Source organism: Gopherus evgoodei, chromosome 6 (genome assembly GCF_007399415.2).
Source record: "Gopherus evgoodei ecotype Sinaloan lineage chromosome 6, rGopEvg1_v1.p, whole genome shotgun sequence".
Classification (NCBI taxonomy): Eukaryota; Metazoa; Chordata; order Testudines; family Testudinidae; genus Gopherus; species Gopherus evgoodei.
The window spans coordinates 51,562,580-51,685,878 of record NC_044327.1 but is presented as its reverse complement, the minus strand read 5'-3'; the positions used below and the strand labels follow the sequence as shown (position 1 = coordinate 51,685,878).

Sequence of the window (123,299 nt, the reverse complement as noted above, 5' to 3'; positions counted from 1 at the left end):
TAGTATAGAAGTGAAGGACGGAGGTAGGAAAAAGGAGCGCAGAGCAAGAAATCAACCTTGCCTTGATCTATTCCATGGCTCCAGTTGGAGCTCTTTCTACCAGGTGAAGCAGATCAAAGGAAAGAGGCAGAATGCAGATCACTTGAGTATTTTGTACCTGTGAAAATGTTGCCATGAAAGTGTCCTGGATTTTGGATTTGATAAAAAGTCTCCTTAATCTTATGCTTGGCACATGATCCTTTTAGGTGAAGATTGAGGCGCACTGTCACATGATGCAACTTACATGTTGCACTGACAATGTTAGGTCTCTTCTATGGTTAAATAGAGGATTTCAGTTTCCAGGGCTATCACTTAGACACCTTTCAAGAGCACTAAATATACACATGCACACACATTAAATGGAAGAGGGTAACTACAAAGCCATAAGCTTTGCTTTGTCTTCAGTACCAAGAAAAAATGTTGGAAGCTGCTTGGATTAGAGATGAGACTGTCAATCAAATGAATAGACTCAGTGCATACAGAGACTGGCCACAGCTCTCTAACCTAATGGCATCTCAAGTGAAGGAAGAACACATGCTGACAATTAAAAGAGGCCCCTTGAGCTGCTTGGGGCCTAAGCAATTGTTTAGTCTGATTATGCCTCGCATTGGCTCTAGGGGTGGAGGAATTACCAGGGGAGTGACATTGTAGAGGAGGTGTCTTCCCCATAACATCCCAATATGGGGGAAGGCTCCTTTGTGTCTCTCCACCAGGGAGACCCCAAGGGCTAAGAATGACCCCATCCAACCAGACCTGGAGCCATATGAAAGGATCTGCCTCTTGAGAAAGGAACTGGTTGATCTCTTCCACAACCCAGGCAATTGGGAGGGGGGAAACCATCACATTTTCCACTTTCTCGACTTATCCAATTCCCCATCCTCCAATTAAGATTTGAATGTACTGCCTGAACCCCTTTCCAGTCTCAGCTGTACAACCACTTGGTCCCTCTCGCTTCCCTAGATGTGGATTTTAATTTGGGTTATTGCTGCCCTTCTGTGGATCTCTTCTGGGTCTCTCTTCTGAAAAGTTCAGGGTTGTGGAGACCTGCTCAGGTGCAGATCATTTGAATAAGTTGCCTGCACCCTTCTGAATTTTCATGAGTCCCAACTGCACTAGCCTGAGTGTTCTCACCAAATGGATCAGGTCTCTGTCGAGCTTCTGCTGTACAGGATTTACTTAAGATTGTAAGCTACTTGGGGCAGTGACTTTTTTTGTTCGGTTTGTACAGTACCTAGTACAGTGGGGTCCTATCTAGACACTACCACATACAAATACTACTACCACTAATAATCATCAGGATTGGGCTCTTTGTGTTTCTAGTTCTAATTTTTCAGTGACTTTTAGTGCTTGTGCATGTTGCTGGATTGACAGCCCTGGGAAGTGATGTCCTCTTTTCATCCATAGTACAGGTGCGGAAAGGTGTCTGAAGGACAAGCTTCCCTCACATTGCTCTGCCAATGAACATCAACTCTGACCTAGGGGACGAAATTGAAAATGCAGGTTCTGAATCTCCATTACCTTGCACCTTGTATAGTCATTTACACCTGGGTAAAATGAGATATAATGAGTGTAAAGTTCTACCCAATGAGAATAGTAGCATCTTAAACTCACAGGTGTGAATATCTATACAAAATTAAGGTAGTGGAGAATCAGACCTTATAGTCTTTATGCCCAACTATTCCTTCATCTCTCTACAGAAATGGCCTACAAAGCTGCTAATTGTGACAGATGGCTGAAAGAATGATCTTATTGTTGCCTCAAAAGGGTGGCCAATAAGAAGGCTAAGGGTCTTTACAACTTAGTTTAAAAAGAAGCTTTCTAAAGCAGAAAGTATTCTGGTAATCCTTATACAGTTAGTGCATCAGTGTCACTTTAATTGTCTTTGTTGGAATGATTCCTGACTTTAAGTGAGAGGATAATTAGGCCTAAAATGTACTTGTTCCCAATTTTCATTTTCGCTGTATTTTAAGGGAAAGTATTCTTTTTCTGTTGTAACCCTTCTGCCAGTCAGAGTTGGCAGAAAGGGCTGGGTTCAGTATCTAGGGGTTCCTTTTCAACAATAGAACATAAAACTGGCTCGAGCCCCCACCCAGTGACCTGGGACAATTACACACCACCCCCTGGGTGCCTCTAAGAGGCAATACTTCCTCTCTCACAAGCACAGAGTCTGAGTGTAGCAAAACATCTTTTAACAAAAGGAGGGAAATAATGTGGCATTAATTTGGGGAAACACTACAAACAGGGTTTATAAACAGAAACCATGAGCATAAGACCCACCACCAAGTAAGTTGAGCAGTGTCCTTTTCCCCTCAGGTTCTTAAGGCCAGCAACCTCAAATCTCTTTAATGTACCTGTCCCTTCTCTGCATCACACTCACAGTTACTGTCCTTTGGACTGTGCAGAGCTAGAGTTCAGAGGTGCATCTGCAGAGTTCACCTCCCACTCTGTGTTTGTGTGTGTAGGGGCGGGCATGGGGGAATAAAGAGACACCTTACTCACTCTGGTGCTCAGGCAGTCACTCACCACAAGTCTCTGTGGGGCTCTGCTCTGGTACTCTCCGCCAGCTGCCCTGCTGGCCGCACATCTCTGCCAGCCACCCTGCTGGCCACACCAAGTTGTCTTCGGTGCCCGCCACTTAACACGGCTCTCAGTGATTTCAGTTGTTAGCGAAGGAGCCTCACTGCTGGTACACACTGGGCAGTCTTTTTGGATCAGAGACACTGTCCCAAAGTAGGTCTAATACTTAGACCTAGGTATCAGTGACTTTATTACTGCTGCCCCAATAACAAGGAGATGGGGGATCCCACACTAGCCAAAAGTGACCATTTGTGCAAGCAATCCCATCTTGCTGAGCACCTAGGCATGGTGGGTGTGCAAATGAGATCAGCTCCTGTAGTCTCTTTCTGCAGCTCAACCTACAATGAACCGTGTATGGAGCCTGACTAAAGCCATTGGGTTTCTGTGCGAATATGCAAGTCCACCTATGCATAGTTTATTGCAGGACTGGGGCTTAACTACATCCATGATACAAGAGGAGCAGGGGGAAGGGATTGATAGGGGTTATAGCTATGAGAGTATGTGGTATTCAGTAAGGGCTTGTGTAGCATGGTAGGGCAGGATTTTTTTTAATAAATGCCCAATATTTCTTACAGGCACTACATCAGAAGTTGATGTTTAGGATGGTTTTAACGAGTAGGTTAATCTGCATAGACTATGTAGCTCATCTAGAGCTCGAGCTGTGATGAATATATCCTTTCATCATAGGAAATTCACATTGTTTTCTTCAGAATATAAATTTGAGTAGCTGGATAAACTAAGTCACTGGAATTATCATGAGATAATTATATCTAAGGATGTTAGAGTTCAGCAAGTTTTTGTTTCTTGAAGAGGCTCAGGGTTGTGTTTACAATAATCACAGTCACTATTTTAGCCTTACTGTCTAATTATAAATTGGCTAAGAAAACATGTGTTGTATGCATCAACTGGTTAGTCTCCAATATTAATATTTTTAAACTGTTGGTAGGTGAGTAGAATGGGCATAAAATAAGCTTCATTGAAGTTGAATATTTCTTGTTTGTTTCTTCTTAGTATTTTCCAAGACTGGCGATACCATACTGTATCCTATAAAACAATTCAATACAACTCCCAACAGGCTGTTTGTCAGAGGTTCTTCAAACTCTCTCAGTAAACTCTGTGGCTTAAAGCTAGGCAACTGGCGGTGTTCTCATTTCTTGCCCTGTCTCTTCCTAGTGGGTGGGGGTTGAAGATCCCAGCAGATCCTCACCCCTAGAATGCACTGGTCTACTTAACTGGACAAGCCACTCACCCACTTGCAGATACTTAAGAAAAAAGTTAAACAGGTCTACTTTGCCAGTCTCCCAGAGAAGCAAGGAGCTCATCACCAAGTTGCCACATAAGGAAGAGATAATGGGAAAAACAGTCTTCTCTTGACAATAAACATTGTAGGGAGAGGTGATTTAGAAGACCGCTGGGCTGCTTAACTAAAGAGAAGAGTGTGTGGGAGGGAGATACTGATATGAAGAGGGATAGTATGATAGCTCATTTTACAAATTGGTTGGGATTTATATGTGGTGTTCTGACTATTCGTATATTTAGACCCCAGATATGAAAATTATCTGAGTCTGAACTTGTCTCCTAATCCATAATTCAAACAAAATAACAGAAATATAAGATGAGCTTTGAACTTGGAAACCTCTCACATGCAGCATGTATATATAGCAATATGTCAGACCTGAGTGGACCTGGAAAATGAATTACTATTTTATGTAAAGAGACCCCTTATGTCGCAGTTTTCTCCATTCCACAGTTTTTTATATGCTGTCTTGGTATCTGAATAAGATTTTGGGATGACCTGGCTTTTCATTTAATTTATCCAAAAGTTTGGATATTTATAACTACACAATGCTACACAACATATAGATTTGTTTCCCACAAAAAACCATGCATCTGACGAAGTGGGTATTCACCCATGAAAGCTCTTGCTCCAAAATGTCTGTTAGTCTATAAGGTGCCACAGGATTCTTTGCTGCTTTTACAGATCCAGACTAACACAGCTACCCCCTGATACTTGACAAAAAAACAGGTGAATTTATCTAGTGTCATTTCCCAGTTGCTTTGGTCTAAATCTTTTAGATAAGAAAATCAATGCACTAAATTTATATTTCAATTCTGTTCGATTTCCACCCAGCATTTACAGGAGGCATTATGGTGTCAGGTTGATAGTGATCTTAACTGAGCTGGCAATAAATATTTTAGTGAAATAGGTACTACCAATCCACCTTTTAGAGTGAGTCCATAGGAATCTTTGCTATTTGCTCTTGGGAACTTATTGCGCTATGCAAGTTAACAATTCTTGTTTGAATTTCCTTTAGAGTTCTTTCTGGTATCTATATTGGTAGGGCCTGAAATAGGAAATTATTTTTTGTCAACCAATTCATTTTTACCACACCTATAGAGTCAGGACAAGACAAATATAGTTTTTTTTTCTGTTCAAAGAAATCATTTTTCCATGTTGAAATAATGAAAGGAAAATACATTTCATAAAACCAATGGAGGTTAGGAGAAATATTCAGTCCTAAGTTCTTATTTGTTTATACCACACAAACTCAAATGTATTTTGTAGTTATTTAATCATACATTCCTCCAGTCCTACATTTAATATTTCAGATTTAGTATAATTTTATAACACAATATATCACTGAGTTCATTATTAACATTCTGAATGCAAATCATACATTGTAGTGGATTGGTTTCCATTAGAACTACATCATCTGCCTACCGCTCAATTTTATGTTCTCTTTTATTAATGGTAACCCCTGTTATGCTATTATTCTGATGTACTTTTGAGTCAGAGGTTCAATAAAGAAGGTGAACAACAAGGGACACAGAGGACAACCTTGTCTGATTTTTCTTTTTATTTGTATTCCTTTGCCATATTCTCCATTAACTTCTTTCCTAGTAGAGAAAGTCATATAGTTACCCAAGTTGTCATACCACCTCCAAAATCCATTGCCAAATGCAGTGTCTTTACGAAAGACCACTCTACTTTATCAAAGTTCTTCTCAGTGTCAAAGGATAACAGTAGTCCTTTTTAAAACCCGCACGAGGAAATAAGGAAACAGATCAACAGAGCCAGACGTGTACCCAGAAGCCTCTTACTGCAAGACAAACCCAAGAAAGAAACCAACAGGACTCCACTGGCCATCACATACAGCCCCCAGCTAAAACCCCTCCAACGCATCATCAAGGATCTACAACCCATCCTGGACAATGATCCCACACTTTCACAGGCCTTGGGTGGCAGGCCAGTCCTTGCCCACAGACAACCTGCCAACCTGAAACATATTCTCACCAGTAACTGCACACTGCACTATAATAACTCTAGCTCAGGAACCAATCCATGCAACAAACCTCAATGCCAACTCTGCCCACATATCTACACCAGCGACACCATCACAGGACCTAACCAGATCAGCCACACCATCACTGGTTCATTCACCTGCACATCCACCAATGTAATATACGCCATCATATGCCAGCAATGCCCCTCTGCTATGTACATCTGCCAAACTGGACAGTCTCTATGGAAAAGGATAAATGGACACAAATCAGACATTAGGAATGGCAATATACAAAAACCTGTAGGAGAGCACTTCAACCTCCCTGGCCACACTATAGCAGACCTTAAGGTGGCCATTCTGCAGCAAAAAAACTTCAGGACCAGACTTCAAAGAGAAACTGCTGAGCTTCAGTTCATCGGCAAATTTGACACCATCAGCTCAGGATTGAACAAAGACTGTGAATGGCTTGCCAACTACAGAACCAGTTTCTCCTCTCTTGGTTTTCACACCTCAACTGCTAGAACAGGTCCTCATCCTCCCTGATTGAACTGACCTCGTTATCTCTAGCTTGCTTGCTAGCATATATATACACCTGCCCCTGGAAATTTCCACTACATGCATCTGAGGAAGTGGGTATTCACCCACGAAAGCTCATGCTCCAAAACGTCTGTTAGTCTATAAGGTGCCACAGGATTCTTTGCTGCTTTTACAGATCCAGACTAATACGGCTACCCCTCTGATACATGAATTACTCTAATAATTTTTCTAATGTTATCATTCAGTTTTCCGTTATGTTTGAACCCTTTTTGATCAATGTGTATTGACTGAGAATGGACTATGTCTTTTCTTCGGGCAAGAGTCTTTGAAAATATTTTCATGTCTACATTAAGAAGCGAAATAGCAGCTTGTCTTTTGTAGCATTGGTGTAATTAATAAATCTGCCTCTTTCAGTGTATATGGAACCTCTTTATTCTCTACAAATCATTACCTAGAGTAGTTAATTAACCTGCAGTGATATCTGATATCAATGTATAAAGGTCTACTTAGGACACATCTGGTCCTAAGAATTTTTGCATTGACATTGATTTATTCACCTCTATAACCTCCCCTTCTCCTATTTGTCTTTCTAACTCAATCAGTTGTTCCTGAATTAACCCTGGAATGTTATCTTCATTAATATTATATTCCTTAATTTTTTCCATAGGCTCTTTATAGTTGAAGATATAAAGATTTGTATAAAACTTTCTGAATTCTTCAACAATCTCTCTGGTCTTACATTTTCCTTTTTGTTTGTTTGTTTGCTTGTTTAAGATTGCTTGAATTTGACTTTTCCTCTTCTTTTCTTAAGCTATAGGTGAGGAATTTACGAGCTTTATTCCACCGCTCATAATACTCTGTTTTAGCCAGCTGAGAGGCTCTATAGTTTTAGCTATAAGAATGGCATTTAGTTATTCCTCTGAGGAAGGGGAGAGGTGTTTAATATACTTCTAGACCCAGTTCTTGTATACAAAGGTTGAACATTTTCAATTTCTTGTGTTTTTCCTTTTTCTGCTTCCCTTTCTTTTTTCCTTTGGGATGCTAAGTTAAGTAATCTTCCTCTTATTTCTGTTTTATATGCATCCTGGACAGTGTTTTTAGATGTTTGACCATTATCATTAATATCAAAATATAAACAGAAACTCAGTTCTTACAGCATTGAAAATAACTGAATCTTTTGTTAAAGTTATTCAGCCTTCCAGTCTTTTCTACAGGATCCTCATTACTGATTTTTAAATAGGGTTGCAACCATTGCATGGTCTGTCCAGACTTGGGATATAAAATCTACTACCAAAGATGATGGAGCTGGATGTAGTCGATCCTGGTATCTCAAACTGCATAGTTCGGGAAAAAAAGGTATAATCTCTCAGGGGGGTGCTGGTGTCTCTGGGTATGTCAAAGCCTACCTTGATGATATTTTTCCTTGACTTTTGGTACTATATTATGGCTTTTTAAAATTTGTATTAGCTGATTTAGTCATGTTTGGGGGGGTATTTCTTTTTTTTTTTTTTTTACTTTGATTTTAGAAATATGTAAGCAAGCAACAATTATATCTGGAAAGACATAACATCAACCTCAGTCTGGACCACACAAGAGATCCACTTCCTAGACACTACAGTGCTAATAAGTGATGGTCACATAAATACGACCCTATACCAGAAACCTGCTGACCGCTATACTTACGTACATGCCTCCAGCTTTCATCCAGACCACATCACACAATCCATTGTCTACAGCCAAGCTCTAGGATACAACAGCATTTGCTCCAATCCCTCAGACAAAGATAAACACCTTCAGGCTCTCTATCAAGCATTCTTAAAACTACAATACCCACCTGGTGAAGTGAAGAAACAGATTGACAGAGCCAGAAGAGTACCCAGATGTCAGCTACTTCAAGACAGGCCCAACAAAGAAAGTAACAGAACCAGGGCCAGCTCCAGGCACCAGCATTCCAAGCTGGTCCTTGGGGCAGCATTCTTCAAGGGGCTGCAGTCCCTGTTGTTTTGCCCCCAAGCAGCTTGCTGAAATGCCACCGTGGCAGCGGAGGCAGTCAGTGCACCTTTAGGGCGGCAGACGCGTTTCTGCAGTGAGGCCAATTTGGCAGCAGCTTCTATGTTTAGCTGTCCGGGGCGGCTTCAGCTAAACATAAAAGCTGCCACTGAATTGATGCCGCCGCAGAAACGTGCCTGTTGCCCTAAGGGCACACGGACTGCTCCCGCCGCCCATGGCGGCAATTCGGCACGTTGCTTGGGACAGTGAAAACTGTAGAGCCGGCCCTGAACAGAACACCACAAGCCGTCACCTACGGCCCCCAACTAAAACCTCTCCAGAGCATTATCAAAGATCTACAACCTATCCTGAAGGATGATCCCTCATTCTCACAGACCCTGGGAGACAGGCCAGTCCTTGCTTACAGACAGCCTCCCAACCTGAAGCAAATACTCGCCAGCAACTGCACATCTGTAGCAGGGTGGACCTCTGCTCCTGCCCTGAAGGGGTTAAAAACAGCCCTGGGAAGGGGCTGTGGCTGAGGCAAGCAGTCTGGGCTGATTGGGGAAAGTAGGCTCAGCTGTGGCCATGCTCCAATCAGGCCCTGCTGGCCCCTATAAGAGGCTGTGAGCCAGAAGCCCAAAATAGTCTCTCTCTAGCTGTAGAGGGAGATGTGCCTGGCTTCAGGGAGCTGGACATAAGGTACCTGAGTGAAGCAGGGCTGGGGAAAGGCAGAGGAGTGGTGGAGCTCTAGCCTGGAAAGCCCCAGGCTGTGGCCTAGCATTGGGCTAATAGGTACTGGGGATTGCAGAAGGCAGCCCAGAGGTAGGCCAAGGCAGCAGTTCCAAACCCTCCTTGCCAGTGATGAGTAGGCTGATACTGCAGTCTGCCCCAGGGCGTGGGACTAGACAATGACTGGCAGTAGCCATATACTGAGGCAAGGTGGGAATAGAGGGTGGGGGTTCCCTGGGAAGGGGAGACCCTGAGAGAAAGGGGTTACTACCAGGGGGCAGCACCTCATGTAAAAGGGCACTGGGTCCAGGGAGGGACATGGGGACCAGAGGACAGGTGGATCACCAGCCTGCAGAGGGTACTCTGGACTAGAAATGGAGCTAATTCCCAGAAGACACCAGCAGGAGGCGCTGCAGGGGTGAGTCCGGCCCGTCTACAGCACCACACAACAAAAACACTAACCAAACCCTGCACAAACCCCGGTGTCAACGCTGTCCACATATCTATTCAAGAAACACCATCATAGGTCCTAACCACATCAGCCACACCATCAGGGGCTTGTTCACCTGCACATCTACAATGAGATATATGCCATCATGTGCCAGCAATGCCCCTTTGCCAGGAACATTGGCCAAACCAGACAGTCTCTATGCAAAAGAATAAATGGACACAAATCTGACATCAGGAATTGCAACATTCAAAAACCAGTAGAAGAACACTTCAGCCTCCCTGGACACCATCAAATTAGCCCTGAATAAAAATTGGGAGTGGATGAGTCATTACAAAACCTAATTTTACCATGCTAATTTCCCCCTACTGTTACTCACACCTAGATGATTTCCTGAGGTCCCTTCCAACCCTGATATTCTATGATTCTTGTCAATTGTTTGAAATGGGCCACCCTCATTACCACTACAAAAGTGATTTTTCCTCCCTTGGTATTCTACTGTTAATTGAATTGTCTCATTAGACTGACCCCCCACTTGGTAAGGGAACTCCTATCTTTTCATGTTCTATGTGTATATATATAATCTGCCACTGTATTTTCCATTCCACGCATGTGATGAAGTGGGTTCTAGCCCACAAAAGCTTATGCCCAAATACATTTGTTAGTCTCTAAGGTTCCACAAGGATGCCTCGTTGTTTTTGCTGATACAGACTAACACGGCTACCACTCTGGAAAAAGAGATATGATGTATCACGTCAAAGATGGATATCAGAATGAGTAAAAGTGGTATATATACCATGGAGTATATGGAGAAAAAAGGAACTATTTAAAGGACAGGAAGACTTTCAGCTTTTAAAAAGATCCAACAGATTTTTAAAGCTGTAGTGCTAAAGTGCCTGTCTACAGCTTTTATATTTTACAATATAAGCTGCTTTTAGATATTTTCTCTTCATTTATGTGTGAATTATTAAATAGATTATCAGCATCCATCTGTTAGGTTGGTTTTTTAAAAGTCTGGAAGAGACTATTTCATCACAAATTTAAGAGACAGGTTAAAAGAGAGGGAGAGATTTCACTTTAAGGCTAATATTTGCTAGTCATATTGTAGAGTATGAAGAAAAACTATGACAAAGAATATACATATTTTTTATGAGCAGCTTCAGTGTTAGTCATCAGAACTGTAACTCATCTCAGTATAATATTAACCACAGGCTATATATACACCTACAGGGCAGCATTTTGTTCTTGTGTTTGAAATATTGTACTGGTACAGTTACAGTTCTTTCCTTCTTGTCTCTAATGCAGTTCAGTGCAGCACTGGATGCTGCAGTCTCCTATTGTGGTGCAGGTCACGTAGCAGTGAATGAACAAGATTGCATGAATAATGCGCTCTTTATTCAGCGATTGGGTAAAAATGAATGCCCTCAACACCTACGTACATCCAATCTCCACTGCTTCCTGTGTGCTTATTCTTTCTGAAGCTTTAATTATTTATCCTTGGAGAGAATTTGACAGTTACAAGTAGTCACGACTCCGCAGATTAACCCTACAAGCACTGACTTTCATTTCCATATCAAGCAGACTCAAATGTCTCATGAAATCAAATGTTAGTTTTGAAATGACATGATTCCTAATTCAAATGAAAAACAAGGCAGGCTTTAAATGCTAGTTATTTGTAAGTCTACCAGCCTGCTTTTGATGAAATTAAAACTGATTTAATATTATTGCTAATTTTAATGTGTAGACTTTAAAGAATTAAAAGAGTTTAATATGCTCTGAACACTATGGGCATTCTGCAGTAAATATGTATTTTAAGGAAGTAATGGTGATGTAATGAGGAAAGCAGGGTTATATTTACTAGTCAAAATATATACACAGTTGGCTGTCATACAGTACTAAATATTATTAAGAAAATAAACTGGATTACAGAGGAAAATGTTCACTAATTTTACTGTTCAGTTCCTTGTAATCTGATATCATAGATCACATCTTCTATCAAGCTATATGTATAATAGAGTCAGTTAATCAACATAGCTTAAAATGAAAAGCTCTTAGAAATAAACTGGCAATATACTTTTTAAAATTGTATGTATAGTTGTTTAATGGTTCTCTCACTCAAAACCAACAGTAAATAACAGGGTCTTAAATGCTTACTTTTTGTTTACCACAAGGATTTGTTATATGACTGCATTTTAAGAACCGATCCCCTAAAATGCCAATATTAGAATACATCACCACAGCTCATTCTTTAGCAATAATAAGGTTTTTTTTCCCCTCCAATAGTGCCTATGACACTTTCTGAAAAATTTCTGTTCATTCTTTAGATAAGGCTTCCATGTTTGCATATAAAAATCATAAGTATTACTGGGACGTTAAATGCCTTGATATACAGTAATCAGAAAATAACAGTAGTACAGTAAAATAGCACACATCCAAAACAAACACAGAGACTAGTATGCTTTTTTACTTTTAGATTTTGTCCAAGTTCTGTTAACATAGAATTGTCATTCTTCTGATGCAGTTATATGAATCACTAGATATACATCATTCTGCGCCATATATCAACAAAATATTTTCATATAAAAATGTTGCAAATACAATTGTCAGGTCATATTCTGAAGTCATATTTTAGGTAAGGTATACATATAAACAATAAGAATGTAGCAATTTATTGGGGAACTAACCACTGGAAAATTTACCAAGAGCTGTGGTAAATTCTCTATCATAGGCAATTTTTAAACCAAATTGGGTGGGTTTTTTCTAAAAGAGATGCTCTAGTTCAAGCAGGAATTACTTCAGGGAAGTCTTGCATTATGCAGAAGGTCAGACTAGATCATCACAAGACTCCCATCTGGCCTTGGGATCTGCGAATTGAGAGCACTAAGGTTAGGTTTTTAATCCTATGCTAAACTGTTGACTATATAATATTAATCATATTTTGTTATTAGAGAACTTTTTCTTGCTGGTAGTCAGGTTGCCAGCAGCAATGGAAGTGCGACTGGATTATTGACTGGGTTTTGCCAAAACACTAGAGAATCCTGAGATCTGAATACCAAATAACAGTAATCTTAGTATGGTTCTATGGATTTTTGACTGCCAGACAGAAATGGTTGGTAATAACTTTAATATGTGGAACTTTAGGAACACTGAGTGCACAGTAAAGACTTGTGTACACGAGGGGTTTAAACTAGATTAAGTGGAGTGAATCTGATTTGAAAATGCTTGTGTACATGTGACACAATTCCAATATAGTGCAGATCCTGTTCTTTGACATTGCAGGACTTGGTGAATAGTGCATTTGGTCTGTCTTCTGTGGGTTATTTGACTGTTTATTCTCTGAGTACAGGCACTGATTAGAGTGATCTGGATTGCTTGGTAATCTGGGCACAAGTGAACTATATGCATTTTAATACAGCTAAATGTAAAAGTATACATCTAGGAACAAAGAATGTCAGCCAGACTTACAGGATGGGGGATTCTATCCTTGGAAGCAGTTACTCTGGAAAAGATTTGGGGATTGGAGTTTTTAATCAGCTGAACATGAGCTCCCATTGTGGCGCTGAGGCCAAAAGAGCTAATGTGATCCTGGAATGCATAAACAAGGGAATCTCAAGGAGGAGTAGAGAGGTTATTTTAACTCTGCATTTTGCATTGGTGCAACTGCTGCTGGAATATTTGTGTTCATTTCCGGTGCCCACAATTCAAAAAGGATGTTGATAAGTTGGAGAAGGTTCAAAGAACCATGAATTGATTAAAGCATTAGAAAACAGACCTTATAGTGATAGACTCAAGGAGTTTGATCTATTTAGCTTATCAAAGAGAAGATTAAGAAGTGAGCTGATCACAGGTTATAAGTATGTACCTGGGAAATAAGTATTTAATAATGGGCTCTTCAGTCTAGCAGAGAAAGATATAACATGATCCAATTGCTGGAAAATTAAGCTAGACAAATTCAGACCAGAAATAAGATACAACTTTTTCAGCATGAAAGCAATTAACCATTGGAAAAATTTAACAAGGGTTGTGATGGAGTCTCCATCACTGTCAATTTTTAAATCAAGATTGGATAATTTTGTAAAAGATTTGCTCTAGGAAGTATTTTGGGGAAGTTCTATGGCCTATGTTATACAGGAGGTTCAACTAGATGATTGAAATGGTCTCTTCTGGCCTTACAATCTATGAATAAGGTTAAGATTTTGTCAGATATTTTTAGTCAAAGTCAAGGACAGGTCACAGGCAATAAACAAAAATTCATGGAAGTCTGTGATTAAAGATAACTGTGAAAGCCCGAGCCTTGCTGCAGAAGGGGAGGGGAGGAAGTCCAGCACCTGCTACTTTGGAGGTTGGAGCTGCAGGGGGCTCCCCACCACCAGGGCTGCTGAGAGCCATTGAACCAAACTATTCTGGATATGAGGGAAACCACTTCAAGTCCAGGGTGTGGCAGCACCTGCAGCACCCCTAGTTCCAGCACCTATGCCTGGCTGCCCACCTGCAGCAGCTTGGAGCCCCGGCCACTGCCTGGAGCAGCTGAGAGTTGCAGGAGCCCCTTGCCAGCTGACAGCCCCAGCGCCACCACCCTGCAGCTGAAGCAGAAAATGTCATGGAGGTCGCTAGAAGTCACAAAATCTGTCACTTCCATGACCTCCATGACATAATCTTACCCTTATCTATGAACTCTGTATTTGTTGCAAACTCTTGAGTCTTCTTTCAAAGTGAACTAACTTTGCTGCAAATCAAATTTGTTCATGTGTACGCAATGGTGTTGTGCAATTCTTTAGCAGTCCTTCAACGTATATCGAATACTGCTTTATGGGTGACCATTACAGACCTGTCTGTTTACTTGTGTGTCTTTCTCCTCTCTGCTGTTAGGTTGAGTGGATATCTCCTTCCCCATTTAAAAGCTGACATGGCAATACATTTTGCCCTTTTGCTCCTTGATTCTAGTATGGCACAACAGCTGCAGTATTACTCCAGAAGCCCAGAACAGTGATACTCAGCCCTCAGTGGTTCAGGAGCCAAATTAGTGATCAACATTACCCGAAAGAGCCACAGCAGTGTGAATTCATTGTTTAATTTACTATAGTACTATATGGTCATATTCTAACAATATGACAGGGAAAATATTATATTTAAATATATATATTTCTCACAGCAAAATGACCGAGTATTATTATTTTATCAGCTACAATTGGTGTACAACATAGTAAAAGCATCTTGATTGGTTAATAATTAAATCGCACAGTGTTTTAATATCATGTACTACAAAGAGCTGCAGGCAGGGCCAGATCAAGGCAGGGACTTTAGGGGCTGCAGCTCAGTGCTGTGGCTCAAGGGGGGCTCCGCAAAATTTATCACAGGCAGCAATCACCAACTCTGGGCCACTAAAAGACCCATGGCACAGCAGGGTGCTCAGGCAGGCTGCCTGCATGCCGTGGCCACATGCCGCTCTCAGAAGCGGCTGGCTGCTAGTACGTCTCTGCGGCCCCTGGCAGGGGAGGGGGGAGGTGGCTCCGTGTGCTGCTTCCACCCCTAGCACCATCCCAGCAGCTCCCATTGGCCAGGAACTAGCCACTGGGAACTACGGGGGTGGCGCTTGTGGGCGCAGGCAGTGCACGGAGACATGCTGTCCCCTTCCCCCTGGGGCTGCAGAGATATGCTAGCAGCCAGCTGCTTCCAGGAGCAGTGTGGGTCCGCAGCATTCAGGCAACCTGCCTGAGCTCTGCTGCACCGCCACCTGGAAGCCACCTGTGGTAAGTGTCTCCCAGCCAGAGTCTGAACTTTGCACCCCCTTTTCCACCCCAACCTCCTGCTCCAGATAAGAATCCCCCTCCTGCACCTCAGCCCCTGCCCCAGCACCTTCCTGCACCAAACTCTCTCCCAGGAAAAAGACTTGTATACAGGGGACCCCACAAAATCTAATAGCCCCGGGCCATAGGAGAGTTAATCCGGCCCTGGCTGCAGGAGACACTTTAAAGAGCCACTTGCAGCTCATGAACCTCAATCTGAGTATCACTGCCCAAAAAAAGTCCTTGTGCAGCCATCTGGAATCATGCCAAGACCCTAGATCTCTGGGGAGAAGAATCAGTACAGGAAGGCCTTGCAGCCAGCTACAGGAATAAAGGTTTGTTTGTGGACGTTGCTAGGTAGATGTCTGTGAGGGGTCATGGGTAGAACCCCAACTGCTGCTGGTTAAAAAGCAATCATGCTCAGGAGGACCTACATTAAAACCAGGGATGCACGGCAAAATCCAACAGGAAACATGGATCCTGTGCATTTTTTTTGAAGCGCTAGACCAGATTTTGCACGATTACACAACCATCCAATCCAAGAAGATTGTGGAGCCCGCTAGGTTCTCTCTCTCTGCACCTCCCTGACCAGCAAGACTCATCAGAGGCTAAGCACAAGGAGGCCAGTGAAGAGATCTCCCTAGAAAGCCAGGATCTCTTCAGGACTCAAGACCCTGTGGCCAGGCAGGTAGAAGGCCAGCCCAATCCCTGCCCTGCCATCAACCGAAGTTGGGACTGAAGAGGCACATCCTATGGAGGGAACCTTGACATGTAAGTATCTGTCTTTGCAATTTATTATTATTTTGCTATGCTCCCATGCTAGCTTCTGTTCTGGGTGCCCCATGTCTTCAGCCATTTCAGGTGGATGTGAACTAGGAGCCTTTCAGACTCCTAGGCCCCTCCCTTCCTCATCCCACACTATCCATTCAGCACCACCATACATGTTTCGAAAATGGCAGTTGCTCTGGCTGGGCAATTGGCCTCTGTCTCGTGCTAACCCCCCAACATTTGACCATTTTTAGGCCTATGACATGTAAGGCATATGCCCATTTATCTGTTTTCCTTCTCCTGCCCTCTTCTGTCCCACCCAGCAAATGCCCTCCTCCCCCCAGCCCTGTTCGTCAGTTCAAAATGACAGGTGGAAACATGGCAAAGCTGCAGCCTCTACTTCACCCCCTTAATGGGAATCACAATTTTAAAAACAATAGGACAAAGGTTTAGAGATATGGTGAGGTCTATTCAAATCAATTCTGTTTAGCACTTATAGCAGACTTATCCAGGCTTTCAAGAAGACAAGTAGGGGTAAAAACAATTTTTGTAAAGGTTACCATATTTTATCAGCTAGATTATTAGCAATGTTAGGATTTTAGAGCAAAGGAGTGAAGTTTGAGGCCCCAATATTGTATCACAATTTAATGCTGTTTAAACCCTTAAATCTGAATGCTGCTTGATGTCATGATGTGGTGTCACCACATTGCAACTCCATGACAATACAGCCCATTGTTAACCCTACTGGCCATGTTGCTGATGTATTGTAACAACAGTCATAGAATCATAGGACTGGAAGGGACTTGAGAGGTCATCTAGTCCAGTCTCCTAAACTCATGACTGGATTAAGTATTATCTAGACCAAGGATGGGCAAACTTTTTGGGCTGAGGGCCACATCTGGGCAGGGAAATTGTATGCAGGGCCGGGGCAGGGGGTTGGGGTGTGGGGTGTGAGAGGGGGTGCAGTGTGCAGGAAGGGGCTCAGGGCAAGGGATTGGGGCAGAAGAGGGGTGCAGGGTGTATGAGGGGGCTCAGGGAAGAGAGTTAGGGTACAGGAGGGGTGTGGCAGGGGATTGGGGTGCAGGAGGGGTGCAAGGTGTACGAGGGGCTCAGGGAAGGAAGTTGGGATGCAGAAGGGGTGTGAGGTGCAGGCAGGGGGCTTAGGGCAGGGAGTTGCAGGGTGGGGTGCAGGTGGGGTTTGGGCTCTGGCCCAGCCCTGGTTATGTAAAGCGGCTCCGGGGTGGCAGTGGCATGCACTGGGGCCAGGGCAGGCTCCCTGCATGCCTGCCCTGGCCCCACGCAGTGCCATGCCACTCCAGGAAGTGCTATGGCCCCTGGAAGAGGGGGGGCGGAGGGCTCCACATGCGCTGCCCTTGCTGCGCCTCCAGCTACCTCCCCCGAAGCTCCCATTGGCCACGGTTCCCTGTTCCTGGCCAATGGGAACTGAAGGGGGTAGTGCCTGGAGGCAAGGGCAACGCATGGAGCCTGCTGCCCCACCCCCAGGGAGACACAGTGAAGTGGTGCCGGCCACTTCTGAGAGTGGCACGAGGCCCGTGGCGCCATGGGGGGCAATCCTGTGGGCCAGATCCAAAGACCTGAGGGGCCAGATCTAGCCCTTGGGCCGTACTTTGCCCACCCCTGATCTAGACCATCCCTGACAGGTGTTTGTCTAAACTGCTTTTAAAAATTTCCAATGATGGAGATTCCATAACCTCCCTAGACAATTTATCCCAGTGCTTAACTATCTTGACAGTTAATAAGTTTTTCCTAATGTCCAGCCTAACCATCCCTTGCTGCAGTTTAAGCCCATTGCTACTTGTTCTATCCTCAGAGGTTAAAGAGATCAGTTTTTCTCCATCCTCCTTGTAACAATCTTTCAGGTACTTGAAAACTATTGTCATGTCCCCTCTCAGTCTTTTCTTTTCCAGATTAAACAAATCCAATTTTTTCAATCTTCCCTCATAGGTCATGTTTTCTAGACCTTTAATCATTTTTGTTGCTCTTCTCTGGACTTTTTCCAATTTTTCCACATCTTTCATGAAATGTGGCATCCAGAACTGGACACAATAACACAGTTGAAGCCTAATCAGCACGGAGTGGAGAAGAATTACTTCTCATGTGTTGCTTACAACACTCCTGCTAATACATCCCAGAAGGATGCTTGCGGTTTTTGCAGTAGTGTTACACTGTTGACTCATATTTAGCTTATGATTCACTATGACCCCCAGATCCCTCCTACAGTACTCCTTCCTAGGCAGTCATTTCCCATTTTGTAGGTGTGCAACTGCTTGTTCCCTCCCAACTGGAGTATGTTACATTTGTCCTTATTGAATTTCATCCTATTTACTTCAGACCATTTCCCCAGTTTGTTCAGCTCATTTTAAATTTTAATCCTATCCTCCAAAGCACTTGCAACCCCTCCCAACTTGGTATCATGCACAGACTTTATCAGTGTACTTTCTATGCCGTTATCTAAACCATTGATAAAGATATTGAACAGAAACAGACCCATATCTGATCCCTGCAGGACCCCACTTGATATGCCCTTCCAGCTTGACTGTGAACCACTGATAACTACTCTCTGGGAACGTGTTTTGAACCAATGATGCACCCACCTTATAGTAGCTCTATCTAGGGTGTATTTCCCTAGTTTGTTTATGAGAAGGTCATGCGAGACAATATCAGAAGACTGACTTAAGTCAAGACGTACCACATCTATCGCTTATTATGTATCTCACCTGGGTACTTCAATGGCTGTGTTTTTTGGTAGAGGTAGGACCACCCACAGTAATAGAAAAGAAACATCTTTATAAAAAACGGAAGCCCAAGAGGAAGAAAGAAAGATGGTAATGTAAGAGAACAGTCATCGAAGCAAAAATGCAAGAGAAGGGCATGTTGGGTAAAACACTAGGAAGAATAATTATTTTCTGCATAAAAAAGGATCAGAGAAGGAGGTTGAATGTTATTGCAAGACTGTTCATTAAGATTCAAGTCCAGGAAATGATGGAATTGTCCTTATGACTAACTTCAGGACAGGAACATTTATTTATTTTGAGCACACTCTCTTGTTTCAGAAAAATCTGATAATCTATAGAATAAGTGCAGGTCACGTTAAGGAACTGAGCAACTGTTTAAACAATATTCTTTTATTGTGTAATTACACAACAGTAGGACTGGACTACTTTTGGTAAACAACATTTGATATTTATTATTTGATATTTGATATTTATTATTTGTACTACCATGATGCCTAGGAACCATGGACCATGATGCCATGGACCAGCCTATGGTGCTAGGCACTATACAAATAGGGAATAGAAGATGGTCCCTGCCCCAAGGAGCTTACAGTCCAAGACAAGAGACAACAGAAACAATGCAGCAATATCGGTGATAGGCAGTGGTCACAATACACCAGCAGCCTAATCATTGTCAATTTTTGTAAGCAACATGGCAAAGAAGAGTTTGAGGAGGGATTAGAAGCAGCATACTGAGGTAGCTTTGCAGACATTTATTGGGAGCTCCTCCTAAGTGTAAGGGGCGGCATGGGAGAAAGCATGCAGGAGCTCATTTGAAAACTTAACAAGTGGTTGGTGAAGGCTGGCATTATGGGCCGATTGGAGGGGGAGTCAACAGCTTGAGAGCGAATGAGAGAGGATAGGCTGTGTGGGGATAGACTGTAGAGGTCCTTGAAAGTGAAACAAGCAGTTTGTTTGTTTGGAGGAGTCTATGGAGGTATGCAAAGAGGGCATGCCTTTCCTTAGTACATTGGCTAGTTTTGAATTTAAGATAGTAAGAGTTGACGGTGCTCATAAACTAAAGCGCTTATTCTGGTAACAAACGGATAAAACAGAACTCTTTCTCCCTAAGTTCTTCCCTCCTTTCTCGGTCACTGTGGACAACACCACCATTCTGCCTGTGATTCAGGCCTGTAACCTTGGTGTCATCTTTGACTCTGACCTCTCTAGGTGTTGCATCCAGGCTGCATCTAAATATTTTAGATTCTTTCTTCATAACATCTCTAAGACATGGCCTTTCCTATCCATTCACACAGCTTAACCTGTCATCTACTCCGTTTGAGTCCCTCCATGGGCTCCCCTTCCTCTGTCACACCAAATACAAGCTACTTATCTTCAGTTCTGAGGCCCTTCAAAACCTGACCTCACTCTACCTATTTGCTCCCCTGCCTCTGACTGGCTCACAATACCAGCCTCCATCACCCACTTGTTAAATTTTCAAACAAGCACCTTTTTGCTTCCTCCAGTGTTACCCCTCACATTTGGAAGGAGCTTCCAGGGAACATTTGCAAAATTAACTCATTATCTATCTTCAAATCCTTCCTCAAAATGCTCTTTTGCCATGATACCTATGTGACGTTATTGACATAAACTGCAACCACAGTTATATATTTGCAACAAATATTGTACAAAGGTTGTCATGTGAGCTGTCTATAAAAAGGTTATGATTTGCTGGTTATGATTATGCTATCGGTATCTGTGTATCATTTTGTATTTGAAGTTATGAATATTGGCTGTGTACTTGTATCTCAATGTGTTTTGATTCTAAGTAGCCTCAGTGAAGCATTTGGTCAGCTTCTTGAGAAAGGACCATTCTCAGTAAGTGCCTAGTCAAGAAACACTTAATTGAAATGAACTTTGGGAGACTCCAATCCACATCTGAGCTTTCCTAGGAACGTTCAAACTAACATGTAAACAATGGCGTCAGCCTGTAAAGAACTGAGTCATGCATGGACATGTGACTTGCCCATGTGACTCCAAACTCCATCCTGCTGCTGTAATCTTCCACAGGGCAGAGAATATAAAACCCTTGGAAACCTCTCTGTTTTGTCTTCAGTCCTGCTTCTGACTTCTGGAGGGACTTTGCTACAAACTGAAGCTCTGAACACTTTAGATTTTAGATTTTAAAGGATTGGCAACAGCGTAATTTGTGGGTAAGATCTGATTTATATATTGACCTAGGTCTGGGGCTTCATCCTCTGGGATCGGGAGAACCTCTTTTTTTCTTTTACTGGGGCATTGGTTTTCATAACCATTCGTCCCTATAATGAGTGGCACTGGTGGTGATATTGGGAAACTGGAGTGTCTAAGGGAATTGCTCATGTGACTCATGGTTAGCCAGTGGATAAAACCAGAGTCCTCTCTGTCTGTCTGGTTTGATGTGCCTTAGAATTGCGGAAACACCAGCCTTGCTCTGTAACTGCCCTGCTCTAAGCAATTTGTCCTGAACTGATACTCTCAGAAGTGTCCCACCAAGGGTAGCATTGTTACAGAAATGCTCATGACCACAGTTAGGCTATTGCTGTGCTAAGACCACTGCCTATCATGTTGATCAGCATTGTATCATTGATGGGGGAATACAAGAAAACAACCTGTCTGTATCCAGATGTCTCTTTATACTGGGATTATAAGCTCCTTAGAGCTGTTTGTACAGAGTATAGCACAATGAGGTCTTGGTCCATGACTAGGGTTCCTAGGCACTTCAGTAATACAAATAATTGATAATACTAATACACCTGCAACCAACAGACATTTCTCTCTTAAGGTATGTTCAGGGTGGCATTTTAGCTAGTCTTTGCTCCTAGCAGGCTAGAGGGAGTTAACCTACTCTGTAGCTTGCATGGTGTAGCTAGCTGCCAGTATCCAAGCTTAGGCAGCTAGCCCTCCATCACCAGAGCTGCAACATCCATACTGAGGGTATGTCTACACTACCCATTGGATTGGCAGGTAGTTATCAATCTATCCGGGATCGATTTATCGCGTCTAGTGTAAACGCAATAAAATTGATCCCCGATCGCTCTGCCATTGACTCCGGAACTCCACCGCGGCGAGAGGCGGAAGCAGAGTAGACAGGGGAGTGGCAGCGGTCGCCTCACCACCGTTGTCATGGCCAGGTAAATCGACCTAAGTTATGCCGACTTCAGCTATACTATTTGCATAGCTGAAGTTGCGTATCTTAGGTCTATATCCCTTCCCACCCCAGTATAGACCTAGCTAGACTTTTAGCACTCTAGTTTGAGTTGAATTAGCACAAGTCTGTCTACCTGTGCTGGAAATCGCACCTCCCAGCTGCAGTGTAGACACACCCAGTCTTCCTGTGCTTTCTTCCTTCTTTTACACAGCAGAGGGAGCAAGTAAGTCTTCTATGTTTTTATAAGTTTATTGGAATATGGAATGTCATCTTTTATCCATGAAAGCGAAGATGAAAGCACTGTTTTCTATTTTTGTGACTTCTTCTGTAGGATGAAAACAGTTAAATACAATCTGCACCTTTTTTTTGCAAATACCATTGCCATCATAGTAAAATAATTCTTGGAGTACCAAACTCTTTGCATTTCTTTTGAAACAAAGACATTTTTGGTCAGAAAATGTTAAAACATAAACTAAAATTTTATTGGCAAAGGTAGAAGGAATGGTGATTGTAAATGTTGCCAGTCCACCCACACATCACAGCACTAACCCCTTTTAATGTGTTTCCTTTCCATTAGATGATTGTGATGATGCACAATGTACATTCACAAGGTTATTTGAGTGTCCTGTCTCTGTGCATGCACTACACAGTCTTATGCACCCAACCATTTTATATCTGACAGCAACCATGATATATACTCATTTCAGCATTGTTGTTTTCCCTGCTGTTTAAAGTAAAAATAAAGCTGCCTTCCATAAAGGATTCAGGCTGAAATGAGTAACTGAGGCTCTTTTATCTGAGTCTAAGAGGAACTTAGAGCAGGAATGAAAAGACATAATTTCATAAATCGAAAGGGGAGGATGCATTATCAGAACTTTCTGATGAAAGGAGAATGATGAACTTGTGCAAAATCGCACACATTAGAACATTAAAAATCAGACTAAGCATATAGTTATCAATAAAGCTAAACCTTTTGAAAAATGGAGGTTACGAGGGGAGTTTTAGATACTATATCAGGGTCCAGGTGGTCTGCTGAGGATAGATAGGGACTCAGCCTATTTACAGGTATTATAATCAACATGATTGCTCACATTTTACAGTCAAGCAGGAGACAGGCTCTTGTATCTCCATAGTGACATTTTGTTAATTAATATGTTAAATGTCAATTATTGCTCTGATACCATCAAAATGCATCTATCAACAGTCATTGATTATTTCTCAATGAACTGGGCCTTGGAGCTTAATTTTATACCTTAGGCAAGCACATAGGAATAATCAAATGTAGCGCACAAATGCTAGTCCCTTTATACCTTTTACTTTTATTGAAACAAAGGATTTGGGAGAAAAATAACCACCCACCAGCTGCCAATATCCTGGATCTTTCTCAGTCAGGCTTTTGGAGAGGGCATGAGACAGAGAAAGCACTTGTTACTCTGGTGGATTACCTCCTCCTGTCCAAGAGGTGTGCTGCCATTGGCCACTCGGTAGTAGCACCAGAAGGAACACTGTAGGAGTTAAAGCTATTTTTGCTCCTGCACAGTTTAAGAGCTCCACATGACAATTGCTTTCCCCTTCTACACAGCTCTTACCCTAGGGGGTAAGGTTGGATCTCTGTTCTAATTAGGTTAGGTTCTGAGAAGGAGAAGAAATCACTGCAATCATGTGAAGCTCCTACACTGCTCACACTGCACTGGAATGGTACGTTCCTCCTGGGAGTCTTAGCTCTGCATGGTGGTTTATTTCTGCACTCCAAGCCTCCCCTTCTCCATCCCGGTTCACTAATGCTCTCGCTTCTTCTATGATCCCTACCTGTTCCTTGCCCACCTATCCACTTAGGAGCTTTGAGCATCTCTTCCTTCCTTGGCACAAACATTCCCTTGTAGCACAGCAGATTCCTCCTGCTCACTATCTGTCCTTCTAACTTAAAGGAGTGTCAGCCCCAATCTCTCTCATGATCCCTCAGCCAACTCCCATAGTTTGACACTGGCTAGGCATACACCAGGCAGAGTATCTCTACCACATTGTAAATGTGCACTGTTAATATTTTTATATTGTGGAGTATTTTCAGAATTCCATAAAAGTGGTGTAGCTGTGATGTTCCTAGAATGTTAGAGAGAGATGTGGGTGAGGTAATGTCTTTTATTGGACCAGCTTTTGTTGGTGAAAGAGATGAGCGTTTGAGCTTACATAGAGCTCTTCTTCAGGTCTGGGGAAGGTACTCAGAGTACCTGTGAAAGCTCCCAAAACTTGTCTCCGAATGCAAATTCAGAAACGTTTAAAATTTCTGTAGTTGTTACATTATTACAGTACTAATATTGGTTGGTGAAAAAGACACAGGGTGAAATCCTGGTCCCATTAAAGTAAATGGCAAAACTCCTATTGACTTCAGTGGGGCCAGGATTTCACCCCAGTTTTAAAAACTATACCAAAAAGAACTAGACTAGTTTGTAAATATGTCAAACGACGTTTCAAACAAAAACAGGCTATAAACACAGAGGATAAAGAAAGTAAACAGGAATAGAGCAATGAAGCAGAAAAGGGAATTACTGAATTATTTAACGCATTTAATAAATAAAAAGGAATTGAATTATGTGGACTTGACTGCCAGAGAGTTACTTTTGTCAGTACACTTAATCAACAATAACCAGACTGCAAATATCACCTAATAGTTGCTTTTCTCACTAAGCTAGTTTTTCTAAATCTAGGACTTCTCAAATTGTTTTACACCAAAGTGGTCATACTGGAGTAGAGTAAGCTTCTGCCCTGGGTTTCCAGGAGTTGTCTGGTCTCCGGGACATGTCTTAGCTCTGAGGTAGAATTTTACAAAAATCTAATGTTTTGTCTCAGTTGCCATCTTGCATCTTTTTGGCTTCTAAATTTCAGTGCAAGTTTGGCAGTGTGGGCAGTACATGTCCTGTCTCTTTGATGATTGTGATAGTGGCTGATATTTAGCACATGAATACATATCTGCCCACATGGAGCTACAACTTCTAGCAGGGTGAGAAGCTATGTAAGAGTGGGACACACAATATGGGGTCATTATGGGATTGTAGAGGGCAGCATAGACTGTGACCTTAAACTTAGGAGCATAATGGGAGGCAATGTGGGAGGAGAGACTGGAAAATCTGTGTTGCAACCAACAGTGCTCCTGTCTAGTCTTAGATGTTAACTTGGAGCCTGGAGCAGGAGACTTCCTGAAGTCTATGGAGTCTTGAATGGACCTTCCCTTGGAAAAGAAAGGAAGATAATTTGAAAACTCATAAAAACAGGAAGGCACAGTATAAGGGTCAGAACTCAAGAATAAAAAAAAAATAGGGGATTTAAGACCAGAAATGGAGCAGAAGTAGGACCTATTGGGAAGGTGGGGAGCGGGGGAGATATCCCCTAATGGGATTGGACTGGGGAAGTAGGGGGAGAGTCCATTAAAGAGTTTTGAGGGATGGAAGAAGACTGAGGAAAATGTGATTGCATCTTGTGCTTTGATTTTTGAAAATACAGTCTCCCTATATTGTTGATTCTTTTTTTTCCCCTCCATGGAGCATGTAAGAGTTAAGAAAAGCAATTAATTCTTTATCAGAGATGGGCCTGTGCCACAAAATGCAGATTTAGAGCTAGTTCTGGTCCATCTCTACTCTTACCTTTTTACATAATAATGGCTTTTAACAATAGGACAATAAGAGAGGATTCACTAGTGGAGAACAATGAGTTACAACTTTAATTTGCTTACCAATTTTCATAAGTCATCTCACAGAATTACTTGTCTTAAGAGTAAAAGTATTTCAATATCTTGCAACAAGAGCACTGTCATGTAAAATACTAATGTTTTTTAGGAAACACTCTGTATAGGAAGGAAAGCGATACAAATTTAGGGCCAACTTCTGATCTCAGTTAGACTAGTTTAAAATTTTAGTAACTCCACTGAAGTCAGTGAAGGTATTTCAAATTACACTGGTGCAATTGAGATCAGAAGCTGACCGTTAAATAACAATATTTCCACCAACCTGGCCTTCCACAGGATCAACTTACAAAGCCCTACACAGTACTCTGATGTATTCACAGGGTCCAACCTTAGCAACAAGGTTGTCATGGAAACACAATGAAACTCTGGGAGGGGTGGGGTGAGTTTGCAGGAATTTTTCATTGAAGCAATTGAGTTTGAATTTGTGAAATAGAAAATGCAAAAGGATATTTTTTGCTCATATTCTCTTTTGGCATAGGGTAATATAAACTTCATACTGTATTAACTCTGCAACCACCAATGCTCAATATGGAAAATCTAAATGATATGAGCCCACTCCATGTTTGTTTCCTGCAAAATGAATTCAATAGAGTACAGTCACCAGTTATTGCTTCCAACACTGCTGAGGATTGTGATTTCTCTGAATATTTACATCAACTATCGGATTCTCCTTTGAAATTTCATAGGGTCGTGTGTTTGTGTGTGAGAGAGACAGAATATGCTATATCAGAGCTATTTCTTAGAATAGTTACATTGAAGTTGTTGTGGGGTTTTTACTTTATTAAAAAAGCTACTTCTCTTCCCAAGAAGATGAGATCATAACAGTCTTTTTCTTGGCTATAGCGAAGCTACCTGAAGTTGTGATCTCATAAATTAAATAGTACTGAACCTGGTTTGTGTTTGGATAAGAGAGAGCTGATAAAATCTAGATAGGGTAGAAAATGGATTCAGTAGGTGGCATTTTTCCTTGTTATTGTGAACCAATGTCCCCACAGGGTGCCAGAGGGCTCGGTAGCATTGGAAGTGCTGTCTTTTATTTGAGAAGTGAAACTGAGGCATTGATCAATCATTTGTGGTCATTAAAAGTCCCATGAGACATTTTGCAAGAGTAGTGTAGGGATGTTTAAAAATGAACTACAAGAAAAGAACTCCAGACAGCAGATGTAGACACAATTTTCAATGATTTAAGAGATGAAAAGGAGAAGAGAGATCAGGTGAAAATTTTAGGAGGAGGAAGAGTCAAGGGTGGGTTTTTTAAGATAGGGATTGTACTAGTACTGGGGAGGGGAAGAAACCTGAAGTGAGAGATGTGGTGTTCAGGAATCAGTTAAAGCCATACTTGCAGATAAGAGATGGGCTCAAAGTCTTTGAAAGAGACCCTTGTTATCCAGTGAGGCAGTTCCAACTCCCACTGCATAACAGAAAATGGCCTTCTGGGAAGCTATACTTCCAAATATAGTTCCCAGTACCACATCTGCCTTTTCCAGTCAAAACTCTAACAAAAACACTCAACAGACATTTATTTAACAGACAATTCCAAAAACTTCTATAACCAATCTACTAACTAACTAAACTTACTACCAATGTTTGATTAACCTCTGAAGTGCCTTGAGCTGTTGCTTGGATTTTCAGGTTACTGCATTCTGATGAAGAAGTGCTAGCTCCTGAGATTCTAAATCATGTTGGGTTTTTTTGTTTAGCTGTATCTGTCACTTATACTTCTGCACATCCCCAGGTCTTCTGATGTCAGTTTCTTTCTTTACAGTTATTCTCATTCTCAGTTTTCTGTTAAACAAAATGTCTGCAGGTGACCAACCACATTTCATTGGCGATATCCTGTAATTTCACAATGCTAAGTACAGCATAGATCAGAGTTTGACTCTGCAGCCATTTTTAGTAGCACTTAGTTATTTTAATATCACTTTCCACCAATCCTTGAACTGGAGATAATGGGGTCTTATGGTTACATGTCTAAACACAAACTTAACTGTAAGCTGCTTAAAATCATGCCCACAAACTGCATCCTATTGTCACACATTACTATGTCAGGAATATGTCTGCCAAAAAACAGATATGATATGCTCGATCACCTATTTAGCCATAGTATCTTCTAGAAAAACTATCCCAGGAAAGTAAGAATATTACTCTAGAATGAGTACATATTTTTTTTTTCCAAATTACATAAACAAATCTACACCCAATTTGCTCCACAGGGCCAATTTTTCCTATGCCATTAACATGGGCTCTTTTGCTTTACTTGGCCTGTATTTTTGGTATATGTAATGTTTATATGGTGTATGTATAGGTATATGTTTATAATTTGTTTTTAACTGTTACACAGCTTTAATTTTTTTGAATCCTAATGTCTACTGTCATTAAATAATTATCTGACCCCAATTCCAAATGAAATTGGAATTCTGCCAGACTACTTATCATGAACTCAGGTAGCTCCTTCCCCCCACAAAAAATTCAAGATTGGTTCTTAATCCATAAATCAGTAAGAAACTCCTCTATAGTTTCACTTTTTTTTTTACCCTAAGATTAAAAAAAAACTTCCATATTTTTTTCCCCCTACTAAGGTTTTTTTCTTTAATTTCTGTTTACTCCCAATAGTATGTGGTGTTTTGTAATCACATTGGGGCTAAGGTGCTTGAAAGAGAACCTCTTTATTCTGTGATGCAGTTTCCCAACTGCCTCTGCATTGCAGAATGTGGGCTTCTGTAGTGCACTCCCACAGACTTCCTGTCTGGTAAGCTAAACCACTTTAAGGTACAGTTCCCAACACCACGAGAGATTGAGAAGAAAAGTAAAAGATTGGATGATAGCAAGGGTAAGGAAGGTAGAAGATGAGAGGGGATGAGGCCACCTGGGCAGAAAGAGGGGGTGGAGGAAAATAGTGGATCGGAATTCTTAGTCAGTAAAAGGAGAGAAGGAAGGGCATATACTGGGGGTAGGGTAGAAGGGGAAAAGTGGAGGGGGAAGTCATGCTGGATCATGTTATTTTTTTCTTGAAGTCAGCAAGACCCTTTGCAGAAGGGAAGGATGGAATAATATGTGGGTAGGGTGTGAAGAGAGAGTCAAACATATTAAGAGTTGTCTGGGGTTGTAGGTGCGTGATTCCATAAAGGAGAAGTCGAATATTTTGCCTAAGAAGATGGAAGAATTAAAGGGGGAATAAGTGTAATTTTAGTGAAGAAAGTTAGTCTCCCAGTTTGTGTTTTGGGGTCAAATGAGCATATCAATATTTACTTGCAGAGTTCTTTTGATTCTATATATTGTCATCTTTCCACAAGACCCTCTCCTTCTGGGTGGTTTTTGCACAAACATTCACCCTTTGTGAAGAGTGTTTTTTGAATATTATGTTTTCACCCCAAGTGGTCCCCATGTTTATTCAGTCAGAAATATCAGGCATTTTAGATGACCTCCTGATGTCCCTTCCGACCCTGATATTCTATTATTCTGATTTTTATTCACACACAAATTAAATTATTCATTGCTGTTTGTTTATTGGACAGAGATGAGCTGTGCCTGCCGATGGGCGGGAGTAGGGGAGCAGAAGGAGGGCAGCTGGCTTCAGCAGTGTTACTGAGCATGCCAGTACAAGCCAAGCAGCAAATTTAGGGCGGGGGGCATGTGACCCCCCCCATGCTCCTCCATGTGCCACCTCTGATGTCAGGTATGATTCACATCAGAGGGTAGCTCACTGTCACAAAAGTGAGTTGGAGCACATCCATGGAGAGTTTTGGAAACTAGGAGGGCAACTTAGAAATGGATTCAAAGGCAAATAAGAAACCAGTTAACATGTCAGAGTATGCAGACATACCAAGTGTCATGCATCTTGTGTGACACTCACTTATACGTTGAACGTCACCATTCAGTTGTGCTGTGAGTATGCAGAAGAGCCAGGGCTGTAATTTATCCAGGTTGAAACAAGGGGTCATTTTGGTGCCCGAAGAGCAGGCAGCCAGATGTATCTTTCTTGTCTGTTCCTCACTTTTTCTGCTGGTTCTCAACCAGGTGGAGCCTTGCCAGTGCCCCAGCAGGGGAGGTGAGGAGTTACTGGAGGGAAAGGAGGGACAAGGGTTATTAAGAAGAAGGAAGGTGAGACAGGAGCTACTGCCACTGGTGAGAGCTAAGTGAGGAGCAGAAGCCATTGTGTGGAGCAGAGGTAAATAGGAATAGCAGGGAAGACAGAAGAGGGATAGTAACTAATAGAGAGGACCTGAGCTAAAGGGCCTAATGCCATCCCTTAGCAGCCACTCCCCCACCCCCAGGTTCCCTTCTTCCCAACATCTGCACCCCCTCACTCTCCTTAGTTTACCCCAAGCTTCCCCCAGGCTGCTTCTGGTTCCCGCCAGGTCCTTGTCTCCTCCTTTTGAGGGGTGCATGGAATAAGGTCCTGCCACCCACTGTCAGGGAGCCCTGTAAGCAGGGCCGGCGCTACCATTTAGGCAGCCTAGGCAATCGCCTAGGGCGCCAGAATAATTAGTGGGTGCCGTTTTGCCAGAGGGGGCGGCAGGTGGCTCTGGTGGAGCTGCCACAGTGGTGCCTGCGGATGGTCCAGTGCTCCGCGGCTCCGGTGGAGCTCCCGCAGTCGTGCCTGCGGACGGTCGGCTGCTCGCGCGGCTTTGGTGGAGTGCCCGCAGGCACGACTGCAGCAGCTTCAACGGAGCCATGGAGCACTGGACCTTCCGCAGGCAGCACTGCGGCAGCTCCACCAGAGCCGCGGGACCAGTGCGCCGAGCGGCGAAATTGCCGTCCGCCTAGGGCGCTCAAACCCCTAGCGCCGGTCCTGCCTGTAAGGGAAATGTACTCTCAATCCAACACCTTTCACTGGCACTAAAGCCACACAGTATTTCCAAAACTGATGTTTGTGGTCATATGTAAATTATCACACATGGCGCGCCATAAAATGTGACCGGTTATGAAGATGAGGGTAACAGATTACTGCTTCCTGGAGAGAGAATAGTTTAAATCAGTTAAACCATTAAACAATTATTAAGGCTTTAGTCTCATTTACAATAAGACTCCATTACACTGCTTTGTAAAGTGGTCTTACATTAATTTTAATTGTAATTTATGCTCACTTGAAGGCCTCTTTATAGCATGGCCAGGGCAGTATACAGGCGCCTTAGTGTAAATGAAAATCAGACCATCCTTCAGGAGTGACTTTTGATGACTATTCACCTGAACTGGATTTGAACCAATTGTATGGTTGAAAGATTTATACAATTATCAGTCCCAGGAGCTATGTGGGGCCAGATTTTCAAGTGCTCACTACTTACAGTTGAGGCCAGATTTTCAAAAGGGCTCAGCTCCCATTCAACACTGAAATAAGGGCCAGACTACTGCAGCAGCTCTCAGTGCAGCACCCAGGACCAGATTTTCAAAAGAGCTAGGCCTTCGTTAGTTGTGTTGGGAGCATTTCCAAACCCTGTGTGTCAGTTTCAGAAAAGGATCTGCAGTCAGTGCATTAAAAATCCATAAGCTCTCACTCTCTACCCCTTCCTTTGCCTCGCTCTTTCCCTGGACTACAGATTACACTATTTTAAAATACCCAGTTTGCCAAAGGGTTAAATATTTAGCTTCATTTTTTTTCAAAAGGCTAATACGAACCAGAGGATCTCTGAAGGCAAACCTGTAAAAACTGGAATCTGCCAATGTACATTTGTAGCAATCAAAAAATCAAACAAAATGTGCACATTCATGTTGCTGTTCTTGATGTAAAAGAAACAGCTGAATGAATGTCTTGGGGTGAAAAATACATGTTCAAAAAAACAGTTTTGCTTGCACTCCTTTCCTAATAAAAATCCTTTACATTTAGTTGTGAAATATCTTTACTGCAAAACAATTGTGTTAGTCATCTTTAGATCATTGTAAGCAGGCTTTTCTTTCTCAGGTTGTTGTATGAAAGATCCCGTCCGTGTTTGAAATGGAATCTTCCACTATTTAGCAAGCCTTTGTTGAATGAGTCATCCAAGCTGTTTCTTATTGGCTGTGATGGTTAGCACCCAAGGGATTGCCTGGCAGAGGCTGCAAGGCCTTGCTTCATTCACAGAAATGTTGGTATGCTAGCCAGTCCTTTCATTCACATACACAGAATTTCATTCACATTTTGCAGGTTTTTTTTTATCTGCTTCTTATGAAGAGAGCCATTTGGAAATGACAGGGTTTTCTGTGCATTAGAGAACAGTAGAAATAATCCATGATGTTTATATTTGCTGTTGCTATGCTAGCAGAATGGAGAGAAAAATGAATGCTGTGTGGATACTGTAACAGGTTTGCAGTGTGGTGATGAAAGGTTATTCCGCAGATCACTAGAAATCTGTTTTTACACTGAACAGGACATTTCCATTATTCATCACTGCTGGGATAAGAGGTGCTGACTTAACTTAATGTGTCATAAATTATACTAATTAAATACCTGTATTTAAAGCTGTTAGTGTATTTGTACTTCATGTACTGCAGCATTAGTCATGGGGGAAGGGAGGGAATCCCTCAAGATAATTCCTTCAAAAATATGCTTTAGCTATACTGATTCTTTTAAGAGAACTTGAACCGTTAAACTTCTTTTGTCTGAATTTGCTTTCTTACAGTGCAGTATAATGTCCAAATCCAACTGACAAAAAAGAGCCATATGGTTTATAATCTGCATTGTATTTTCATTATACTGTACATTTTGGATTTTTACTATAAAAGGGAAAAGAGATGCAAATTTCAGTATTTATTCCTATTTTCTTATTCCTCCTAGGTGTGTTTGACTGGCATTTATGCTTCACAGGAGCTAGTGCATTTTACATTCTTTACTGCAGGGCATCAGTATGGTGCTATAAGGACTTTTGAATATTCCTTTGGTATTTCTTAATTTTTCAGAGCTAAGCCTGTACTGAAGATCCATTTTACAGTTTTTGCTTTAGAGTGAAGATCAACAGTGAATGAAGGCATATTTCATAAGCCTGCTGCCGTACATCAGAATTTTTTTTTCTTCAGACACAGGTACTTAATGTAATACTGCGTTAAAAACAGAAAAAGCTTGCTCTTGAATAATATAGGGCAGAAGGATTTGTTTCTGTACAAAAACTGTGATGTAACAGTTTTTGTGAGAAACGGCATTGGTACAAAGGTATTTGTTAAGGCTGTTAGGCTGCTTTTGTGAAAGAAAATGAGTGTATTCTTTAGTGTAGTATGTCCACCCAATTTTTTGAATGCTGTTGTATATCAGGATTTTCTGAAAGCCTTCAAGATATCTGAATACTGTTTTGTTAGTGTATGTTGAAGCATTGTTATAATATCTGATACCTAACTGTGACCTTTTTTTTTTTTTTAAATTAAACAGATTGACGAATAAGTGATATGGAAGAACATTTTAACAGAAGAATAGAGTGGAGTATTTTTTTAAAAGTTAATACAGATATTTAGAGGTATTTGTATTTGGTAACAAAAAGGGGGAAAATTAAAGATTGGAAGGAAATATCTGTTTGAGAAGACAGGAAAAGGAAATTTGAGAATTGATTGGTGCTGGTGTGCTGTAAGTGGGTGGATATTTTTTTTGCTACAGGAAGTGATTTGCAGTGTTCACTGAGCCTTTTGTTGAAAAGGGTCCTTCTCATTTGTGTGAGTCATGCTTTTGCTGTGAGCGACTTGGCAGCTCTAAGCAGGACTGGGATCTCTATCATAGAAAACTGTTACTTCACCCAACCTTAACGTGGAACCATAAATTTATTTAAAATTTTTTTGCACTTATACTTTTTATTCTTTTTAAGCCAAAATTTACTCTCTGTTCTCATTATTATGAATCGCCTGCTATGTTAGTGCAGGCATCTCCTGCATTGGCATCAGATTTGCCAGAACATATGCAGGAAACCAGATAGAAGGGCATGCTTCAGCGTACCAAGTATAACCGTTTCAGGAATGATTCAGTGACATCAGTTGATGATCTTATTCACAATTTGTCCATGAACAGCAAAGTCTCAGCAGTTGCTACGACCTCAACAGCACCTTCATACCTGGTCTCACCTGAAGTTCTCCGCAAAGACCAAGAAGATGGACCCACCACCTTTTGTACCCTCATCCATAAGGTGTCCCACTTGAAACTCTCCAACACAGGCAGCCTTTTGGGTATCAAAAATCTCTCCTCTGCAGTGAAGGAGCTTGCTGTCTCCAAATTGCAGGGAAGCTCGAGTGCTTCTAGCTCAGCAGCAGGGGCTTCAGAAAACACATGTAACCTTGTCTCTGCCACTCCGTGTTCTCAGCAGGACATGAGCAAGATGAATACAGGAAAAAAAACACTGTCAGAGGAAATGCACCTAGGAGGTGAAGACTGGAATCAAAGTAGGAGCTTTGTCAATAAACCCTCCCGAGGGTGGCTGCACTCGAATGAGAAGATCCTGGGACCTGGTGTGACGTACGTTGTGAAGGTTGGTCTGCTTTCCTTCCATTCTCTTCTTTTAATCAATGAAAATTTCTCAGCAGATTTTGATGACAGACTAGTGAAGCTGAAAGGATCTCTATTTGTTTGTTCTTTTTTCCTGTGAAATGCATGGAATGTAAATGTCGAAAGGCAGGATTAGAAAGCAGTGTTAATTTGTTATATTAGAGAAGAGGAGACAGGCAAATTGGCTCTATCAGTTAGCATGTTTTACAGCTATGTAGATTTTTTTCTCAAGATAAAAAGCTGTTTTTCTTACATTCAGTGTTTTTCTTAATTCAGGGTTTTGGTTTTATCTGGTATATTATGTATGTCTCTGATACATAGATTTTCAATATGTCTGGTGCAATCTGTAATACAGGAGGAAGGAGAAACACCTTTACGTGAGATGTGTTTATCATGCACCATATTTCAAAGTACAGATTACTTCAAAGAGAAGTGTGCATTTTTAAGTGAAGTTGTATTTGCAATCTCACAGTGAGAAAACCACAGATGACCGTTTTGTCTCATTCCATAAATAAGAATATTTATCTCAGTAGTGCAGGCAAAATGCAGACTCATTTTACATAACAGGGATTTGGCTACCTTAAACTTTATTTCTCTTTTCAGTTTATGCTTTGTGTCCAGAGCAGTGAACCATAAATTCCAGGCTAATACTGTTGTATTTTTGAAAGCATTTAAAATGTACAGTAAAGAGGATGGCACCTTTGGTAAGAAGGGGGTGCATGCAGTATCTCTGTCATGGAAGATTCCAGTTGATGTTTTCAAACGTAGCATACAGTAGGTATAAAAATAATTATACTGTTTAAAATTCCCTCTCAAATCACAAATTCTTACATATGTAACAGCTCTGATGCTTAAGAGTTAAATTACTATGTAACAGTGTTAAGCAGAATGTAGATCTATTTTTATCTCAGTTTATTCAGTGTGTAAAAAATTACAGCATAAAGTTTAATCCACAATGTTTTAAATGAGTTAAAGCTACATTGAATTTAAAATAACATGAGGTAAGCAATGTTATATAAAACAGAGCACTTTTTTAACAATTGGAGTTTTGAGAAGTAGGTTTTTGACTGATGATAAATTTAACAAGAGGTACAGTTCAAAACCCTTTTTAAAAAGTACTGTAATTCTTTGTCAGTCTCAAACTTACCATGCAACATAAAGGAAAATGAATTAGTATCACCTTTCTGAATGCACACTGCTTTTCTGGTACTCTGCAAGAAGTTTTTTGGTAAAATTGACACCTGGATGTTGGATGTTAAATTAGCAGTTCTCTGTCGTTCTCTTGTATGACAATATTCTGGTTAACAAAAGGTCATATACTGTCCTCATTTTAGCTCATGAAACTTAATCCATTTTTTTTCTGCTTAAGACATCATCAGAAACATGCAGTTACTGGCTTTTGGAATTCACTGTTACAAGTACAATCAAAAGTAATAATTATGAAGCAGAACAAATACAACTTATTTTCTTGAGCTAATATGTAGATTGATTGACCACAAGCATGCTAGAAGAAACTGAAAAGTTTGAGTTTGATTGAAAAGAGATGAAAGAAATGATTTTTTTTTTAAATCAAGGTGAATTCTCAAAAACTAACCAATATTTAATGTTGGAACAATGCAAAGATTTCTCTCTGTGCGGCTAGAGTCACATACTTTAACCAGTATGTTGGGATATTTTTTAAAAAATAGTTTTAGCATTAAAAAGCCTATATATCAGTTGTGTTTTATATGTAATCAAAATGTATAACGTTGTGATGTTTAGCATTTCTATTAAAAATAGGATGATGAGATCTTAAACTTTTTTGCTGTCTGGAATACTCACTCATAGATAAAAATGTATTGTAAATGTCAAAAGAAAGTTTAAAAATAGTATAAAAACAAAGGATAATGTGTGAATGAAATTAAAACCCATCATAGTTAGTTTATAATTTGCCTGTTCATTAAGTCTCTCTGAATTTTTTTTCCTCAGCAACTGCGGCATTCACATAGATAAGAACAGAAGTGCAGTTCCCACATCATTAAACGCTGTTAGTTCCCAGGGCTTTTGTGCATTCAAAACATCAAATCAATGCATAGATAATGTACATTGAAGGAAAACAGTCTTTGGGTACGTCATGGCTATACTGCATATCTGGGGGACTTGTACAGTGTTTAATTAGTACCATGTGCCTTGCTGAGCATTCCATATGCCATTAGTTAAATGAAACAAAAAAGTAAAGCTTTTATCATTGTATGTGTGTATTGGCATAGGGTTAGTATTTTTCATTAACTCACATCAGAAACGTGGAAATTATTCGAGGAGGAGGGCAAAATGTCACCAGTGGACAGTTTGATGTAAACCATGTTGGAACAACTCCAAGTACAATGAGCAATATTTCTATGTTGACTGGAACTGTACATGTGTATTATATGCAAATTAAAATGTATGCCCTTTCCTCAATTTGCTTTTTTTTAAGTCCACAGTTATAAACCACATATTATTTGCAAAAGAGAAATGGGCAGATATTTTGCTCAGTGATGACAGTGGTAATTTTTTTTGCCAGACTTTATTGCTATCCCAGTTTAAGCTTTTGCACATTGTCCATTTTGAGATGGACAACGTAAATGCAATATTTAAAAATGGCTAGGATTTATATTGCACAGGATCTTCTCTTGCGGTGGAATTTTTTTGGACCTAAAACTACAGGTGCTATCTATAATCTGTTTTTCCTGTGAATTTCATGTGGATTATGGCTTTTTTATAGTAAAATTTCATCACAAACACAGTGAAAAGGTTGTGTAACAAATTATAGTTCAAAATATATTTGACTTTTTAGTTCATTTTCTTGACAACAGACATGTATGGAGACAAAATACTGAAGGGTTCTGGTGTTCTACTTACACCACAGGTGAACAATTTGACAACTTGTGAATTAATGGAAAAAAATGAAAGAGAAAATGGCTTGTAGTAATGGATGTCCTTGAAGATCTCAATGGTTTCTGTTACAGAGCCTACATTTAATATAGAGTGATTATAAATGTTCATGTTAGAAAAATAAATCCATGTAATAAAACAGTGTAAAACTGCATAATCTAACAACTAACAGCAGTTAAGTGTTTCAATGAAACTCATTTGTTTCAAATTACAGAAGTCTACTGACTATCTTAACTGTGATAATCACATAGATGTTTTATTTATTTGTAGATTTAACTGACAACACAGTCAACAATCGTGATAGGAAGTAAATAGATGTTAGCCTTTAGATAACCTGTGGTTTAGTCTTGTAATAAATACCGATGAGATTAAAATAGTTGGCCTTCAGCAATTTTAAAGTAAAAACAAAACAAAAAATGCTATAAAATTGTAATATAATCCATTCTTATATTCAAAACATTTCATGCAGTGCACCCAAAAGTGCTTTACTAGGCATAAAAACAAACCAGTTAATGTGGATAAACCATAGAAAAAGCACTATATAAACCAGGTCTTAAAAAAACCCAAACAAATATATGATCAGTCTTTTTCAGATCAAGGGCAAGAGTTCCAGATATAATGGATCAGAACATGACACCACAAACAAAATTTGAATGCTAAAACATTTTAAAGTACATTAAAATCATGTTGCAAAAATATGTAAGTGCAATGCCTAATTGGCAATGATATCTAATAAATTTGGTCACCACACTCACACTGCAGTCTTGAGTGGGAGAAAAATTTTAAAACTGATATGGAAACAGGTGGATACTTTTTTGTGTAGCAATTTGAGAGTGTAACCAAATTTAGGTCCCAATCCTATGCACACTATTACACACATGCTTAACTCTACTTACAGGAGTGGTCCTAGTGAAATCAACATGACTACTCTCATATGTAAACTTAAAGCTATGTGTATATGTTTAGAGGAGAGGTAATGCTTATGCGTCATCATCCATTTAGATCTTATTGGAGAATCCATGTCAGACCACAAGCAGATTATACAAGATTTTAACAGCATTCTGCAGGCAGTTGTTGAATTTAGAGAATTGTTTCCATCTTTTGGGACTAAATCAGACCTTTAAGTACAACTCTGAAAAGGGATTGACATGTAAACTGCAACACCCATTTCATTTCCACGGGAGGCATTGTACTTAAGGGCTACACTTCTGAGGCACAGTTCCCTCTCTTCTTCCCCTATGCTACAGTGGGCAATAATTTGCTACTGGCCTACACCAGCAGTAGATTATAACAACTTCTGTACTCGTTTAGTTGTTCTGGTGAGTCTTTGCCCACCTACTCTTAGGAAGCTTAGGCAGTGAGGGAAGGGGTATTCTTACTCTCCCTTACAGCCTTGCAGGGGCATATAATCGAAGTCACAATCTAGCCCTTAGTTTTATTTGTAGAGTAGTAAAATTGAAACACGACTTTTTGGTTTCGTTTGTTGCAGCCTGCTGCATTTGGCTGATGCTAAATTTGTTTTCCTTCTTTATAACAGTATTGTGTGGGGTGGGTTTTTTTGGTCAGCTTTTCATTGCTTCTTACGTCCATCACGATGCACCTGTACTAAATTCAGAATAACTGGTACTAAGCATGTTAACTATAGATCCAGTATTCAGTGGCAGCCTTTAAATTATCACATGCCACATTTGGGTATTTGTGTATTCAGTAGGTATTTGTACATGTAATTCAAGTAATTAGGCATACAATTCCCAAATATCCAGTTTTCAAATCAAAATGTGGGGGTTGTGCGCATGTTTACAGGCCAAGTTTTAAATTTATCCTTATGATAATAACAGAGATGAAGGTGAATTCCTTACATTTAAATTCCACTATTGCCACCCCCTAAGCTTTGAAAAATCATGAGCCAGGACTCAAAAAAAAAAAAAAAAGTTAAAAAATTGTCATGAGATTGGCTTTAAAATCATGACATTAAAATATATTTTGGGTTCTTTTTGTCTTTGTCTTTTCGAGTCTTTAGTGGGGTTTCTCAAACAGGGATCGCCGCTTGTGCGGGGAAAGCCACTGGCGGGCTGGGCCACGCCGGTGTGTTTACCTGCCCCGTCTGCAGGTCCAGCCGATCGCGGCTCCCATCGGATGGGGCAGGTAAACACACCAGCTCAGCCTGCCAAGGGCTTTCCCCGCACAAGCGGCTACCCCTGTTTGAGAAACCCTGGTCTTTAGGGTTCATGTTTTCAAGTTTTTCTCAGCAACCATGAGAACTAGAAACTTACGTGAGAATCTCAGCTTTCATTTAAAGAAAAATGTAATCACATGACTCCAGGTGCTGGAGCTTTACGAAAAACATCAGAAGGGTGGCAACTCCATTTTGTTTTGTTTTCTGAATTAAAAAACTTGGGTAGGGGATAAGGCAGAATTAAAAAAGAACTACTTTGATCTCAGAGATTAATTTTTCTAATATTCTACAACCCTTTTGTGGTCAATCTGTAGCCTTCAGTTTTGCTTGAATAGTAAGACTGTCTACAGTTAAGTAAACCCTGTGTTTCTTGCTCTGTCCAAATTCCCATTGAGCTTATTGGTTCTGATTTAGTGTCTATGGACCTGATATACAGATTATTGAAGTCAATGGAAAGATAGCCACTGAGTATGGACAGATATCATAGATGATAGTCCATAATGGTAATGTTGTTTTTATTTCATCAATCAGATATTATTATTCACTAGGGACCTTTGCTAGCAGCCATTTAGGTCAAAAGCATCGACTTCATTAATGCAGGATCAGACCCCCAATGAGAACTTTTGATCTTCTCTAGATTCACAAAATGCAGTAGAAGTTTCAGCATGTTTCTTCATATTTCTGATTCTTTTATCAGGTGGTGTTAATATTTATTTGATTAGTGAAGTCTCATTTATATATGTTTAAAGAAAGGTCAGTATGAAATCCTCCTGATTATTTACAGTATAAACTATCCAAATAAAACTAACTAACTAACTAGTTTAGGTGGCAAGTCTGCACCCAGATGCCCATTTTTTCCCCTTTGGAAATTAGATTTTTGATTACTTTTGCTACATTCAGATAACATCACAATCACAACAGCAATTCTGTGCAGGTTATTTAAATATCTGTTGCTAAAGATTAAAAGAGGCACAGTCCTCCATTTATATGGATGAACCAAGATCTTTAGGGATATGGACCTTGGGGCTTTCATGCAGTGTCCCTTACTTTCCTCAGTACTACTCGAGGATCCATGCCCTTGTCCCCTGGCAACATATCCCATTGAGTATCCTACTTTGATTGGGAAACTTACCATACCCTATTCTCACTCCATTTTAAGGCATAGAGTGGAAGTAATGCTGAAAATGTCAGTGTTAAATCCTGCTGACATTTCCAGTGGAAACGCGGCAGGTTTGCCAGAAGATGGTATCACACAGTGCTGATATCTCCCCAATACTTCCCTTTTTTCAAAACTGACAGAGCCAATCCTGTCCATGGAGAATCAACTGCATGATGCTACCAGGGTATGAATTTCAGAGGTTTGAAGGAGAGTAGGTTGGCACTGCTCCTACCTCCACCCATTCCAGCCAGATCTAGTGTAGATTCCATTCATTCTGTGAGGTTGAAGATCTGATGTGGCCCAGTATAGCCACATTGCATGTGTCATTTTGCTATGGCTTAATATCTGACTAACTATTTGGAAAGTTTGCTTTCTTTATAAGAGGCCTAAAGGAATTAGGCCCTCAAATCCCACTGAAGGTCAGTGGGAGTTAGGTGCCTAACTTCATCAGCCTGCTTTTAGAATCCCAGCCAGCACTGAAATGTATATAATGAAATCAGTGTAAAGATTTAAAGATTGCTACCTGCACAGCGAACAAGATACATTAAGATAAAGGGCAGTGAAAGACAAGGAGCAGATCCAAAGATGATCATGTAAGAGATGATAAGAAAATCATTAAAAATCTCTTCCCCTTGACACCATTACATTTATACTTGCACAGAAGTTAGGTTTTTTGTTTGTTTTTAATTTTAAATCAAATTTGGGAAATACATTAAATTATACAAATCCAAGAAGTAAGAAAAACAAGAACAAAAAAGAAAATAAATCCTGTCTGTTCCCTGAAGGACTTCTAAATGCCATATACTGTATAGTATGTATGCTGCATGTATCTCGATGCTGATCTGCTTTCATTACCCTTTTATTTGTTAGTACAGAATTATAGACCAAGAAATGCCTTTATTGTTTGTAAAGTGTAACATCTTCACTATCTCCGACACCATATCACCACAATGAGGTAACTGTAAAAAGCAAAACTCTTTTTGTTGACTCGCACAGGAACCTGTTAAGCAGCACAGGTATTGTAATCCAAGCATTTTAAATAGATCCTTTTCTCTTCACCTCCTCAGAAACCCGAATGACTCATACTGAGGGCAGATGCCATGTTTTATACTAAAATAAGACATCAGCCATTTTAACTTAATACTAGCTAAAGTCTAAGCAGAAGTCAGGAGAAAAGATCAAACAATTAAACTGCATGTCTGTGAGCCTCCTTCCAAAAAAAGTTATTAAATGAAGAATTGTGTTGCAAGTACTGTACAATGTAGTTGTTAAAACAGTGACAGCTTGATGTTGTGTTGAGTACCAGAACCCAGGTCTTCCAAGACTTAATTGACAGTGCTCTAGCCACAGTGCTCTCTAAGTTTTCTTATGCTGCCAGAGCAGAGTTGAGTGGTTTTATTGTAAATGAGACTCAGGCCCAAAGATATTCTCATGACAGACAAGGAAAAGCTAAATACTTCTAGTATTTAACTGAAATCTGAATTAGATTTGGGCCCAGGATAGATAACTTCTCCTAACCGTTATTTATTTTAATTTATTTAATTCATGTTAAGATCAATTTTATTTGCACATCTCTGTGTGTGTGTGTGCGGGCGCTTATGTGTACTGAAAGCACTCGATAGCGTATCAGACTGATGTTGGTGTAAGAGCTGGTGACTGGTTCTAACACATCAAAAAAGACAAGAAGGCAAATTCACCCCAGCCAGGTGGATTTGATTGAAATCAAATTGATTTAAATCATGATTTAAATCACTAGTCAGGAAGACTCGATTTAATCATGGATTTCTACATAAAATTGCATGCTTGTTGGTTGTTAGAACCTTAATACATATTCTTCCCAACTCAGAGATAGATGTAGGTTTCATTTTTAGAAGGTACATACTATACATTTTTAAGTGATTTATTTTGAAAAGTTTTCAGATTAGTTTTACAGCTATATCAGAAAATGAATGATCGTTGGTATTTCATTTACCAAAGGTAATTGAAGCATATACTTATGAAATCATAAGTGGGGAGGTGAACTATCTCCAATTCAACAGGTTAATTATTAATATTTGGAGGATTTTCTTGCCGTGCTGTATTAGGAGGAGAACATCACCAGACAGACATTTAAATCGTTTTATTTAACTAAAACAACAACGTTATGTATTCTGAATTTTTTCTTCAACAGCAAACATAATATTTTAACAAAACAATCATATGAATTTTTTAATTTAGTTAAACATTCAAGTTTTTAATATCATGTTTGTTTTTGTTAAAATTGTTTTTAACTAAAATAGTTAAATGAAATCTTTAAAAAAAAAACCCCACAAAAATTAAATCTACTATGTCAGCCAAGTCAACATGAGAAACTTAAAAATATTGGCTTCTGCAGGTAACTCAGTCATCTTCACCTTCATTTTCCTGTTTGTTCATAATCTGAAAAAGAAAAACCAGCTTTCCTGCTTTTCAAGTCCCAAACGATTTCTCAATTTGGAATGAATTAGTCCAAAGGAAGAAAATATTCTTTCTACACGGGCAGAAGAAGCTACTGCTGTTAAAAGTGAGATTATCACTTCAACAGTCTCCGAATCCAAGTGCTTAAGTGACTTCCACCAGTTCACTGGTGTGACTTTCTTTAAAACATCATCAGCAAACATATATTTCTTGAATGGTGTTTTTTATTTTAAATCAAATCTGGAAATACATTCTGGTTCATCCTTAGCTCTGAAGTTTATTATAGTTGGCAGTATGGAGGGATGATTGCTGGATGTCCATGTCATAGCCAACTCCTCTTCTTCAGCAGTTAAGGTTTGACCCGGGTACTGACTATTGAGAATATTTGGAAGAAAATGAGCTGAAGATGGTGCTTGTCCCATTTGTTTTTTTAATGCTTGTAATTTAACTCTGTCAATGCATATTTCTCTTTTTAAGATCTCACTCAGTTCCTTCCAAATCTCAACAGCATCAGCAATAGAACAGCTATGTCCCTGCATTGTGTTCAAGGCTACAGAAATAGGCTTCCAGGTATTAAGCATGTGTTCAACATTTCTCTTAAGCCCAATGTTGAGAACTTTGGCTGTGACAGTGCCATCTATTTTTTCACGATTTTGTTCACAAACGGTCATCAGATTAGGCCTGTCCACTACTGAGTTCCATCGCACATCTTGTGGGAGAGTTAGCTTGGTTCCTCCCACTTTTTTCAGAGCAGCTGCTGCAAAGTGGTTGTTACGGAAATATTTTGCAATTTCAACAACATTAGCCTTTATTTCTGGAACACTGAAGTCTTTGGCTAGGTGCATCAAATGAGCGCTGCAACTGTATGGTATTAGCTTGGGACTCTCTTCACTCTCTTCTAAATATTTTCTCATCTTGGATACATTTGCAGCATTGTCTGTGACCAAGCTGCATACTAGACATTTTGAATTTTTTTTTCAGTTTTTTATAGCTTTTACTGCTACTTTTTGTAAGTATTCTGCTGTGTGTGCATTTCCTGAGGTATCAATTGTTTCTGTAAGGAAGACATTCCCTCCTTTTGTTGTCAGACAAGCACATACAACAGGATCATTGTGGACATTGCTCTACCCATCAAGACTCTCAGGTTAATAATTTCACCCTCTAGATCTTTTGCACACTGCTCAATTTCTCTTTCATACATTTTATCCAGCAATTTGCCTGTGACATCTGCTCTGTTGGGGGACTGAATCCTGGTCTTAATGAAGTTTGGGTTCTCAATCATACAGAAAGGAGAGGTTTTTTTGCATAAACAAACCGAGCAATTTTTTCGTCAATTACCTCTTTTTGTAATCTGCTGGTTCTTATCACAAACTTATCTATGGTTTGTTTCTGGATGACAGAGATGTTTTTTTTCTTTTTGCTACAGGTGATACACTGTGGTGATATACATGTGACATACATGATGTGACTGAAACACTATCATCGGCAGATAACTCTGAAACTATAGAAAATGATGGTGATCTTGAAGGTGGATAGTCTTCAGAATCTTTTATTCTTCTAAAATGATAATGCCATATAGTAACAACTATATTTTTTGCTCAAACTTGAGAATTCAAGAATACTCCAGAAGAAAGACAGGCAGTTCTTAAGAAAGAAGTATGAAATAAAAAAGTTTATCAACCTGAAGATCCTGCCTGTTCAGACATGTTCCTTTCATCATCTTCAACACAGCTTCCTCCTGAGCTTCCTCATGATGTTTCAGTCGGGCAACCAGGCCTTGCATTTCTTTGTTGCACTGTTTGCATTTTGCACACATGCCTGTCTTACCCACAGGTAGAGGAACTTCATTAAAATATTCACAAACTGGGTCTCTCTTAAGGCCTGCTGCCATTATAGGTTTTCCCTGCTAGTGAGAGAATGGTATGGTAAATCACAAATCAATGAATGCTACACTCCGAAAGACCTCAAGACTTCTGGAATATGCTGCTCAAGCAGTTTCACTTTTGTTTCTACTGCTTGTCCCTCCCTTCTCACATTTATCTCCAGACTTCTTCTCCTTGTCCAAATCTGTTCCGCCTCCAACAATCTTCTCTTCATTGAGCTTTTTGAAACTTTGCACTTTTAGAGAGAGGGAAGGGATTGACTCTGTGTACACAAATTTACAGATGGACAATAGGGTTGAGGTCTGTTATTTCTCACCTCTCTATAGTATTTATTTATTTATTTTAAAACATTTTTGCTATTAACAAGCATGTTATCTCTGGAGAACTGTAAAACTAAGCATCTCTGATGGTATATTCTAGACTGAGCACTGAGTCCCATTGGGTAGGTAGAAAGATTAACCTAAATAATCCATCCAGAAGCCCCTGGAATCCCATAAGATTGAGTCCCTAATCCATGAACTATTGGAACTCATTTACAAAACTTTTCTTAAACGTTACATGAATATATTGTCTCATACTATAGAATTAGAATTTATAATCCCTATTTCATGATGAGATATCTTTGAGCTATAATATATCTTAATTAAAACTATCTTTAGATAGGTTTTTTCCTCAAAAATCATTTTATCAAAAAATCCATTTTTTTAGTTAAAAAACTGTTTTTTAAATTAAAAAACCCCAAACCATTGATTTTTATCTACACTGACTCCATCTTGCACTAGCAGTGAATTTGGCACAAGGTATACAGCCAAGTTGTGATCTGGAACTAAACTTTGAGTGCCCTACATGATTAACACATTAAAAAGATGTGCATGCTAACAATTTTTGGTTTTGCCAAATGAAGAAAACTGACAAGAATTTTGCAAACCATTTGAAGGTATGAATACAGGTTAGATTTACTGTCTACATTTGAGCTGCATCTATGCTGGCACTTTCAGGATCCAAAATTCATGATGACCTTTGAAGCTATATTGAAAATAAAAGTGGGAGAGGTTTTAGCACAGATAGGACTCAGGCATTTTGCCACTGTATTGTCTGATGATGTTCAGAATAACAAATTTAGATGAGAGCAAATTCCATCTTTTTGTTTTATCTTTGTACATCGCCTACCACAATGGGGTCCAGGTCCATGAATAGGGCTGCCTTGTACTGCGGCAATACTATTACTAAATAAATCTAGATATACTGTACACTATTTGTGGTTTAACATATGTCATTAGAATCTTCTATTGTAGCAAAATGTTTTGGTTGCAGAAGTTTTTGCATGTTCATATTAAAGGATTTCTGATGTGTGACACAAGCTGCTAGAACTAATCTGCACAGTGCTTTTAAGAAAATGTATCTTATCAGAGATGGTTGGTGGGCAACAAAATATTCTGACAACTGTGGCAGAGTAGTTCTTATTTAAGTATGCATTAATGAAGAATAAACAATACATTGCTGCTACAGTATTACATAGTGCATATTTTTACATTCACACTCATCGATAATGAGTGACTTGAAAATTGCATCAGAAATTTGGTACACTAGCGTTTTTTGCATGTGCAGTTTTTCCACAGGTGATATTTGTGTAGAAAAACTTGGATGCATGATGCAAAATAAAATAGGTAGATCTATAACTATCCAATATATGCATGTCAAAATCTACACTAACTTTTTGCATGCAAAAATGGGTGAAAAAATTCACAAACAAATGTTTGCACATGTAAAACTGTGAGTGCAGTTATAGAGGCAGCTAGTGAAATTGTGACCCACTGATTTTTTGTACTGCATGTGAGTGTTTGAGCTATAGTGGTAGTGATTTTAATTCATATACACAAGCATAGAAAATACAAAAAGATTAGAATCGGGTTCTGAAGTGTTCATGCCAAATTTATTTTGAACATATATTTATCCACACTAATAAAGATCAGAAATTTTTCAGAACTGGGAGCTGAAATTTGCTTCTCAGCAGTACTTCATCTCTAATATGAAATGAAACCTTAGTGTTGACTTAGAGGAATTGCTCTTTAGGGATGAGACAAAAATGTACTCTCCGTCCATTAAACTGACTCCATGGCCTCTCTCTTTTAAGTGGTACTGAATTATCATTATATGTGTTGGTTTTGAGATGGTGTTAGACCTTTTCACTGGGGACAAATCTAAAGTCACTAACTTCTTATAAAGACCTGAGGTTGTAGTTAGAGTTGCAGAGATATGCCAGTTGGTAAAGGGTCTCTGCAGTTCTTGAGGTTTACTGGATAACCCTTTTGTTCCCTGATGCCTCTGCTTGTGTGCTATGTAGTGACTTCCCTAACCAGTCTGTTCTCCGCTGTCTGCATCTGCTGATACAAGAAATGAAGGACAGGATTTAAATTTCAGCACTTAAGACCACAGCCAGGTGTGGAAGAAATGGGTAAACAGCCCGACAACATGGGGGAAAATGTATTCAAATGTATGGTGAAAATATTCTACATCACTGCACAAGAGTTCTTCTGGGACCTCTTCCCCTAGTAGATGAAAAGGTTCTACTGCATAAAATCCTTTATGCCTGATTATTCATGAACCATATTACCAGACATGAAAATTGTTATTCATTGAGCATACAAAACTGCCACTGGCATCTCCTGTTGGCATTGAACTATGTGCTGTACCTACCCCTTTATAATCCAGTGCCCAGTTCTGTGAGGTGTGCTGTATTTTCAGGGAGAGTTAGTCACTTGCACCTTGCAAGAGGTACTCACTTTCTCCAGTGCACACAATTTTACATGAATTACCACCTACAGCGGAGGGACTGTACAGATTAGCTAAATTCCATGGAAAAACAGAGAAATTTTGAGCATGGTTTTGCATCCTTGCCCATCCTGGCTAATAGCGACTGATGGACCTATCCTCCATGAACTTATCTAGTTCTTTTTTGAACCCTGTTACAGTCTCGGCCTTCACAACATCCCCTGGCAATGAGTTCCACAGGTTGACTGTGCATTGTGTGAAGAAATACTTCCTTTTGTTTGTTTTTCCTGCTGCCTGTTAATTTCATTTGGTGATCCCTAGTTCTTGTGTTCTGAGAGGAAGTAAATAACACTTCCTTATTTACTTTCTCCACACCAGTTGTGATTTTATAGACCGCTTAGTCATCTCTTTTCTAAACTGAAAAGTCCCAGTCTTATTAATTTATCCTCATGTTGAAATTGTTCCATATCCCTAATCATTTTTGTTGCCCTTTTCTGTACCTTTTCCAAGTCCAATATAGCTTTTTTGAGATGGGACGATGAGATCTGCACACATTATTCAAGATGTGGGCATACCATAGATTTATATAGAGGCAATATGATATTTTCTGTTTTATCTATCCCTTTCCTAATGATTCCCAACACTCTGTTAGTTTTTTTGACTGCCGCTGCACATTGAGTGAATGTTTTCAGAGAACTGTCTACAACGATTCCAAGATTTCTTTCTTGAGTGATAAAAGCTAATTTGGACCCCCATCATTTTATGTGTATAGTTGGGATTATGTTTTCCAATGTGCATTACTTTGCATTTATTAGCATTGAATTTAATCTGTCATTTTGTTGCTCAGTCACCCAGTTTTGTGAGATCCCTTTGTAACTCTTCACAGTCTGCTTTGGACTTAACTATCTTGAGTAGTTTTGTATCGTCTGCAAATTTTGCCACCTCCTTATTTACCCCTTTTTCCAGATCATTTATGAATATGTTGAATAGGACTTAGTCCCAGTACAGACCCCTGGGAGATACTGCTATTTACTTCTCTCCTTTCTGAAAACTGACCATTTATACCTACCCTTTGTTTCCTATCTTTTAACCAGGTACTGATCCATGAGAGGACCTGCCCTCTCTTCCCATGACAGTTTATTTGCTTACTTTGATCCTCTTTAGGGTTTTAGTAAATCTTGATATCTTCTTAATAAGTGGATATCTCACTTGTTAATACCAAGAGATAGCTTTCTCTCAAATAGTAAGATACTTATGTATATGTATATGTCTATTTTAGAAGGACAACAAATAGTTCTTTTACTCACAAAATTATTCTTAATAAGCTTCTTTAAGATCCATGCATCATACGTACGTGTGTGTGTGTGTGTGTGTGTGTGTGTGTGTGTGTAGTCCATATATTAATTGAAGGAACTTATAGTTTATTTATGATAACTTTTTGCATGGTATAGGAGGCTGAATCTTTTTATCATTTAAACAACTAAACACTAGTTTAGTTTGTATGTTAGGACAAAATGGGTGTCATTCTTTGTTCAGAAGCTGATTCGGTAGATTAGCCATAAGGTAGATTTATCTAGACAAAAACATTTGTATAGTCACTCAGTATCTATTATTACTGATATTATTCTTATTGAATATTTATATTCTAGTAGAGCCCAGAGATCCAAGTCAGGATCAGAGCCCAGTAGTACCTGAACGAATGCATATGAAGACAAGGTTCCGTTCAAAAGAGTTCACAGGAAATTAATTGTAAAAGCTTTTAAGCTATTTAAAGCACAGCCTCAAATAATATGCAGTGACTCATAGTCATGCAGTGAAAATTTTAAAACTGGCCTTGTTTTTTTTTTAAAGAATTTGCACACTGGGTATTAAACAAATACTAAAGTTCCTAGTGCTGTTGTCTAGATCCACTGTTTTCATAAAGTGAGTTTAAAAAATATCTTGGACTGATTCAAAGAAAATTTGGAATCTCTCTTTTTTCCCCCTGAAGTCCATCATGAAAATGCTGTCTAATTCTACTGTGCTAATTAAATCTAGAGCTTATGAAGCATACCTCTTTTCCATAACAATTTTAATAATATAATGTTAGCAATGACTCATTATCAGAAAACCAAGCAGACAGTTCAGAGAACAAAATGGAGAAAGTGCAGAACTGTAGACTTCACGGAAAGCTCAAATGAAAGTAATGAGGTACCATCAAAAAAAAAAAAAGCATGCATATGCTATGGAATGTTTGCAGCATTTGATTTTTTTAAAAGTGATTTCTGGGAGGCACTGAACTCCTCTATAGAAAATGCATCTATGTCCCCTAAATCCATTTGCTATTACAAATCTGCAAAACTATCCTGGCGTTCAAATAGAACGTGACAGTCAAACAATAGACTGTTATTCACCAATTAAGGATTAATAAAACATGTGCCATATAGACTACATTTACATTTGTTCTATCTGTAGTTAGCACAAGCTAGTAATTGTATTATGTACAACTTTTAGTTAGTAGTAAAAAGTGAGTAAACTAGTTCCCCTTTTCCAGAGCTACGTCATCTGTTAGCTGACTGCATTTTTGTGATCATTTTCTCCATTTAAGAGGCATGAAAAACTATTGACAATAATATTTGATAGTGGTTTAAACTAGTGTAGATGTTCTGTACTGCAATATTGCTTTATTTGTTTGGAGCAATTTGTGACAAATTCATAACTGAAGCGGTCAAGTAATTTGTTAAACTCTAAAGACTTGTTTTCAGATTTTCTGTTCCATTTCTATTCAATTAATCTTAACTTAAAGAGTTTTCTGTCTGGGCTAGAACATGCATTCTGTATAGTTCTTAATGAGAAAAAGAAAATGAGAAATTGACTTGTAAACTTTTGTGTATAATTACATATTGCTATAAGATTTACCAAAAACTGCAAATATTTGGAAACACTAACTAGTACTTTTTTGCCTTTTCAACTATAGTGTGTTACATGCTATTATTTTTATACTGTAAATATATATGTTGTTGGCACTTGTTTTACTATTAAACAAGACCAGGATAAATGTTTTATCTCACCCAGAGTGAACATTTTATTAATGAACACAATATTAGTGAGTGTATGACTCAATGAGGTGCACAGGGAGGGAATGGGAATGCACAAGAAATCTCCCCCAGCCTGTGCAAGAGCATGTCACAGTGCAGTCCCTATGCTTCCCTCAGTGGACTCGGTGGCACCCTGTGCACCAAACAAGCAAGGAGGAAGTGGGGCACAGCAAAGCAGCATGAGTATGCTGCATTGCCTGAAGGAATGTAGCAGCCGGCTCCCTCTCCCTGTAACCTCTGTAGTTGCAGGGGGAATTCTGCCTGGAGCTCCCCTGGGCTAGATGCCCCTCTGCATCACCCTCCAGAGCACAGTGTGAATATAATGCATGGCTGAACCCTTAGAAAATATGCTGAAGTCTTGATGTGAAGACAAAAAAGTCAAGTTAAAAAAAGTTGTAACTAATCAACTCTCTCCAATTTTATGTGTTTCTTTACACGAGGCACAGTGCATCTTTGTGAAGAGGGGCCATTAGAAGTCAAGGAATCTAACTGCATAAATACTTTTTGTTACTGTAAATGTACAATGTTATATGTATATAATTGGACTCAAAATAGGGGAGACTGCAATAGCCATCTCACTTAGAACCTAAATAGGACACTTAAAGCCAAATATTTACATCTTAAAGCACCAGAAAAACTAAATTCTAAGTGCTGAGCTAAAACACTCTAGCTATTACTCACCTGCATTTACTTCCTATTCTCAGACCTCCACTGTTACCTGCAGTACTTTCTAGTATCATTACCTGCTGTATGCTAAATGACTCAATCAGTCTCAATAGGTCCATTCACAATGTGGGACCAGGCCCACTTTAAAACATCCCAGATACAAATGCCTCCTAATAGGATATTTTTTTCTGTTCCAAATGTAGCACCAGGTTGTGTGTGGGTTCACAGACATGGGAGGTAAAGAAGAGTGCAGGGAGTTTCTCCCCCTTATGCCTTGTGCATGGGCCAATCAGAGTGTGATGTAGAGTCACTGTTCCATGCTGCTGGTGGTACTAGCCACGACGGAGTCTAATGGCAAGGGACAGGGTGAATTTGAGGCAATGCTACCTACTTCTTCACCAGAGGAGGTGTAGCCAGATGCAGTGGAGTGAACACTATCCATTTAAAGTGTGACACAGTGTTATTGCATCATATGTTCCCTAAGAATCTCAGGAGGGAGTCTGAATGAGTTAGCCAGAATCCTTCCTGGGGTTCCAGCTGCAGCATAGCTCCTCCATATCTCATCCAACTCACAGACATGCCTTTTAAGGCACATTTTAGCTCTGAGGAGTGAGAGGACAAACCCTGACTTCCATAGGAGGTTGCCTAAGTAAGAACTTCACAATTTACCCGTTAAAGATTATTTCCCACAAAACAGATCAGAGATTCTCCTATTCTGCTTTATCTGGAGTGCCTGTAAAACACGAGTTCTCATTCTAGAGGTCAAGACCAATCTCTCTTTTTACACTGGCCGGATAGATGTAGGATCCCAAAACTATGGAGGGGTAGGAGAGGGAGGTCTGAAACGTAACAGAGTCACAGTATGGAAAAATTGAGGAACCACTGCTTTAAGGCATATTTGTGAGGGATCATCTGCCAAGAAAAATGTATCTCAAATAAATGAAATAGTTTGGGATAATCACTTTGGCCCGATTTTCTGCCCCCTCCCCTCCCATGTCACAGTGAGTGATGCTTTAATTCATGTGTCATCCCATTGACTTAAATGGGACTAATGCCAGAATAAGTTATTACTCAAGTAAGGATGGCAGACGTGGTCACGTAAGAACTTAAAGCAATTGCACACTCATCCTGGAGACAATGGTGTACTCCCAAAGCTCTTTCAATCTGGAGTGAAAGAGGTATCTATTTTTATAAGTAGAGCAAAATACCCTGCAAGGAATAACAAATCAGGTCACCTTTTTGCTAATTATTTCAAATTCTAGAAATCCATTTCCAATATTATTGCCATGAAAACTGTTAAAGGATATATTGGCACTGTGTTTCTTTAGACCAGTGGTTCCCAAACTGGGGTTCACAAAATGTTAGAGGGGGTTCTCGAGGGAAAAAAATCCCTAATGGCAGACAGAGCTGTCCCTAGGAACTCTGGGCACCATGGGGCCAGCAGCTCGGAGCCCCTGGACTTCCAAGAGCTAAGCAGATCAAAGCAAACATATCACACTGAGGAGTAGGGTGACCAGATGTCCCGATTTTATAGGGACAGTCTCGATATTTGGGGGCTTTTTCTTACATAGGCACCTATTACCTTCCACCCCCTGTCCTGATTTTTTATACTTGCTGTCTGGTCACCCTACTGAGGAGATTTAAACTTCAAGACTCTTTATAAAAAATGGAAAGGGAGGTGGATATTTTTTTGCTGTTTTTAAAATTAAATAGGCAGCTAGTGTTGTTTTTAAAATTATTATGAAGAACAAGTTTAAGCTTTGTTGTAACCTGTGTTGTTTGCCTGGACTGCTCAAGACCTGAATGCTTGTGTAGGAGGAACTCTTTGAGTTGGCTTCTTAAATACTTTCATGCTGGTTTCATGATACTCCATGATGAAACACAGGAGCCTTGTCTTATAACAGGCTTAATCAAAGTGATCCAAGATCTCACTTTCATAGCTTGTAAGAGTGTTGCCATTTTCATAACGTAATAAAAATACTGTAACAATAGTAATAATTAATAAATAGTGTGTAATAAGCATGTCATAAAAACAAATTTTATATTTCCAAGATCACTGTTTTTATAATTTATACTCCAGTAAAGGAGAAAATCCCTGGCAATATTCATTTTTAGGAGAGGGTTTGTGAGGCCTGGTCTACACTACGAATTTAAACCGACTTTAGCAGCGTTAAATCGATTTAACGCCACACTTATCCACACAATGAGGCCCTTTATATCGATATAAAGGGCTCTTTAAACCGGTTTCTGTACTCCTCCCCAACGAGAGGAGTAGCGCTAAAATCGGTATTACCATATCGGATTAGGGTTAGTGTGGCAGCAAATAGACGGTATTGGCCTCCGGGCGGTATCCCACAGTGCACCACTGTGACCGCTCTGGACAGCAATCTCAACTTGGATGCAGTGGCTAGGTAAACAGGAAAAGCCCCGCGAACTTTTGAATTACATTTCCTGTTTGCCCAGCGTGGAACTCTGATCAGCACGGGTGGCGATGCAGTCCCAAATCCAAAAAGAGCTCCAGCATGGACCGTACAGGAGATACTGGATCTGATCACTGTATGGGGAGACAAATCCGTTCTATCAGAGCTCCGTTACAGAAGACGAAATGCCAAAGCGTTTGAAAAAAATCTCCAGGCTACACAGTGCTGTGTGACAAGCATAACGGAAAGCCAAAGAATCAAATGGATGCTCATGGAGGGAGGGAGGGGGTACTGAGGATTCCAGCTATCCCACAGTCCACAGCAGTCTCCAAAAACTATTTGCATTCTTGGCTGAGCTCCCAATGCCTGTAGGTTCAAACACATTGTCCAGCATGGTTCAGGGTATAGCTCGTCAATTTACTCCCTCTCCCCACCACGTGCAAGAAAAGGGAAAGAAATCATTTCTTGACTTTTTTCAATGTCACCCTATGTCTACTGAATGCTGGTGGTAGATGCGATGCTGCAGCAGTGAAGAGCAGTATCTGCTCCTCTCCCCTCCCTGGTGGCAGACGGTACAATATGGCTGCTATCCGTCATCACCATCAGCCCGAGAGTGCTCCTGGCTGGCCTCAAGTGAGGCTGCCCGGGGGCGCCTGGGTAAAAATAGGAATGATTCCTGGTCATTCCCAGTTGATGGTACAGATCGGCTGGTAACTGTCCTCATCATAGCAACTGGGGGTTGAGCTCCATCAGCCCTCTCCCTTTCCTGTGTAAAGAAAAGATTCTGTACTGCCTGGACTATCATAGGAGCGGGATGCTGGGCTCCTCTCCTCCGCACCGCTTAATGTTCTGCCTGGACTGTCATAGCACCGGGAGGCTGCCTCCCCCTCATTTTATCTCACTAACAAGTCACTGTTTCTTATTCCTGCATTCTTTATTATTTCATCACACAAATGGGAGGACACTGCCACGGTAGCCCAGGAAGGTTGGGGGAGGAGGGAAGCAATGGGTGGGGTTGTTGCAGGGGAGCCCCCTGTGAATGGCATGTAGCTCATCATTTCTGCAGGATCTGACACGGAGCATCTGTGCTCTCTGATACACTGCTTCTCTAGTACACTTGCCCCATATTATAGGCAGGACTGACTCTATTTTTAGAAACCATAAAGGAGGGATTGACTCAGGGAGTCATTCCCAGTTTTGCCTCTGTGTCCCTGGCCGACCTCAGCCAGGGGCACCCATGATAGCAGCAGACAGTACAGAACGACAGATAACCATCATCTTACTGCCAATTTACAATGGCAGCAGATGGTACAGAACGACTGATAACCGTCTCTGCTATCATGCAAAAGCAAACGAATGCAGCTGTGTAGTGCTGCAGTAATGCCTCTGTTAGCGGCATCCAGTACACATACGGTGACAGTAAAAAAAAAAAAAGCTGAACGGGTTCCATGGTTGCTGTGCTATGGCGTCTTCCAGGGCAATCCAGGGAAAAAGGGCGCGAAATGATTGTCTGCCATTGTTATCCCGGAGGAAGGAATGAGTGATGACATTTACCCAGAACCACCCGCGACAATGATTTTTGCCCCATCAGGCACTGGGATCTCAACCCAGAATTCCAAGGGGTGGGGGAGACTGCAGGAACTATAGGATAGCTACAGAATAGCTACCCATAGTGCAACGCTCCGGAAATCGACGCTAGCCTCAGACCATGGACGCACACCGCCGAATTAATGTGCTTAGTGCGGCCTCGTGCACTCGACTTTACACAATCTGTTTTACAAAACTGGTTTATATAAAATCAGAATAATCCCATAGTGTAAACGTACCGAGACTTGACAGTTTAGTGAAAGGCGTTCACAGGTTCTTAAAGTTTGGGCACCACTGCTTTAGACAAACACCGCCTAGTGGCTTGTTGCAATATCTTTGAAGGCCCAGTCTTCTGAGGTTCCCAACAAGCTGTCAGTCAACAGGCCTAGGACTCCCATATGCATTGGCATGGATTGTATAACCTGAGAAGTGTCTCAAAATATGGAAATCAGTGATTTCCCCCTAATTCTCCACAGAAGTTTAATAGCAATTGCTATAGAAGGGTTATGTGACTAAGACATCATTAATTTTTCAAATTCAGAGTTTACTAGAAAGATATGCTATAAAATATCATAGGTATTTGAAATTAAGCTATGATCTGCTTGTGAAGTAAATGTCCAAATGTATTTTGTGATGCATTATCTCTACTTTTTTATGATAGATTCTTACTAATTGACTAGATTCAGTCACTTGCAATGTATTTTCCAATTGCTATCAGTACAAATTAGTGAGCTGCTCAACGTAATAAAGGTTCAGTTAAAACAACAATTTAAAAACATTAATTACCAAAATGGCTTTGTGGCTTGAGTACTAAAAGGGTAGCAACCTGTTGACTATGCTTCCTTGGTGGTGGTCTAGGCAGGATGCACTGTAAGTGCAGTTGTACTATGAAAGGAGACTGTAAAAATGGCATTGCAGGGCAGTAAGCTTATTGTTTCTCAGTGATGTTAAGTACAAATATGCTCATTATACAAGATGTTTGTAACTGCCAACCCTGGAAACTCAACCTGGGACCTGAAAATCAGTCTGGGTTCTTTTATAATCATGTATCAACAGTTGTAAAATGTATACTGCCCAAATTAGGCTCTCAGTTACAGCTGATCAACCCTGCCCCTTAATGACATTTTCACAGCTCCATTGCCTTTTAGCTATTAATGATGGTCCCTGCAGCTAGAATTTAGTGAACTATCTTATTCATGCACAAACAGGAACCAAATCCTGTTCATTTACTCTTAGTCATATTGTGTAGTACTATTAAGAGTAAAATGCAGCACAAGCTCAATTTAATAATGAAAGTCAAGTGATATCACTTTGACTACACACAAGGAACAGATGTGGTGAGTCCGTATGTGCCATTTTTACATAGTTACTTTCCAAAACAGAAATATACTTTAAGCCTGAGCATCAAGAATTTGTGCTTCTAGTGGGCTTATTACGGAGTATGTTCCAATATATTTTAGACCATTCTTCTTTCAAATAGTAGATGTATTTCAACCCAGAACCCAAGAACATTGAGGCTACTTCAACACGGAGCTATCATCAGTAGTTTACACAACAACTATATCAGCCTTTACATGTGTTAGGATCTGAAGGGTTACTTACATGGCTGGTACACGTCTTATTTGCTAACACAACCGTGCTATCTCTGACATAGTTTGTACATGGTGCTATGTACTGTTGGTACAATCTGTAATGTCATGAGCTATGGGACTCCATTGATGACAATCATCTTGTTAAGCAAATGTTACTAGTCCATTTTAGCTCATTAGGAAGACCTGTATAGCACTGGTGAGGTAGGTATTCATGTCCTAGTTGCTCAGCTGCAGAGGTTGGGAGTTCTAACCCTGTTTTGGACTGATTGAAGGGGTTTGCTCAACATCTGTGAGAGAGATGTGTAAGATAGTAGTCTGGCTGGACTCCCAACTGCTATTCGAAAATCCAGTAGCAGCTATGGGCAGGTAAGCTTTTTCCATCTATGTATGGCCAGGAGGCTCTGGTATTTCTTTCAGGTGCAGATGTTGCACCTGTCAGCCATGCATTTGTCACGGCCAGACTAGACTGTTGCAATCCACTCTACGTGGGGCTACATCTTTGTACATTTTTATTAGCAATGTTGGTATTTCTTTAATGCCAGATTCTGACTCAACAGTAACGTGCATATTTCTTGAAGTGGAGGATTTCTTCCAGAAATGTAGTGTGATGAATAAGGCTAGTATGAGACACTGATCAATAATTTTTAACATTCCCTTTGAGCAAAAACTGGCTGATAGTGCTTACACTCTTAGACTTTTCTCTTCACTCCAAACACTTGATTACACTGAACACTCATTCCATGAAACTATTTGTTCCCCGTAAACACAGAGAAAATTCTATCCCGTCTAGCAATAACTATTCATTGACTGACTAAACATTTTCTAGTTATTTAAAAAATAACACTGATGTAAAAAAGGGATATTTCAGGTGGCCTTTAGGTATTTGGCCCCTAGAAAAATTAGGCCACCTACAGAGGTACCTAAATATAAATTTAGCATATTAACTTTATGCTCTAAAGCCTGAAAATGTTGTAGGTGCCTGGGTTGCACATGCAAAATATGTAGATACAAACAGGTAATGGCACCTGCAGAAACATGCAGTTGGTCTCTCAAATATATTTTGCATTTTTAATTTTAGGTGGTTAGGCCAGATCCTCAGTTTGTGTAAATCAGTGTAACTCCACTAACTTCTATAGAGCTGTGCTTGTTTAAAACAACTGAGGATCTGACCTTTAAAGTTTGGCTTCATATTTGCCAACGCCTTTTGCATCAAGATTTTACAAACTTCAAAAACCAGAAGGTGAGATACAAGGGAAGTGTAATGGTACAAAAAATAGATATTGAAACAAATCTATCCCTCAAACTGTAGTTTCTTATACTACAATAACAAAAAATCAACTAACTTACAGTAGTCACTCAATCTTTCATTTTCCTCAATCTTCAATATTACTCCAAGATATAATGACTCCAATAACCTTTTATAGAGATAAATTAAAAGACAATATATGCTGGCTATATGAAAACAAACAAGAAACTCTCTAAACCTTGTACGCTCCTTTATTAGACACTTCGTCAAGATTCCAGATAATGTAAAAAGCAACATAATAGAGCTGTCAAGCGATTAAAAAAAATTAATCACGATTAATCATGTGATCAATTGCGTGGTTAAACAATAATAGAATATCATTTATTTAAATATTTTTGGATGTTTTCTATGTGTTTAAATATATTGATTTCAATTACAACACACAATACAAAGTGTACAATGCTCACTTTATCTTTATTTTTATTTGCACTGTAAAAAACAAAAGAAATCGTATTCTTTAATTCGCCTAATACAAGTACTGTACTGCAATCTCTTTATCACAAATGTTGAACTTAAAAATGTAGAGTTATGTACAAAAAAACCCTTGCACTCAAAAGTAAAACAATGTAAAACTTTAGAACCTACAAGTCCACTCAGTCCTACTTCTTGTTCCGCCAATCACTCAGACAAAAAAGTTTGGTTATAATTTGCAGGAGATAATGCAGCCCATTTCTTTTTTACAGTGTCACCTGAAAGTGAGAACAGGCGTTCACATGGCACTTTTGTAGCTGGCATCACAAAATATTTACAAGCAAGATGCACTAAAGATTCATATGTCCTTTCATGCTTCAACCACCATTCCAGAGGACATGCATCCATGCGGATGATGGGTTCTGCTCGATAACGATCCAAAGCAGAGCAGACTGACACATGTTCATTTTCATCATCTGAGTCAGATGCCACCAGCAGAAGGTTGCTTTTCTTTTTTGCTGTTCAGGTTCTGTAGTTTTTGCATTTGAGTGTTCCTCTTTTAACACTTCTGAAAGCATGCTACACAGCTCATCCCTTTCAGATTTTGGAAGGCATTTCATATTCTTAAATCTTGGGTCAAGTGCTGTAGCTATTTTTAGAAATCTCACAATGGTATCTTCTTTACATTTTGTCAAATCTGCTATGAAAGTGTTCTTAAAGTGAACATGTGCTGAGTCATCATCCGAGACTGCTATAACATGAAATAAATGGCAGAATATGGTTAAACAAAGCAGGAGACATATAATTCTCCCTCAAGGAGTTCAGTCACAAATTTAATTAACACATTATTTTTTTAACAAGCATCATCAGCATGGAAGCATGTCCTCTGGAATGGTGGCCACAGCATGAAGGGGCATACAAATGTTTAGCATATCTGGCACATAAATACCTTGCAACACCTATTACAAAAGTGCCATGCAAACACCTGTTTTCACTTTCAGGTGACATTGTAAATAAGAAACAAGCAGAAGTATCTTCCGTAAATGTAAACAAACTTATATGTCTTAGTGATTGGCTGAACAAGAAGTAGAACTGAATGGACTTCTAAGCTCAAAAGTTTTATATTGTTTTCTTTTTGAGTGCAGTTATATAACAAAAAAAATCTGCATTTGTAAGTTACACTTCCATGATAAAGAGATTGCGCTACAGTACTTGTATGAGGTGAATTGGAAAATACTATTTCTTTTGTTTATCATTTTACAGTGCAAATATTTTGTAATAAAAATAATAATATAGAGTGAGCACTGTACACTTTGTATTCTGTGTTGTATTAGAAATCAAGATATTTGAAAATGTAGACAAACATCAACAAATACCAATTTAAATTCATTAAATATTCTAAAGTTTAACAGTGCGATTAATTATGATTCATTTTTTAAATTGTGATTAATGTTTTTGAGTAACCGCATGAGTTAACTGCGATTAATTGACAGCCCTACAACATAATAATCCTTTAATCAGAAATTCATAACTTCACTACAAAAAATTTCTTGATTAGACTTTGGGACACCCATCTATCGATTATTCCAAAGAATGCTGGTCTAATTCTCTGCTTTGTTACACCAGTTTAACAGCAGCATACCTCAGTTGACTTCACTGGAGTTACACTGGTATAAAAACAATGTACTAGAGCGAAGGATCAGGCCTGTTATCTATAGATCTCTCTCTTTAACTGTGTTTTTTGTATAGCTTGATTTTCAAAAAGTCCTGTGGATAATCGTGCACCTAATGTCCATGTGCTGAGGAGGTATTTGTTCATGCAAATAACTAATTATAGAAGTGGATTCTCCAGTCTGCTAAGGCCACTTTACTGCTTATGCAAAGTAGCTTTAAACTGGCCAGAGCTTTGCAGTGGATGATTTCCCCCTGCATAGGGGGAATTTATAGCCTTCTCTCACCCCTGCTCCCTTTGCACTCCTAGCGTAAGCAGAACAAAGAGGCATATTGGTGTGGGGCAAGGTGGAGTTGTGGTAGAACTGAGTTCTGTCATGCTCAGTCTTCCACTGGTGAGATTGATTCTCCATTAGGTCCAACCTCTAAGCATTTATGTCTAACTGGTCACTTGCACATGGAAATACCTGATGTGGGCTTATAATAATTTGGAGAGTTTTCATGTACAATTACATGCTTTGCTTTCAATCAGGTCGATAATACTTTTTGCATTTGTCTGAAAGTGATCTGCTTGTCATGACCATTTCTTAGAACAATTTCAAATTCCACTCATTTTATTTTTTCAGTTAGATTTTTTTTTAACATGACAGCAAGGTAGATTGTATTCAGACAGCCATGTGTTAGAATCTGCTTGAGTAAGATATTTCTAATTTTGCAGGATTATATTTAGAACAATAGATAGATGGCTGTCCATATGTCTTTTCAGGGGTTTTCTGGACTGAATTTACAAGCAGTTGATTAAACTTTTCACATCATCTGCTTTATAAAGAACCCCATATCTGTGACCATACAATACTTAGGAGTTTGGGGAAGGGCAGATAATGTGCACATCCACTTATTGCAATTGCATGTGCAGATCAGATGTTTGCACGTGCAAATACTCAATTGCTTTTCTCACTGACCATTTACTTTTCAAATATCTGATTTGGGGTGTAGTTACATGCAATTGTATGCCTGACTTGTTGATAATCTGGCCCGTAATATATGGATTTGTTCATAACAAATTGATGATAGACATGACAATATCTTGGCATATTTTTCAATTTAACTCCTTTTTATATTGATATTATTTGTATGTCTTTGAATATCTTCAAGCCTAGTAAAGAATATGAATGTGAATGAACTACTAAGCAGTACATTATGTACTGTGTATTAAGATGAGATTAGGCATAAAAAGATATGTTGACATATACCTAAATTGTAACTAAAATAGAACAGCCCTGTGACCCAGAGACCCTAGTTCTGAAAAGCTAGCTTACAAATGATAAATCAGATGTAAAACAAAGATTGCACAATAACTTTTCTTGATTGTTTCTTCTCCTAGAGCTCAGCAATGCGTATAATACATACTTTATATCTTTTCTTTCTTCTTGCAGTACTTGGGGTGTATAGAGGTCTTGCGCTCAATGAGATCTCTTGACTTCAATACAAGAACACAGATTACAAGGTAAGACTTTTTGCAAATAAATTCACATAGTTAACTCTTGTATTATCTCCAAACAGTCAAGCTTATGATTGGAGAAGAGCAAATATGTAACCAAATGTTTAGACTTTTTGGGCTCATTCTTATATTTTGCATTTAAAGGTGGACATCTTAAATTCGGGTCGCTCCAAAGGAACTTAAAGAGTGTTTTCTGCCTGTTCTTCTGCCCTTTCAGGCCCCAGCTCAGCATTGCATTTAAGCATCTGCTTAAATACATTCCTGTTCAGCAAAGCACTTGTTTAGGTACGTGCTCAAGTCCCACTGAAGTCAATGAAACTTAGCACGTGCTTACCGTTAAACAAATACTTAATAGGGATGGACTGCTGAATTCGGACCTCAATGCTTGAAATGCTAAAAAACCTTAAGGAATTTTCTGTGTATATATTTTTAATTTTTCTTTCTGAAACCACACAAAAGAAGGGTTAATATTTTTTAAAATTAAAAATCCATAGTACAGAAAATATAAATGGAAAGAAATCAGTAGAATGGCAACAGAAACAAATACAAGCCTATTATTCGTTCCGGACAATCCATAATAAATAGTAAACATATTCGGGGTAGACATCAGAATTTCTAAGCACAGCATTTTTTTAAATTAATCACTAAAAGATTATACTGCTTTTAAAACATTCTCCATGGATAATTTTATTTATAAAGAAATTCTTTAGGGAGAAATACAGCAAATGTTTGTTTGTATACATTCTAGTTTTAGGGCCTGTTCCCATTCACTTTGAATCAGCCCTCCAATGCGGCAAGATGCTGGTATCTTCTAGCATTTGGACAGTATAGCTTCCAAACACCATAGCCAAATCAGGTGTCACAGATTCATGGCAATAAACCATTCTGTTTGAAAAGAAAAATATAAAATGGGATTAGTGGAGAAGACTGTTGCCTTTTTGAATTCAGGGAGATGGGTTGTGAAGGGTGATTCTGGAAAACACCTCCCAGTTTCTAGTGGTTCTATCACAATCAAAGAAGACATGATACATCTGTTATTAAACTAATACCTCTCATGCTTGGATGTCATTCTTGTAGACTCCATGGACTAGATTCAGAGCTCTTGTACACGGGTGTAATTTCACTGACTTAAGAGAGTTGCACCTGCATGCACCAGCTTTGAGTTTGTCCCCATGGATATGACTGCACTGCAGTTGGAATCCCACTCAAAGTAGCAGTATGGATGTTGCGACTTGAGCTCTCAAGCCCATCTGACCCCCTGGGTCTGGGCTCAGGTGGCTAGTTGGAGTTTTCGCCAGAGCCACAACTTCTGCACTGCTATTTTTAGCATGCTGGTTTAAGCTGAAGTAGCATGAGTCTGTCTACCTGAACTGGGAGGCTTGCTCCCAGTCCCAGCTGCAGGGTAGGCATATCCTATGAGTCCTTTAACTGAGTGCTCAGATACTATGATGATGAGAGGGATAGAGAGAGAGAGAAATGACAGAACATTATAATTTCCTGTCAAACATTCTAGGCCTTAGAAGACATTTGAGAATATTTCTTGTAAGCTATCTCCATGGTCTCTCTGTATATGTTTCCCCAGTATTCACAATAATGGCCTTTTTAAGTGACTTCATGCCAGACAGAATGTTAGTTCTGACACAGGTGGCACATTTGTACTTACCTCTTGGAAAGTTAAGTGACACTGGCTTATAAAACAATTTGTAATAGTTACTTGCTTTAGTATTTTATATCTGAATATGAAGCACTTATTTTTTGGTATACACTTTCCTTGGTTTAGCATTGCTTTCTTCTCCAGTAACTAGTTTAAAGACTCGCTCTGCCCCTAAAACTCAACCTTATTTGCCAATCGGAAAGCAGTATAATCTGCAGTCATTTTTACATGCAAAATGTCACTGCTCCCAGTGTTCTCTGAGTTCATGGTTATTTTTAGCTTTAACTGTGAAACATACATTTGGAAAATGACATTTTTCTGTTGAAGTTGTAGCATAGCTGATCACATGCTGGACACTTCCTTGGCTCATATTCTTTTGACCACATCTAAAACATAAGAAAAGTTGCAGGCAGAAAACCTTATGTTGTTTGGGGATTCTGATTTTTTTTTTAAAAGGATGTCACATAGACTCACTCTTTGGATTCATTCATAGAGTCTGATCCAAAGTCCACTGAAGTCAGTTGGAGCTTTGGAAGAGCTTTGAATTAGATGATAGAACCTGAATCTGTATTTCACTAACATTAGAAATAATCACGGACATTAGAAATGCCTATGGCTTGGGTTATGGTTAAAGCAATCACCACAAGCAGTCTCTGCCTCACTTTATAATTTCGTATTTCACACCATACAAGCTTATGTTTGATTAAGAAGTCACATATTTCCCCAAACTCACATTTGAGCTTTAACCTTCATGGTAAAATGTCACATATGCGTCAACTGGTTCCTGCTGACCTCACTTACAAATAGAAAACAGAAGTCTCTAATAAGTCACATTTTATTCTAGGATTATAGTAATTCTATAGTTCATCCGTAATCAGTGCCAAATACTCTGTATCATTGTCCTTGATTCTTCTATAAATGTTGTATACCTGCTGTGCTACTGGGCCTGCCAAGTGAGGCATTATCATTGCTTGCTTATTAGCTGATTTCTCTGCAGCTCCTTCACCAATGAGAATCATTTAAAAATTTTAAAACCCTTGGGTAGTGGATCATCTGCAGCAGGGATTGAAGCTGGTACTTGTGGTGCCTTTATTGCCTGAGCTAAAGAGCCTAGGTTCCATAAGTTGCTCTATGACTAGCCACTGGAAGGGGACAGAGAGTCACGCTGTGTAAGCATGGCTGGACCACTCCTCTTGGCTGGAGAAGCTACCCTGAGCTTCAGATGTCTAAGCAGTTCACATCCATGTATGGACCTCTAGTTATAATGCAGGGGTTGGGAGCCTCTGGCACATGGCTCGCCAGGGTAAGCATCCTGGCAGGCTGGGCTGGTTTGTTTACCTGCCATGTCAGCAGGTTCGGCAGATCGCAGCTCCCACTGGCTGCAGTTTGCTGCTCCAAGCCAATGGGGGCTGTGGGAAGCGGCGTGGGCTGAGAGATGTGCTGGCCATGGCTTCCCACAGCCCCTATTGGCTTGGAGTGGCGAACCATGGCCAGTGGGAGTTGCAATTGGCTGAACCTGTGGACGTGGCAGGTAAACAAACCAGCCTGGCCTGCCAGGGGGCTTACCCTGGTGAGTCGTGTGCCAAAGGTTGCTGACCCCTGTTATAATGCAACCTTCCTGGCTGGCTGTAAGCATGGATTGTTCTTGCTTTGGTTGGTGCCATTTTGCTGTGAGGTGTCCTTTCAAATCCTATAGACTCGAAAGAGAGGCTCCACGTTTGGCCTGATATAACTTCTGACGTCAGGTAATGTTTAGTAAGCACTATGAAGTCCAGTTTGAGAATATGAGCCCAGTCAGAGTCTGCCAGGATTCTGGAAACATCTGTTTCCTGGTGGCCCTACTGAAGGCTTGTCACATGAATATGTGCATGGACAGTAGCGTAGTCACTCCCTTTCTAACATTACATCAACAGTTGCTCCCATGGCAGTACCATGATATCTGTCATTGCATACTCCTCTTCTCTGTGGGGCAGATTTTCAAAAGATTTCAGCTCTTACAATTGGCGCCAGATTTCTGAAGACCTCAGCTTCCATTTAGGGAGATGAGCTCTTTTGAAAAATCTGACCTTGTAATTCCTTCCCCCTGACTTTTTCCAAGATCAGTAATGAGTAAGGAGAGGGAAGAGATTCCTGAGGACATGATCACAGGTAAAGGGACCAAGGAGTAGCTTTATCTGAGGCGCAAACCCAAGAGCTCAGAAAATTGAAATTAAATATGTAACACAGTTATTGCGCATTTAAAATCACACTATGGGGTGGAATGGCAGGGAGATAAAGTTCCTGGCCAAGAGATCAGGGTAAAAGTTTGTGTAAATGTCGTGCTGTATTTGATAATATATATTCTTCAGGTGTATAGAATTTATCTTTGGCCCAGATGATTTGTGGCTCCTACTGGCAAACTTTTACTCACTTGAATAGTCCAATTGAAGTCTATGGCTTGTCTGAATAAGTGCTCATCATGCTGGTTATAAAGACTCTAGAGTCTTGCCTGTAATCGAAGGAAAACAAAGTTGTAATTCACTGGGAGGTTCTGTTGATCTCAAGGGCCAAAATTTCTAAAACAGCTTTTAAAATTGTGCCCACAATGTGTCACATCTAAGTATTTGCATATGCAAAATCATATAGATTTGTGCACACCTGCTACATTGATGCATGCTTGCAGAGAGGAAGAAAGGTTTTTTGTTTTGTTTTTTAGCCAAATCACAGAACTGAGAGTCAGACTCCTGGGTTCTATAGATTCTGGCTTCATGTGTCTCCTGGGACAAACCATTTAATTAGTTTTGACCTCACAGGGTTGTGAGACTAAATAAGTTAATGCTTGTAAAGGGCACTGAAAACTTTGGATGGAAAGGACTATAGAAGTGCAAACAATTAATAATACTGGCTGAGATTTTCAAAGCTGCCTAATGGATTTAGATGCCAAAGTCCCATGAGAAGTTAATGGGATTTAGATGTCCAAATCCGCTAAAAAGTATTGAAAACCATTCCACCTATTATTATTAGTCAGGTATTTAGATACCCAAATCCAAGTATATGCTTGGGCAAAACAAACACATGAAAAACTAGCTGCAACTTTTGAAGGCCCAGAATAAATATGATTTGCTTAGAGGTCTTCCTTCTGTTAAGGTCACTTGTGAAAAATGTAAGCTATTTTCACTGTGTTTCACTTGGCGCTTTGTGTGTCTAACACTTAACTTGAATTGTTTATCATTCTTAAAAATTAAAATGTTAAATATTTAATAGTTAATGTACTTTCTCCTTAAGTGAAATCAATGAACAGATGCTTCCATTTACCATGCTGTAGTAGAAGGGTATCAACAGTTTCAGTGCTACCCAGAAAAAGGTGGCGGTATGTTATTCTGTGGCTATGGCTTATGGAGAAATTAAAAGGTAAGTATAAGCTGAATAAGATTTTTCCTTGATTGTTGTGAAATATGAAGTTGCCAGAGGCTTTTACTACAGAACAAATGTGAGAATTGGAGTGCTATTATATTGTCACTTATATTGTACCTATTCTTTTGTAACCTCCATGTGAGTCTTTGAACGTTTAAATGAAAGTGCAAGCAAAAATGTCAGCAGGTACAGATAATGGTAAAATAAAAGCCAACTGAATTTACAAATTTCATAATTAACTATGCATTGGCAATTCTTGGCACACACATGAAGTAATGCTAACTTGCTTGGGCAGCGGGATGAACAGAAGTTTCATTTTCAACATAGAGGAGGAGCCAGACAACTGAACTAACTGCAGCTGGCAACTGGTCCTAAATTCACCGTGACTCCTTCCACCATCGCCACTGAAAGGGGCCACCTTTAAAGTTTTTTGGCCAGCCCATTTGCGTCCTCAAACTTTTTATTTAAAAAAAAATCAGGTAAAATATTTTTGCAACACGTGCAATGTTTACAGTTCATCTAATACACAAGTGTCTACATCTGTGTGCTTACTGTTAAATTTGTTATATTATAATGAGCTTTAGTTACCATGTTGCATGCATGGACCAAATTATAATTATGTTGCATGTACAGTTTTGTCATACTACAGGTATCTGGATTACAAGCCTGCATGTTCAGTGTTGTTCTTAGCTAATTGAGTGCAATTACTTTAGTGCATGCAGCATTTGAAAGCCATCTCACCATACTGAGTGAAACATTATGGTGCATGTTCTGTTAATAAGTAGATCACAGAAGTGGAATAACTTATATTAGCGATGGGCCTGAATACAAATCCAGATCCTAGTCCCCCATGAACTTTGTGGGGATATGGTACTTGAACCCCACTCACAATCCAGATCCAGATCTTGTGGTTACCTTCATAAGGGGCTGAACCAAAACTATAAATACACACTTTTCTATCCATTCCCCCCCCCTCCCCCGACTTTTGGAGAGGAGGTATTCAAAATCCAAATCCAAGGTATAGAACTATGCTCAGGCCCACCGCTAATTTATATTGATGACATTTCAATTCATATAGTGTTTCTTTACATATTTTGTATTCTTTACAGAAATGTATTGCCAGCAAAGATCACCTAGAAGGAAGGAAGACACTGGGAGGGGAAAATGGTTCCACTATAGCTTATGAAGAAATTTAGGTAACATGTATTTCAAACAATGTCTTATATAGTCACTGAATCCCCCCCCACCCCCATCAGCTATTTGGAAAATATTACTTTTGGTTGGAAAGCATCAGGGTTCTATAGTTCACCTGTGGTTAATGGACCATGAATTTTGCCACCTGGATGGTACTGTAAGGGGTGTGTCATACATAGACTCAGACTGTAAGTAACTCCAGCACACCCATGCATGGACAGAGGGATGATCAAGAAGTTTTTCTCCCCTTTGAACAGCTACACAGAGGCTGAGCTCTGGGGAGCGCAGGGACTGCTTGCTAGTGCTCCCCTCTTCAGGGCAGGGAGGAGTCAGGGCTGTGCTCATAATCTGTAACAGCAGGCTGTGGAAGGAGAGCAATCTGCCCCATTTTTATGCAAGGCGGTACTTTGGTTCTCCTCTTGGGGCAGTGCAGCTCCAGATAGACTGCCCCTGCCTCAGGTCTGTGACTCAAAAGTCGCTGTCTAGCCCGTTCTTTACATACTCTGAGAACCTTCAATAGAAGGCAGATTAGTAGTAGAAGTAGTAATTTATTGCTGTTGAATTTCATACCAGGAAATGTGTCCAGTAGGTGAATAACTGCTACTCATATGCACCAGATTATGAATAATACCCGGGTAACAAATAATTTATAATACCTGATACTCATGCTTAACAGAGTAACAAATACTGATGGGGAATAATTTACATCTGCCCACTTAGCTCCCATAAAGTAGCCTGCAAATGTGTTGGAACAAACAGGCTTTTTAATGTTCTTTAGATTGTAAGCATCTTTAATTTTAATTTATTATTAATGGAAACATTTTCAGTAGTGTTGGATTAATTTGATTGGCCTATGGTAGTCCAACAATAATGAACAAAAGTGAACAGTAATGATAACTTATTAAGCCTGGGCAGCCCTCTCTGTCTCCTGCTAGCCTCTTGAGTAAGAAAGAACTACAGAGAGGACAGGGTTGGGGGAGAGTTGAAGACCAAATTGCCAAAGACATGGAGCTGGCAACTCTCCTATGCATGTAGCTGCACTCTGCTCTATCAAACAAGAGGGTGATGAACCTGAGCAGTTCTGTTGGCTTTTCTTAGCAGAGATAGATAAATTCAGTTCAAGAATAACTGTCTGTACTGCAGTATAAAATACAAAATTTGCCCTGGCTCTGAGATATTATGAAAATGTCTATGTGGGTAAAGTTTGGAGTTTGTGGCAACTGTGGATTTAGCCAGAGGGAGGCAAAAAGAAGTGAGACTTCTCAGGGCTACATTTTGAAAGTGGAACATTTTACTGGAGCAAAAAGCGATAAAAACTGGGGACTCATTTAGTAGTTAGTGTGAAGCAGAGGGGTTTTATTGCTACTTTTAAAGGCAAATTTCAGTGCAAAGTTAACTGTGGAGTCATTACTTGACAATTAGGAGACTATCAAATTTTTAACAGCAGATGGGCCATGGAACTTCAAACACACAGGGAAAACCAAGGTGTGGGAAAGCTGAGTGACTTTTTTACACCATGCATAATTAGTCTGTGGAATTTATTGCCACTGGACGTTGTTGAGACCGCAGACTTATCAGGCAGCAAAGAAGGGATTGGACATTTATATTAATAATAAGGCTAGTCAATTTTATAATCATTAATTCAAAACCAAGAGATTTTGGAAAAGTTGTAAAAGCTCATGCTTCAGAATTTAAGATAATCTCTAGCAATTAGTGAGTGAGTCACCTGGGGCAAAGATTATCCCATATCTGCCTACCAAGGCTCTGAAGTGACAGGTGTTGTCCGCTCTTAGAGACGAGGGACTAGATGAGACAAACTTTGGGTCTGATCTAATATGACAATTCCTATATTCCTGTGCCCGCTGTCATACTGTGAGCTGATGACTGAGCTAGGAATAGAGCTTACGTCTTCTGTGTCTCAATCCATTGTCCTGCCCACTGGTCTACACTTCCAGAGGCCATTCTGGAATAGAGAATGATGGCCTGCAAAGGAGGTTAGAGAATTATGGCTTCTTAACTAAGCTGATCTAGACTTAGGTTCTTCCTTTAGTTTGTTGGTATCACTGAACTCATCTTCCAAAAAAAGAATCCCAGTTGATGTGTGCATGCAAATACAGGGTTTTTCTCACACACTATTTGTGTACACTAAAAGGTGTTTTTAGAAGCTTGTTTTGAAAATTTACTCCTTGTACTAGAAGGGCTTTTAGAGTCTGTATGATGCTTGAACATAAAGGGTGTTATTGTCAGAAATATGCACACAACTGTGTGCACAAAAATGGAGTTCTGTGTCTAATTGGCATGTACAGTTGCCATAGCTGTGCACAAACATCAGATGTGTATGCTCCTAAGATGCTAGTTAGGTGCAAAACCGACCCTGTTTGCATGCAAATTGTGTGGTTATAAATACAAATTAGGTGTGTAATTGAATGCACAGTTCCACATTTCTGAAAATCAGAACATCATTGGACTTTTAAACTAGTTTATTAGAAGTAGGATTTAACAATATGTAATTCTCTATGCTGCTGGTATATAAAACAGTAGGATTTTCTAGAGCTCATGTTAGCCTAAAGACATTGGTTTTATAAATCTGCATTTTATTCACATTTTGTGTGGAATTTAGTAAATATGTGAATAGATTCCCACAAAGGCTTGATAGGAGTGAAAGGTACTGGTTGTGCTAAGATATTCTGCCTGGTGTGTTGCTTAATAAATATGCATCTATGGAAGTTTTGAAAATAATTGAACATCACTAAACCAAATCAATGGGTAACAAATATCTTTAGCAGTGAGGGGATTAAAAAAGCATCCATGAATTGTTGACACAGGGTGCTCTGAAATAGCCTAAGGCTTGAGTGCACTGACTTCTGTCATTAATTTAGAAAACACTTTGCAAATACGTATAGAAAACTCTGAGTTCAAGAGTATTAACTGTGCCAATGCACTTGAATTACTGTTGTGTAGTTCAACATATATCTAACCATAAGTTATGTTCTGTAGCTAATCATTGCCAAAGATTTCTCTTATTATAGTGGATTACACAGTCCTGATTGTGTATACAGTTTATAAAATGTGTTAAGGATAGAATGGCCAGCTTGTGTTTGTTTCCCCCTTACAGATCTATCACACAGAGAGAGAATCCCACATTGCAAGAAACAAACTGAGAAGCTGAAGGGAAGAAAAAGAGGAATGGCTTTATATCTTGCTGTATAAGTTTATCACAATTTGTTTGCCATGTTCATCACCACCAGCTTATTCTATAAATCCTCCCCTCTGCTCCATGCTTTCTGTGATCTGGAACAAGTAGGCTAGTTCACATTCCTCTTCTGTGAGTTCACATCATTAAACCCTTTCACCCCTTGTACAAGCAGCTCTGCTCCAGGATTACTCATTGCACCGTTATATCATGAGACCTGTCCACCATCCTGTCATCATTCTCTTCCGTACTCTCAGTTCTATGTTCATTAGCTACTTTTTCATCCTCACCTCTATCAGACCCCACCTGTTTGCCCCTCTGCCTTTAAAGCACCACTAACTATAATATGTGAGCACTAGTCTTTAAGGCTTCTTAATCCTCCCTTAACCATTTCAAACACTACAAATTTACTGTGCCTGTTTTGTAAATGAACAAATATTCTGATTATTAAATATATTTCTGAAAGTTTACTTTTGGCTTCTGTGGGATTTATTCAGAATTAACGTGTTAATATTAATTTTAGTATAGGCCATTTTTCTTCTTGGCAGGTGGTAGCTATGTAATTTGTTTATTAAAAGGATTGGCAAAGATAGAGTGTTCAGAAATAAATAGTATCAGAGGGGTAGCTGTGTTAGTCTGGATCTGTAAAAGCAGCAAAGAGTCCTGTGGCACCTTAAAGACTAACAGACGTATTGGAGCATGAGCCACAGGACTCTTTGCTGCTTTTACAGAAATAAATAGTGGCATACTCCTCAATTTGTCCAGAAATGTGCAGTTCTTTTTCTAAGTAAGTTCATTGAATGTTTGCTGCATACAGTAGTTTGTCTCTTTGTTTAGGCTGACAAAGAGAGAGATGGAAGCGTGGAATAACATGGATAGACAAGAGAAAAAACAGCAAGTTTTATGGCCGTGGCATGCAAATCATTTTGTGTGTGCAAATTGGTCAGAGTTTCTAGTCTCAAAATTGACCTACCAGTTTTTTTCTTAAAATTCAATTGAGAAGTCAATGCAACTTTTACATGTCTGTCTTTTCCCACAAAACAATAGCTTCAGTACTCTGTTTTCATAAAAAGTAATCAATTACAGGAGTTAAATAAATTTAAAAAATCCAAAATAAAGCAAGCAGAGGTACATTCATGTGATTGTCAAAACAAAATTTTTAATAAAGAAACAGTTTCCAGCTTCCTTAAAGCTAGAAGTGTGCACAAAGTATGATGGTTGAAGTTATGAAAAACAAACAACAGAACTATGGGCTTTAAATGGAACATGATGCCAATGCTTTTCTTTCTCACAATAATGTCAGATCATCATGGAGCACTGTAGGTAAGACTGGAGAGATTCAGTATTGCATATAGACAACATTTCACGCGATATGCTTGCCATCTGAAATCTATACTGAAATCATAGTGTGTTTTCTGCTGTGAAAATTACTTCAGATATGACCATCTGCAAAGCAGAAAATATTTCGGGCCAGATTTGGAACTCAATATGTGATCCTTACTGCAGTCTGCACAGAAACAAATTTCACAAGCTATCAAGATAGTGCTGCACTATGTGGTACATACCTGAGATCAGTGCTTGGTTACCATAAGGGCATGGGGTGCAGAAAGTTTTAAACAAATTACTGACAACCACTTTTCTACAACAAGCAAGAAATTACATTTGTCCAAATTTTTGAAAGTCCATGCAATTGATTAGTCATGCAAATGTGCCACACACCTCTGTATTTTCCTGTTCAGATACATGTTTGTATGCACAAGTCAGATAAGTGCATGCCCAAACTAGCAGCTGTATGCACAGTTAATCTGGTTTGATGTGTGCCTATACAGGGAATGGTGGGTGCAAAATTGGAGTGGATGATGATTAATATGAGAATCAAAAGGTAGGAAAGAAACTGGTTAAAGGGGACACTACAAATCTACGAGTCATGCTGAAAGGAGCATGTCAGGGTGGAAGGAGGTTATTGGTGGAATTTCTTAGGGTCTGGTTTTGGGATCAGTCTTATTTAATATTTTCATTAATGCCCATGGCACAAAAAGTGGAAGTGTGCTAATACAATTTGTGGATGACACAAAGTTGGGAGGTATTGCCAATACAGAGGAGGACTGGAATATCGTACAGGAATTTTGGCATAATAGAAATGGGATGGAATTTAATAGTGCAAGATCATGAATTTAGAGACTAACAAGAATTTTTGCTGTAAACTAGGGACTTATCAGTTGGAAGTGACAGAAGAGAAGACCTTGGTGTATTGGTCAATCACAGATTGACCATGAGCCCCAAAGATATGTAGCTATGAAAAAAGTCTAATACAATCATGCATCAGGCGAGATGTTTCCAGTAGATAGGAAGTGTTGTTACTGTTGTACAAGGCACCAGTGAGACCTTGTCCAGATGAGGAATACGGTGTACAATTGTGGTCTCCCATGCTTAAGAAAGATGAATTCAAACTGGAACAGATGCAGAGAAGGGCTACTAGGATGATCAGAGGAATGGATAACCTTTCTTATGAGAGGAGACCTAAGGAGTTTGCCTTGTTTAGTGTAACAAAATGAAGGCTATGGGGAGATATAATGGCTCTCTATAAATATATCAGAGGGACAAATACGAGGGAGGGAGAGGAGTTTTTTAAGTTAATGGCCAATACTAGCACAAAAACCAAGAGGCTATAAATTGGACATCAGTGAGTTTAAACTTCAAATTAGATGAAGGTTTCTAACCATCAGAGGAGTGAAATTCTGGAATAGCTTCCCAAGGGGAGTAGTGGGGGCAAAAAACCTAACTTGTTTCGAGACTGAGCTTGATAAGTTTATGGAGTGGATGCTGTAATGAGGTGGCAATGGCATATGGCCCATCTGTGACTGTTGTTAGAAGCTATCTTCAATGGCTGGAAATGAGACACTAGATGAGAAGGGCTCTGAGTTACTACAGAGAATTCTTTCCCAGGTGTCTGGCTGGTGGGTTTCACCCTCACTCAGAGTCTAAGAGTATGTCTACACTAAGAAATTAGGTCAAATTTATAGAAGTCAATTTTTTAGAAATCGATTTTATACAGTCAATTGTGTGTGTCCCCCTCTAAGACCATTAACTTGGTGGAGTGCGTCCACAGTACCGAGGCTAATGTTGACTTCCGGAGCGTTGCACTGTGGGTAGCTATCCCACAGTTCCCGCAGTCTCTGCTGCCCATTGGAATTCTGAGTTGAACTCCCAATGCCTGATGGGTCAAAAAAATTGTCGCTGGTGGTTCTGGGTACATGTCGTCAGCCTCCCCACTCCCACCCCTTGAAAGCAACGGCAGACAATCATTTCAAGCCATATTTGGAGTCAGGAAGGAATTTTTCAGACTGGCAGAGACCTTGGGGCACAGGTGCTTAATTTCTAATCTTCCAGGGGGTGGCCCCTCCCAGCTCTGGTGAGGCCCTGCCCCCACTTCACGCCTTCCTCCAATGCCCCAAACCCTCCCTGCTTCTTTCCACCCCATCTCTTCCCCATGTCCTAGGCCCAAAGTGGGGGTGACCAGCCAGCTGTTTGTTTATCTAATCAGGGATCTATATGAACACCTCAGTACCTGAGCTCCTGCATGCCTTCTAGCCAAGTAAATGCTATACCTTTTTGCAGCAGCTGTAAGGATCGCTGCTGAGCAGCTGACCCCAGACTTCTCTGGGTCATCCTGTCTTGCGCAGGCAAAATGGCTTGGAGAACTTCTTCACCAGCTCCACTATCTTCACCAGCACGCTTCAAAAATAAGCTAGTATTTCATTCAAAGCTCCTAATATCTCTACCAAAACCACTGTTAACTTTAGAGCTGAGGTTGCTCTAGTGTATTTACTGAAAATCGAGGAAGTCACTAGTTAAAGCAATAATACAGTCCAGACTAGTTTCAACATGTCTTATCAGCTCAATATCATAACACCCAAATGCACTCTTGTCCTCCTGAGATCCACAGCACACTCTCTTTCATTTCACACACTCTCACATACAACCTCAACTCCAAGCTCAGCAAGGTTAAGGTGTTTTATGAACAGATGTACCTACAGTTGGAAGTCTGCAGTGTGTTATTACTGCCTAAGCTGATATGCATCCTGGCTCCCCAGCTGTCCTCTATCCCCCTTTCCAGATCCACTTCCCAGCCAAAGGGTGCAGTGCTTCAACTGGCTGGCTGTTCCAACAGGAGACTGATGATACAGCCAGCCAATCCTTCAAGCTAGGTTTCTTCCTCTTATTCCAGTACATTCACTTCCCCAACTTCAGACCTGATAAGGGTAGCCAGCAGGAGTCCCAATCTGATGGATGGACTGAGTTTCCTTAGTGTAGGTCTCCCCTCTTGACATCCAGTAGCTGGCTAGCAGAGAGGCCAGGCAACCGAAGAAGTGCCAACCCCAGCTCAGCATCTGAGATGGAGATGTCTCCAATGCAAAGATGCAAGCTGCGCTTGTCAGGAAAATTTGCCTGCAAACTCTCCCTGCCCCCTCTATGCCTTCTGTCGCTGATAGTAGCTGGGAGATTGTGAGAGCAGTCAGGGAGAGTTGTAGGAAAATGTACCTGATAAGCACAGTTTGTATCTCTGCAGTCAGAGTGGATGAGTAGCTGAAGAACTACCCAGACCAGCTCTGAAGCACCCTGGGAAGGGATGGGGAATAAGTCTGAGGAGCCTGCCATAGGCGAGGGAGAAGGACTCCCAGCTGCTGCCCAGTCTTCCTCATTGTTTTTGCAGGATCCAGGGCTTGCTGGGAGCCTATCTGAGGAGCCAGGGTGCTCATGGCTGGGCAGCAGGGCTAAGGAGGCAGCATTGGATCATAGGTGTATGTGTTGGCTTGTTCTGGGGTTAATGAAAACACATGTTATGAACAAGGGGAATATTTTTTCTGTCTGACATTAAATTTTCAAAAGTAGCCTCTGTTTGAGGTGCAGGGATGATGTCTAGGAGTGGGGTGTTTTGTTGTACTGTGCTTGTGAGTCATGTTAGGTCTCATTTGCCAGCTGGCCTGATTGTTGACTGCTGTATCTGGGAGAGTTAGTAACAATTTTACACAAAACACATTGCAGAAAATTCATCGGGGTTCTGAACTGGGGTAGATTTGGAGACTAAATTCAATCATTGGTCAGTGAAATGGAGGGATTTAGTCTTGCTTTAAGGGCTTGATCCAAAATCTGTTGAAGTTAATGGGAGCCTTTCCACTGACTTCAGGTTCGTTGGTTTGGGCCCTAGGTGAGAAGTGCCACACAATTTTAACCAGGGGCATGCTCAAGGGAGGCAAGCAGGAGCACCACCCCGCAGTCAACAAAACCAGGGTACAGAACTCCTCTGGGGCAGGGAGAGTGAGCTCCTCCTGCCCGGGCCAGGGCAGGAGATCCAACTCCACAGGCTGCAGGGAGAGGGGAGGAGAGCCAGCTCCTCCAGCCCTGGGGCCATGGGGGAGGAGGGGAAGAGCTTGGTCCTCTAGCCACCAATGGAGAGCGAGTGCCACAGGCCCCAGGGCTATGAGGGGTGAAGGGGAGCCAGCGCCTCAGGCCAGGGGAAGCACAGCAAGTGCCCCTCCAAAAGTGGCCAAATTTTTATTTCTGTGCATACCCCAATCTTAACTATGGAGTCACTGCTGATTCCTCCATAATAAATCAATAACTTCATTTGTTAGGCCATTGTCTGTCTGTGCTTGCAAATACATGTGCAGCCCCTCCCATATGCACACTCATCACGTACATTCACATAGACTATGGGTTGAAACAGTAACACAGATATTGTGTCAAGGTAGAATTAAAGAAATATTTCAGTTTTTAATGATCCTTTAGGTTGGCTTTGAGATTTTGGTTATTTCTGGCTCTGTGGGTTTTTGAGTTTGTGGTGGGTTCCCTTCAATTATGTTGTTTTTAAAAATATTTGGTTGTATAAAATAAATGTCATTTGTCCATTTGGAACTATAGACATACTATTCTGTTACTAATTTGAAATCTCCCTCAATACTTAATACTGTTAAAGAATATTTTGCAATTTATCTTTAACAGTCCCAGTGGAGCCATTACAATGTATTGCATCAATCGAGGCTGATCCATTACAGCACTGATATTAACATGACTAAGAAGGACTGTGCATGCACGTTTATGTATTTTCAAGAATTAATAATTTGGTTGTTGCATTTGACCTATTGTTTAAAACCGATAGGGCCTGAAGACATTCATCTGCAGCTGCATGATCAGCAAAATTTCATTTTGAAATACAATCATATTCTTCATTCAAATTCCTCCTGAGCGTATGTTTATTGCCTGTCAGCCTTAATTTACCAATGACATAAGTCTGATTAGAAAAAAACCCATAATGTTTGTGATATAAAGATATTTGTAGTGGTACGGTAATGCCACAAGTTATGTGGGTCATGATGAACAAATATCAGTAAAATCCTTACACCACAACACTCTCATATATTTTCTTTACAACATACGTTTTGTAGCAAAATGACTGCAGAAATATTTTAGCGAGTTTTGATACTATGTGAAACCAGGCTGGCTTGGCTCTGCACAAGCCTCAGAGGGGGAGGAAAATAACTGTCTCTATGTTCTAAACTTAGAAAAAAAACCAAAATAAATTCAAATGTTAAAAATGGTCTCAAACGGTGTTTAATAATTAAGAGTAGCATTGTTTTAAGACCTGATAGCTCACTAGGATAAAAAAATGAGACGTGCAGCATATACCAGCTCTCCAATGGCATAAAGAACCAATTTTTATCCTTGATGGTTCTCCAGTTATTGCACCTTGAACCAAAATTGAGTATTGTACCTCAGAGCAGAGTAGTCCAAATTTGGAGAAAATTCCACATTTGGGCAGGAAGGTAGTAGGGAAATGTTTTTGGCAGGTTGTATTTTTTTAAAAAATTGAGTCTGTTTTAAAGCTGATCAGAGATGATATCTTTATTAGTGAGAAAAGAACTAATTGACTCATTAGTTATCGGATCTTCACTTGTGACTGAATGCCATAAAGAACTAAGTTGTCAAATATTCCCCTTCAGTGCAATTTGAACATATAATGAAGAAACCAGCACATCCATTTGCTATAAAGCTTATTTTCTGTCTCCACAGGGAAGCAATCAGCCGTGTTTGTGAAGCAGTACCTGGAGCCAAAGCAGCCTTCAAAAAAAGAAAGGTATTTTTCTTTCTTTCTTGTCAGTGACCCATATTTCCTTAGTTCAGCATAGCGGAAACCGGACACAGTGGGCAGGTGTGTTTAAGTGAGCCTGAGAACTGCAGGTGCAGAATCTTCCAAAGTCTTGTCTATGTGCAGCCACTGTAGATTGCACCTCCTGCCCTTTGGTCAGCATCGCTCATAGGAGTTCAAAGTAAGGGAATGTAAGGATACTCCTTCTTCCCCTGCCTGGGATATCCATATCATGGCTAGTAGCATAGCTGGGCGGGGAAGTGGCTGGAATCTTGGCTCTGCCCTCACATTATTGGCCACAGCAAAGGGGAAGTACATTGTGCTAGGTATTCGGCTGACACAAACTGGAAAGAATCAGCCAGAGACCATATTGTGACTCTGAGATGGTTCCCGTACGATCCCAGCTCTACCTCTGGAGCAGCACAACTATGAACTGCCCCTAACTCAGGGCTTGCAGAAAAGCCACAGTTTAGCTCTTAGGAAGTCTAGTTTGCAGTGACATGAGCTTGTATCTGAAATGGATAACTGCTGTACTATCAACAGAAATAGAATATATGAGGGAGGGTTCAGAACAAGAACTCACCCATGTCCTGGCTGAATGTAGCCTTTTTCTTGTAGCTGAGACCCATGTAATATATATTTAGCTCATGGTCACAATGGATGTACTGTATTCAACTCCCACTATGTAAACCCTAAAACAACAAATACCACAGTGACAACGGAATCTGCTTCAGAACAGAATTGTTTTTTCAGAGAATATCTTCCATATTCAGCTTTTTTAATGGGGGCTTTTAATTAGAAAGTAAAAGAAAGGCAAATGTCTTTTTTCTTGAAAAACACAATGCTACAAAATAACACTGGGAAAATGGATGAAAGGAAGTTCCTAGAGCCCAATGAGCCATCTTGCTGAATCAGTGTGTCTAAGAGCAGTATCTCTTGTTTAGAGATTAGAATCTGAATACTTGGGTACATCACTCATGAAAAATTGTAGAGACTTGGTTGTGGAAAGCAAAATATATCAATGAATGGAGATTGTCCCACAGTAATTGAGAATTAGGTAGGTTGTACATTTAGAAAATAAAATCCATGAGGAAAGTATTTCAGCTACTTTCCTGACTGTGCTTCTCATTGGCACTCCAGCTCATCTCTCCTGGTATTGCTGTTGTCCGGTGATATGTTCTATGTAGACGTCCCTCGACCACCTGATGGCATCCGACACCATGAGTTGCTGCATTCTCTCAGTACTTGCTCTTCCTGCTTTTAAAACAAACCAACCCTTTGGAAAGGGAAAGGGTGCTGGTAACAGCACTTCAGCTAAATCTTAACAACAGCAACAAAAAACTCATGAACTTTTGCAGGTCCGTGTCCCACTTTGTCTTCACAGTGACTCATATCTTAATTTACATGGCTAGGGCCAATTCTCATCTCTAGTCTGTGATATGGATTTATTACATATTAATAAAAAATTCTCCTATGTGAAGTACACTGGCTTAGTGTATGCAGTTATATCTCCATCTATCGCTAATGAGAATAAGGCTTTGTTACTTACTTATAGCTAACAAAGTTATTCCTTCGTCTCAAGTATTAAGGCTATGTGCTTTTGGTGTTGTAAGTCCAGGGTTTGATCCCCACTGACTATTGCACAGTAATAATGCTTTGCAACCTGGGGTTTGACGCTATATTCCACACTTATGCTTTCACCATTTTGTTAATTGTGTTATGAGGAATGACCTACAGAGAAAAGTAGCTGCCCAAAGGAAGTGATCACTAGTGTAGTGTAAAAGTTATCATTTTCGAAAAGCAGCTCTTAAGGTGTCAGCAGAGCTTGCATGTACACCTTGTATGGGGGAGGTTGGAGGGCTGCTATTAGATACTGGGGACAGACGGGCTACAGAGCTTCCTTCTCAGAGGTACACCAGATATGAGCCTTCTATAGGATCCTTTAATGAACTGCCAGGAATGGCTGAGGTTAGCTTAAATGGGGTTTTTTACAGTGTCCCCACGTGGCTGAACAGTATAATACAGTTTAGCAATCCATTACAGTGAGTTATCATCATGAATCAACGACAATGTATTACTTTACTTCACAGCCACCAAGCAAAGTTCTCTCTAGCGTCTTGGGAAAGAGCAATCTTCAGTTTGCAGGAATGAACATAACTCTGAATATTTCCACCACCAGCCTAAATCTAATGACTCCTGATTCAAAACAGGTTTGTGTATAAAAATCCCTAAGTCCATCAATAAAGAGCATGTCGTGTAATGTTTGCTACTTGATAAAATGCTCCTGTGCTTAAAATGTTATTTCTTTATCAAATAAAAAAAGGAATGCAAATGTAAAGTGCAATAGATTAATTAGTTTGATTACACATTTAACATACATTGGTGACAATCATGTTTTCACAGTAATTCTGTCATTACCTCTCAAAAGGTCCACTTTACAATGTGAAATGGCTTTTTCTGGCAGAAAAAGGTCTGGTTCCAAACTTGGGTTGTGTTTGGGCGGAGGTATTTTGGTTCTGACCAATCTACAGAGATGAATGCCTATCCCCCGTGGTTTCTCTTTTCTTTTTCTATATATTGTTTTAGAAGGCATTCTATTCATAAGGTGATGTTAAAAATCCTGCTTTGGGGGGTTTGCACTTCAGTGAAATGTCTGCCTTTCAGAAGAAGGAAGCCTATGTCAACCAACCCCTTTATTCTTCTCCTTTGTGCTGAAGGTATATACTGACTTTAGGGAATCACTGCAGTGGGTTGTGAATGATGTATGAGATGAGAAAAAATCTTGCTCACTATGTATATAGAGAAAGCTGATAGTGTTGCATAATCACTGCTGTGCTATTTGCTGTGAGCTACATCCCTAGATGTGCCTAGATACAGCAAGAAAAAAAACTTGCTTTGCCACAAGATAAAAAATAAACTAGAAACATACACACACACCTGAAAGGTTTCTTACTTTTTATTTGTCTTTTCCCCACCATCTTATAGATGAGCTGCTGTAGTCCTCTACAGGACTAGCTCAAGCAGTGGAATAGCAGTACTATGGCATGTTGTAGTGTTTTGGACCATTATTAAAGAATTTGATAGTACTTTTTATAAGGGCAGTTGTCTCCAGCTTTCACTACTGGCACAAGGAGCCTTCCCTTAGTATGACCCATCTGCAAAATGTACCAAAAACTGAAGGCATTTTAAATAAAGGGCCAGAGCCTCAGCTCTGTGTAAAGCAGCAGAGATTTGGGGATGTAAATGGAGCTATTTAGGTTGGACATTAGGAAAAAGTTCTTAACTGTCAGGGTAGTTAAACACTGGAATAGATTGCCTAGGGAAGTTGTGGAATCTCCATCTCTGGAGATATTTAAGAGTAGGTTAGATAAATGTCTTTTAGGGATGGTCTAGACAGTATTTGGTCCTGCCATGAGGGCAGGGGACTGGACTCAATGACCTCTCGAGGTCCCTTCCAATCCTAGAGTCTATGAGTCTATGCTGATTCACACCAGCTGAGGGTCAACCCCAAACGTTTTGGCTTCTCTGCACAATATAGTCTCATTTAACTGGAAATAGAAGAGATGACTGATATGTGTATCTATATTCACTACACTTGCTATGATGATGGAGGACTGGGAAATGAAGGGGCCTTTGACAAACCAGCACTCTGGTGGAGGTCTCCTTCTTTTCTGGTTTACACTAGGCGTGTTGGATTACCACAGGGAATATTCCTGGAATGTATAAAAATGTGGTCTGCTTTCTGTGGCATACCTTTCAGAATACTGAAAGCAAGGTTGGCCAAGTGGCTTTGTGATTAGTTCTTTACGGTGCTATCCAAGAAAGACAAGCTTGATTCTTGTTGCTAGTCTCTTATTCATCGATCAGCTTTGGACTGGAGAGAATGGAAAAACAGCATTCTTAGTTTGGAGTAGGGAGATAAGAGACCAGTTGAGTCACTCCATTGAGTTGACCATGTTAGTTAGGAGTGACACTAAGACATGGAGTGAATTGCTGTTCAGTCCTCCTGATACAAAGACCACTGTGATGCAGGTCTTTGAGCAACAGTGGGGAGAGAAACCCTCCCTTGGGGATAGAGGAATACAGTCATCCACTGAGAACAAAAATAATGAAAGATCTATTTAAAGGTTATAGTTGGGTGAGCAGATGGGGCTGGAAGTATTATGAAGGCAGCATGCATTACATGGAGGAAGCACTTCACCTTATTCTCTAATGACCCTTTCTGACTCAGTGAAGGAACTCCAAGAGACAGCCTTTTTCTCAAGAGGGAGGTACTGCTAGGCATGGTCTTTCAGGTGCAGGGAAAAAAGGGGAAAGGAAAATTAGTCAGCTCAGGGAATGACTCTCTCTATGACCCCCACTCCCTTTCCACTGCTCTGACAGTTAACCCCACTGAGCCTGAGCGCCTATCTGGTGTCCACAATGTTCAAATCTGCAGGAGGTTATGGAAGCCCCTAACATTTGCCCTCTGTAGCCATGCAGGATATCGAAGCTCTGTACTTTGGGTGAAATGTACCTTTTTGTTACATTCATCATTACCTGTGACAAAAACTCACTTTAACAGGTTAAAGTTTCTCCAAAATATCTTCAGAAAACTATATTTTCAGAAAGCAATAAAGAGTCCTGTGGCACCTTATAGACTAACAAATGTATTGGAACTTAAGCTTTCATGAGTAAATACCCACTTTGTCAGACGCATGACTACCTCTCTGCAAAAGAGAATCTACTGACTCATACTTTTGTTTTTTTTTTCTGATCCAAACAGATCATAGCAAATCATCATATGCAGTCTATTTCCTTTGCCTCTGGAGGTGATCCGGTAAGCATTTCTTTAGTCATTTTTTTTCCATACGTATTGCTATAGGAGGACGTTATGCCAGGATTTATCTCATGTCTTACTCAAAGAAAAATATAGCATGATAGCTTCTGTTTCTTATTTTGTAAGCTCTTCTGGACTGTTGCCATCAAACTCTTTTTGAGGGAAACCACTGACAGGCACTCACAAATCCTCCTGTATGAATGAGTGTCAGGAAAAGTGTCAAAGGGCCTAGAGCATTTCATATAAATCTTATAAATCCTGTAAGTAGGACCCTGTGGTTTTCAAAGTAAGCAGAGTATTTTCATATGGATATCCTTTTACTTTTCACCTTGATTGTTATCCATTTTGCCTTTCCTGCAGTAAAGGACTGAGGATGTGGCTGTATTTCTAGCCTGGTAGGTCCAGGTAACTTTTCTTTCCTTTCTTTTTCCTCAACTCTATCTTATGAAAATGGAGAACCAAATACTGCCCTCAGATATGTCCATTCCACTCATATGTTTGAGGAGAGGATGTGTCTTTTAGGAGAAGCCCAGTTCTGCATTTCTACTCTTGCCATGTTTAGTTTTCCTCTTCGATGCCTCTGTGCAACTCACATTCAATTCAGAAGGCAGATCTGGGCTTTTTACTTATCTACATATTTGTTTGAGCTATCCTCCCAATTTCATACTAAATACGCTTCAGAATATGTCCTATCTATGAAGACTTGAGAGAATCTCAAAACAGTAAAAGTCCCTCCTGAGTCTTGAAAGCGTTTACTCTAGATCGATCAACCCAGTCCCTGTTGTCAGGGACAGGTCCACTTACATGGCACAAATAGCCCTTGCTATGAAATAGCTCTCTCATCTCAACTGCAAAATGAGTTAACTGCACCAGCTCTTCAGGGCAAAATATCCTTGACATGTTTGCAAACTGACTGTTATCAATATGCTAAATGGGTCAAATTCATCCATGATGTAACTTTGCTAAACTCAATGGGGATACAGCAGGGATAAATTTGGGCCATGGTAAAATAATAATTCAGGGAGTAAAAAATTGATCAACAGCACCTGTGAAATACTACAGATTGCAACAGATACTGGAAATGAACAGTTCCTGCAGTGGGCAGAGGTGTGATTAGTACAGTTGCCTGCCTCCATTGGAAAGTTTTTTGTCACCCCATCTGCCATCCCACATATTAAGTCCTAGAAACGCCCCCACCCATTGGCAGAGTGATTTACCAGGAAACAGCATTACCAGCAGCAGCAGTAAGAGATCTGAATTGAAATAAACAAGGTCTATCAAATATTTTAGTGAGATGAAAGTCATGCCACTGAGTCACTGAGAAATCAAATTGTACCAAGTACAGGAGCCAACAAGAGCTAGTGGAACTGTAAAGTAGCATTCACACAACAAGACCACTGCATGATGATCTCATCCTGGGGGTGGAGAGGAGGGTAGGTGTGAGAGTCCATTCATATTCCGCAGGCTTGTCACAGTAGGCTCCTAGTTGGGAGAACTTTAAATAAAAGGAAGAGCTTGCTCATGTGATTCCTGTCTCTCACAGCTAAACTTACTTACTGCTTGATACACCAAACATACCAAACCAGCCTAGCATATATCCCAATATAAATGTATTCATTGTTTTCTTTCCTCTTCAGGAGTGAAATCCACCACCACGCCCACAAAAGTCATTCCCCATACATCAGGTCACTGGGAGTATTAGAGATGCATGAACAGAGAGACGGGGCTATTCTGTTCTGTTCTATACACGTTCTTTTATTACCTTCATCACTGTGGTATCTGAGTGCATTGCAGTAGTGCATTAAGTGATGTGAGTGTTACAGTTCAGGGCAATTGCACCAGTATTCCCTCAGAGTGGTCCCTTGAGGGCACCGACTCTAAACTCCCAGCTCCTCAGCCATCACCTCTTTTGGGAAGAGACCCACATCTCTCTTCCTCCTGACAGTGATTATTGGAGACTGCACAGTTCCCTGCCTACACTGTGATATTCTCAGCAAGCCAGACTGTGTAAACAGGCCAGAGTCTGCATTTTGCTTTCTCTCCAGAGGATATGAACAGTTGGAATTACCAGCAATCACAAGTTAATACTCGACTCTTTCTACGCAAGCACATTTATTCTTAAGGGGAAAGCATTACAGAGAAAACAAAAGAACCTACACACATTCTAATAAGTTTGCCAGAGTTCATCCCTCCCAACTCCTTGAGGGGAAAGCAGTGGATGTGTTATTCCTTGACTTTAGCAAAGCTTTTGATACGGTCTCCTACAGTATTCTTGCCAGCAAGTTAAAGTAGTATGGGCTGGATGATTGGACTATAAGGTGGATAGAAAGCTGGCTAGATCGTCGGGCTCAACGGGTAGTGATCAATGGCTCCATGTCTAGTGGCAGTTGGTTTCAAGTGAAGTGCCCCAAGGGTCGGTCCTGGGGCTGGTTTTGTTCAATATCTTCATTAATGATCTGGAGGATGGCGTGGACTGCACTCTCAGCAAGTTTGCAGATTACACTAAACTTGGAGCAGTGGTAGATATGCTGGAGGGTAGGGATAGGATACAGAGGGACCTAGACAAATTTGAGGACTGGACCAAAAAAACCTGATGAGGTTCAACAAGGACAAGTGCAGAGTCCTGCACTTAGGATGGAAGAATCCCATTCACTGTTACAGACTAGGGACCGAATGGCTAGGAAGCAGTTCTGCAAAAAAGGACCTAGGGTTACAGTGGATGAGAAGCTGGATATGAGTCAGCAGTGTGCCCTTGTTGCCAAGAAAGCTAACGACATTTTGGGCTGTATAAGTAGGGGCATTGCCAGCAGATCGAGGGATGTGATCATTCCCCTCTATTCGACATTGGTGAGGCCTCATCTGGAGTTCTGTGTCCAGTTTTGGGCCCCACACTATAAGAAGGATGTGGAAAAATTGGAAAGAGTCCAGTGGCGGGCAACAAAAATGATTAGGGAGCTGGAGCATATGACTTATGAGGAGAGGCTGAGGGAACTGGGATTGTTTAGTCTGCAGAAGAGAAGAATGAGGGGGAATTTGATAGCTGCTTTCAACTACCTGAAAGGGGGTTCCAAGAGGATGGATCTAGACTGTTCTCAGTGGTACCTGATGGCAGAACAAGGAGTAATGGTCTCAAGTTGCAGTGGGGGAGGTTTAGGTTGGATATTAGGAAAAAACTTTTTGACTAGGAGGGTGATGAAGCACTGGAATGGGTTACCTAGAGGTGGTGAAATCTCCTTCCTTAGAGGTTTTTAAGGTCAGGCTTGACAAAGCCCTGGCTGGGATGATTTAGTTGGGAACTGGTCCTGCTTTGAGCAGATGGTTGGACTAGATGACCTCCTGAGGTCCCTTCCAACCCTGATATTCTATGATTCTATTATTCCTTCTGGCTCTGTTAAGAGTCAGTGCTTCAAACCCCACAATGGAGGTTTTCTGTGGTCACAAATTCATAACAGCCTTAGCTCAGAACTACCACCCCGACAAACAGTTTAGTCTTTCTTGTGTGCAGCTTGGGCCTTTGATCTTGAGACTCCAAGAACAGGTAATCTGCAGATAATGGCCCTCTCCTCAGGGTGGAACTTCAAGAGGCTGGGTTTTTGTATAACTGGAGATGGGGAATTTGCATTCATCTCTCCTTAGAGATTCCTCAGGTAAATCACTTGATAATGTTTGTCCCCAAAAGCCCATTCTTATACATTGTTCAGTACAGTTCTTTGAAGTTCATGACACTTCCCAAGGTTCACAACATATCTACCTCTAGATAGGTTGCATACAATCCCGGCCCATGATAATACATAACCTTTGCATTTAATACAGTGGACTCAAAAGATACTTAAACTTAACCCATTAAGGTTTTTTTTCAAGGATATTGTAGGAAATTGCCATATCTGTCACAGGGACTAACATCTGCCACATGTGGTTTGTTCTTGCTCTCATCTTCTCCCCAGGAGAAGAACTGTGTATGCAATATAATGTTTTGCTTTGGTAGGCGAGGTTGAAGAAGTGTGACTTGCATTTGGAGCGGAAGATGTTGAAGTCTTTGATACCTTTACTTCTGTGCAATTTTGTTCTACAGTCTCAGCCCTGGTCTACACTAGTGGGGGGGTCGATCTAAGATACACAACTTCAGCTGCGCGAATAGCTGGAGTGAATAGCTGGAGCAGCTCCAGCACACTGGGCATACGAGCAGCACAGCTGAAGCACCCCCAACCCAATGCCCCCAGCCCCGGGCCTTTGCACATTGGCCCCAGCCTCTTGGCCATAGAAGAGCAGGAAGGAAACTGGAAGCAGGCAGGAGGGGGCTTCGGGGTGAAGCATGGGCAGGGCCATACCAGGCTGTTTGGGAAGGCACAGCCTTCCCCTGCCTATGCTACCCGCCACTCATGGCTTCGGCAAGCTTTTAGATATTGAGTGTCATGGACAAGACCCTGAGCCTCAATTGGAGCCTCATCCGAAGCCCTCTGATGTTAATGTGAATCTTTTAACTGATTTCAAGGGCTTTGGAAGAGGTCCTTGCAATGGTGTAAATTAAGGGTAATGCTTTGGAAGTCAGTGGAGTGAAACCAGAGTGAGTGGGATCAGAACCAATCCTGTAAATGTTCTTGGAATAAAACACGAATTGCTTTTGCATATGCTTGCCAGGTGTCTGAGCTGTAGGTGTTCAAATAGGATATTAATATGGTGCTTAACCGGACATAGTTAGGCCCTGTCCACATTAAAATTGAATAGATGCCAGCATTAGCTGTGCTTAAGGGCAAGATAGAAGAGCTTTTTAAAAAGGAATTTGCTTATCTGGCCAGCATTCCCTAGCCTTATTTATCAGTTAAAGGTAGTCACAAAACATAATAAAGTAACCTGGAAGACATGTAAAATAAAAAATTATTTTTCCTTATTCCTATTTAATTTGCATCCTTGTGTTAGGTTTACCTGAGAGTTGGTCTGTAGCATGGCTTATATCATAGGTAAACTCACATATAAGAAAGGACTGCAAGAACTGTCCACACTGGTCAGGGAAACCATGCAGGAAGCCTGCTACAGACTAGCATGCTTAACTGTGGATATTGATGGCACAGTGTTAACTGTATTGTGAACATGGCCTTCGGAGTAATTCCATACAGAGGATGTACTCAGTCATATTGCTGTGTGTAAAATGGTGGGTTAGCGATCTGTCCCACTCTCACCACCAGGCTTTCACTTCATGGGAAATACTTATGTGATATGCTCTGCTCTTTTGTTACAGTGCAAAAGCAAATTCATATATTCATTATGTATATATATCTATTTTTTACAGGATACAACAGACTATGTTGCATATGTAGCTAAGGACCCTGTTAATCGCAGAGGTATGGTATTTTCTATATTTGGTGTCTTCCATTTAAAAATATAAATTCATATTTTCAATTTATTGGATTTTTCCAGAAAAAGTAAATGCAACACAATAAAAAGTTGACATTAGGGATGATCACTGGAACAATCAGCACAGCAATAATCAGCAACTACACACGTTAGTCCAGCCGATGTTTTGCCGGGATTAATATATTTCAAATCATCTGGATGCTCCTCATGCCTGGACTGGACCTTCCTAGCTTCTTTGCTGAATGTTGTGAGGAAGGAGATCATAACCCTCTTTGACTCTCCTCATGAAGGTACTTATGCACTGTAATTAAGTCACGTCTCAATCTTCTTTTTGATAAACTAAACAGACTGAACTCTAAGTCTCTCACTGTCAGGCATTTTCTCCATCTCTCAAATCAATTTGTGGCTCTTTTCTGCACTCTGCAATTTTTCAATAATCTTTTTAAAATGTGGACATTAGAACTTGACACAGAATTCCAGTATTGGCCTCACCAACACCATGTACAGGTGTAAAATTACCTCCTCACTACTCCTTTTATTATACATCTGTAATGGTGCGTTCTTATCTCAAGAGTGCCCCCTTGTGTCAGGGAGCAATATAGCAGGAGTTTTCATATCCAGCATCCTCGTCAGGCCATCTTGCACACTACTCAGCTCTCTGGCTGAGAAGTAGCTATAGTCCAAATCCCTTCTAGGGTAACAAATGTCTAAGCAGAGTCCAAAGTATCCACCAATCTTCTGGGCCCTGGCTCCCAGCGGTTTCACTGCTTTTCCCCAGCTCTGGTGTCAAGTCCTGTCCTAAGTCTTCCTGAGGCCTCTAGCTTCCAACAGCCTCTGGCAGGTGGAATGAATGTACCTAAATGTCCCTTAATCCTTTCTTGCCCATGGTGGGGGTTCACCCCCTCACAATATCCAATTGACACACCATTGATTTAGGAGCTCATGTTCAGGTTTGTCCACTGTGACCCTTAAATCCTTTTTTGAATCATGTCTTTCCAAGATACAGTCCCCCATTCTGTAGGTATGACCTGCACTCCTTGATTCTAGGTGAATAGCTTTGCATTTGGCTGTACTGAAAGACATTTTGTTTGAACTGGACCCAGTTTAACAAGTGATCCAGAGCACTCTGTTTGACTGTCCTGTCCTCATTATTTACCACTCTCCCAGTCTTCGTGTCATCCACAACATTTATCAGCAGTGATTTTATATGTACTTCTACATCACTGCTGAAAATGTTATCATTTAAATTAGCACCCACAGGATGCTCCACATTATACACACATATAAGAAGACTCATTCTTTCCCTAAAAAGATTAAAATGGGCTTGTTTCTTTCACAGTCTAATGCTCTCGTTCTTGCAGTGTAGCGTTGTTTGTCTTCTGGTCACCCAGTTTGTAACAAATCCTAAAGAAATATCTCAGTGTGAGCCAAACTTCTCCTTCCTTGTATAAGAAACCTAAGGGTGTGATCCATGAAGCAACTTAGATGCTTAAACTCCAGCATTAGGTGCTTATGTCTCTGTGCCCAGCACCACTGTGATTCATGAAACTCCTGCTTGGCTGCCACCTAACTCTGTGGGTGCCTAAGCTCACTTGTCACCTAACTTCCTTCTGTAAAAGTTCCCTAGGTGCCCAAGTATTTGACCCTGGGGTATATGCACTGCCCTGGGTGCCCAGGTGCCTATACTGCGTAAGCCCCAGAGTGATTCATGAATCAGGGGAAGATAGGCATTCAGTTGCCTAAGTCATATGCAAAGCCTAATATGAGGCCTAACTGTTCCACTGTGGATAAATACTTGAATAGTCACTGGGCCAGAGAAAAAGAGAGAGCTCAGGGCACCCACCTGGGAGGATGGGAGACCCAGGACCCAATCCTCCTGCTCCAATGACTCTCTCATTATTTGTTCAGCTTCAACAGGTGATATTGATGAAGTCCACCACCATCAGAATATCCCATATCTGAGGGGCTAGGGTACCTACCTGAAAGGTGGGAGACCTCTGTTCAAATCCTTTCTCTCCTTCTGGCAGAGTAGGGACTTGAACCTGGATTGCCCATCTCCAGGTGAGTGCCCAACCAGTGGGCTACATACTGTAAGTAAGGTGAGCACCACTGCCCCCTTTTCCAGCTATTTTGTATGGAGCAAGGCAGGCACCTAACTCATTACCAGAAGTAAACCCCTAAGCCACCTGACTCTGGGTGGCTGGTTCCTGTTTGTGGATCACTGGTGGAGATAGGCATCTATGTCTGAGAGAGGGGCAGGGCTTAGAACACATCCCTGTTGTCAGCATCTCCCATTGACTAGCATAGGTGGCTTCCCATCTAGCATACTGGCTTTTGTGGTTCCCATTCTTAGGCTCCAATCTCTCCCAATTCATTGTATAGGGAGCCCAAGGGCCTAACTTGGCTTTGTGGATTGCAATGTTATTCCTGTGATTTTCAGCACCTAAAGTTAAGCACTGCAATTCTGAGGGTTGCAACACCTAAGTCCCTTTCTGGATCCTGCCTCTACTTCTCACCTGCCCAGAAACCATCCTTGTATGTAAGGAGACAGTTTATCCATTGTTATTTTTAATATAACTTAAGTTTCTTTTCATCTCCCAACAGGTTTAGCAGCAGGCAACATATTCTCTTTAAATGCCCACTTCCACTATTGCATGCATACATATTATAGTCCTTTGTTCAACTTCACTTCTTTCAGTCCACACGTTTGGAGACATCTGCACATTGCCTAGGGAATCCCTTGGTGCTGAATGTCGAACACAACTGGTCATACGGCTTATTCATGTAAGGCAAATTCACTTCATAAGCCAGTGGTGTCAGTCTCAGTCTTTATGCAGGTGAAGTGTGCTGGGGGAAAATATCCATCTGCAACCCAGGGCCAGGAACATTTGCCCTGCATCAAGCATCACACAACTCTATGGGCAGGAATAGCAGCCACTGGATCTGCATAGTTGCAGATCTCATGATGTCTTACCCTAGTCTATGTACAAATCCTTCCTGTATGCCAGCCTCTGTGGGACCACTGTGTAGATGCTCTTCAAGTGCTGTGTGACTGTTACTGACAAAATTGTACAAGCACACACAAATGTCAGTTTGTATTACATTAGTCCCTAGAGGCCCCAATTCCCTTGTGCTAGGCACTGGACACACAGGCTTGTCTACATTGCAATCAGGAAGTGTAATTGCAGAGTGTGTAGACATACTCAAGCCAGCTTTGATCCAGCTATATTGCAGGCGCAGATTCTTATTGCTCAGTTAGTGAAAAGGGAGTGGGTTTCTCGGCCCCCAGCAGGTGAAGAAATGGTGTAGCCAGCCTCCTTCCACACAGTTCCAGAATATCAGCCTGGAAGAGTGCAGAGAAGGGGGTCACTGTCGAGCTGATGTATTGGCTGTATGCCACCCAGGGATTTCCCAGATAGACAGTTATGCCAATGCACCACACCTTTGCATCACTGGAGCCATAGCAGAGCCAAAAATCTGGCTGGTATCCTATATATGAATATCTCCCTCACACCTCATTTTGGGGAAGTTCAAAACCAGCTGGAAACTTTGTCGCACAGGCCACACATCAGATAAGTAGATTAGAAAATCACCTAAGATGGCAATAAAATTATAGAAAAAAGATTAAGAGAAATAAAGGTAATTTAATTTGGAATGATCTGAAAATGTTCTCTAGTGTCTATCTCCTTATTTTAATAGAAAGCTCAGAATTCTCCTGTAACTTTCTGCATGCAGTCAGGTGATAATGAATGACATTCATTAAGGTTTCTCTTCTTGAAGGAGTTTTTCAAATTATGGGCCTGATTCTGGTCTTACTTACACTAGTTTTACACCGTTGTACGATAATTTCATTGGATTGGAGCGAAATCACTCCTGATTTCAGATAGTGTAAATGAGAGGAGAATCAAGCCAATGTCTTAAGTTAACTGTAGCTAATTGCTATTTTTGTTCATTCAGATTTTAATAAAATCTATATGTCATGAAAAGAACAACTGTCCTAGTGCCATTAATTACTGTATCACAGCGAAGACTGTATAAATAATGGTGCGTAAATGTTGGCATCTTTCTTTCTTTCCTCTAGCATGCCATATACTGGAATGCTGTGATGACCTGGCCCAGGATATTATCAGCACCATAGGGCAAGCATTTGAACTTCGATTTAAGCAATATTTACGGTGTCCCTCTATGATACCTGCTCTCCATGATAAGTGAGTAACATTGTAGTAGAATCTTTTCTAGTCCTTCAGTTTTCTTCACCAGATGATAAAGTGAGGGGTGAATCTATGGCTGTGCTGTGGATGAAAATGTCTTAGAACTGGATTTTAAACACTCTTCAAAACAGGTTCCTGATAAATGAGTGAAACATGGTTTGCCTGATCAATGTGGATGGGCCATAATCGTTTTAAAATCACTTTTAAACATGGTCTCTAGGATCAATTGTTTTAAAATTATAATGTTCTGCCCATACTGGCTAGTCAATACTTTTTAGGTTCGAGACAGGTGCATAAAGTCAGAGGTGATGTGTGCTATAGGAGGTATTTTGCAAACCACTAAGTGAGACAAAGGGAGCCTAAATTGGTATAATTTACATAGTGAGTGACCAGAACAAGTTGTAAATTACACCAGCTAAGAGTCATCTCTATATTTGGCCCCAGATCAAAGCACTATTTTAAGCATGGTTTTTAAATGGCTATGCCCTGGCCCATATCCACACTGAAGGTCTTTAAGCCATGTTAGCCTAAATCTGTTTAAAATTTGTTTTTAAATCCAGCTTTATACCCAGGGTGGATGGAGCCTTGAAGTAATACAAGTGGAGGAACTTCCCAGGAAGGTTGGAATCTATCCTGCAGAGTTTCTTTGTAAAGACATGAATGTTCATGGCAGATTTTGGTCTGTTCATTTTAGAGATTTTTCTTTTTGCTGCAAGTCATAAAAATCATCATAACCCTTACTTGGAGTCAAAGAAACAGGCTTTCTAAAAACACATACATAGAGGTCAGACTGCTCCCCCATGAAAAAAAGTGCACATGGAAAGGCCGAGTGGGAGGAAACCCTATGTGAGATTGTTTTAAAAGGAGAACTGGATTTACCCCCTAACAAATTAGCCTATGGTTCAGCCTTCACACTAATTTTCACATCCCTTTCCCCCACCTCAGTCTCTGTCTACAGTAACATTTTTAGAAACTTTCCCACCAAAGCTAGGACCATATCATCTCTATTGGTGTGAGCAACATTTTGGTTAGATGTATTCCTGAGGGTTTCATCACATGACATAATCTTTAATTAAAGATTAATCTTTAATTCTTGGAGACTCCAGGACAATACTGAGTTTTGGCAACCCTACGCATAGTGAGTGTAGAATGCTACCATTCTGATTTGGATGAATTTTACCTTCCCTTTGCACTGATGTAAATAACAGCTTGATGTGCAGTGAAACAGAGAATTGGCCTATTGAATGCACAAAGTCATTCCTGATTCACACCAGGGTTATTTAGATCAGAATAAGGCCCCGAGACATTATGAAGGAATCCTTTTTTTATTATCATCAGCCAATCAATCACACAAATAATACTACAAATAACATGGTAAATGTAACTAGGAAAGGTGTTGTAAAGGTGTTTTTAATGGTTGTCAGTAATAGGGGTATATAGGACCTGATCCAAAACTCTCTGAAGTCAATGGAAGGCTCCCATCAACTTCAGTGGACTTTGGATCAGCCTCATTACAGGGGTGGAGTGCTGTTTGGTTCATCCTATTTTACTTTGTAAATGTCGCTTAATTGTCAAAGGGCTGGGTAGCATATGGCCCATGTAGCTAATACTACAGCACTTCGAGTGCTGCAAGATGAGTAACATAATCCCTTTCTACAGGATGCAGAGTTTTGATGAACCTTGGATGGAGGAAAATGGAGAGCCAGCAGAACATCCCTATTACAACAGCATTCCTAATAAAATGCCTCCTACTGGTGGCTTTATTGATGCTAGATTCAAAACTAGGATCCCAAATGCCGCAGATACTGCTCAGGTCAGTGAACGTTACCTGCTTAGCTCTCTTATTCAATCAAAAATTTGAAAGCAGCATTTTATTTCCAGATCAATGCACTGACAATGTTAAATATCTTGTAAGTTTTCATATATGTCTGAATAGTACTGTGGCACCTTATTTATTGCTGCTTCATATTCATTCATGGATTTGAATAAGAAATGAAACATGGCTCTGTATTGTTTATTATTAAATTCTGGCTCATCCTGCAAATGGGTGTGCTGGGGGAGAAAAAGCTGAAGATGGCTTCTTTCCCATTACACCTGCTCAGTAGACAGGCAAAACCATAGCCTTCCAGATCACAGAATGCTAGATGAGAGTGGTCACTGGCCAACATTCATTGTCCTCAATAGGACATAGCTAAGTAACTAGGGAGGAATTATAAGGTCTCCATTCTCTGTTAACACACAGAAGGAAAGATAGTGTACACTGTTCCCTTTTGGACTAGCCCTATGGAGCTTTCTGAAAGCCTTAAAGACTGGACTGTAGAATGATTTTTCCTCTTTCTCTGGCTCAATTAACATTTAATTATTCAGATATATAATTTCAGTGGAACAACTTCACTAAGAGCTCCTCATCAGGAATCCCCTTGCTCAGTGGTTAGGGCACTCACCTAAGAAGTGGCAAATTCCTGTTCAAATCCCTTCTCTTCATCAGGCAGAGATGACTTGAACCAGGGGTCTCGCACATCCCATGTGAATACCCTAACCACTGAGCTATAAGAGAGGTTCACGTTCTCTCTCCCATTATTTTGTGTGGAGTTAGGTGGCCCCAGAGCACACCTAGTGGATTAGGCCCTTCATGTTAGTTAGGTAGAGTAGTGCCTGTCTTCCCCAGTTTTGTGGATCACTAGCAGAGCTACGTGCCTCCTGCAACTTGGGTTTTAGGCACCTATCTCTGTGAGGGAATGGGGCTTAATACTCATCCATTTTATCAGCATCTCCTATTGGCTAGATTAGGTGGCTTTGTGGGTTGTCTTCTAAGCTGCCTATCTCTCCCTATTCATTGAATAAGAGCTGAGGTGCCTAACTCAGCTTTGTGGGTTGCAGTGTTGTTCCTGTGATTTTTCTAGGCACCTAACAGTTAGGTGTTGTGATGCTCAATGCACAGTTCCTAAGTCCCTTTGCAGATCTGGGCCTAGAAGCCTGCATAGGGATAGAGAGCTATTCTCTTGGCTAGCCTAGGCAACTGGATCAGGTGGGTCCTGTTAGCTCCAACCCATGACATAAAAAGGGCTGAGCCTCTGTATGAGGCACAGGCAGCAGCAGCAAATCCAGAAATAGCTGAGCTCAAGTGCATGTCCTGATAGAAGGTTTATTTATAAGGTTACCTTATAAATCATATTTCTCCCTGTCCCCTGCCCCCCCACACTATTATTACATGGAACACCTAAGAATGCTATAACTGAACATGCTTAGGGAGGGGAATTTTTTATACAGTTTTCCATTTGCTTGCTTTGTGCAACTGATTTTTCGTATATCAGCTTTACTATTTCTCCTGTACAGTCACTATCCCCTGCTGTATGTATGACTTTTCCCCTCCACAACAGGGGAAACATTTTTTGAAACAGGATACTTTGATTCTAACCAAACCAACTGGCAGAGGGGAGAGGGATAGCTCAGCGGTTTGTGCATTGGCCTGCTAAATGCAGCATTGTGAGTTCAATCCTTGAGGAGGCCACTTAGGGATCTGGGGCAAAATCAGTACTTGGTCCTGCTAGTGAAGGCAGGGGCCTTGACTTAATGACCTTTCAGGGTCCCTTCCAGCTCTGTGAGATAGGTATATCTCTATATATCAAGACTCAGGGGCAGGGATAGCACCTAAAACTAGTTTTTAAATTGACTAATATTTCAAGCTGGTAGTGTTCTCTTAGGTTAACAGTAAAGGAAACCCCAGAAAAGGGTAGTTTGGCTGCCATCCAGCTGTTTGTGTGCTGGATGTTTGTGCACTTCCTTACAGGGCCAATCCTACTGTTCTCATTCAGGCAAAAATACAAGAATTGGGCTCAAAGTCTGTGCTCCTTCAAGCTGATCCATGAAGACAAGTCCCTGCACCTATATGGAGTCCCATTGACTTCAGTGGCACTGAGAAGCTATAAGAGGCTGCCCATATAGACTACTGAAATCAGTGGGGCTCTGCAGATCTGAGTGGAACAGCACTCAGCATCTGAGCCAAAGATTGTAATGTTGGCAACACATTTCTATTTAATTCCCAGAGATACCTTGTCTGATGAGAACCCCCTCCCACCATACAGTCAGTAGGTACCAGTGAGTGAATCTTTCTGTTAATCCTTTGAAGACGCTTGCTCATTCTTGTATTCTAGCATCTGTTTTCTGCAGAGCATCCTTAATAGTTTGTCAGGGTTTGCCAAATAAAGAAGGCTGCATATTGTATAGAATAAAAACAGGAAGGAGTGAAGTTCTCATGAAGGTCACTCACACTGTCATTCCCCTATACAAACACATTCAAGACAGAATGATCAATCATAGGTCATGCATAAAGAATGAAAAGAAGACTAGGTTTAAGTACAACAGAACTGAACAAAGCCTCAAAGATGAACAGTGCATCCCAATGTTTTAAAGGAAGGAGTAGTTGAAGAATTGTTGTTTGTATGTCCACTCTAGTCTGCAGCAGCAGCAGCAGCAGGAAGAGAACAAACATACTACCAGAGTCGGCACTTTGGAGACAAATTCAGTGAAGACTGGCAGCATGCTCCTGTTAAACAAGGTGAGTTAAACTTTAAAGTAATTATACTTCTCAAAGGATATGTCTGCACTACTGCTGCTGGGTTGTTTTTTTTTGTTTTTGTTTTGTTTTTTTGTTGAGAGTCTCAGCCTGGGTCAACTGACTCAGGATCATGGGGCTTACACTAAGGGGCTAAAAATGACAGTGTAGACGTTCCTGCCTGGGCTGGAGCCCGAGCTCTGAAACCTGGCAAGTGGGGAGGATTTCAGAGTCTGGACTCCATCCTGAACAGGAACCATCTATGCTGCTATCTTTGATCTTGCAGTGAGCCCAAGTCAGTTGAGCCAGGCTCTGAAACTCACTGCCATGTTTTGTTTTTTAGTGTAGACATTATATAGGCCCCAATCATAGAGTTGGATTCGACTGGGTGGATTGGGGACATATGGTGAAAGTCTGATACATGGAAATCTTGCAGCAAGACACTATAGTTAATTGATAGTTTCTTTTCTTCCTTAAAGTGAATTTTAGCATCAGTGTTTCTGAAAGGTATTGGATAAACAGCTCTGGGAACTGAAATCTAATATATATTCTGAAACACACACATGAACACACACACGTGTGTGTGTTTCAGAATATATATTGGATTTCAGCTCCAGAGCTGTTTATTTAATCACGTTTAAAAACTGTAAAGCAACAAAGAATCCTGTGGCACCTTATAGACTAACAGAGTTTTGGAGCATGAGCTTTCGTGGGTGAATACCCACTTCCTCAGATGCATGTAATGGAAATTTCCAGGGGCAGGTATATATATGCTAGCAAGCAAGCTAGAGATAACGAGGTCAGTTCAATCAGGGAGGATGAGGCCCTGTTCTAGTAGTTGAGGTGTGAAAACCAAGAGAGGAGAAACTGGTTCTGTAATTGGCAAGCCATTCACAGTCTTTGTTCAATCCTGAGCTGATGGTGTCAAATTTGCAGATGAACTGAAGCTCAGCAGTTTCTCTTTGAAGTCTGGTCCTGAAGTTTTTTTGCTGCAGGATGGCCACTTTAAGGTCTGCTATAGTGTGGCCAGGGAGGTTGAAGTGCTCTCCTACAGGTTTTTGTATATTGCCATTCCTAATGTCTGATTTGTGTCCATTTATCCTTTTCCGTGGAGACTGTCCAGTTTGGCCGATATACATAGCAGAGGGGCATTGCAGGCATATGATGGCGTATATTACATTGGTGGATGTGCAGGTGAATGAACCAGTGATGGTGTGGCTGATCTGGTTAGGTCTTGTGATGGTATCGCTGGTGTAGATATGTGGGCAGAGTTGGCATCGAGGTTTGTTGCATGGACCAGTAACTGCACACCGCACCATAATAACTCTAGCTCAGGAACCAATCCATGCAACAAACCTCGATGCCAACTCTGCCCACATATCTACACCAGTGACACCATCACAGGACCTAACCAGATCAGCCACACCATCACTGGTTCATTCACCTGCACATCCACCAATGTAATATACGCCATCATATGCCTGCAATGCCCCTCTGCTATGTACATCGGCCAAACTAGACAGTCTCTACGGAAAAGAATAAATGGACACAAATCAGACATTAGGAATGGCAATATACAAAAACCTGTAGGAGAGCACTTCAACCTCCCTGGCCCACTATAGCAGACCTTAAGGTGGCCATCCTGCAGCAAAAAAACTTCAGGACCAGACTTCAAAGAGAAACTGCTGAGCTTCAGTTCATCTGCAAATTTGACACCATCAGCTCAGGATTGAACAAAGACTGTGAATGCCTTGCCAATTACAGAACCAGTTTCTCCTCTCTTGGTTTTCACACCTCAACTGCTAGAACAGGGCCTCATCCTCCCTGATTGAATTGACCTCGTTATCTCTAGCTTGCGTGCTAGCATATATATACCTGCCCCTGGAAATTTCCATTACATGCATCTGAGGAAGTGGGTATTCACCCACGAAAGCTCATGCTCCAAAACGTCTGTAAGTCTATAAGGTGCCACAGGATTCTTTGCTGCTTTTACAGATCCAGACTAACACGGCTACCCCTCTGATGTTTAAAAACTGCTGTTTTTTCAACCCCTTGGAACTCTTTGTTTTCTGCTTAAATGCAAATTAAGCAGAGCACACATTCTTTTGTTTGAGACAGACCTGTTTGCCATTTTCTGTTTGGGCAGGGTTGTGGTTTGGAACATGTGTTAATAACACCGTACAGTAGCATTGTATATACAATTATCAGAGGGGTAGCCATGTTAGTCTGGATCTGTAAAAGCAGCAAAGAATCCTGTGGCATCTGACGAAGTGGGTATTCATCCATGAAAGCTCATGCTCCAAAATGTCTGTTAGTCTATAAGGTGCCACAGGATTCTTCGCTGCTTTTGTATATACAATGTTGTTCAGGACAATTGTCGACTAGTAAATTATGAGTTTTTAAAGGATACTTTACAAGACATACTTTGTACAAAGATTATTAGAGTAATAATCAAAAGATGAATACGGGGTATGGGCCATCATAGTGTCTGTGCATGCACGTATGTGCATCTATGAGCTGAGCTGAACAAACTATTTGTAACAAATAATTGATTTCTAAAATTTTCCTGTTTTGCTTTTTGTGAACGTCATGAGCAAATCATAATATTCTGTAATATATTCATTATTCAGAAATTTTTGCACGTCTTCATGAAATTTCCCCCTCATTTGGCTACTTTGCAGTGTTGTTTCAGATATTTGATATTTAAATTTCAAAGCTGATGCTGTGTTGGTTGGTTACCTAAGCCAGATTAGTTTACTTCAGTTCTCTGATCACATGACGTAGGTAACTAACCAATGCTGCCCCAGTTTTGAATATTCCAATAAAAAACAGCCAGTAGTCAGGTTTAAAATTCACTTTCCTCCTGTATTTGTGCTAGTAAGCAATAGGCAGAAAGTGAAGACAAAAGGACCATGAATGCAGTCAAATCAAAATCAATTTTGAATTTGAATGACTATTCGAGAACAATTTTTCCCCTGTGCCATGCTGTAATAGACAGGCATGTTGTTTGTCTTTTCATCTCTCTTTCCAAAGACTGTTGAGTCTGCACTTTGGTTAGTGACACCTCCTATGTTTATTCTAAACAAAACTGCTTTATCCTTCCAAATGCTGTATTAAAGAGAGGGGGGAAAAAGAAGTCTTTTGAATTTTCCAGGGTCCTTGGACATTTACAGCGTGCCAGAAGGGAAGCCTCAGGTAACCCCAACAGGAGAGGTGCCAGCTTATGTGAACACCCAACATATAAACTTGGAAGCTCTACTTGCACTTCAGGCAGATGCTGAAAGTGCATTCAGTGGAACAAAAGAGTGTACCAAAGACAGCAGTCCAAGAAAAGATCTGTTTGATATGAGTGAGTTCCCTGTTAACTCTCACCTCTAATGACAGCCCCTACATAATTAGTATTTTATTTTGGACCAATAGAATTGCCATTTGCTCATTCCTGAAATGGTTTGAATTAATGAAGGTGATTCATATCTTTCTGAGTTTGAAATTATTAGTGCTTATAGTTTTGAAGCTAAATCAAGGTAAAAGGTGTTAACCTGCATCTATACTAGGAAGAAGGTTGAGATTAGGTAACGTGTTAGCTCACACTGATCTAATCTAGACTTCTTTTCCTAATTTAAGATGTAAACTCAAGAGTTTATCATAGTATGTAATTAAACATCAGGGATCTTTGTTAAATTAATACTCTGTTTTGAAAAGAGAGCAGATATCTGTGTAATAAACATGACTATGCAGATTATGCACTTTATTTAAAATGAAGTCCTCCTAACTTTGTGAGGGAGGGATAGCTCAGTGGTTTGAGCATTGGTTTGCTAAACTCAGGGTTGTAAATTCACTCCCTGAAGGGGCCATTTAGGCATCTGGGGCAAAAATCTGTCTGGGGATTGGTCCTGCTCTGAGCAGGGGGGATGGACTAGATGACCTCCTGAGGTCCTTTCCAACCTTGATATTCTATGTTTCTAGCTAGCCAGACAATAGGAGAGCTCTGATCCTATCCAGAACATATAAATATGTGACCATTAGCAATTAGTCAGAATTGTCTCTGATTTTTAATATATTTGTTTACAAACCATATTCTCTATGTTCTTAATATATTATATAGTCTAACGGGACTAGTAATGCACTATACTGTGTTTCTTCTTCTTAAGGATAAATGGAAGTTGCTATTACAAGAAAATAAACCATGGTTAAAATGACTGGAATTGTATTTTTTTGTAATGCAGTTTACCTGTGAGTGATCTTGCACTTGTTTCTGTGCCTCTAACCAGAACCTTTTGAAGACGCTCTCAGGAACCAGGCAACTGGGCCTGCGCTGAATAAGGCTCCCTCGGTCGAGTGCACCAGTCCTCGATTACCCAGAGCAGCTAACTGCACTATAACGAACGAGCTGAATACGGAGCCTTGGTATCAAGGAGAGATAAGTAGGAAAGAAGCAGAACAGCTGTTAAAGAAATGTGGAGACTTCCTGGTCAGGAAAAGCACCACAAATCCAGGCTCCTATGTGCTGACTGGTATGCACGATAGACAAGCCAAACATCTTCTTTTAGTGGATCCGGAAGGAACTGTAAGTGTTGAATCCTGGATGAGAGTAAAAAAGTGTCCGACTCTATATATTTTCTGTAAGCCAGAAAATGAACCCTACTGATAACAATTACTTATTATTACAGGCATTTGTAAGGTTCCCATCACCTAACCTTAAATCTCAACTCACGATGCTTAGCTGAAGAACTGCTGCAGCATTTCTACATGGCGAGGTAGCTCTGAGGCCACTTCCTCTAGTCTAGTCCTCAGAGCAATATGGGGCAGTCAAAGGTATTAAGTTACTTTTGTGGCCCCCAGATCCCATGGCTGTCTGGGGAGCAGTCTGGTCCCTCGCATTAGTTAGAACAGCCTTTGCACTGCTTTTATTTCCACCCAGCTGCCTGAGGCCCCAATGAGTTGTTCTGATAAGAGTGATCTCCATTGCATAGGGGCATTACTTCCTTCTCTGGGAATAGGCTTTCACTCAGGCCTGGGAGAGAAAAGGCATACTCTGTCTCTCTGCTACCTGAGGATTCCCTTAGCTGGTTAAATTGGCTTTCTAGCAGCAGAGCAATATAAAGTAGCCAGAGCTGTGCATGAAAACTGGTCCTTGGTATTTCTGTAGCTGCCCATCACTGAAAAAGTAAGCAGCAGTGACTCTGAAAAAGATTTCAGGGTTGTGGTGGCTAATCAGCTGAACATGAACTCCTAATATAATGCTAGGGGCAAAAGATCTAATGCTATCCTTGGATGCATACACCAGGGGATCTCGAAGAGGAGTAGAAAGGTTATATTTGGCACTATGCAACCATTGTTGGAATACTGTGTCCAGTTCTGCTGTCCACAGTTCAAGAAGGATGTTGGTAAATTAGAGAGGGTTCAGCGAACAAATGCAAGAATGATTAAAGGATTAGAAAACGTGCCTTTCAGTGATAGACTTAATGAGCAAAATCTATTTCGCTTATCAGAAAGAAGGGGTGATGTGGTTGCAGGCTATAACTCTCTTCATGGGCAACAAATATTTAATAATGAGCTCTTCAGTCTGGCAGAGAAAGATACAACATGATCCAGTGGCTGGAAGTTGAAGCTAGACAAATTCACTGGGAAATAAGGTGCACATTTTTAACGGTGAGAATTATTAACCGATGGAACAATTTACTAAAGGTCATGATGGATTCTCAATTACTAACAATTTTAGTTAGTAATTGATTGGTGTTTTTCTAAAAAATCAAGATTGGAAATTTTTCTAAAAAATCTGCTCTAGGAATTATTTTGGGGAAGTTTTATGGCCTGTGTTACAGAGGAGGTCAGACTACATGATCACAATGGTCCTTTCTGGCTTTGGAATCGATGCATCTGTGAAAGTTTGTGAAGAGGCTCCACCTGGTATGAGAGGGTGGAGAGCAACTTATTTCAGTTCCCTTTTCCTAGTGGCTAATCACTCTGGCACTTAATATAAGACTTTCTATTCCTGTGTAAAATGTTAGTTTAAGTAATAAGAACCAGAGCAACAGGTTCCTGACAAACTAGTGTATATGGTATACATATAGAAGGACTAATCCTGTTGGGCCTCACTCCTGCTGACTTCAACAGAAAAACTTGCAAAAGGGCAGCAGGGTTTGATTCACAAAAGCTTTGACTAGAGAAGGCTGCTGTACATGCTGTCATTGTATTTGTCACAGGAGGGCAGTCAAAGAATATTATTAAGATGTTTTCCATTATAACTGGATTACTTCTGAGGTTACATGTGCTTGTATCAGCCTCGGCAAGCCAGTGGAAATGAGTGCTGAATCTCTGAGATAGGAACCTCTTCTACTCTGACTGAAAGTTTACCAGTGTTTTGTGACCCTGCAGAAGGGCATTTTGGTTTATCTGCAATACACATACAATAGCTACCTCTTGAGTGGGGTGCCATGAGGATTAAATAGTAGGGTCCTATCATACCTTTAATACACAAGCCTGCAATATGGCTGTTGCAGAGATGCAGTGTCCGGCTGGGGTTCTGGTAGGCAGGGAGCATGGAGCCATTGCTACACAGGGGTGCACCACATATTCTCCTCTGTGCCCAACCAAGATATTGGCCTCACATCCCTCCACTCCTTCCCCTTAAGGCAGCAAGAACCTGCTACCCTCCCTGCATGAGGATCTCCTTGCATCACCTCTCTCCACTTGAGTCCATTTGTAATGCACCTCTGAGTCACAATGGCACGCTGCTTCCTTCTTGCTCTGGGGCTGGGAAAGTAGTAATTTGCTGGTGGTCTATACCAATATTTAGCAAATTACAGCACTCACCCCCAATCCCACCCCTTTACTCAGTGCCAGGCAGCAAGAAGTGATGGAAGAGCCAAGAATCCTGTCATTACCTTCCCAACATACCTCCTGGAGATGAGGAATAGTTGAGATGTCTTACCTAGTATCTCCTACCCATCTCGGTTGAAGATCCATGTAACCTATGCAGAGATGGAAGAAGGTTCTGATTTCTGTAACAGAGTGGCCTGCCTCTTTAAGGGCCAGGAGGGCTTGGGTCAGCCAGCTCTGTTCAGTTAGCCCCACTCCATTACACTTATGTTGAGCGTGAGGTTTAAAAGGAGGAAAGCCAGTGTCTGCTTGCTGGCTAGGGAGGAGATTTCCTGAGCTAGAAATGGGCCTTTCCAAACTTGACTCTCCAGGCAGGAGGCCCTGAGAGTTGCTGCTTGACAGAGAGTGAGAGGCAGCTGCAGAGTTGCAGGTGGTAAGAGAGTGGCAGGTAGCAAGAGGTTCCTGCAGCAGAGCCTTGGCCATGTGGGAGGGCTCAAGCGTAGAAGCTAGAAGCAGAGGGATGAAGAAAGTTGAGCAAACTGAGCGAGTGCTGGATCCTCTTCTGGGGAAGAAAGGACTGCAGACAGGAAGACTGGAAGATTCCTTGTGGGAAGAGCAGAGACAGACTCCAGAAGGGGCTGGAGTGGCTACTTGATAAAAAGCAGACTGGGACTGAAGAGGTATTCTAGCCTGGCAGAGGCATTGTAATGATAGACTGTATTTTGGGATTGAGGTCAGTTTGAATTGTTTATGTTAATAAACCCAGATGCCAAGAAGGGGAATTATTGGCCACAAAAGAACCTCTAGTGGAGTTATTGAATGAGGGGCCTTGACTCAAGGGAAACTGAGGCAGGGCGCGCACACACACACACACACACACACACACACACACAAAGTTCCCTGAAGCCAGAAGGGGGCACCCAGGAGGCGGTGGGCCCTGGTGCACTCCCTCTGTGTTCCGTTTATAGGCTTGCAGTCCAAGTTTCAATCTAGCCCCAGAGTTTTCAATACAAATGGAAACATCCTCCACCACCACGTCCCTCATTGCAAAGCATCATTTTACACATATCATTCTTCACATACTTATTTATTAGATTGTGAATCTCCACGTAGGAAAACACTGATACTTTAGGGATGGAGGGCACTGTGTTGAGTGGATAGTGTTTGGCTGTGTGCACTTGTCACCGTTATCACCACCTACCCACACCCTTTGCCTTCCAACAACCACCATGGTTGTATCGCTTTCTCAAAATGCCCCCCCCCATTAAATAATTTAGCCTCACACAAATAAATATTATTGGGCTTGATTCACCGCTGTGTTTCAATGAGGCTTCTGCACTTCAGTGGGGATTCACTGGGTGGGGTGTTTGCATGTCCAACACTCGTTAGGCAGCTTTAAACTGCAGCTGAGCTCCAAATAAACAAATCAGCTCAACCTGTGAGAGATCTGGCCACGCCCTCTTGCCAGTCATCACCTCCCACCTTTGGGGTCACATTGGCCAAGTCAGGGCATAGGGATCATGCACATCTTGCACAGCTTCAATTCTCCTCCAAGTGGGTTTTTTGTCTTGCATGTCACTTCAGGAGCCATCAGCAATTTCAAGGACCTTGCTCAGTGAAGAGTCACTTCAAGGAGGTATTAACTGCAAGTTACACTCCACTTGAGTAATTTGCTCCCGTAGGAGCAGCTTGCCTGTTTCTGTATTTAGACTTCACTGTGCTGGCTTTATGATTTGTGAGCCACTAGCTCAGCCCTTTGGCAGCCTGATTTGTGGCTCGTCATGAGCATAGCTAACAAAATGCAAACATCTTGCAAGGCTGAAGAGGCCATTTTTCCACAGTGTGCATTTCTTAGACATACTGAGGTCCACATTTTCAGAATTATTTGAGATAACTGTACATACAAACAGCACCCAACAGGTCTTTTGTGTGCAAATTATTCAGGGGCCTATTTTTAGGGTTTGTTTTCATTGTGGTGTGGCCTTAAGGTCTAATTTGAGTGTTACCTCTAACCTGACTCCCATGTACACATACAGATCTCTAGCTCAAGTTAAGTGGTGTTTTAAATTTGAGCTAGCTGACCATCAGGGGATATGGATGAACGCTTGAGTGCTGCTGATGCTGGAGAGTGTTGTTTCACAATGTGACTGTCTCATTTGAGTTAGGCTAACTCAAGAGGAGTTAACTTGAGTGCAGATAACTCAAGTTTGCAGTGAAGATAAGCCCTTAGTTCTGAAAATATGGGCCTGATAGTTACATAAAGCTGATGTTTCAAAGCAGCTAATGGGAACTGAGGTTTTCCTCCTACATCATATTGTACTTGGAATGCTAGCTGGAATCTAGAAATCGGAAAAGTCTGCAGACTTTCTTCAGCAGCGTTATTGTTATCAGAGCCGCCCAGAGGATTCAGGGGGCCTGGGGCAGGGCCGGGTCTTGGGTGGCAATTCAGCGGCGGGTCCCTCTCGGAGGGAAGTACCCGCCACTGAATTGCCACCGAAGAGTGAAGCGGCACTGGTAGAGTGGCCTACGTGCTGCCGATCGTGATTTTCTTTTCCCCCACTGCTTGCGGCGCTTGTACTCACTCGGCGGCGCTCCAAGGCTTTGGCAGCACTTCAGCAGCAGGTCCTTCACTCGCTCCGAGTCTTCCACTGCACTAAAGGACCCACTGTCAAAGACCCAGAGCAAGTGAAGGGCCCCCCGCTGAAGTACACTGAAAACTCAGAGTGGCTCACGGGGCCCCTGCAGGGTCCGGGGCCTGGGGCAAATTGCCCCACTTCCCCACCCCTCCCCCCAGGCAGCCCTGATTGTTATAGGCAGAGCTGGTAGCATTGCTATTGTTAAGGTTGCCTGGCACTTCCTATTATAAGAGCCTTTTACAACCTTGCAAAACTTCAACTAAATATGCTGGGTGTCTGCATCTGGATTTGATGACCCCCAAATAGGGAAGTGACAAGAAAAAATAAATAAAAAGACGGTATCTGCCTCAGGATTATTATTTTCTGTTTAAAGGAAAGTTTCAGCACAATTTGTTCAGCTGTTTCTGAGCATGAGATTAGACAAAATACATAGCTTTCCCCATTTAAAAAAAATTCTTACAACCATCTGGGGCTCCTCACTTTGAAGCAAGGACTTGAAATTTGGCAAGAGCTTGCCTATGTGTCAGGGATGTGCCTTTTGCTGTTCCTGTGAAAATCTGTCCCAAATTGGCTAAGTTATAAGCTTTTGAAAAATCGCAGTTCACGCAAATGATGCAGGAGTCCTCGGGGGAAAAATAGTATTGTCATCATGTAATTAAAGACTATGATAATGCATACGCACAAGAGCAATGTTAAATCTGGCATTGTCTAACCTTTGAGTGCTTGACTTTGCAACCTTTTAGATTTTTTAAATTTAATTATTGAAGACGCACAGCAGTTTTACAGAATACTGGTAAAATGTGCTAGACCAGTGGTTCTCAAACTTGTTCCACCGCTTGCGCAGGGAAAGCCCCTGGCGGGCTGGGCCGGGTTGTTTTTCTGCCACATCTGCAGGTTCAGCCGATCGAGGCTCCCAGTATCCGCGGTTCGCTGCTCCAGGCCGATGGGAGCCACTGAAAGCGGCGGCCAGTATGTCACTCGTCCTGCGCCGCTTCCAGCAGCTCGCATTGGCCACTGGGAGCTGCGATCGGCCGAACCTGCGAACGTGGTAGATAAACAACCCAGCCTGGCCCGCCAGGGTCTTTCCCTGCACAAGCGGCAGAACAAGTTTGAGAACCACTGTGCTAGGCAAATAACAAGTTCCTTTCTCTGAAGAGCTTACAGTCCAAAGACACAACTGGGTACTGTGGCAGATCAGAAACATATATAGAGCCAAATACAAATAATGGTCTTTGCAGCTAGAATATTTCCTTGAGCAGGTTTTGAGACAGAAGAGAGGGAGGCCACTGACATCTAAGTAGAAAGTGCAGTATGAAACATGCAAGTGTATGAAGGATAGGGCTAAGGTCTGCTACCTTTACTGACCTTGAGGGACACCTTTCTCTGGGATTAACCTCATTTAAATAAATGAGGTTCCTCATGTGGTAATAGACAACTTAGGGTCTACTCAGGATGCAACTGGTCAGAAAAAATGGGTTTTTTGTTGACAAACTATTTCATTAGTATTGCCTACATTTTCAGCAGACATTTTTATTTGTTGATGAAAAACCAAAAGCCAAATATTTTTCAGATTTTGGCAACAAAAAATGAATAAAATTGGGCCAAAAAAATTGCCTATCCCCAGGAGGTTTGGATTTTGTTTGAAATGTTTTGGTTTTCAGTTTTTCAACAAAAAATTGGAAGTGTTTGTAGAGAGCAAATACTATCTCCAAAACGTTTGATTTGATCAGAAGGTCAGTGGTCTGTTGAAAAAAGTTGTGATGGAAAATCTTCAACCCGGCCTATTCAGTGTGAGAAAAGGTGGGCCAATAAGAGAGCTGGCAAAACAGAAGTTTGGAGAGAAGTGAGGGGGTAGGAGGTGAAACAACTAATTTGGAGATGACAAAACCTCCATTCAGGGCCGGCGCTTGCATTTAGGTGGCCTAGGCAATTGCCTAGGGCGCCAGGATTATTGGTGGGCAGCGTTTTGCCGGAGGGGGTGGCAGCTGGCTCCGGTGGAGCTGCCGCAGTCGTGGCTGCAGACGGTCAGCTGCTCGCACGGCTCCGGTGGACCTCCTGCAGGCACGACTGCGGCAGCTCCACCGGAGCTGTGGGACCAGTGCACGGAGCGGAGAAATTGCCGTGCGCTTAGGGCACTAAAACCCCTAGCGCCGGTCCTGCCTCCATTGACTCTAATGAGAGGCAGCTCAGACCCTTAAAAGTGTTTGTGTGTATGCGTGTACATGAGCGCACATGTATCCAGATATAAAAGGAAAATATTTTTGTCTTATTTTCAGTTAATTTTCGTTTAATGGTAAAGGAAAGATTGGTCTGTATTTAACCTTTACTTTTCCATGCTCTTCTCTTAAGGTTCGTACAAAGGATCGTGTATTTGATAGCATAAGCCATCTCATCAACCATCATCTTGAGAACAATTTGCCAATAGTTTCCGCTGGAAGTGAACTCTGCCTCCAGCAGCCAGTTGAGAGGAAACAGTGACCCATGGTGACCTGTTCAGCATTTGTAAGCTATAACCACTGCAGTGGACACTGCAAACCTGGAAACATGTACATTAAAAAATACACACATCTATCTATCACCAATATGTTTTCCTGAGCTTTAAAAAGCCCCATCCCGTACAGTACCACTTGACATTTCTTACTGCTCTATGCCGACATGAAGTATGATTAAAAACACAGACAGATTTCTTAAAATGTAATTTCAATAAAATTATTCTGATTCTTTAATATGAATATTAACAGTGTACATACACACATTATATATAAATACAGTAATATATTTATATTTTTCATGTCAGTCTGTTGAAGGTATGGAACTAATGTTCTGTGCCATGTGTTTTTAACTGAAAAAGATGCCCATTGTGATTGTTCAGATAAAAATGGAATTCAACAGTCTCATTTCCTTGAGAATACAATATTAGACATCTTATTTGTAGTTTTATCTAATAAGCACAATTATGGTGAGAACACAGGCGGATTACATTGGTTAAATACCAGCCTAAGGGATTAAACTCAGCAGCTCGTATTCTAACGTGGAAATTTAGCTTGAAACAGTTTTTAAAAGCATTATTCAGTGTCACTGAGTTCAAAAGCATTTTCTCTTTCTGATGTCCAGTTTGAATTCTTATATGATGCTACTCAAGATATTTGTAACTTGCTTTGACAATGACTTGGTGTGATCTCTCTGTGTACAAGGTGTATGCATTTGATTTTTCTAACAATAATATAATTGAACTAATATTCTGCAGCTTTGATTTATTGAGTTCAATACTAAGATTATTTACAAATAGTTCACTTCTTGTGCTAAAGAATTAATTGTTTTTGACTGCCAGTCACCCATGAGATGTCATACATTGACTAAGAGGGTTCAAACTGCTTGTTTTTTAAATATATTTGGTGAAAAATGCTTGTGGTTCATCAAAGACACACAAAAAAGGTGGTTTTTTTCCTCATAGAAACCTTTTTTTCATAGAACAATGACAAAAATGAATACCTGGAATGTTAGTCCATTTAAATGATCTAATTTTGATTGACTTAGTTTTTATGTGCCTCTCCCTAAAGTATGGCTTCAAGTTAACCTTTAGCAAGTGATTGTTTTTGTAAATTTATTGGTTGTCTGTAATGAGTGTGGAAAAAATAGATATATATTAGAGTTGCTTTTTGAGCAGATATTTCATTAGCATTTGGTATTGGGAATTGTAAATTGAAAAGTGCATTCTGTCCCCGCCCCCCCAATTCATTAATTTGCCTTTCTTTTGGAATGGGCTTTGTCTTTCAGTTATACATCTCTAATTGTGGGCCAAATTCAGCTCTCTGTTTAACTGATGCAACTCCCATAGACTTCAGTGAAGGTTGCACACTCTGAGAGCAAAATTTAAACTTCAGTATTTCTAAGTCAGAAATTCAAACCAAGTTTCAGGATTTGGTTAATAAAGGTCCTGATTAAGGAAGGTACTTACACTCATGTCTACCCTCAAGTATATTAGTTCAACTGAAGTCAATAGGACCTGTCATTCCTTAAAGTTAGACATGTGCCTAAGTATTTTGCTGAAATGGGGCCAAGTTGACTTCAAGATTTGCTTTAGAATCCATTCCTAGGATGGCAGTTTTAAAACTCCCAAATAATGTCCTCCTTGTGCCTTGGACTACACAAAGGTCATTACCTTGCAAGTTTGTTTAGGATTAATCTCTAATGTCAAAAAGGAATCCCACAGCTGGTCTAGAGCTCACTACCTGAAAAGAGCTATCAGAGGAAGACCTGACTTTCAAAGGTTTTTGAGAATTTAAAATTCCATTTTCACCTCTAATCTCCCCATCTCAGCATGTTTCACTTCCCAATGCATTGCCATGGGACCAGCCCACAGCTAACCCCTATCTCCCTGTCTACCCAGTCACATGAAACTTTCCAACCTATAAAAGCAGCAAAGAATCCTGTGGCACCTTATAGACTAACAGACGTTTTGGAGCATGAGCTTTCGTGGGTGAATACCCACTTCCTCAGATGCATGTAATGGAAATATCCAGGGGCAGGTATATATATGTGTGCTAGCAAGCAAGCTAGAGATAACGAGGTCAGTTCAATCAGGGAGGATGAGGCCCTGTTCTAGCAGTTGAGGTGTGAAAACCAAGAGAGGAGAAACTGGTTCTGTAATTGGCAAGCCATTCACAGTCTTTGTTCAATCCTGAGCTGATGGTGTCAAATTTGCAGATGAACTGAAGCTCAGCAGTTTCTCTTTGAAGTCTGGTCCTGAAGTTTTTTTGCTGCAGGATGGCCACCTTAAGGTCTGCTATAGTGTGGCCAGGGAGGTTGAAGTGCTCTCCTACAGGTTTTTGTATATTGCCATTCCTAATGTCTGATTTGTGTCCATTTATCCTTTTCCGTAGAGACTGTCCAGTTTGGCCGATGTACATAGCAGAGGGGCATTGCTGGCATATGATGGTGTATATTACATTGGTGGATGTGCAGGTGAATGAACCAGTGATGGTATGGCTGATCTGGTTAGGTCCCGTGATGGTGTCACTGGTGTAGATATGTGGGCAGAGTTGGCATCGAGGTTTGTTGCATGGATTGGTTCCTGAGCTAGAGTTATTATGGTGTGGTGTGCAGTTACTGGTGAGAATATGTTTCAGGTTGGCAGGTTGTCTGTGGGCAAGGATTGGCCTGCCACCCAAGGCCTGTGAAAGTGTGGGATCATTGTCCAGGATGGGTTGTAGATCCTTGATGATGCGTTGGAGGGGTTTTAGCTGGGGGCTGTATGTGATGGCCAGTGGAGTCCTGTTGGTTTCTCTCTTGGGTTTGTCTTGCAGTAGGAGGCTTCTGGGTACACGTCTGGCTCTGCTGATCTGTTTCCTTATTTCCTCATGCGGGTATTGTAGTTTTGAGAATGCTTGGTGGAGATTTTGTAGGTGTTGGTCTCTGTCTGAGGGGTTAGAGCAGATGCGGTTGTACCTCAGTGCTTGGCTGTAGACAATGGATCGTGTGATGTGCCCGGGATGGAAGCTGGAGGCATGAAGGTAGGCATAGCGGTCGGTGGGTTTTCGATATAGGGTGGTGTTAATGTGACCATCACTTATTTGCACCGTGGTGTCAAGAAAGTGGACCTCCCGTGTAGATTGGTCCAGGCTGAGGTTGATGGTGGGGTGGAAGCTGTTGAAATCATGGTGGAATTTTTCCAGAGTCTCCTTCCCATGGGTCCAGATGATGAAGATGTCATCAATGTAGCGTAGATAGAGAAGGAGTGTGAGTGGACGAGAGCTGAGGAAGCGTTGTTCCAGGTCGGCCATGAAGATATTGGCATATTGTGGGGCCATGCGGGTGCCCATAGCAGTGCCACTGATCTGGAGATATATATTGTCATCAAATTTGAAATAGTTGTGTGTAAGTATAAAGGCACAGAGCTCAGCAGCCAGTTGTGCTGTGGCATCATCAGGGATAGTGTTCCTGACAGCTTGTATTCCATCTGTGTGTGGGATGTTTGTGTAGAGAGCCTCTACATCCATGGTGGCTAGGATGGTGTTTTCTGGGAGGTCACCAATGCATTGTAGTTTCCTCAGGAAATCAGTGGTGTCGCGGAGATAGCTGGGGGTGCTGGTGGCATAGGGTCTGAGTAGAGAGTCCATATATCCAGACAGTCCTTCAGTGAGAGTGCCAATGCCCGGGATGATGGGGCGTCCAGGATTTCCGGGTTTGTGGATCTTGGGTAGTAGATAGAATAACCCTGGTCGGGGCTCTAGGGGTATGTTGATTTCTTCTGGTGTTAGTGTAGGGAGTGTCCTGAGTAGTGCTGTAGTTTCTTAGTGTATTCCTCAGTGGGATCTGAGGGAAGTGGCCTGTAGAATTTGGTATACTGAGGAATACACTAAGAAACCCATCCTGGACAATGATCCCACACTTTCACAGGCCTTGGGTGGCAGGCCAATCCTTGCCCACAGACAACCTGCCAACCTGAAACATATTCTCACCAGTAACTGCACACCACACCATAATAACTCTAGCTCAGGAACCAATCCATGCAACAAACCTCGATGCCAACTCTGCCCACATATCTACACCAGCGACACCATCACGGGACCTAACCAGATCAGCCATACCATCACTGGTTCATTCACCTGCACATCCACCAATGTAATATACACCATCATATGCCAGCAATGCCCCTCTGCTATGTACATCGGCCAAACTGGACAGTCTCTACGGAAAAGGATAAATGGACACAAATCAGACATTAGGAATGGCAATATACAAAAACCTGTAGGAGAGCACTTCAACCTCCCTGGCCACACTATAGCAGACCTTAAGGTGGCCATCCTGCAGCAAAAAAACTTCAGGACCAGACTTCAAAGAGAAACTGCTGAGCTTCAGTTCATCTGCAAATTTGACACCATCAGCTCAGGATTGAACAAAGACTGTGAATGGCTTGCCAATTACAGAACCAGTTTCTCCTCTCTTGGTTTTCACACCTCAACTGCTAGAACAGGGCCTCATCCTCCCTGATTGAACTGACCTCGTTATCTCTAGCTTGCTTGCTAGCACACATATATATACCTGCCCCTGGATATTTCCATTACATGCATCTGAGGAAGTGGGTATTCACCCACGAAAGCTCATGCTCCAAAACGTCTGTTAGTCTATAAGGTGCCACAGGATTCTTTGCTGCTTTTACAGATCCAGACTAACACGGCTACCCTCTGATACTTTCCAACCTATGTTGGTCCCTTCCTGAAACTCCTTTAGTCATTCAAGACTCTCACCCTAGCTGGCATCTCACACTAAATCACTCATCTGGCTTCTCCCTTGGATCTCCACTAACCACTCTCTGACACCTCTTTACATCTAGGTCGCAGAGGCCAATTGTCACCAGCACGTCCCCATGCAGCAGTTGGACCTTCTCCCCATCAGACCACACCTGAATCTTCTTTCTCCCCTCTTCCCTAGTTCTTCTTTATGCCTCCTAGAAGGCAGGGAATTATGGCTGCATCCTTCCTTTTTCCTCCTTACTGCGATGATACAACTGTTTGCTTCAGTTCCCATCTCCTCTGCACAGAACAGTAGGTTTGGGTAGGAGCAGAGAGCACAGGAAAAGAATCAGATGAATCATAACAGTCCCCCTGGCATGGATGGAGATCTTCAGATTAGGTCTGCCCTATTCCATGCTGGAATACAGAAGGCTGAAATATAGAGGTGCTTGAGTAGCACCCTGTCTGGTATCTATGACAATGATTTTAGGAAAAAAAAGTCTTGTTTTGCTTTTTCTGTGATTATATTGTGCAAAGTGACTGTAATATTGGCATCTTGTGGCTAGGGCTAAATTAAGGCAATCCAAGGCCTCAGGCACACCCTTCCATGGGTTCACTTGCTACCCTCTTTAGGGTAGCAGCAAGTGTCAGAATGAAGATGTATGGGACAAGTACACCTCTGAGAGCTTTTGTTTCAGGCTCCGCATAGACTCAGACAGGCATTGGTTACTTTTGGGTCACAATTTCAAGCTTTTCTTAGCATTCATGAGGGCTATTTTAAAAATCAAATGAAAGCTGAGATTCTGACTTCATTGTGTCACTCTAGAAGCTGGGACATGAGACATGCCCCTAATAGTGCCTACGCTTTAATCTGGCACAGCCTGTGGTTCCCTTTTTTTTGTCTCTCAATAACTCCATGCCACATTTGTGAAGTGTATTAGTAAAACAATGTTGTCTCTAATTTGTAGCCCTGCAATCTCTACCCTGAGATTGAAAGTCAAACTGGATTCTTTCTGGTCTGTGCATCACCACATGTAGGAAAGACTCAACAGTGAAAATGGTTGAAACTTTCTAAATGAAAATTTTCCTATCAGAAAATGTGATTTTGTCTAAATTTCTGCATAAAAATATAGAATTAGACAAAGTTTTTTTGAATTTATGATTGGGGGAATCAAAGGGAAAAAGTTCACTTTGAGTTAACATGTCAGAATGTTGTTTTGAAACTAAAAATGCCATTTCAAATGTTGATTTGTTTGATTTAAATTGAAATTGTGGAAATTCTCTGTTTCAACATTTCCGATTCAAACCTTTTCAAAATTTTTTGTTCCATGAAATTTTTTGCTATTTTGACTGTGCAGAATGTAAACTTATTGTGAAATATCAACATTTCCTGAGGGCTTTGATTAGAATTTAGCTAGCAATTCTGTTTGGTTTATTCTGCTATAACAGAGTGTAACTAACTATAAAAACTAAAGCTGTTTGTACAGAATTTGAAAGGAAAAACACGGACCCCAATCCTGCAAACTTTTAGGGCAGGTCTACAGTACCACTTAAGTCAGTGGTTCCCAAACTGTGGGTCGGGACCCCAAAGTGAGTTGTGACCCCCTTTGAATGGGATCACCATGGCTGGCTTAGACCTGCTGAAGCCTAAGCCCCAGGGATTCAGTCCTGGGTGGCAGGGATCAGGTTGCAGCATCCCCTACTGGGGCAGTGGAGCTTGGGTGGGCTCAGGCTTTGGTCCTGGGCTCTCTAAGTAATTTTTGTTGTCGGAGGGTGCAATGAAGTTTGAAAACCCCTGGTTTAATTGATCTAACTTACATCGCTCATGGGGTGTGAAAAAGCCCCCTCACCTCCATGCAACCCGAGTTTTACACTGTCCACACCAGTGCTATGTCAGTGGGAGATGCTCTCCTGCCGACATAGCTTCTTGCCAAGATGCAGTAATTATGCTGATGCTCTCCTATCAGCATAGCGCATCTTCACCAGATGCTCTACAGCATTAGTGCAGCTGCGCTGATGTAGCACTGTAGTGTAGACTTGCCCTTAGTTATGTCAGTAGCTCACAGGAGATAATGCATGGAGACTACTTGCATAAATGGAGACTAGTCATCTGAGTAAATGTTTTAAGTTCAGACTTCTAGTTTATTTAGCTTTTTAAAACACAGTCTTTTCCCGCAAAACAACTGAATAGCAATCTAATTTTGCATGTTTATTTATTATTACTACTGCTGGGACACTAAAAGACTTCTACACATTTATTTCACTGTATTTAAAATGCACCGGTGTGTCAACACTTCAATCTTTAGGTCTTAAGGACTTTGTGTGAAACCACAACACTTTGCACAAGTATAAGATGCTTGCAAAAGGTGTAAGGCTATGGAGAATCAGATCCCACCTGCCTCCAGCCACTTCACAGGAGACTTTTAGCATGGTACAACACAGGGAGAAAAGTGGCTTCTGTGGTACTTAAAACACACACGATTTCAGAGCTAAGCACCCGCTTCGGTGATTTTGAAAAGCCCATTAGGCGTCTATCTGCATCCTTAGCTGCCTAAATACCTTTGGAAATCTGGCCCACAGAATAAAGTGACAGAAAATGGTGCATGAATGAAAGCATTTTAAATGAATTAAAATAAACTTGTAAAAAAATCTTATGCATTGTCCCATCTGTAGCCTGCATAAACTGGCAATCAATTAGCTGCATGTAACAGACCCTTTTCCTAACTTACCAGTTTTTAGATCACATGGGTTTGTGACCATGTAATTGTAATTGCATACAAACACAACCTTTACTTTGTTTTGAAATTGTAAACGGGCCCTCTGAAAGCTTTAACACGTTTTGGAAATCAGCCTTCAGGTAGGTGGCAAGGAGACACAGAATGATGGAGCGCTTTTACTGGATTCTCAAGAATGTGTTTCATAGGCTACATCTTCCACTATAATTAAGCTACTCTGAGCAGCTCTGGTGGCATGAAGAAGCTGGAAATGTGGCAAATCTGCCCAGCTCACAATTTCCCTAGGTGAGGTAGTACTGGGGTAGGGAGAGTGACTGGAGAAAAGGGGATGGTGGTGGCGCCATTGTTCCTATGCGATGGTGATTCCCAATTCCTGGAATGATCCATCACCTGCTCTTGTTGCTTATCATTGGATTTGGTCCTGTTTGTGAAAATAATAGAATGAAGATATAAATATATGAATGCAGGACTCAGTCCTGCTCTCATTAAAATCAGTGAGCAATTTGCTAATGACTTCTGTGCAGGATGCATTATTAAGCCCTTCATGTTGGAGAGTTCAATCCTGTGAAGTGTTGTGAACCCCAAACATTCAAAAATTATGACTCAGGTCCAAAAAAATCAGGATATGGGTTTAAAATTATGAGATTTTAAAAAATCATAATTGTGGGTTTTTTGAATTTTCTTTCTGGTGTCTGAGGCTTTAGGTTTCATGTTTTCAAGCTTTTTTTCCCCCTGCAGCAACAAAGGCTACTTTTTAGAATGAAAGCTGAGATTAGCACATCATCCCATGACTCCAGGAGCTGGGATTTTACAAAAAACAAAACAAACAAACAAAAGAGAGCCAAATTTGCGAGACACATGATAAAACTATGAGCATTGCAACATTGGAGTGTCTTCTGTTCCTTCCTAAGGGGTAGTTGAGAATGCTCAGAACTATGTAGAAAGCTACTGGTGCCTTGCAGTATCAGGCCTATTGTCTAGACACATTCCAAATGATGTGTGATAACAGCTAGAATCTGCCCATCAGTTTGGTTTGCATTTATGTTACAATTGTATGAACCATGTGCAATAGACATGCCTTAGGACCACGTTACTAAGACATTCTTAAGTAAACCAAATGCATCGCATTAATTTTACTGTAGGTGTGCAAGAGTTATTTGGTTGAGATTAATGCAAATTTTTCAGTGAAGTTGGCCGTATTAGTTCTGGCAGCTGAATTTCATCCTCGTTTCCAAAGTTTCAATCAGACATTTTGTTTGCTGCAGAAATTTCAAGCATTAGATGGCACAAAGAAAACAATAAATGCCATTGGCTCTTGACTTCAATGAGAGTTCTGCCTGAAAAGTACTCCTGTGATCATCTTCAGTAATGCAAGCGTGCAAGAGCTAAGCTGGCCATGTCTGGGTGGGGAGCACAGAAGGAGAGCCAGCTTCCATGGCATGCTGTCTCTTTGCCTGGGGAAGACCTTCAGCAGAGCTGAGACTTCGTAGGTCAGGTGATTGTGTGCGGCACAGGAGAGGGCAGAGTCAGTCAGCATTCCACACATACTGTCCTGAGACCACACAGATACCACCAGTGGGAGTTAATGCTGTCCCAAGCAGCACTAACTGCTATGGCATCTGTCCTAAGCTTTGTGTTAAGAAGCTGCATGGGAAGCAGCCACTGGTGCCATAGCTCCTGGGATGGCTGAGCCAAAGTCCTTTGAAATCAATGGGGTCAGCCTGTAGGTTTGGAGGCCCATGCCTTTGGCCTCTTCTACAGCCCCCAAACCTTTCCCCTCTGAGGAGAGTTTTAGGAGGAAACTCCTTAAGTGTCCCATCATGGGGTTGTGTGACCCTCTCCTATAGGTTTTCTATGGAAGATTGCAGTTTAGGACTGAACAAGGACTATAAGATATGAATAGAAAATAAAGCAGTGCACAAAGAAGATGTAGGTACATACCAGAAATCTGGCAGGTATTAGCTGCCAGTTTTATATGTTCTGTGCCTGGGGTTTATTATTTATTCCCCTCATGGAATGGCATTCTTGTATTTCTTAGCATGATAGTCTCCAGGGTCCATGCTGTGCAGTTAAGAGAGGAGCATTAATATTTATGCCCTTGGACAATTATTGCTGGCAGACAAGATGCCAGCTACAATTTATTTTTAATGGAATTTATACATATTTATATATTTGTAAGTAATAAATGCCCCATTTTAAAGCTGGCACACTTTTGCAGTGTTCAGGAAATTTGTAGCTTTCTATCAGGACTTTGCAACTTGTGACTGTTTGTTTAATAACATTTAGTTACAAATCCATGTCCCAAACTTTTGTGCAGGGCATTAAGGCATAGATCCTCAAAGGTATTTAGTTGTCCAACCAGTTACACGCTTAAATACCTTTAAGGACCTGGACTGCAATGTCTACTTTTCACAGTGAATAGAGCCAAATATGTACAATAAGTGTAAATATATATAAACAATACTGTACACTAAGGTGGAATTTTCAGATGTGCAGCCTTTACCCAACTCTGCTGTTACTAAAGTGAGACTCCCACTGATTTTATTGGGAACAGAGTTAGGCCAATGCTCAATCCTTTTGAAAATCCCACACCACGAATATGAAATAAGAGCTCACCTCAAACACTTACCAGCAATATTGAGTTTTTACTTCACATATTTTTCCAGTTAGAGTTTTGTTAAGGTTATTTACCTTGCTGCTGATCAAAGTAGGGGGAACTGTTCACTAAATCATATATTTGACTCTCACACATGTGATAGCCTCAAATTTAAGAAATACAGTGGCTAAATTTAAAATGTGTTAATGCCTAACATGAAGATCTATTCTACGGCTTTCTCCCCCAGTTCCTCCTCTATCTTTAGTGAGGTAAAAATAACCACCCAGAAAATATTCATTATAAACCAATGAAAGTACATTATAAACTAATGAAAAATAATGAATATAGTTGGTGTGGGAAATAGATTGTTTCCCCAAGTGAGTAGATTTGTGTAATAATGGCTTTTCTGTTCCAAGTGAAGTGCTTTAATCCAAACATAACTTAAATCCTGGCACAAGCTGAGTTTTTTTTGACGATGAATGTTTCATTCAGTCATGAATTTTTTTTAAATATTCAATATTTATTACTCTTTAGAAACATTTTTGATAGAGAATTGCACAGACTGGTCTCTCTGTGAAGATGAGTGGTGTGTGGAAATACTGTGGTTGTTTATTGTCCCTGGAACTTTTGTGAATCCAAAATGAAATCTATCATGAAATGTTCTATGTCCTAAGTTTTTACTAGTCCACTGCTAGTGGCCACTTTGATTTCAGAGCTGAATTGACTCTTAGGAAATCCTTCAGCCATGGAATTTAGTCACCTAGCCCATTTTTGATTTTTCAACTTGTGCAGGAAATAACAAACTCACCGCTACTTTTATCAAATCTAAGGATTTGTGTAAATGGCACAACAAAGCACTATAGTGAGAAATAGTGAATAGTGGAGTGCTGTAACATGTGGTGCTCTAACTGATCAATGTAGACTCTTCTGGCATGAACTAAAAGGTAGTTGATTAACTAGGTACCTTTTAGTGTGTGCCAGCACAGCCTGTATGGGTAGTAAGAGCGGAGAAGATTAGACCACTCTACAAATCACACCCCTCTGGAGAACTTGGCCACACATACAGGCAAACTTTAAATGTAGGCAGTGAGCCTGATTCTTATCCCCTTTATCCAGGTTTTCCACTCACTAGTTTAACTCATTTTTTACTTCATTGAAGTCATTCCTGATCTAGAGCAGAAACAGAGAGATCAGAATCAGGCCCAGTGTGAACCAGGACCAAATTCTACAGGACTTACTTCAGTGAGGAGGCTGACTGACGTCAATGAATTGCTCATCTCAGCAGAGTAGGTGGAATTTAACCCCCGTTATTTTAAATTACAACATGCTAGGGAAATAAAATGACACTAAGGCCAAATAATATGTTATAAGTTGGCCTCAGTTACACTGGAGTAGCTCTATTTGCTCCAATAGAGTTATTGTTGATTTATAAGAATCCATGTGAGAATAGAAGCAAACCCCTTTAATAAGATTTTGCCAAATACCATTTTCATAATGCAAATAATTTCTGCTATATGTCCTGATTCTGGGCCAGATAATATCCTGGTCTGTGTGCTGAGATTTTCCCCTCTCGTGTGCAAAAGGTTGGAGTTGGTGGGTTAGCCAGCTATTCCTTTCTTGGGCACTATGGTGAGCACTCTGAGGGGTGACATTCATGCAGGAATAAGGGCAGTGATTGGGTGTGCTGTGGGGTGGGGAGTGGGTAGCCCCATGTTGGATCGCTGCACATCAACCCAGCTTCCCTCTGATCTCACAGATTACTTGAGAGAGCCAATACCTTGTATTAGCTTTCTTGTAGAATTTCCCTCTTTAAGGGGAGGTCAGAAGTAGCTGTGGCCAGGAATGCTCCTTGCAGCCATGCCACTAGGGAGTGTGGATGGAGGACTGGAGCTTTAGAGACAGTGGCGGCAGCACTACTGTAGATGCTAGGGGAATCCTTAGGTTTGTGGGCAGGCCCACAGTTCAGTTCATTCTGTGCTTGGGCAAACAATACTGGCAAAACTCTCCTTGAGTTTTCTTCCAATTTAGCCTGCTTCCATGGGCTTTACCATTGGAAAGGGCTGTCCAGGCTCCTGAGAGAGGCTGAACCTACAACTCCTGCTGAAGTCAATGGATGAAATTGTGCTCTGATTACATCTGTGTAAATCCTACTTACTCCATTAAATTAAATGGCGCTATGCCAGGTTTACACTGGTGGAATTCAGCTCAAAGAATATGGCCCAGTGAGAGCTGATCATCCCCTCTCAAGGGTTCATAGCTTTGTGGATTTTATTGTAGCAGATAGAGGTGTGTGAACATTATTTATTTTCATTTTCATTAGTATGGCAAATGAAAATAATGGACTTTTGGGTAATACTGCACTTCTAATTATAATTGGTTACTGGGAAATGTGCCTTTATTATGAAATAGCATAATTCTGCTTGTGTAGCAAACCCTTAGAGTATTTAACTTAATTACTAAGGATCTGAGCCTGTTCCTATTGAAATCAGAGGACAAACTCCCTTTGACTGCAACAGAGTCAAAGCCTATCATATTTGGTTGACATTTTGTTTGTGTAGATACAGTGCTTTCAAGCATGACTTTTATAATTTAACTAAGTTTGCTATACAAACACAAATTCTTTTTCCATTTCTTTGAAAGGCGACTGCTACATCATAACTTTGGTTCAAAGATTTGAGATTTAAAAAAAAGTTTTCTAAAATGTTTATGGTACTTAATGATTTTAAAATACTGTAATGCTGTAAGACTGTTGGCAATAAAAACTCTTGTGAAAGCTCTTTTCCTTTGGTAGTTTCTTTTGTAGTTTGGAACAAAAATAAAGGCTCCAGTGTGAAGTGTGTATTTCTTTTGTGATTTTCCTCTGTGTACAACAAATCAGCTACAGACTGAGGGTCTGATTCTGATCCCACGTAAGTGTAACTCTTGGCCCAGTGCAGACCCAGCTATTTGGGCTGCATTCGAAGATATTCTTTGGTGTTTGGGGTGAAAGAATCACGGATGGATTCCTCCACAGCACCTGTACTCCCAACATCTCTGCCAATCACCTAGTTTCCCCTGACCCTAAATCCCCACTCTGTTTGCACTTGCCAGGTGGGTTTCCTAAATCCAGGCTCCCCTATCTACAGTAGAGCCATGCTGGTTCTGTAATGGGCAGTACTCTGAAGAACAGAGCTAGATTTATTCATTTGTGTATAACTGCCTCATATATTGTAATATTTGCTATTGCATAGGCATGCACAAGCTGAGTAGCTAGCTTTAAAATAAGCACAGTGCTGAGCTGCAGTAAATGTGAGTTTGAATGATGAGTTTCCTCTTCATCGGAATCACTGCCAGGATGAGGGGGAAAGAGCAGGTTTGAGTGGAAGGTTGCCATGTCAACCTAGCACCATGAGGCCCCAAACAGTTGACTGGCTTACCTAACTTGTTGATTGGGCTAACTCAAACAGTTTCTTAGAATGGAATTGGGCTTTTAAGCTCAGGCTTATGGACATGTATGTGGGCTTTGGCTGTGACAGTAGAACCTCAGAGTTATGAATACTAGCGTTACAAACTGACCAGTCAACCACACACCTCATTTAGAACCTGAAGTACACAATCAGGCAGTAGCAGAGCCAAAAAAAAAAAGCAAATACAGTATAGTTCTGTGTTAAATGTAAACTACTAAAAAAAATAAAGGGAAAACGGCATTTTTCTTGTGCATGGTAAAGTTTCAAAGCTGTATTAAGTCAATGTTCAGTTGTAAACTTCTGAAAGAACAACCGTAATGTTTTGTTCAGAGTTACAAACATTTCAGAGTAACTAACAACCTCCATGCCCAAGGTGTTTTTAATTGAGGTTCTATTGTATGTATTCTTATTTCAGATCTAAGTATGGAGACACACATATAACATTCCTAACTTGAGGCATGGGGTGAGTTTCACTGCCCTGCA

The 123,299-nt window shown here is 40.8% G+C and overlaps 1 protein-coding gene across 3 annotated transcripts; it reads left to right on the top strand.

The window, feature by feature from the left end:
- The first annotated feature begins 33,376 nt into the window (after positions 1-33,376).
- Positions 33,377-109,472, top strand: SHC3 (SHC adaptor protein 3). 3 transcript variants are annotated; one of them, XM_030567206.1, is made up of 12 exons: positions 33,377-34,241; positions 61,764-61,834; positions 78,334-78,397; positions 80,500-80,619; positions 83,175-83,228; positions 88,516-88,567; positions 92,662-92,788; positions 94,451-94,604; positions 97,247-97,349; positions 100,501-100,695; positions 101,618-101,913; positions 109,154-109,472. In XM_030567206.1, the coding sequence occupies exons 1-12, from the start codon at positions 33,702-33,704 to the stop codon at positions 109,280-109,282; spliced, it is 1,905 nt and encodes a 634-aa protein (XP_030423066.1). In that variant the 5' UTR covers positions 33,377-33,701; the 3' UTR covers positions 109,283-109,472. The 3 variants fall into 3 exon arrangements, with proteins under 3 accessions (XP_030423066.1, XP_030423067.1, XP_030423068.1); XM_030567207.1 differs by lacking the exon at positions 33,377-34,241 and adding an exon at positions 34,890-35,032; XM_030567208.1 differs by lacking the exon at positions 33,377-34,241 and adding an exon at positions 36,292-36,364.
- The last annotated feature ends 13,827 nt before the right edge of the window (positions 109,473-123,299 follow it).

Coding starts and splice junctions, on each gene's coding strand:
- SHC3 (XM_030567206.1), top strand. CDS start 33,702: ATGCTTCAGCGTACCAAGTATAACCGTTTCAGGAATGATTCAGTGACA. Junction 61,835..78,333: donor ACAAGAACACAGATTACAAG/GTAAGACTTTTT, acceptor CTGTCTCCACAG/GGAAGCAATCAGCCGTGTTT. Junction 80,620..83,174: donor TGACTCCTGATTCAAAACAG/GTTTGTGTATAA, acceptor TGATCCAAACAG/ATCATAGCAAATCATCATAT.